The 130567-nt window shown below is 47.2% G+C and overlaps 4 protein-coding genes across 12 annotated transcripts; 2 read left to right on the top strand and 2 right to left on the bottom strand.

Annotated features, from left to right (window-relative positions):
- Window positions 1–9942: 9942 nt before the first annotated feature.
- LOC310692915 (alpha-N-acetylgalactosaminidase-like) lies at window positions 9943–28919 on the bottom strand. Of its 8 annotated transcripts, none has more exons than XM_083474469.1 (8): window positions 28812–28919; window positions 25985–26156; window positions 24777–24951; window positions 23244–23421; window positions 22538–22632; window positions 21172–21333; window positions 17933–18130; window positions 9943–12569 (listed from the first exon to the last, which is right to left on the bottom strand). In XM_083474469.1, exons 2-8 carry the CDS (start codon window positions 26137–26139, stop codon window positions 12309–12311), a joined length of 1224 nt encoding a protein of 407 aa, XP_083330595.1. In that variant the 5' UTR covers window positions 26140–26156; window positions 28812–28919; the 3' UTR covers window positions 9943–12308. The 8 variants fall into 8 exon arrangements, with proteins under 8 accessions (XP_083330595.1, XP_083330597.1, XP_083330594.1 ...); XM_083474471.1 differs by having other exon boundaries at window positions 28797–28914; XM_083474468.1 differs by having other exon boundaries at window positions 28721–28814.
- Window positions 28920–29246: 327 nt separating this feature from the next.
- Window positions 29247–59787, top strand: ZC3H7A (zinc finger CCCH-type containing 7A). 2 transcript variants are annotated; one of them, XM_083474208.1, is made up of 23 exons: window positions 29247–29377; window positions 34506–34609; window positions 36876–36915; window positions 38070–38267; window positions 38989–39147; window positions 39769–39849; window positions 39933–39971; window positions 40286–40319; window positions 41436–41707; window positions 43072–43279; window positions 44974–45038; window positions 45337–45535; window positions 46741–46902; window positions 47990–48186; window positions 49257–49351; window positions 51455–51636; window positions 52452–52528; window positions 53095–53228; window positions 54421–54526; window positions 55231–55339; window positions 57312–57445; window positions 57828–57991; window positions 58854–59787. In XM_083474208.1, the coding sequence occupies exons 2-23, from the start codon at window positions 34542–34544 to the stop codon at window positions 59041–59043; spliced, it is 2913 nt and encodes a 970-aa protein (XP_083330334.1). In that variant the 5' UTR covers window positions 29247–29377; window positions 34506–34541; the 3' UTR covers window positions 59044–59787. The 2 variants fall into 2 exon arrangements, with proteins under 2 accessions (XP_083330334.1, XP_083330335.1); XM_083474209.1 differs by lacking the exon at window positions 39933–39971.
- Window positions 59788–61881: 2094 nt separating this feature from the next.
- TXNDC11 (thioredoxin domain containing 11) lies at window positions 61882–100852 on the top strand. Its single transcript, XM_083474216.1, has 12 exons — window positions 61882–62220; window positions 65994–66210; window positions 67600–67697; window positions 70243–70372; window positions 74640–74733; window positions 82889–83001; window positions 86255–86455; window positions 89840–90599; window positions 92790–92938; window positions 93396–93505; window positions 96854–96934; window positions 99898–100852. The coding sequence occupies exons 1-12, from the start codon at window positions 61994–61996 to the stop codon at window positions 100547–100549; spliced, it is 2832 nt and encodes a 943-aa protein (XP_083330342.1). The 5' UTR covers window positions 61882–61993; the 3' UTR covers window positions 100550–100852.
- SNN (stannin) lies at window positions 100605–117412 on the bottom strand. Its single transcript, XM_083474598.1, has 2 exons — window positions 117275–117412; window positions 100605–107528 (listed from the first exon to the last, which is right to left on the bottom strand). Exon 2 carries the CDS (start codon window positions 107435–107437, stop codon window positions 107174–107176), a length of 264 nt encoding a protein of 87 aa, XP_083330724.1. The 5' UTR covers window positions 107438–107528; window positions 117275–117412; the 3' UTR covers window positions 100605–107173.
- Between the last annotated feature and the right edge of the window lie 13155 nt (window positions 117413–130567).

The following is a 130567-nucleotide window of genomic DNA, read 5'->3' as shown; positions in this document are numbered from 1 at the left end:
CCACTGCCCAATTCTGCATTCTACATCTCCAGATGTTGTCAGACTCCAGGTAAGACTGATGCTTGCAGTCCAGGAACATCTGGAGTGCCACAGAATCCCTCCCTCCAGGTGTAGGACAACTATGCTTCTCCTTCTTATTGTTTATCCCTCATTTACGATGATGTGTAAATGACTTTCAGGTTTGGTGGGTGTGCGTCAGTAAATGAGGGGAATTAAGACTAAGAGAGCTGAGTGGGGGGTGCTCCTGTAATCTCACTGTACAGTGGTACCTCGGGTTAAGTACTTAATTTGTTCCGGAGGTCCGTTCTTAACCTGAAACTGTTCTTAACCTGAAGCACCACTTTAGCTAATGGGGCCTCCTGCTGCTGCTGCGCCGCCGGAGCACGGTTTCTGTTCTCATCCTGAAGCAAAGTTCTTAACCCGAGGTACTATTTCTGGGTTAGCGGAGTCTGTCACCTGAAATGTATGTAACCCGAGGTGCCACTGTATACTAGTTCTACAAAAGGACAATAAAGTATTTCAATTTCAATATTTCAATTTATTCCTCTTCACTTCTCTCTCTCCTCCTTTGTTCCCTTCTCCCCATCCCCACCAAATGCAGGATTCTACCATCATCAATCAGACATGGGGGTGAGGGAGGGAGAGGCAGGTTGGTGAGTTCCGGAACCTCTTTTTCTAGAAAAATTTGCACCGGGTATTGTTCCAGATTCGATCTTCAGCTAGGGCTGGGACAGGCTCCCCGCCTAACAGTAAGGAAGCATAGGCTACAGCTCTGGGGTTTACAGAGTTAGTAATGAAACACACTGGGAGGAAAAGGATGTCTGCTCTATGGTTGCAAAGGGTTCTATGGTCTGAATTAAAACACGAAAAAAAGATGAAGACTAATGTTGAACTGTACTGAATCCAGACTCTCATGTAGACCTTTGGGGTGTGATGCTCCTGAGCTGCTGGGCTAGAGGGACGGCAAAGAAGTACTGGACACTTTTAGGTTATGGGATATTTTTTTTTCAAGAAGGGCAATTTGCCAAGTCTTGGAATCCCCATAGAGATCAGAGGTCTTCCGAAACTTGGAGATTGCAGCTCAGGCTGCTGTCCAGTCACCTGAGGATGACATAATCGGCTTCTGTTTGCATCATTAAATATATGCTGTGGCAGACATGTAAATTAGGAAGATTAAAACCACTTTGTGAAAGCCACTACAGCAGTACCTCGGTTTAAGAACAGCCCTGTTTACGAACGATTCAGTTTATGAACTCCACAAAACTGGAAATAGTGTCCCGGTTTGAGAACTTTGCCTTGGTCTAAGAATGGAATCCGAACGGTGGAAGGGCACCGGCGGCTGGAGGCCTCGTTAGGGAAAGCGTGCCTCAGTTTAAGAACGGTTTCAGTTTAAGAACGGATTAAGTTCGTAAACCGAGGTACCAGTGTACTATGGTAAGGGGGGGGGGGAGAGCTTTGGCTCTCCAGGTGTCGTTGAACTACAACTCCCATCATCCCTGGCCATTGGTCATGCTTGGTGGGTTTCACACCTCCAGTGGGTGGTATCCATGGTGTCGCCTGCAGTACGAACATCTTCAGCAGTGTGCTTTCAGACATACTAGAATAAGAAATGCTTGAGGGAGAAACTTTTGGAATAACACTAGGATATCAGCTCCGTGCAAGGCATGACAGACAGCAGCAACAGCTGGTAAAGATAGACATAATATTTTACAAGGAGAGGAAGAAACAACATGGACAGAATAAATGTCACAGAACAGGCAGAACAAGGATGTACGAGATCTTCACTTGTAGACTAATAAATCATTAAATGTGTCAATATGAATAGAAGTTATAAATGTTGCATCTGTTGTATAAGGGATTGCTATTATGACTGGAATGTAATTGAAATCAAGATGATTTTGGAACGCAGAAATAAAGTAAATCATCAAACCATCAATTCTAGCACCTAAATTATGTGATTTCGTATTTGAATGGTTGATGTTGGGAATTGTATTGTAATTTGGCATTGATATAATGAGGCTATTATTGGATTATTGTAATTGAAAACTAATAAAAATGATTATAGGGAAAACATAATGCTCAAAAATCACCCGCAGGACTACAGGCTTTAAGTAAATGCCTGTGATGCTGTTTGATAAATGGGAGGATGCCTGAAAATCTTGATGCCGATAGAAAAATGTGCAGCTTCTTTATGAGGACCCTGAATCAGGGAAAGCTATCTATGTATCATATTTTTGAAGGATAACGAGAGGAGCGCCTCTCAGGACGTAAACCAGACTTGGAAGGCTGTTCTCTTTAAAAATGTTTATTTCCCCTCACAGACTCACCAGGAGAACGCCCTAGAGAAGTCTCAGAAGAGGGAGGCTCCGAGCCAGGGGAGCAGTGGTGGGACAGGGAAGACAGATCAGAGGACACAGAAGACAGATCAGATTGGTTGGATGCTGAACAAGCAACAGGCTTGAGTGAGAGAGAGGAAGAACAGGCAGAAAGCACTACAGACGTAAGACAGGCAGCTGAGGAGGAGGTGGGGGCTGAGGCTGTAGCAGATTCACAGGAGCCTGCCAGTCCTCCCTTGTCTCCAAGGGCACGGAGGGCTTTGCATGAAGCAGAGCAAAGAGCGCAGAGGGCACAGGGACCCCTTCCCAACCAAGTTTAAGAATGCTGAGAAAACAGCCGGACAGGGAGGAGACTTGGGGGGAAGTGGGAGGCCCAGATCGTCAGTTCTGACAGCTGCTTTACCGGGTCCAGTCTTGCTTTGTTTGTATTCTGTTTCCGTGAATAATCAATCAACTTTACTGCTCGTCTCTGAGTCTCCGTGCTGACCTGTAGCTGAACCAGCCCTGACATCAAGCTTGCCTTCCAAGGTTGTAAAGGCAGGGACAGGGCGGGGAGTTTCTAATCCTATAAAGCATACAGCAATAGCAGCCTGAAGGATTTATTTCCAGTTAAGGCCAGTGTCCTTCACTCAACAACCCGCAGTCGTAGAGGAGACAGGGTGTGTGCCTAATACTCCCATCAAGGGGCAGAGGGGATAAGTTTGGAGTCTTGATCCCCCTCCTGTGCAACAGGGGTAGCAAACTGCTGGTCCTCTGAATGTTGCTGGACTACAAATCCCATCATCCTTGACTGTGGCTGGAGCTGATGGGAACTGGAGTCTGGCAACTTTTGGAGAGTTGCAGATTCTCCACCTTACCCCGCTTCACTGCAGAGCATTGCCAAAACACCCGTGAGAGTCTATTGCCACTCCCATTTCACAGATGAGGAAATGGAGCACCAAAAAGAGCGGAAAACCTGTGGATGAGCGGGGAATTTGAACCCAGGCCCAGTGCTCCGCCCACTGGGCTATATAAGCAGCAGCAGAGACACCGAAACTTTCTCCAGGTTTTCACCACGTAGGTATTTATCCAGAGTTTCCACAGGCGGTAGCCTGAGCAGCCACGTAATTACAGCTTTGGGCAAACAGAACTTGTACCTTGCTTTGTAAAGATACCGGACTCTGCATCCCTTGCATAAGAGGGATGCTAATGGGCACTCTAATGTATACGTAAAGAGAGTTCTGGCCATCAGCTGGTTCAAAGCATTTATACCTGTATCCTCATTCCCGGGTCCCACTGCTGCTATTTCCTCCCCACCCTTAACATTTATTAATATTTATTCAGATCTAGAGTAGAGTAGGTTGATTATTTTCATTTCCAGGTGACCTATTTGTCGAGCATTCACAGGAACACAGGAAGTTGCTGTACTTTAGGCCATTGTGCATCCAGCTCAGTGTTGTTGTTGTCGTCATCATACCACCCTTCATCCAAAGATCTCAGGGCGGTTCACAACATAAAAATACAATATAAAACCACAACATGCATGATAAAACAAGAACAACAAACCAACAAACACCTCCCTCCTCCCACAATCACTGTTAAAAGAGGTACAGTGGTACCTCGGGTTAAGAACTTAATTAGTTCCAGAGGTCCGTTCTTAACCTGAAACTGTTCTTAACCTGAAGCATCACTTTAGCTAATCATGCCACAGCATGATTTCTGTTCTCATCCTGAAGCAAAGTTCTTAACCCAAGGTACTATTTCTGGGTTAGCGGAGTCTGTAACCTGAAGCGTATGTAACCAGAGGTACCACTGTATAAGATGTTAATGGCCAAAGGCCTGAGGAACCCTACACTGAAGGCTCCACAGGGCTGAATAGCACACCCCAAGCATCACCCTCTGGAAATGTCCATCCAAGTACAACTGGAACCACTGCAAAGAAGTGCCACCCGCCACCCCTAACTCAAGATAGCCACTAGTGACTGACAGCCCATCTCCAGCATTTCTGACAAGTGTATCTTCCAGCCCCATCCGGAAACAGCAGGGGTCAAACCTGGGACATTCTGCGGGCAAAGCAGGTGCTTTGCTCCTGAGCTACAGCGCCTCCAAATCTGTTCTGCACAAAGTTTCGAGGAAGGTTATACAACCGAGCATTCATTCTGCCTTGTTTGCGGGGAGGTTATGCAAGGTCGCACCCAGGACTATTCCACACTTTTCAGTACATTTTGTTCTGGGAGGCGGCTTTTGCGCAAGATGGCTACATTCACGTTAATTGTGCAAGCAGAATTCGATGATACACGTGCCTGAATCCCACCCCTAAAATAGGCAATGTCCTAAGGTAAGGTTACCAGATGTCCCCGTTTCCCCGGATTTAAAATTCAGTCCCCATACAAAATCCATTGAAGTTGAAAAGTGTCCCCGGATTCATTGAAAAAAATCTGGTAACCTTACCCTAAGGGATCATGGGCACTGTGGCAAATCTCCAGGACAGGGGAGACCAGCCACTCACACAAGGCCTGCCACATTCTCAATATTGCATTGAGCACATTCTGACGGCTGTGGTTGAGACGTCACACGAAAGCATCAGCCATGGCCGCCGTGCGCTGGGTGCTGCCCTCTCTCCTTCCTGTAGGGACACAGCATGATGCAAGGTCCTCTGTGTGCGCTTAGGCAGAGGCCCCGAGGGACTTGGCTGCCAGCCAGAGCAATCGTCAGCTGGAACCTGAGGTTGTTTTGCTAACGCTTCTTTCTTGCTCGGGTGTCCTGGTTAGGAATGTGGTGCCCGGTTGCCAAAATCTGGGGCATAAACGCAATGTGGAGAGGTCATGCAAGTGCCAGCGTAGACATGCACCTTGCACCGGAATGCTGCCAAAGCTGATGTGGGAGGAACCCTGAGTTGCGATGCGCAGACGCGGTTTCCGATTGTTTGGGGAAAACCCTGGAAAGATGGGGACTTAGGCATCTGTGGGGAGGCAGGGACCTTCTCTCTCTGCAAGTGCTCCAAGACTGAATGGGGCAAGACTGAACAGGGATCAGCTGCTGTGTTCATTAGGCCTGACACTCCATGTTTTTGTTAATAAAGAGTTAACTTCAACTTGCGCAGTGTGATTACTGCAGGCTCACCTCTGGTACACATAAAGATCTCTCAATTCTTCACCAAGGCTAGCAAGAGTCATGGTCCCATTTCGAGGGAGGACACATCCCAAAGCACCCAAGAGGAGTGTAGAGGGAGGCTGCTGAAGAAGCAGCCCCAGAAGAAGTGGTGTGGCCTAGAAGAAGCATAGCCAAATTTAAGGCTTGGGTTTGAGCCCTGGAATTGCAATTCCCTATCTCTGATCTAACCCTCCCTTCTGCTGACACAATTCCCTAGTTTGATGCCGCAATCCTGCACTCCCTAAACAGACAGCGGGCACTACTGAAATCAGCGGGACACAATGGAGAGTAAACACAGTGAGGAATCTGCGTCATTAAAACTTTATCTTGAAAATCTGTAAGAAGGTGTTAATGGGGGCTGAAACTCATTTGAATTAATTTCGAGTAGAAAGACAGGGCAGTTAAAAGATCTGGCGCACCATTTCTGAGCTGTCATGCTATTCTTCTTAGCCAAACCACAGGAGTTTTATGAACAGACACAAACTTGTGGATACATACATAAATGTTCATATGGCTAGAACTATTGTTTTGAAAATGGAACATCCAGCTTTCCCTGGTTTAAATAGGGCATGTAAACATCACAGCAGGCACTGTCTTAGAAGCAGTGTTCCCTTCCTAAGTGTAATAAAATGGAGGCTTATTGATTTACTTATGCTGAGAGACAGTCTTTCTTCCATCGTGGAACCCAAGGAAGCACATATGCCATTCCCTGATGGTCAGCCATCCAGGCACTGACCAAACTCACACCTGCTTAGCTTCAGCATCATAGTGGATTCATATAATTCTCAACCATATGCTACAGTGCCTCTTAGGGGTTTTTTTGTTTGTAATCATAAGTACTTTAAAAAAACCTGCAGAGGGCAAGCACCCTCTTGGTTACATAAAAAAATTGATTACCCAGGAAACTGGTGATGCCTCTTCACTTGATTGGAAAGGCTTTTAATCAATTAACCTAAATGATTTAATCAATTGAAGGGTTGCAGCCTTACACCTTACACTTCAGAACATTACAAGCAATAGGAGAAGTGAGTCATAGCTCAGTTGGTTGAAGTGTGGTGCTAATAACACCAAGGTTGCAGGTTTGATCCCCATAAGGGGCAGCTGCATATTGCATATTGCAGGGGTTTGGGCTAGATGATATTCAGGGTACCTTCCAAGCCTATGATTCTACAGTGCAACCCTGTGCAAGTCAATGGAGAAGTACTGGTAACTCCCAGCTAAAGTGTGCCTCGGACTACAGCCTTAAAAGGTTTTAGTTCAGGAGTATCTAATCTGGCCACATGACCCAGAAGCTGTATGCGGACAAACGCCGGCTCCCTCAGCCAGTAAAGTGAGATGAGTGCCGCAATCCCAGAGTCGTCCGTGACTGGACTTAACGGTCAGGGGTCCCTTTACCTAATCTGTAACGTTCCAGATGTGAGACTCTTGACTCTCACCAGTCCCAGCCAGCACAGTCAATAGGCTCTGTACACACCATACATTTAAATCACACCCTGCCACACATACAAAATATTCTGGGAACTGTAGCTCACCCACCACAGAGCTACAACTCCCAGCACCCTTCCTTATTTAGGCACTTTCATAACAACACAGCAAGGCATTGTACGTCATACAAAATTACAGTAAGAGGAAGAAGAACTACTAAATACTAGTTGGTTAAAAACAAACAAAACCACATCGCCAAAGCCTGTCAGAATAGGACTGTTTTTAGGAGGCGTCTAAAAGAAGGCAAGGATGATTCCTACTGAACCTCAACTGGCAGGGAGTTCCACAGGGCAGGGCCTACCGAACCACAGGCTCCTTCTCCAATAAAGGCTGACCAGACCTTGGGGTTGTGGAGAACCACCAGAAGTGCCCCATCAGCATAGCTGTTAATGTTTCCCTTTTTTAAAGGGAAATTCCCTTATTCCGAATAGGATTCCTCGCAAGAAAAGGGAAAAGTTGACAGCTATGCCCATCAGAGGATCTCAAGGATTGAGGTAAAGCATAAGGGATCAGAGGCTCCTTAAGGTACCCTAAACAAACTACAGTTCCCAGGATTCTTTTGGGGGGCAGGAGGGGTTCAAATGCTTTAAATGTATCATGTGTGCAGAGCCACAGTCAAGGCTGATGAGCTTTGTGGTTTTGCAAAATCAGGAGGAAGATGACAGGTGTGTTTCTTGCCCCCCCCCCCGCCTGTGCTCTAGATGGCCTTTTGTTTATATTTACATTCATGTATGTCGCATGTATGAGGGACATGGGTGGCGCTGTGGGTTAAACCACAGAGCCTAGGACTTGCCAATCAGAAGGTCGGCGGTTTGAATCCCCGTGACGGGGTGAGCTCCCATTGCTCGGTCCCAGCTCCTGCCAACCTAGCAGTTCGAAAGCACGTCAAAGTGCAAGTAGATAAATAGGTACCGCTCTGGCGGGAAGGTAAATGGCGTTTCCGTGCGCTGCACTGGTTCACCAGAAGCAGCTTAGTCCTGCTGGCCACATGACCCGGAAGCTGTATGCTGGCTCCCTTGGCCAATAAAGTGAGATGAGCGCCGCAACCCCAGAGTCGGCCATGACTGGACCTAACGGTCAGGGGTCCATGTCGAATGTATAAGTTCAGGAGACTTGCTACTTCTTGCAATTCTCTCCTTTCAAAATATAGCTAATCTCATTATCATAGCCACATACCTGTCCTTGGTTAATAATGCACTCCGAGCCGCTAAGGTATTCCCCTTGGTGTTTTTGCAATTACATCTATCTGGATATTATCAAAGATATGTGTCATCATTTCTGACTATACGTAACTTCTCGCTCTGAGCATAATTGCTGAATGAATATCTGTCTGGATTGGCTGAGTGGGGACAAACCTATAATTTGGCATAGTCTTAAGCCTTTCACAATTAACCAGAAGATCTCAATAAGGAAGACAGCCTCGTTGCTGAATTCGCCCATTCCTACTTCACTGCAAGCTTTCTGACATGCGGGAGATTCTCTTTGAAGCAGGGGTTTCCACACTGACACTGTTCACCGGCTGCAGAATCCTCTGGGCATCTCCCATGGAATCCTTGTGTGCTGCAAAGGATTCTGGGACATGCTCGGTCTGAACGAAGCACTGGTCAGACCTGCTTTGCATCATGTGACTGTTTGCCCTGGAACACACTCAGTGCTCCTCCACAATGTTGAAAACTGCAGCCAACCTTTGCCATGGTGAATTATTTGACTCTCATCAGCTCCAGTCAACATAATCAATAGGCTGCTCCATACATTTAAAGCACTCCCCACCTGCCAAAAACAGAATCCTGGGGTCTGTACTTTAACTGCTCCCCACCACTTCCTAGCCCTGACCTGGTAGCAGATACAGAGAGAATGAACCAGACACACAATCTGTTGCGTGTTGACACACCTGCTGAAAAATGCTGGGCAATGTCAGAGGAGTGGGAGTCAGCCCCCCCAAATATTTATGCTAAAAGTTCTGGACTGTAAAAAGAAAACATATTATGCAATCCCTGAGATCCCAGGAGCTGGGGTGTGGCTTAGGCGGCCAGAGGATATAGGATCTCTCTCCTCAGCCTTCCGCTTGCCAGAAACAAAACAAGATGTTTAGGGAAGTTTTTAATATTTAATGCTGTATTGTTTTTAAGTCTCGATTGGGAGCCGCCCAGAGTGGCTAGGGAAACTCAGCCAGATGGGCAGGGTATAAATAATAAATTATTATTATTATTATTATTATTATTATTATTATTATTATTATTATTATTATTATTATTATTATTATTATTATTATTTCTTTCCTGATTTTCACCCCCCTCTCCTCCTTTCTGTGTTTTATCTTGCATAACTTGAACTTGGGTTTGTTTGGACTGAGTTGCACCTGCAACCTTGCCCTTGTTTGTGACTGTTTTGCTAAGATGCGCTGTTTTGCTAAGGGCACCCACAGGACACTTTCAGAGAAGCTGGTCTGCCACTACTGGTCTTCACACTGATAAGCCCTTGATAAGCTTCTCAGTCTCTTTCCTTTATTTGTGCTTCCTGCAGCAAGCAAGGAAGGAGCCATGCAACTATGGCTCCCAACTTCAAGAAAAGCCAAGAGATTTGAATCTCTCCAAAATGGAGATTCTAAAGCCTACATCTTTGCTAACCCAAAGATTGCATGATAGCTTTGTAAGGAAACCAAATTTTTCTTTTTTAAAAGTTGCTTGGAACCCTTTTCATCTTTGCTTTACTGTCAGCAGATGGAGACTCTGTGAGTAAAATATTCACCTATGATTTATTCTAGCCTAAATATTTTCATGGGAACATTTGTTTAAAGGTGGATGAGGGCAGGTGTAAATCGAACCGAGTTTTGATGTGCTTGGAGCCATCACCACTGTGCTAACTCTGCTATGAGAGAGTAAAAAATCTCTCTTCCAAACATCTCTCTCCAACACTTAACCACTATCAGGTGACACATTTACACCATGAAGTAGACACTTATCCAGTAAAATGGCAGCACATGTGAAACTTGGGACTGGGAGATCTTACAAGTTTATTTGTGGGGGTTTTTTAAATGTCTATGCTGTCGTTTCTCTCACTAGGGAATCAAAAGCAGCAAACACCACTGAAATAAAAAACTATCAAAAGAATATCAAAATGCAACACTGAAATAAGGCAATCAGCAGGAACAAAAAAGGCAAAAAAAGAAGAAGAAGTCCTTGCTTCAGCTTCCCCCAAAGGACACTTAAAGAGCAAAGTATTCCACCAGGAGCCAGAAGGCATACAGGGCTCCAAACAGTGCAAATTCCAGTTGATACCGCAACCAAAAAGTCCCTGCTCCACCTAGTCAAACCTCAGTGGGTTGGGAAACCCAGGGAAGCCTCAGACACTGGTGCGTACAACAGGTCACACCTGGGAGAAGGTGGCCCATAGAGGTTAGAATTGATATCAACAACTATTAAAAAGTGGTATATTATCTGTGTAGTCCTGCTTAAGTTTCAGGGAGTACGGTATGTTGAAGTCAAGCACTCTGTGAAGAAGCAGCGGTACTTCCTGGCAATGTTAATTGCTCCTGTGCAACTATTATAAACCTATGTTTTACTGCAGGTTAATTGCTGCGGCTTTAGGGACAGCCATAAAGCATACAGGAAGGAATGCAACGGACAGGCGAGTCTGCCTCACTTGAACTAGACCCTAGGGGTTCATTATCTGTTATATCCACAGCAGCCGAATCAGCTGCCTCTTTCCAGCTGCCTCAACACAGGGTCACAGCTCCCTGTGAAGTTCTCCCACAAGCCCCAATGAAAGAACTGGGAGTGTGCCCCCAGAGAGGTCAGGTCTGTCTGTCTCAAGCCCTTCAGGGCACCCAAAATGTGGGCTGTGTCTGATGATCACACGCAGCCCTGCGGCCACATTTGTTTAGATGTGAACCTGCATTCTGCACAACTCCTGCTACTTCCTCTGGGACTCATGAAGGAAAAGACTGCATTGCAGATCCAGCTCCCACACTCTTAGGTTTTCGCCCGCTCCATACATTTCAATGCAGAATAACATGCTCCACTTAAATAAAATAAAAAATGCTATGTTGGTTGCAGTTCTTAAATGGGCAACTGTTTGCTTCTGAAATTATAAAGGCACAAACCTCTGTCACTGAAGAACACTCTCTTTTTTCGGTTCTATGGATCGCGTAAATTAATTCCCCTACTACCGACTGCCTGAAGTTAGGTGGAAAGATAGTTAAAACTGACTGAAGGGGCTTTTCGGTGATGCGACGTTGCTGTGAAAGAGGCTCTTCTTCCAGATTAAGGCTACAAATGCACAATACATTCAAAGCACACAGCTTTCCCCAAAGAATCCTGAGGGAACTGTCATTTGTTAAGGGTACTGGGAACTGCAGCTCTGCAGGGGATAAACTACAGTTCCCAGGATTCTGTTTGTGGAGGGGGAGGAGAATATGTTTTAAATATATGGTGCATATGCAGACCATATCAAACCAGCAGATACCAGAAAGCATTCATTTACTTAACTAGGAAAGCTACTTTCAAGTGCCAAGATGTAGTTAAGAAACCCCTTTTCCCCTGCACAGAGAAGAGCAGACATGTTTAGCTGCAGAATTCCATGCACAGTATGGTGTGGGTTTGGGCTGTCTTGCAGTAAGGGAGACAAAGAGGGTTTGTAAGAAAGAGAAGCTGTGCTCCTGTGGCCCAGGAGACGGGGGAACCCCTTCTCTCTGAACGGAAAGAAATGGAAAGAGAGCCAGACCATCAGAGGACACAACCATACCATTAAAACCAGTACGACTTCATTGATTTGGGAGAGGGACTGGAGATCTGAGCGACAAAGGACAGGGCACTTCCATGATTTCCCAGGTAATACTAATGAGGATGTGGGGAGGATATGCGCTTAGCTTCCAAACTGCCCCGGTTCCTGCTACATTCAAGGGCTGCGCCACACACAACACTTTTGCAGCAGTTGTTTTCCTGCATGGCTGAAGGTGCCAATGGACGGACAAGGGCCATTCTGCACTATGCGCATAAGCTTTGGTGGAAATTCTCTGCGCAGCAGTGGGAATTGCACCCTCCCTCTTGTGCACTTTTGTGAGGTTAATCCAGAAAAGGTAGTTTCCGTGGAGGCAGCTCCTTTGGGGTCCTGCAACTCTCTTCCACACAGGGAGGTACATACTCCTCAGGAGAGTTTTCTAAATATCCCCAAAACACCCAGAGAAATTGGGCGGAGGGTCTAGCTTTTCCATGGCTCTGTTTATCCCCTGTGCTCGTTGCCAAAGCCCTTCACAAGGAGGAAGAAGCAGCTTTCGTGCCTTGGCTGCTGATTTCCTTAGCTGCCGGCTTCCCTTGTGACATCTGAAGCACGCTGAGTCCTTGCTGAAAGGGAAGATCAGCACAAAGGCCTGAGGAAGAACAGGACCACGCCGGTCGGAGGGACCTTGGTGCGAATGGGGTCGTTGAGCTTGTAGGTCCCCATGAACAACTTTTCCAGCACTTCATAGACCTTGTAGCCTGCCTTGCAGTCCAAGATGCCCAGAAGTCCCAGAGTCGTTACAATTGGCTTTGGTGCCCCATCAGTGCCGTTGTTCATCACTGCTACCGCGAACTGGCCATTGACGAGGGGCCTCTTCCATACTTCCAAGTGTTGGCTCTGTCAGGCAGAGATGGGGAGAGGCTTGGTTACTGACGTTTAGCTTTATGCTGGGAAACTACTGGGTAACTCACTTAAAGATCTAAAAGAACGCCTCACCCGTTACAAACGCAATCAAAGACCTCCTGCAGGCACCACCTTATCAGAAGGTCAAATGTGTCTGTCATGGACTGGCCGACTGGATACAGAGGAATGGTGGGAGACACAGGCTGGGAAACCCCCAGGGGAAGAAGGCTCAGAGTCCGGGGATTGGTGGTGGGATGACGATGAGCGGTCAGAGAGAGAAAAGAGAGCAGACTGGGAGAAACAGGTGTCGGAAGCAGAAGAGGCAACAGGGCTTAGTGAGAAGGGAGAGTCTGTGCCAGAGAGCAGTCCAGAGGCAAAAGCAGAAGTGTGTGTGTATGTGTGTGAAGAGGCAGAGTTGAGACAGGCTGCTGAAGAAGCCAGGGAGTCTCCCCCTCCTGCTGCCACCAGCTCCCCTCCCTCCTGGTCTCCTAGAACACGCAGAGAAAGGAAAAGAGCAGAGATGGGTTGTGCATAGACACAGTTGCAACTGCTTTGGAAAGACCCCTGAAGAGGAGAAGCCTTAGAGAGTGGAGGCAAGGCGGGGACCTTCAGTCCTCACAACTGCCTCATCGAGGGCACGACCTACTGGGAAGAGTTGCTGTGATCACTAGGCCTGCACTGTTTTGGTTTCTTTGAATAAAGAGCTAACTGCGCTGACAGTGTAACTTTTTGTTGACCTACGCTCGACTCCGGGTCCTGAGACGTATGATATAGGAATCCAGCCTACTCTTTTGAATTCCCTCCCTTTACACCAGATGTGAGGGAGCTTTGGCCCTCCAGGTGTTGATGAACAACAACTCCCACCGTCCCTGGTCACTGACTATGTTTGTTGGGGCTGATGGGAGTTGATGTTCGGCAACATCTGGCGGGCCAAAGGTTCCCCACTTCGTTGCATACTAGTCAGGCGCCATCTTTGTCATCTTTTTGGCACCTGCTGAATACTTTTCTCTTTCAACAAACCTTTCAAGTGGAGATTTTTCTGCCACTCAGCATCTAAGCTGTTTTTGAACAAGGAATTGTTTTTAAATGTTTGCATTGTGTTTGTTTATGTAACTGGTTTTAGACATGTTTACATATGGTTGCAGCTCACAATCTGCATTACAATTGACTTTTGTACAGCGCCCAGTCATTTGGACATTGGATAAATATTTATCACTGGGCATTGCCATCGCCACAATTACCATTCATTCATAAGCTGCTGCCTTGACACTGTGTACAGGAAATGGCAGCGATTCCACCCAAGCCATCTGGCACCGGACTGCTTTCTCAAAGGGTCTGGCGACGTACAATGCACACAATCTCTGTGCTGTGCCTACGAACAAAATCCGTAGTTGCCTTACACTGGGTCAGACTCACTGACTGGCAAAGGCTCTTCAGGGTTTCAGGCAAGAAGTCTACCTGGAGATGGCGGGAATGGAACCTGAGACTATTTGCATGTGAGGCAGAGCTATGCAGACTTCCGCTGCTTCTTGAGGTCACTGTCCATGCAACTCTGCAGGGATGGGACATGTACAGAAGTAGAGGAGTTTGGGGGAGGCAGTGATGGTGTTACTCCTGATGGTCAGCATTTGCTGACTTGCCTCCGATAGGAAAATGACTGTGGCCAGCGCTGTAGCATAGGAAGCGACAATAAACTCTTTATTAGCAAAACAGCATCTGCACAGGAGTGTCAGGCCTAATGAGCAACTCAGGTCTTGCCCCCATGAAGCAGTTGCACAGACTAAAGATCCCTGCCTCCCCATAGCCATCTAAGTCCCCCTCCTCTCCAGGGATTTCCCCCTAAGCAACTGTGCCTGCAGGCCTGTCTTTTATGCCTCTCCTGCTTCTGGGGGACAAGTGGGGAGTGGAGCTCGTCACAGCAGGCGGGGAAGACACTCATGACTCTTCATCTCTGCTTCTTGGCCTCCCTCCTCTCCTGCTTCAGCTTCTGCCTCTGATTCTGGACTTCTCTCTGCTACAGACTCTCCCCGCTCACTAAGCCCTGTTATCCCTTCAGCTTCTGACACCTCCTCTTCCCAGTCTTCTCCCTCTGACCCCTCATCAACATCCCACCACCACTGTCCAGGCTCTGTGTCTTCTTCCCAGCTGGTTCCTCCGACCATTCCTCTGCACCCAGCCAATGCTTGTCAGCACAGGACTGCAGTGAATGGTTACAACATGGGCTTCTTTCAAGTTGGGGACAGGAAACCTGTAGCTCTCCAGAAGCTGCTGGACTACAACTCCCATCATCCCTGAACACTGCTCCCGCTGGCTGGGGCTGATGGGTGCTGGGAGTCTGACAACATCTGGAGGCCCGGAGGCAACCCAAACCTGCTCAAGGTGGCTGGCAGAGTTCTGGCTATGGCCACCAAATCCCCAGTATTGGCACAACCTAATCCGGGGTGTGGCAAAGAGAGTGCACAGAGCTATTATTGGGTTCGATACTCTGCTTAATTATTACCCTGCTGTGCCTATCAATCCTAGGAATTGGTGATGTGTGTGGGGGAAACCTGCAGGCCGCGACTATCAGCAGGTATCACACTCACAGCTGGAGCCTCATTACGAAATGAGGTGTGGCTCCCATTGATTTGGGATCAGGTGGAAGGCCCGTGTGTGGGAGGGACAGATATCCGGGGGAGGAGGGTGTCGCCGGAGTAATATTAATGACCAAGAAGGTAAGAAAACAAATCGCCTGCTGGTTGCAGGAAGGAGCGGGATGGCAAAGCGCTAAGTCCCGATGCTGATCGAGTTGACATGCCACAAGGGATGAGTGCGTGCGAGGACAATTACGGAAAGAAGGAGCCGGGAGCCTGATGCTGGCCAAGGTGGCCCCAGGAGACTCAAAAGCCCAAGCTGGATCCTGCCACAAAGCCAGCTGCTGCTGTGTCATCCAGTGCTTCAGTGGCTATGTAGGAACCGCTCCTAACTGATCCTGCTCATTTGTGGTTCTTTCTTCCCCTCTGTTTACCTTGAATAGAAAAATGGTTACGCAGGACATCCCGTTTCTGGTTTCCTGGTTTCTGAGCTTCTGCCCAACTTGGAAAATGCCACATGTTGTTTTTCTTACAAACTGGCATTGCTGAACCTCTCCAGCCCCTCCCATGTCCCTCAGCTGTTTATGGCGATGTCCAGCATTCAGGGAAGAGCTGTGCCTCAGCGGTAGAACATTTGCTTTGCCAAGAGAAGGCCTAAGGTTTGAGGAACAACCCCTGCCTGAAACCCCTACCAGTCTTGAGCTGCCAGTAAGGGCAGACAATACTGGCTTAGATGCACATTGGCACAAAGCTGCTTTCTATGGATTACTGTATTTTTCGCTCTATAAGACGCACCAGACCACAAGACGCACCTAGTTTTTGGAGGAGGAAAACAAGAAAAAAAATATTCTGAATCTCAGAAGCCAGAACAGCAAGAGGGATCGCTGCGCAGCGGAAGCAGCAATCCCTCTTGCTGTTCTGGCTTCTGGGATAGCTGCGCAGCCTGCATTCGCTCCATAAGACGCACAAACATTTCCCCTTACTTTTTAGGAGGGAAAAAGTGAGTCTTATAGAGCAAAAAATACGGTACTCCACATCGGTGAAGTACAGTGTTCGACATGAGAGAGAAGGCTAAGAGGTGATCTGTGTAGGCAAGCAAAGAAACATCAACAAAGGTTTCATTGTATTATTATATTAATCACCTTCTAAACCTCTGTCTCAGGGCCACTTACACATAAAACAGAAAAAAATATTCCTGGGACTCTAGGAATCCTGCTGCAACCCTATCTTAGCGCCAAAGCACCTGCTTTGCAGGCAGGCCCCAGGTTTTATCCCTGCCACCTCCAGTTAAAGCAAGGGTGGGGGACCTAAAGCCCAGGGACCAAATGAGTCCCTCCAGGCCACTCTAGCTGGTGCTCAAGTCTCTCCCCAGGACACACCCGGGAGGGCTGCCTGGTTGGCGCTGACCCGTGACACAGCCTTTTCAGTGGTAGTTCCCCAGTTGTGGAATGCCCTCCCTAGTGAGGCTGCCTCGCTACATGATTGCTAACTTTCAGAAGGGAATGGAAAACATTCCTGCTTTTGCTGGCTGAAGAATACTGTTCCTGGCAACCCTGAGATCAGTGGATGAAAGTACCGTATTGGTCCGAACATAAGCCGCACATTTGAAATTGGAGGGGGGGGGGAAGAAAAAAAGAAAAAATACCTGAATATAAGCCACTCCATTCCTCGCTACTCCTGGCTGCATATTGGATATGGGGGGGGGGGGAGCTGCGCTGCGTTGCTGTTGGCCTTTCCCCTTCCTCACCCTCTCTCCCTTCCTGGCCTTGGGGGAGAGGATGGGGGACCACGCGCAGGATGGGCACTGCTTTGCTACTTTCCTGGTCGCCTACTGTAAGGTTGAGAATATAAGCCGCACTTTAACTTTTCACGGTTGGAATTTGGGGGGGGAGGAGGAAGTGAGACTTATATTCAGGCCAATACGGTATGTTTTTTTATTATGGTTGGCGTTTAGAATGTTTTAATCTGTTTTGGAATGCTTTTGCTTTGATTTTTAATTGTATATCTTTTTGCAGCCCTGGGGTGCATGGGAAGAAGCCAGGGATACAATTTTAATTAAATGATGAGACTAATAATAATACTCCCTTCCATCTCCCCTCAAGTGATTCTGCCTAGTTGGAATGCCTAGTTGGAATGCCTTTCTGAACTAGGAGAACGCCTCATGCTTGCCTGGCTGGAGAGGTGTGTGTACAGTAACCTCGGACTCCTACACAGCTGACTTTCGTCAAATAACTTGCTTCACTCACTTCCCCCTGGCTCCACCCACTGTCCCATTGGCCACACCCATTTTGCCTTTGGCCCCCACCCACCACAGGCACACAGCTTCCAGACTGCAAAGAGCTTCCCTGCACAGAATTTTGCTTAATGGTTGCCATTAATTTGATTTTAATTAATTTTTATAATGAAAGGTTTTTAGAATGTTGGATTATTTTGATTGTTGTTAGCCGCCCTGAGCCCAGCTTCGGCTGGGGAGGGCGGGGTATAAATAAAATTTATTATTATTATTATTATTATTATTATTATTCCCTGGACCTGAGTTGAAGGATCTTGGGGGACAGGGAATTTATGAACAGGGGGACTTAAGACCTTGGAGAGCTGCTGCCAATCAGAATAGGGGATGCTGAGGTAGATGGACTAAATCTGGCGCTGGCACAAGGTGGCCTTGTACGTCCATATGCAACTTAGCTGCATGGACAACCCATTCCATGGATGACATGTTTTCGGGCTCTTGCAACCACCCAGAGGATAAAGAGAGTTACTGTTCAGGTCACTCAGTAACCATACCTTTGCAATTCGCTTCCCTTGAATCCCCAGATTGTCTTGGTTGATGTAGATGAGCAGTGGGTTCTGCAAGATGTTCTTGGCCTCGGTCGAGATAGTCCGTAAGTTACAGGACATGAAGAAAGGGGCTGCCAGCACTGCCCACAGGGCCACCTGCACTTTCGACTGCTCGTAGCTCAGGCCAAAGTTACCAATGATCAGCTGGGGGGGGGGGGAACACAACACAAGAGAAAGAACATTTTATTCAGCAGAGTGTCATCTTCTAGAGGAAGAGCAACACAAAAGGAAAGGAAAAAATGATTTACAGCTTCGAAACCGGATCCTGAATGTAAAGACAAATTGGAATGAGTTTATCCCTGATTAGGTTTGCCATGGCCTGATGGTTATTACCTTGTGGTAACACAGAGGCAGGTTTTGGTGCCAGTGTTGTGGAATGCCCTCTCTGCTGAAACATCACAGCCCTCCATATATGCTGGCATTCCTCCAGCCCTTGAAGACACACCTGTTTAGGTAAGTGTTCCCCTGAATGGAACATGCAGTTTTATTGCTTTAACTGTTCAATGGTATTAATTATCACACTTTTTAATGGTTGGTTGTATGTTTTAATGCCTTCATGGATTTGTTAATTGTGTATTTTAATTATGTACTAATTTTAATCGTCGTTGGATGAGGGGCACTTGGAAGCCATTTGGCAAAAAAGCGGTATATAAATCAATAATAACCACAACATCTTATTTTAAATATTCATAGGGCACCTTTCCAAGCGAGTTATTACAACTACTAGCTGCCAAGGACTTGCAGAATGAGGTATTCTTATTTTGGCATTTGTAATAATAATAATAATTAGAAGACTGCCATTTTATACAATAAATTACTGGCTTGCAAAGCCCTTTGTTTATACACATGCCAGTAAACCATGCAGTAACCTTCAAGGTGGGCCACTATCCCTGGGGACTGCTGAGCACGGGCACCGCTAAAAGTGGAGGGCAGCCCTGACTCATGGGGGGCACAATTCATGGGGGAGTTCTGCTGAATAAGCTGATCAGCTCCCATCATCCCTGACTGCTGGCTTGGGAGCCCTGCCACAATTGCAGAGGCACGCATTGCCCATCCCTGCTTAAGACAGCATCTTCCAGCAATGCAGAGCACTTTCTTAGGTTCTGTGTCAATGTCCCCTTTGGATAGGTAGATTCTTATCAAATTCATGTTGATTCTTTCTATACAACTTAGAAGTTTTTCTTGCAATCAAGAAGTATATAAAAATAGTGTCAAATAAATCAATAAATTTCCACCTGTGGGCAGAAAAACCTGAAAGGCAGTACAGACATACCTTGGTTTTTGAACAGCTTAGTTCTCAAATGTTTTGGCTTCCGAACGCCGCAAACCCAGAAATGAGTGTTCCGGTTTGCGAAATATTTTTGGAAGCCGAACGTCCGATGGGGCTTCTGTGGCTTCCGCAGAAAGCTGGCTGCAGCCAATCAGAAGTTGCGCTTTGGTTTTCAAACATTTGGAAAAATAAAAAAATTCCTTCCAGTAGCACCTTAAAGACCAACTAAGTTAGTTCTTGGTATGAGCTTTCGTGTGCATGCACACTTCTTCATCTGAACTAACTTAGTTGGTCTTTAAGGTGCTGCTGGAAGGAATTTTTTTATTTTGACTATGGCAGACCAACACGGCTACCTATCTGTAACTGAAACATTTGGAAGTTGAACAGACTTCCAGAACGGATTCCGTTCAACTTCCAAGGCACGACTGTATAGGAATTAAAAGCGCTGGAAATTAAAAGGAAGCTCTGCAGAACAGAGGAAGGAAAACACCCTCTAGTGGTTACTTGGAGTGTGCAGGTTGTCAGGCTTGGTTTAGGGATTTCCCTGCCTCTCTTATCATTTGCAGTCCAAATGTCCTCCTAAATCAGACCTACAGTCTTCTTTTCTCAGATTGCCTTGGAGCTATTATAAGAAGTGCAGTTTCTGGATCAGACTGAAGCCCTTCTCACCGACCATCCTGTCTCCAGAGCAACCACTCAAGATATCTCTGGGAAATTTGTGACTGCAGCACGCAAGGTGACAGCCATTCCTTGGGGTTTGTTCCCAACAGCCAGAATTCAGAAGCGTCCTGTTTCTGTGCATGAAGGTTCCGCAGGGCAACATTCTGTCCTAGATGTTATTTAGCATCTAAAGGAAGCCACTGGGAGCAGACTTTAGGAGCATGGTGCCATCAGCATGCTGATGACATGCAGCTCTAGTTCTCTGAGTAGGAGACGTCATGCAAGACCTGGACTGGTGCCTTCATGCTGTGGGCACCTGTGGACTGGATGAGGGGCAGTAAAGTGAGTTTGGATCATGGCAAGGCAGATGCTCTGTGGGTAAATGGTGCTCAAATTCGAGTTGCCTGTTCTGGACAGGGCCGTGCTCCCTCTAAAGGTGCATAGCTTCCCCATCCTCAAAGGACAAAGGACATGGACTCCAAGGCTATCTTTGCTTGGGAGGAGATCCTTTGCAAGTCCCAGCACCAGAGGAGTCCACAATGACAGCACCTCTCTAGCGTTGCCTTCCAAAGACACCAGTTTGGAGGAGCTAGTAGAAACTTGGCCTTCCTACACCACTGGCTGCTGAAACTATCAGGGACCCTTTAAGAGTAGAGGCTCCACTTACTATGGGAAGGGAAAGCTGCTCAAAGGAGACTGCAGGCTGATTTAAGGCTCAGTCTGGGTTTGAAGGATGTTGGAGCAACATTCAGGCCTTCCTTATCAGACTGGCAGACGATGGGAGCTATCCAGGGTGCTACCTGGCTTGCCTTCTGACCTCTGCTTTTGACTGACCTTATTTACCTAGACTTGCCCCCTGCCTTGTCTGGCCTGGCCTTGCTGGGGGCCTGATCCTGGTTTGACCTGACTTTCTGGAAGTGGTCTGGCTATCTGTAACTTGGCTATCCCTGGCCTCTGTGCCTGGAAAATGCCCCCCACTGGGGTTAGAACCCTGCCCCCACACCTCCCAGTAAGTCCAAACAGAAAAAATATCTTCCCATGTCTAATATTTTCTGCCCCGGGACAGAAATTTTTCCAGAGCACCTTTGGATGTCTGCCTTCTGCAGTCTCTTCTGTGCATCGATGCTGCTATCGTGTTTCTGTCTTCTCCCTAAAAGCAACGGTCTACAATCCTAGTACTGCCCTTAGTGTTTCTCTTAGAGCCTACAAGAATTCTAAGAAGAAGGGACGGCAGTATGGGAAGAGTTTGCTTTACCGTATCGGGATCATTCCACCTTCCGGGTCCTGCAACAGGCTGAATTATGTCCTGATGATTTCCGTACCACTCAATGATGTGGAAGAGGCTGTCCCAAGAGTCTTCGATATCACCAAAATTTCTCCACAGGTTGCATATTTTGCCAAGTAAAGTATAATTCACCTGGATAAAAACAACAGGGACACAAAGGCACAGACGCTGCTAGGAATCTGGTGCTGCCCGTGCGCTTGCTGCTGCACTCAAGCAGTACAAGCTCACAGGCTAAGCAAATGAACAGATACAAATCTTATAACAGCTGTTGGGTCAAGTACAGCCCCTTGTCCCAACCACACCTGGAACAATGAGGACAAGCGACTGGTGAAGCACATACAGGTGATAACACTCCTCGCTAACTAGCTGTCTAGGCAAACTATGACTGCAGACCTGTGCTCTGTCTCAGATGCTTGGAGCAACAGTGTAATCTACCCCATCCCTTCTTAACACCCCCCCCCCGGCTGATGCAGTCCGATTGCCTTAAGCCAAGGGTAGGCAAACTAAGGCCCAGGGGCTGGATCAAGCCCAATCACCTTCTAAATCCAGCCCGCGGACAGTCCGGGAATCAGCGTGTTTTTACATGAGTAGAATGTGTCCTTTTATTTAAAATGTATCTCTGGGTTATTTGTGGGACATAGGAATTCATTCATTCCCCCCCCCCCAAAAAAAATAGTCTGGCCCCCTACAAGGTCTGAGGGACAGTAGACCGCCCCGCTGCTGAAAAAGTTTGCTGACACCTGCCTTAAGCCTTTCCTTGAATGAGGAAACAGAAGAAGAGGGAATGCCCAGGCGTTTTCCAAAGACACGACCTGCTCTGGGAGCTCTCCATGCCCGCTTGCAGCTCTTCTCTTGACTCCTGCTCTTTTCCCCCTTGCTCTGACTGCCTGGTCTCCTGCTCCTGACTCCTCCTCTACCAGCAGCCACTTCACGGGTGGCACAGAACCACACAGACCAGCAGCCCCTTTCCCTGGATCTTCCTCCTCCCATACTGTCTCCTTTGTCAACACATTCCCCCACACCTCAGGCTCCTGCCTGTCCCTGACACCCCTTGAAGGTGGTCATCCATCTCCATGCACAGCCTGAAGGCGAAGAGAGGAAAATGCCAGGCTGGTTGGTGGGCAGCGATGGAGTGGTGTTTGCCATCACTCCGTACCCCTTTCCCCAGACTGGCAAAAGCACTTGCTGACCAGGGTTCTATCCAGACACAGAAAGCCCATTTATGAAACATGTCTTGTCTCCCATCTCTACCCGTGGAATAAATGGTCCCATGGTCTTGAGAATGTTGCCTGTCCCAAGGCAAAGGCAGAGACACAGAAACAGGTGCAGAAATTACCTTCGGCGGAAGGCCCCCCTCATAGGCAGGCCAGCTGCAAGAAAAGGCAATGGGTCGTCCTGTTTTGTTCAATGCCGCACTCATCTTTGGGTAGCCTGGGCAATAAAGAAAGACAGGGCTGGCAGTGGGCTGTTTTTAATAATGACAAAAGCAGTGGCAGCTGGTTTGTTGGAACCGGTGGGGTGGAAAGCAGGGAGGCCAACCGAAGGTGGCACCAGAGCAAATGGTATCCTTCTCATCCTCTTCCCTGCTAAGTTAAACGAACTCAACAGGGAGCCTAAGGCGGGAGGGAGGGAGGGAGGTGGAGGCTGGCTGAGGTCAGACAGAGCTTGATGGGCCCGGGCCCCATTTGCCCAAATGAACCAGCCTCCACTGTTACAATGGCACAATGTCTATGCAGGCATGCTAAAGCCCACTGATTTCCACAGACATCGGTACATCTAACTCAACACTAGCATCTAACTCTATTTTTGTAAACCGCTTTGAGTTTCGTTTCATTTTTGAATCAGGTGGTGCATAAATCTTATGCAATGAACAACTAAACAGGACTGCTAGTGCTAAAAAGGACTACAAAGCAAAACCATTTAATGCATCCACTGCCTTTGTGGATTACTCCATTTTAAAAAAGGACAATCTGGGATTTGCCGGCTTCAACTGAAAATCCCCTCCTTCCTGCGACCCTCCCTGTTTATTGACAGGCACGAACCTGCTGCCTTGATGGAAGAATTGGAGAAGCAGCCATCCAGCTTCAGCATGTCAACCCCCCACTCAGCAAAGGTCTTCGCATCTGTCTCAATAGTATCCAGGGTTGTCCCAGGGTAGCCTGAGCAGGTCTTGCTGCCCAGGTCACTGTAGATGCCAAACTTCAGGCCTTTGGAGTGAACCTGGGTGAGAAGAGGCAAGAGGGAGAGCCATGACCCCAGAGTCCAGTGGGGACCATGACACAGAGTCAGAGGTTACAGTGATACCAGCTCAAGAAAGGGGCCATGTTCCCGACTCTGAGCATGATGCTGGGGATCCTGAGGCTGGCAGGCTCAGCAATCTCCTACAGTTAATGAGCCTTTTTCAGCCTGAGGTCCACATTTTCTTCTGGGCAGACTTCCAAAGGCCGTGTGCCACTGGTTGGTGGAGCCAGAGGCAAAACTGGGTGGAGCAAAGAATACAAATTTTAACTTTTTTGTCAACTCTTTTATTTGCTTTTGTCGTATCAGCTTATTGAATAAGCACAACAGACTACAACAAAACAAAAAAGAAGCGCAAATTTCCCCGAGAGCAAACACTACTGTTAAGGCTTCATTGCATTTCAAATAATGCAAAGGAGACAGAATCATTTAGTTTGCTAAATATGCTGCGTCTGAATTAAGGGTCGTCTTGCAAAAGTCTGTTTTGAGGAGAATTCAGTTATGACCTTTATAGAGTTTCTATACATATTCACACACTCCTCTCTATCCTCCATCCAGATAAGTAAGAGGTGTTCCAGTGCACCCGCTGGAGCACACTGCTCTCTCAGAGTTCTTGGTGCTGAGACAACTAACTTGCCTCATTGTGCCTTGTGGGCTCCTCCTCAAGGGCAGAAAAAGACTTATAGGAGGGTCCAAAGTTCAATATGTGGCGTGTATGCTTTCCATTTGGCTCTGGTTAAAATGTTTTGGCTTAAATCAAGTGAAAAGTGTGTTTCTTTATGGCCCAATTTGCACAGCACAGAAAGTTGTGGAATCCCAGAGTCAGTAGGCTTCTGGTGCCTGTTGAAGAATATTACTCTAGCAGGCATTGTAACTGAATACAGTACTGATTTTATCATTTTAACTCATTTTCATTGTATTGACTTTCTTGTACACTGCAATTAAGCGGCGTATATACTGTTGAAATAAATAAAAACCAATACACAAGAGGGCTCTTTCATGCCTTCTTGTTTGTGCCAAAAGGAAACAAATCATGATCCTGGCTTGCTGTGTCTGAATTAGGCATTGTGGCTTGTGCTCCATTAAAGCATAACTAGCAAGCCAAGAAGAAACCATGACTACATTAATACTATTAATTAAATTGGTTAACCAATTGTCACACAAAAATAGCATATGTAGAAGCACTTTTACACAAAACACATACAAAGTCCGTAAGAAATACACAAAGCTACATCCTCTGTAAACTATAGCAGAAGCTTAATCTTAAGTAGCTTTTTTCTTGCAGCTTTTAAATAAATCTGAAAGCTTTCAGAACAAATGCATTTTATTGAACTTACGTAATCGGCAAGGGCTTTAATGCCACTGGGGAACCTTTCAGGGTTTGGCTGCAACCTGCCTTGCGCGTCTCTTTTATTTGCTGCCCAGCAATCATCCAGGTTGACATACTTGTAGCCGAGCCGCAACCATCCGTCGCCAGCCAGCCTGTCTGCCATAGCCTTGATCAAGTGTTCACTGTTAATGAACAAGTTAGAAAGCTAGTGTGAACAGGGCCTGCTATGTTAGATGGCCGGTTTGAAAAGCCACCCTTTATCAACTCTTTCTGGAGCTGCTCTGCCTAATGTGATTGAACTTGACAAACATCAGCCTAGACTAATACATAACATGTTGAAAACAAAAACGAAAAAACCCAAGATTTCCAGAGGTGATCTATATGATGCTGGAGCTTAGCTGCATAGAGAGGAACAGAGAATTGTCATGCAAACTATTTAAAAGAGGGCTGGTTATAAAAAGCCTTTTGATAAAATGGAGACATTATTAACATTGGGGCAACCAAGGCACTGATTAAACAGGCTGCAAACTGCAACAGTACACTTGAAGCCTAGGTTTGTTTAGGTATGACAATGGAAGAGTCTCACAATCTCTGTTTAAAAGAGTGGAAACAACTTGTTTAAAGTTAGCTTCAGCAAAGCAATGCTCACCATCTGAAAAATGTTTTGTTGCCTCATTGTGGGATGAGACATGGCCAGTCCAATACTTTACTTTTCCTGTCTTTGTGGCTACACTGATGTGATCTAAGAGGTGTGGTATGGGACTTCCCTGAAGCATCACTGAAGGTATGGGGGGGGACCTCTTAGGCAGGGGAAAAGAGAAGACGGTGCCAGATCTCATTGCTGTGATCTTGGTTTCAAAGGGATATAAGTGTGGGGAACTGAAATAAGCCTGCAGGTGCATCTGTTCAAGTAAGCTAAAATTTCCTTATGATACTGGTGCAGTTTTCCTCATTAGAATGATAGGTTCCAAAAAACTTAAGGTTCAAGCCACAAACAGTAGCATGTGTGATTCATGCACCTTTTAGTTGATGCAGACTTCAGGTAAAAACCGCAGGCAGACAACCCCTACCATTGCATTAATGGTTCGCTAGGATGTAAAGAACAAACCAAACCAGTGGAATTCCTCACTTTATGACCATTCCCCCCTCCCCGCAATCACCCCCCCAAAACTATTGTTCTAATAACAGCATCCAAGTGCAGCACATTTCCCCCACCTGATGCAGTTGTCAGGATCATTTTTGCAGTCTGTGTTACATCTAAAACGTTCCCAAGGCACCCAGCCCATTGGCGGAGTCTTCAGCAGTCCGTTATCCAGGGAAGCACAGCAGGCTGCAAGGCCCAGCAATATCCCCAGGGAAAAGTGCAACATGATTCAGACACCACCCCCTGTAAAAATCAGAAGAGGGCACATCTGATCATGGGAGGTGGAGCAAGGTTGTTTTCTTCTGCTCTGGAGGGTAGAACCTGAACCAATGGCTTCAAGTTAGATTCAAGAAGATTCTGACAAAACACCAGGAAGAACGTTCTGATAGCAAGAGCTGTTTGATGGTGGAACAGACTCCCTCGGAAGATGGAACCTTCACTGGAGGCTTTTAAGCAGAGATTGGATGGTCATCTTGTAGCCTGTCATGGATGCTTTATATGAGATTATTGCATTGTAGGGAGTTGGAATAGATGACGCTTGGAGTTCTTCCAACTGTACAATTCTATGATTCTATAATAATCCAACATATTACTTCATTTCAGTGGTTTCAAATAATTTCTGATGTTTGAGGCACCTTATATGTATCTTTGGTCACCACAGGAAAGACAATAAGCAAATGGGAAGCAAAAGAAGAGGTACCATGTTGCCTTTTCTAATTCCAGGCTGTTTTACTAAGCAATAAGCACCTCTAGTACAACATTTATTTATTATTCCATTTATGACACACTTCCCAGGAGGCATCATGGAGCAATTAACAGTAGAATAAAAATACATGTCAAGCAATTGCATGCATAAAAACCAATTAAAATAGTTTCTTATATACATACATACATATACTGTACATACAAACACATATCCATATACACATGAAAGCACATATAAAATAAATTCAAATTCAGAACACATACCTACTGAGATAATTACAATTGTTAGTATTATTACCCACCCTTCACCAGCAGGTCCCAGGGCAGGTTACAATGATTTAAAATTAGAATTAGAAACAGCTAAAACAGATTACATTCACAAGAGATGAATACAGGTATATATATGAACACTATATATTGAAGATGCCACACCCACCTCTGCAAGGAGGGATTTCTGCAATGTAGGGGCAACCACAGAGAATGCCCTCTCTTGGGCCACCCCCACCCTTCCAAGGTTGGTGGAACAATCAAGATGGCTCCCTCTGTTTATCTTAACACCCAAGAAGGAAGGAAGTGGTCTCTCGGATCCTTGAGGCCTAAGTCATTTAGTGCTTTAAACACAAGGGTGAGAACCTTGAATTGGGACTGGCAAGCAATGAAGCTGTTTTAGAACAGGAGTTACCATACGGGTTCTAATTGGAACTCCAATTAGTAATCTGGCCACTGCATTTTGGACCAGTTGAAGTTTCTAAGTTGTTTTCAATGACAGCTCCGGGTACAGTGTATCACAATAATCCACTCTGGAAGGGTCTGTAGCTGGTGAATCAGGTATAGCAGGACACAGGCAATCTTAACCACTGAGGCCATCAGGGCCTCAAGTAACAATGTTGGTTGGACCCAGAAGGACCCCCAAGCTATGAACCAACTCCTTGCAGGGAAGTGCTACTCTGTCTAGAACCCTGTCTTACTATTTTTTGGACTCAGTGAATAACACTACTGTCTCTTGGAGAGTCAGATCTCCATTTAGGAGAGACTTTTAGAACATATTCAATAGGCACCAAAATAACAGAAGGCACCTGTCTGATATAAAACGAGTGAGAGTTAAGGACACAAGAACCTGCTGGATCTGGTCAACAGCCCATTTAGTACAGCAATCCTGTTCTCATGGTGGGCACCCAGATGGCGTTGGAAAACCCAAATATTTCCAAATACCACGTGTCACCACACTAAAAGTGTGATTCCAACATTGCGCTGAATGGACCCCCTGATAGGATGGTTATCTGCTGAATGCCTTCCACACAGAACACAATGATGGGGTTGGGAACATAAATGATGAGACAATCTCATCCCCTGTATATCCCCCCAAAAAACTTCTGCTGATCACTCCTTTATGCTTGTGGCATGAATTACTGCTTAAATCCCTGCTGAATTAAGTTTTCTGCAGGAATTCCTCCACCTCCCTACCATCAGGTTAGGCAATCCTAGTCACCATTCACACGCTTGTGGGATCTCATAAGCCTGCCACAAAAACCAGTATGCAACAAAACACCATTTTCAGCTGATGGCACTGCACACTGGGAAGTCTCTCAGTGATGGCTCCCCTGCTGCTGTGCCCTTGTCTGGATAAGGCCACCCACTACATTTGGCTGCAAAAGTGAGCAAGTCTGAAGACTAAAACAGGTTTCAAAGGTGCCAGAATTTTTAAGGAGTTTTTGAATTTCCGTATTGTGTTTTTTTATTATTATTAATGGGTAGGGAGTCATTTTACCCCTTCTCTGTGCGATTCCCCCTCACTGCATTTAGGGTTTTGAATGGCCTTTTCGAGCGTCATCAGAGTGACGTCACAAGGGCTGACTGTGACGTCAGCCGGAGAAAGAAAACGCCTCCACTTATAATCGAGGGCCCTTTAAAACACGCCCCCTTGGGAAAGCTCCTCCCATGTTCCAGGAGGGCCATGCGCAGGCGCACTGTCCCTGGTGGTTTGAAAGCGAGAGGGTACGCGAGGCCACCACAGCCCGCATGCGCAGTACAGCCGGCTCGCTTTTCTTCTCAGCCTGACAGCCTGTCACGTTCCCTTCCAGAGACAAACGCCGGTGACTAACCCTTCGGGTAAAAAAGGATGGCAGGCAACGCCCGCATCCTATCTACCAGCGGCGCCCCCTGGAAAGCCTCCCGCACCTTCGCCTCACTTACCCGCCTTTCCTCACGAACACAGAACAACTCTAATTCCCGGTCAGGGAAAGGGCGGGACTCGCAGAGATCGGCGGTTGGCCGGGCGCAAGCGCCCTATCAGCGGTGCCGACGCATAGCACGGCAGCCAACGGCGGGAGGGCTCCTGGTCGGTTCGACCAATGAGAAGGCGGCGAACGAGACAGCGGAGGCGTGCCCTGGGAATCAAACGACAGCCAATGGGAAGCTGCGGCATCTCTGTGAGGGGAAAGCGAGAGCGGCGTCCGAGGCCCCGCCTCCCATAGAGGCGCACGTCGCTCCCCGCCTCGTCCAATCAGCCAAAGCCGCGCTTGGAGGAGGCTCCCTCATTGTGGCGCCGCCAGGCGGCCTCCGAGCGGTAGAGGGCGCTGCGGGCGAGAGGAGCCGGGGGCCTTAGGCCGGAAAGGCACGCCAAGAGGAAGGAAGCGCGGAGAGGGAGAGAGAGAGAGACGGAGAGGCAGAGAAAGGGGCCTGGCTCGTCGTGCCTCCGCCGCGCTGTCTTCGCCTCCTCAGCAGCAGCAGCTACACGGCCTCCTGGCCTGAGGGAGCAGGTGAGGCCCGCGCCGCGAGGCAAGGGGAGGCCTTCACCGCCCGGCAAGGCCTGCGAGAGAGCGGGATGGTGGCGCGGCTCCGCCTCCCGCCTCAGGCCGGGGCTGGGGGCGGGGAGGTGGACGAGGCTCATGAGGAGCCCCCTTGTTGCTCTTTGGGAAGGGAAAGGGGTGTCTGTGGCCTCAGGGAAAGGGGGGGGCGGAGGAGACAGGCCTTAAATAATGTCCAGATTTAGGGGGGGGTCACACACGCTAAGGGCGGTTTAGAAATATAATTAATAATAATATAGCGGCACAAGCCTTCCTGAGCCTGGATCTTGCCCTTCCGGAGGCGCGCGCGACGTGGTGCTCCTTGGTTTGACGGGTCACGAAGAGGCTACGTCGCGGGAGGTGGTTTGGGGCAGGGAGCCGGGATGGTGCTCGGCATTCCCGCGCGGAAGCTCAAATGCGGGCGAGGCCGAAGAACCTCCCCGAAGTCCCGTTGGCACCTTGGAGGCGAGGGCAGATTGGTTTCCCGGGCGCGCGCCCTTAGTAGGTGTAGCGGGAGCTGTGGTTGCCGCCGATCCTCCTCTCCGCCTGCCTTGAAGGTGCCAGGAGGGCGTCTGGTTGAATGAGATGGATGCACGCGCCTTGTCCTCAAAGTTCTTCTGGTGGCTGGCGATGCCGAAAGGAAATGTATTAAAAGGGATGTACACGCGTGTGGAAGAACACTAGTGGGAGTTTGCACGGCTGTTTGGCAGAAAGAGAAATGCTAGCCTACAGGCGCTTGTATGTTACTACTCCCATATGGAAGTGGTGTGAATAACAGCCCATGAGGCTCTGGATCTTCAAGGAGGATGAACTTTTAGGTTGCCGAACCTTCTACCTAAGCGACTGGCATCAAAGAGAGCAACGTAATAGTATTTGGTTGAATGCTTGAGTTTTCATCAGTAGCTCAAAACTGTTAGATTTAATAACAGGCACAGAGACTTTTGAAGTTTCTGTATGGCTGCTCTCTCCTGTTGTGGCTTCCATCCCACCCCTCTGTTTCTCCCACCAGTTCAGTTTTCATGATCTCATGGCCTAGAAAGATAGCTGTGGCTTACGTTGTGGGCAGATCTGAGATGTCTTGAGTCCCTTCTGTGGCATGGCCATATCTGCATTCCCCATTAGAAAGAAAGGTGTTAGCTGATGGCCCAATTCTTCTCATTTGTACTGTGCCTTTACTACTTGCTTGTTATTCTTTTGTCCTTGCTGATCCCATTTTCATTACCTTGTTACTGGAACCAATTCCCTCCTGTAAGATTAAATTGAAGAGAGATCTGTGTTCATGAGGACCCTTTGGGTTGTGGCACCCGAGTTTGAGGGCCATGTCCTGTGAGACGCATCTGCCTCTCCACCCCACATCCATGTGTTGTCATTTTGACAATCAGTTAAAACCCAGCTCCATTGTTTGGAATCATTTAATTCCCTCTTGATTGGTTGGTACTTTGCTGCTGCAGGCTTACTTTTGCTGCCCAGGTTCTGTTTATTTTTAGCATGTATGTAAACTTAAATATCTTGTAATTGTAAATTTTTTATTTGGACACTTCATGTACTGTTTGGCCTTCCTCTAAGTTTGATTAGGTTTCATTGGTGGCCCCACACGTGGACTTCCATCCCCAAGTACTTCATTTTGCTGCCTTTCTCATAGGCTTTAAGCAGACCATAAATACTGTTTTATTCCACCAAGCTTTTTATCTGTTTTATTGCTGGCCTCTTCCATATAATTTTGCCTGACATGTTTCCTTATTCTATTGTTGCATTGCCTTAAATATGAGGTAGAAGTGAAATAAGTGTATTTATACTGCTGTGTGGGCACCTTTTGGCAGCGAGGCAACTTATGAACGCCAGTAAATTAAGTAAAATGAGGCCAGCATACTTATGTGCTCTGGATTGTCCATATGTTGACAACAAAAGCATACTGAATTGTATGGGAGGCAAAACTGAAATAGAAATTGCTTTAGGAATTGCCACACAATAAACTGAAGCTGTAAAAAAAATACTCTGCCAATCTGTCAGGCTTCACTTTTAGCTCATTTTTTGATGCTGCTGTTCTCCATTAAAACTGAATATATGCAGAGGCAGACCTTTCACGGGATTATTAGATTATTTTCCTATCTCAAAATGAGTGCAGTATCTTGAGTCTTCCTACTGTACCCCGAGGCAGGTTTGTTGTCTAGAACTCTCCAGTCAATTTTAAAATAGATACAGTATGTAAGAGAGACTTCTATGTACCTCAAGCAGCTTATTCTGCCCTCGTGGGCTGAACAGTGGTGGTTTCAGCCTTAAACAGTATAAAATAATGTCATATGTCTGAACCACATGATAATACAAAAGCGTTTCGGCACTTTAAAAAAGAACAGTATAAAATAGTGACTCTGAAGAAGTTTGTTGTGCTCTCACATTTTTCTCATAACAGTTTCAGTTTTATGTTGCAGCAATTGGAATTATTATTTGGTTTCTAGCCAAAAAAATCCTAGAGTCTAGTGGCATTTTAGCAACTAACACATTTATTGTAATAATAAGTTTCTGTGGGGCAGAACTCGCTTCCACTGATGCATGAAGTGGTTTGCCTAACTGATTTCAAACACTACAGCAGGGATGAGAAACCTGTTGGACTCCACCTCCCATCAGCCCCAGCCAGCAAAAGACATTGTAGTCCTGTGTTTGGAGGAACACAGGTTTCCTGCCCCATGCACGACCACAGCTACCTTTATCGGGACCTTGGAAACGTGAGAGGTTATTTTAAGATTGCCATGAAGAGTGACATTTTAGAAAGTTGCCTAATTCAGTGTTGACACCAATTTACTGAGAGATAAAACACAAAATTGGTACCTTCTGGTGCACCATTCTAACTTCTTTGCCCCTGCTCCTCTCTTGTGCTAATTTGGTAACAGGTTGCTTGCATCAAAACATTCCCTTTGTCAGGCATAGTTCCTCTCTCTTGATAGTTAACAGGGTTATGCAGGGGCCCCCTTCTAAATTTGTTTTTGCAATAATGGAATAAAAAGTGACTCTTCTCAATGTGCTGGTGCCGCTCTTTGTTGTGATTGCTTGCCTAGGAATGGTCAATGATTTTATAATAGTAAGCACAATAGTTCTGTACAAGGGATTGTAGCAGCCCATCTAGTGGCTGAGAGTCTGGTGTTTACTGTTGCCTGCCTTCTTCCATGAAGCCTCAGCATGAGGAATTCCAGTGCAATTCTAAGAAACAGCTCAGAATTCTTGTGATGTGTGCAGAAGAGCAGGTGTGGGATTTCTGAGTATCTACTAATCATTTCTAATTCAATCAGTTGACAATGATGGCTCCATTTGGTAGAGGCTGCTTTGGAAGTTAATTTGGAACTGAGACTGCTGTCAATTCCTGACAAGTCAGTTCTTACCCTAAGCTTGAAAGTCAGAATTTCTATCCAAACCAGATATGTATAATTGCAGATACCGTATCTTTCGCTCTATAACACGCACCCGACCATAACACACACATAGTTTTTAGAGGAGGAAAATCCGTAGGCATGCCACCCGTAGGCATTCCCTCCATAACACGCACAGACATTTCCCCTTACTTTTTAGGAGGAAAAAAGTGAGTGTTATGGTGCAAAAAATACGGTAATTCTTTCTCTCTAAAATCAGTGTTTCTACCCCTTGCCCCCCTTTAGCTACCATAACCCACCCCCACACACTTTTAAACCTGGCTCACCTTTTTATTTTATTTTATGAAATGGATTTAAATTGTGTGACTTTTATTTTTTTACTTATATTGTACATATTTTTAGAAACACATACACCCTCCTCCCCAAGATCTTCATACACTGCTTTATAATGATTCATTCCGTTATGCTACTACTTATGGCTGCATTTCAGAAATATTTCGTTGGCCCAGTTTTTATGTACACCAAATTTAATGGTTTGTTCTTTCCTTACTAATGGGGAGAGTCTGAGTCTGCTGAGGACAGTTTACTGTTTCTACCTGTAGCTCCTCACGGAGAGGTCTTTTTCCTTTCCCACCCCTCCAGGTACTACTGAAGAGCATGCTTGGGTAGAGGCAGTTGGGGTGCATTCTGATCTGCTTACTAATGTAGTTTGTTTAGAATGAAACAAATCATGATCCCTGGTTTGATATAATGATCAGCCATGGATTGTGGGTTGTTTCTCTTGTGTACTTGTAAGGAGGAACAAAGAAACCAAAGTTGTCATTAACTTGGTTATATTGTGATGTGCAAGGAGACCATACCAATCTCTTGTTGATCATTCTGGAACTGTCTGCTATGTCGTTGCTTTCGTGCATTGGGAAATAAATAATTACATGAGATTTAATTGATTTTTGTCCAATGGACGGTTCTGGAGTTTGGTGTACAGTGGTGCCTCGCAAGACGAAATTAATTCGTTCCGCAAGTTTTCCCCCCGCTTCCCCGCTATCCCCGGAGCTTGCGGGGCAAGCTTCATTTTGCGAAGCAAGCCCATAGGGAAATGCGTCTTGCGAAGTGGCTAAGAAAACGAAAAACTCCTTCGTCTAGCGAGTTTTTCGTCTTCCGAGGCGTTCGTCTTGCGGGGTACCACTGTATCTGTATCTATGTGCTTTTGGGTGGTGTCATGTGATAAGCCGAATTCCTTTTAAAAGTTATCTACTTATATTTTGTGAACACAGGCTGTATTCAGTTGTAAAGGTAAACCATGGTTTAGTGTCACAACAAGCCTAGGCTTTCTGCAGGGAGGAGGTTAACTGCGGTTGAACATATCTTCTGACCCCAAACTATGGTTAATGGATTTTATTAACAATGGTTTGAAGTTGCTTTTTTGTTTTTTGTTTAATTGCAGTTAAACTAACCACAGGTCTTCGGAATTTGAGCAACATGGCAAACTGTGGTCACTCAGAAATTGCAGTGAAAGCTTCCACATTCCTTCTTGCAGCCGTGCCTGAAGAGGAAGGGTGGGGGGGGGAGCAGTTGAGCTCAGGAGAGAGGCTAGGCTAATTCCTGTAGCACCAAGCTTTGGTTTAGTGAACTAACCTATAGCCTGTATTTTTCAGAGATTAAAATTGTTCTTCTCGTCCATAAATTACTCCCAACAGCTTGATATACAAGTCAACGACCCGCTGTCATTTCTGTTGCAGAAGCTGCACGCTGAAGAATTGGGTGTTCATGATAACATGTCCAATGTTTCCGTGGATAGAAGCATCAGACTGCAGGAGATTAAGAAAGGGCTGCAGTTTATACAGTAAGACCTTGGTGACTGGAAACCTGTGTGGTGGATGGGTTATGTTTGGTCGGTAGCATTGGTTTAAATTAACATGATGCTTTAGAAAAGGGGGGGGGGTTGTCATATCAAACAATTAGCGAGCTTTGCCCTTTCAGAATAAACACATGAGCAGCGCAATGCTTGAAACTGGCTGTGTCCCATGTGCCTTTGAGAAGAATGCTCCTTAGGTTGCAATCATGTGCTCACTTACTTGGGAATAAACCTGTCAGACCCAGTGCGACTGAACTTCTGAGTAAAGATGCAGACGATTGTGCTGTCTGTCTTGGTTTGTCCAGGCTCAGCAGCATCACTGTAGGCAGTATCATGTTTCCATCTCCTTTCCAATTTTTTTTTGGGGGGGGGAGGAGGGAGAGGGTTTGGGTGTAAATAAATTAAAATTCTCAAGTACAAAGGTAGTTTTCCTCTGCACATGCAGAGGGATGCTGAAAAGCCTTCCCCGCACGGATGAGGCTCAAGGGGGCCCTCCCAGCTTGTATTAAATTGTGGGCCTCCGTCAAAGAGACATGCTCCCCCTTCAGCCAGAGCAATGCCCTGGAGCATGTTACTAAAGAGCATCTCTGCTTCGAGGAAAGCTCCCTTTCAGTCTTTTTCAACGTTATCCCTATGGTCAGGGTTATTGAAGCCATATGCTTTTCTCAAACAGCCACTGAGGTCAGTTCCTGATGCTTCAGTCAATATATGACAGGGATGAAAATCCACAGTTGAGGTCTTGAGATTTGACAACTCGGCCCTCTGAGTCTTCCTGCTTTTGGCCTTCCTTCTCCTTTTTTTCTCTGAAACCCCTCTAAAATAGCTTGATGATCTAACATAGGTATGACCCTTCGGATGTTGCTTAACTACGTTTTCCATCCTCCCTAGGCATTGGCCATGCTTGTGGGTACTGATGAGAGTTGTAGTTCAGCAGTATCTGAACCCACCTGGACCCTGCGATCATCATCTGAGGCCATTCTTCATGTGCCTCCTCCATAAGAGGTCTGGAGGGTGGCAACATGAGAACGGGCCTTTTTTGCAGTGGCTTCCCGCTTGTGGAATGCTCTCCCCAAGGGGACATACCTGACCATTACCGTATTTTTCACTCTATAAGACACACCTAGTTTTTGGAGGAGGAAAACAAGAAAAAAAATATTCTGAATCCCAAAAGCCAGAATAGCACAGCGCTCCCTCTCGCTGTTCTGTCTTCTGGGATAGCTGCGCAGCCTGCATTCGCTCCATAAGACGCACACACATTTCCCCTTACTTTTTAGGAGAGAAAAAGTGAGTCTTATAGAACGAAAAATACGGTACATATCTTTAGGCACCAGGCAAAGACATCCATGTTCTCCCAGGCCTTTGGCTAATTAAACAATCTATGGCCTTTTCAACTGTGTGTGTATATATATATATTGTTTTTGGTTGTTATTGTGGTATGTATTTTTGTGTTTTTACATTGTAACCCACCCTGTGATCTTCAGATGAAGGGCAGTATAGAATTTTACTTAATTATTAATGATATTCTGGAGGGCCACAGGTTCTCCATGTCTGATTTAACATAAAATACTTGTGTGTGCATGTAAATATTTTATTTTCAAGTGTCAAGAACACTTCACGTACATTATCTTAGTAGCCCTTTCCACAATAGTGTCCATAGGCAGGACACTGTTATTGGGTGTACGCCCTCAGGCCAAGAGGATAGTGTTTTGCTTAAGAGTGCATGGCTGAGATGAGATCTGCAACGGGTATTTCCTCACTTGAAGGTCACACTCTTAGCCAGTAGTCTTAACTCTGGGCTCAATGATTTCTACAGCATTTTTGAGCTCTGAAGAGCTTTCCAGACCCTGTCGTCCAAAGCAGATGCTGCACTTAAAGGTACTTTTAAAAAATAGTCCGCTGCTCTTCAGGACCCAGTTTGCCACTGGCAAGAACTTATGTGACTATTGCGGTGGATTCCAGAGTGTATCTGTGATAATTGGTTGCGTTTTAAAAGCTCCACAGTCTTCTGATCCATTAGCCTAACTGATCAATTGAGGGATAAACTCTGGACTCTGCAGATTGCCGAAAACTGAGCCCAGAAGTTGCAGAGACTAGAAAGTCAGTTGATGAGACATACATTACCTTTAAGAATGGAAACATTTATGTATTACCATTCCTATATCTGACTGGCAAGTTTTTTGGATGTGTAAACCTCTCTTTGAACAAGACCTGGGTAAGATCTGACTCTCTGTGTTTTACTCCCCCCCCCCCCCAGGTCTACTTTACCTTACCCAGGGACTCAAGAACAATATGAGGTAATGGTGTTTGTTTATGAACTTCTCTACCAGAGACATAGGGGACTCTGCAGTGGGTGGGAGTCATTACTTTCTTTGAACTTGTAAAAAGTGATTTAAATCCTTCCTTTATTGTTTGGTCATCACTATTCCAGTTTGATGTGAGGCAGCTCACTGAGAGAGATGTAATCCAGAACACGACGGTGAGGATAGCAATATACCTCTTGCTGTGATGTAGAAAATAGGCAACAAATGTCAAAGGTTTGGTGTATTGCTTTACTCACCACTGCAGGGAATTTGGCCTTCTTCTGCAAAAGGTTCCCTTCCTCTAGTGTATTGCCTTTCTTCTGTCCTAGAACCTGAAGTCACTTCTCCTAAACCAGGGGTAGGCAACCTAAGGCCTATGGGCCACAAGCGGCCCGCGGGGGTCGTTTAACCGGCCCACGAGCCTCCCCCGAACTGAGCTGCCTGCTCGACGAGTCCCTGTGCTCTGCATTAAACCGGTGCAGCTCGGTGTGGGGACTCGCTTCCGCGGTGCCGGAAACCGTGTCTGTGCATGCGCAGATGCCAGAAATCACAGACGTGTGTGCTCATGCGCATGCACGATCCGGCCCATGGAGGGATCTCCGCTGGAGTGAACAAGCCCAGGCAAGGTAAACCTTGCCGACCCCTGTCCTAAACCATGGAAGAGGCCCTGAGCCTGAGCCTCTGCTGCTGTTTTTACCTTTTTAATCTCCTGGTTTTTCTGCTCGACTGCTTTGTCAGCAGTTCCTGCTAAGGGACTTCAGCCGTAATTGCATCAGAAGGGGCTGGTCAACAGCTGGTGCTGCTTGCAAAAAAGACAGCTAGTCCCACTTTAGAAGGTGACTATTGCATTTTTGAAGGTATGACTCCCTAGGAGCACGTAACGCAAAATTGTGAAATGTTCTCTTTGCAGAGGCGTGTTTAGCATCTTTATTCTACAGCTTACCCTCACCTTTGATAGTTAAGGTGTTTTGTTTTAGGGGACCAACCTCCCTTGTATAATCGGTATAATTTTGTCTTGTTTTTGTTTGGAGTTGCTTATTTTTTTACAATTGTATTATTGTACTGTTGTAACTTGCCCTTGGGACCTCATAGTGCAGGGCAGGTAAGAAATCTAATAAATTCATTTTCTTTTTTTAAATGTGTTTCAGATATTTATACGAGAGCTTGTTAAAAATCTGTTTAACGAAGGGAACGATGAGTACCGTGAAGGCAAGTGGGAAGGATCGCTGAACCACTACTCAGAAGCCTTAAACATAGCAGATTATGCCAATTCTGAAGGGATTCACATTTCTGACGAAATATTAGAGAAGCTGCATGTTAATCGCATAGCATGTTATTCAAAGAAGGTGAGTGGTGTGTGGACACCAGAAGGGTGGAAAAGATTTTTTTTATTATTAATAAGTGCTGTATTAAGAAACTGGGCAGATGTTGCCAAGCCTGATCAAGAGCTGAATTTCCTTTCTGAAAAGCTATTGAGGGTTGGTTGGTCAGCAGCTTAAGGAACCACTTGTCACAGAGGCTTAAAAATTTTTTTTGCATCTAGTTTAACCTATCGGGAACCACGTGGTACCTCTCAGGGAGCTGGATTTTAATTTATGATCCAGCCCAGGAATAAAGCTTTGATACTGAAAGCTGTCAGATTCTTGCTTCATGCTTAACTGCTAAGTGATGGAGGTGGAAAGCTTAGCTGGGGTTTCACAACATGAAATACCACTTATCTTTTTGTGATCAGAAGAACTCAGAGATCCAGCATTTCTGTGGTTCATTTCCCTCCCTGGTCTTCCACATGTTGCCACCCTATGCACTACCTAAAACAGGTGTGGTGAACCATTAGTCCTCCAGATGTTCTCAAACTACAACTCCCATCACTCTTGGCCATTGGCTGATGGGAGTTGTAGTTCAGCATCACCCAGAGAGCCCAGAGGTTCCCCAGCCCTGGTCTAGAAAATAGTATGTGGTATATTAAGTGTATTTCCCTTCTCCCCCCCGCAACGCTGCCCCAGACGCAATTGCATTCCTTCAGTCCTCAATTCTAGTAGTGAATCTAAGCCTGTTTATTTGTTGCAGGGCTTGCATGATAAAGTTTTGGAAGATTGTGGGATAGTTTTAAAACTGAACGAAAACAATTTCAGAGCTCTCTACCGGAAATCTAAAGCCTTAAAAGAATTGGGAAGGTACAAGGAGGCCTATGATGCAGTTGCTAAGTGCTCTCTCGCAGTGCCGCAAGTAAGCAGATCACGTACTGTGTTGGCAAATGAAATGGCGTTCGGTGGTCATTGCCTGTGTTTGTGGGAACAGTGCGCAGTGGAGTATTTTTCCTGGGTGTTGCCCTACTAGGGAAGCTTGGGAGTTTGATTCCCTCCCCCCCCTTTCTTTCTTTTTTCCTTTCCTTCTCCTCCTGCGATGAGGCTACATTTTAATGTTTTAATGTTTCCATATTTTAATGTTGTATTTTAATTTTGTTTTTAAGTTGTCATCATTCAATTTGTTTTTATTATTGCTTGTAAGCCACTCTGAGCCCGGCCTTGGCTGGGGAGGGCGGGGTATAAATAAAAATTATTATTATTATTGTTATTATTATAGATTTGTAGCATAGCAGTAATCCAGTAAGTACGGCCGGCCATCAAGCTCCTCACACTTAGCCTTTGGCAAGTGTATGATATTGTGTGGCACCTTCCCCCCCCCCACCCCGTAGAGTCCTGAGACAGAGGTTGCAGGCAAAATTTTGATCACGTGCTAGTGAATAAGGGTGTGGGGGTATTTATGGGTTACACTGCTGCTTGAAAAACCTGAGAACCTTTCTATGCAGAAGTTCCTTAGATTGGATTATCTTTTTTCTAAAAACAGGACGAAAGTGTAATAAAATTAACCCAAGAACTTGCTCAGAAACTTGGATTAAAAATAAGAAAAGCCTACGTTAGAGCAAAAGTAAGTAGAAGCATTTTTTACATACTGGTTTTGTAAGCTTTCTCTTCTGTGTTGGTTATTTATGATGGTTTGCTTAATTGCAGCCTCCCCCAAACCCTGTTTCTGGAGAAGTATCAAGTAAGGTAAGGTATTGTGCCTTCCCTGTGTGAAGTGAGTTCTTTTGCTGGAATTCATTTTCCTGTCCGTACATTGAAAATGCGACTCTTAAAAAGAGATATATGATCCCCCTTAATCTTACAAGTATTTGGGTTAGCGCCAACACTGTTGAACAGTGCAAGAATGATTTTGATGTAAGCTTTGATTGGGTGTAAGCATGCGGAGTAAGTGGCCTTGGGGTTCCTAGTAGCCGGTGTGCTTGCGTTTTTAAAAGAAAAATGCCTGCCCGAGGCATTTGCTGTGCAAACATCCTGATGACAGATATTTTGCTTGCTTGCAGAGTTCAAATACTTCTATAGAAGATATTGAATCAGGTGAGGCTTCCTGGATTTAAAGGGGAATGTTATATAAAAGTTCTGCTTTCAACGTGGTCAGATTTCATTTCAGACAGCTCTTGGGAACTGTGTCCTGCCTGCTTTTTCTTCATTTGGGGAATCTCCATGGCAGTTGCCTTGCGTTTTCCATTGTGAGGGAGAAACCCTTGCATTCTCCCAGCTTGGTAGACTGTCTTCCAGATAGGCAAGCAGATTGCTGCCGATCCCCTGATGATTGGCTGAAACATACGAGACGTTATCTGTCTCTGAATGCACCTGCCAAATGCATAGGCTCCCTGTGGATGTGTTCCTTGGGATGTTCCCCCTTGCAGTTCAACATGTGTTGCTCAAATGTCTGCGTTCTCTTAAGCGCTAGCCAAGCTTGCCCTGGGAGCCTGGCCCACCTAAACAATGTGGGCCTTTGCCTCTGTTCTGGGGGAAGACATTCACATGCTGCACTTCTTTCCCATTCATAAAAGGTCACCGTCTTTCCCTCTTTTAGGACCTTGGAAATTACTCCCTAGCTGAGGCAGAGGGGTTCAGAAGAGTTTTGCAATTTAAGCTCTCTGCGTGCTTGATGATTGCCAGTGTTTTCCATGAATGGTTGAAAATTGGCATGACAAGTGGGGTGAGACACTTTGACTGTTGCTGGGGGCAGAGAGAGAAGCAGCCTGGGGTCAGGCTGGCCTTTAGTCTACAGGTCAGGGCCTTGTCATGAGGGTTCAGGAAGGAGGCGGTAGCAATGGTGTCTTGTGCCCATTGGCTATGGCAGAAGGCAGGGAGGAAAACATTAGGTGGAGCCAGAGTTAATGACAGGCAGAGCCAGTTAATTTTAGCTTTGCCCTTCCCCCATAGTACTACCAGGGCAACACTGAGACTAATGAGGAGGAAGCTGAAAGTCAGCACCCCCCATGGATTCTTCATCGAAGGCATACAGGAGAGGGCAGGTTGAGGTTGGTGGGACAATGACCCATTTGCTCTCATGGTCCAGCTTCCATTGGTAGACAGCTTCCAAAGCTTTTTTTTTCTTTCTGTGCCTCCTTTGGGAGGTTTGCCTCCATCCCTGAGAATCCCTGTTCTAAGATGCCTCTCTTCCCCGATCGAAATCTGTTTCAGATTTTTCCAATTGGAAGGAAAAGATTCTTTCTTCCTCCTCCTCCCCTTCCAGTTTTACACCTGAAGTTTCAAGCGATCTGTCTCCATTGCCAATGGCGTCTCTGATCACCCTTCCAGCCGAGAAGAGTTCACTCACTGCCAACTCTCTGGCAAATGGAGGATCTTTCATTGTACCTGAAGTCTGTTTAGACTGCATGGATGGAGATGATATAATTGGAGATGAGCTAGATGAGTTGCTTGATTCTGTTTCTGATTCTGGGGAAAGTGTCATGGTGAGTCGGCTTCCATTTATTCTTATAAAAGCAATGGAAGAAACACGGTGCTATACTCACGTGTTGCTGTTTCCAGGACTGCAGCCTTAAATTGTGATACCTTCAGACTGATGTGCCTCTAAGTGTGTCAGTAGAGCAAGAGATTTGGTATTAAAAATTACTTAAGCTTAAGTACCGTAGATTCCGGCGTATTAGGCAACTGGGCGTATTAGACGACCCCCCAAATTGGCAGCTGCAATTTGGGGGTTTGTCTTATAAGCCCAGTTGCCCAATACGCTGGGCAGCAACAGGGGCGGGTTCAGTTCTGCGTCAGGAGAAAGCCGCCTGGCATGGAGCTGAGCCCGCCGCCCGCTTCTGCTGCTTCGGAGCTGCCGCCACAGTGGGGGGCGGGCTCAGCTCCATGCCGCCCATACCCGGAGTATAAGGCAACCCCCAACTTTGGAGAAGATTTTCCGGGGTTCAAAAGTCGCCTTATACGCCGGAATCTATGGTATTAATCTCGCTGTATTTTGAGGCTGCTTTGTACAAAGATAGTGTTTTACAGCATGTTTTAAAGGAGTGCTGCTGACTCCACCTAGTCCTGTTGCTGCTGTTGCCATTTATTGAAGCATGAATTCATAAATATTTGCAAGTTTAGGACTTTGTGTAGCAATATTAGTCTTGCAAGAGTTCTGGACTTGAATGCCTCCATTGGTCTGTTGGAGCCAGTCTGCATTTCAATTTTGCCACAGGGCACTTCCTCCTTGACATGACCTTAAATGTAATCGTACTGCTGGATGATCTAGCCCAGAATTGTCTACTCTAACTGGCAGCAGCTCTCTGGGGTCACAGATCTTTTATGGAATATGCTATTTGGACTCTTCTAAGCAGATGATTTCAGGGACGGGTCCTTTGTCACTGTGGGGAAGGGAAGAGTTCTACCACCTCCCCTGGAACATGGGTGTAAGAATCTGGTTTATACAGAGTCAGGGCTTTGATGTTTTCAGCCCAAAGCTTTCTGCTGATTGGCAGCCGTTCTCCTAGGCCTCTGGCAGAGGAGGGTCTTCTACAAATCCTGCTACCTGTCTTTTTTCAAATCAGAGTATGCTAGAGATTGAGCCTTGGACTCTCTGCATTCAAAGCAAATGCTCTGCCCAGTGATATCATGAACAGGAACTCAAGTTGCTGCCGCTCCTGTTGTGAACTTCCTCACTCCCAGCCATGGCAGCCAGCAAATGCCAACTCCCACGATGAAAATAATTCCATGTATAGACCAGCTCTAGCACCACTTCAACAGAGAAGGCTTAAAACAAAAACCAGATCACTAAAAGTGAAAGATCGGCTACCTGCATTTAGTAGCAAATAACTTTCTTCTCTCTTCCTAGCCCAGCACGGTTGTCCGAGGAGCCATCCCAACAGCCACCATGGCTCCCAGCATACCTTTCTCTACCCCTTTGCTCGGGACATTGTCAGTCGGGCCTGGATTTGTTCCTGCCGCCTCTTTTTCAGAGATGTATTCCCAGCCTTTGGTTTCTGGCCTGGACAGCTTTTGTTCCTCTTTAACTACTTTCTCAATCAGTGATTCCAAAAGAGGTAAGGCTAGGTTTAATTCACCTAACCCTGTTAGCTGAAGCCTGTATAATCTAAGCAGCCTTTGTCTTACTAAGAAATAGTAGAACATAGTGCCGTGGGGCTCATAGGACCCAGTGTTCATAATTTCTGATATAGCAGAATGCTTTGTAATCTCTACTTCCTAACAGAATTGTGAAGTAGTTCACTGTTGTTGCCATTTTGGCTTGGGAGCAGAGGAATCTGCCTTTTACTGAGTTAGACCATTGGCCCATCTAGCTCTGTATTCTCTACCCTGACTGGCAGCAGCTCAGGTTGAGGTCTCTCCCAGCCCTCCCTGGAGATGCCGGGGATTGAACCCCAGGACCTTCGTCATGCTAGGCAGATGCTTCACCACTGAGTTACATTTTTCCCCATTAAAGAAACTAAAGTTGAAAGATGGTGGCTTCCATGTAAGGGGCCTCATACTTTTGCATGGAGGTAGCTGCTGACTTCAGTGCATCTTAAACTTCTGATAGCCTCTGTGGACTTGGAAGGTAAAGTAGAGTAACTCAGTAACTCACCTCACAGGATACCCTTACATCTCCAAGGAGAAGGAATGCTCGCAGTAATTTCTGTTTTTTGTTTCTCTTCCCACTCTCAATGTTATTGTTGGATTCAACGACAGGGATTCTCTCTCTCTCTCTCTCTCTCTCTCTCTCTCTCACACACACACACCCTACACTTCAGTTTAAATAATAATAATAATAATAATAATAATAATAATAATAATAAAAAATTTTATTTATATCCCGCCCTCCCCAGCCGAAGCCGGGCTCAGGGCGGCTAACAACAATAAAATAGTGCAACATTCTAAAAACATTTCATTATAAAAATTAATTAAAATCAGATTGATGGCAACCATTAAGTTAAAGTTCTGTGAAGATTGCCAAAGGAAGGAGTCAGGCTGCGCCCTGACCAAAGGCCTGGTGGAACAGCTCTGTCCTGCAGGCCCTGCAGAAAGATGTCAAGTCCTGCAGGGCCCTAGTCTCTTGTGACAGAGCGTTCCACCAGATTGGAGCCGCAGCCGAAAAAGCCCTGGCTCTAGTTGAGGCCAGCCTAACCTCTCTACCCTGGGGCCTTCAGGATGTTTTTATTTGAAGACCGTAAGTTCCTCTGTGGGACATACCAGGAGAGGCGGTCCCGTAGGTACGAGGGTCCTAAGCCGTATAGGGCTTTAAAGGTTAAAACCAGCGCCTTGAACCTGATCCTGTACTCCACTGGGAGCCAGTGCAGCTGGTATAGCACCAGAACACTTACCCAGAACAATGAGTGAGCGTCTTAGTTGCAACTGCAGGAGAGCCTAATGAATATCTCTCCCATTGTCCAGCCTTCCTCTGTACCTAATCATGGAGGGGACTGTCGTTCCTGAGCAGTGGCAAGTCTTCCATACTCCTCTCATTCCTATTTGCTGCAGCACAATATACTATCCCTGTATCGGCTGAGAGGTGGGGCTCATCCTCTTTGTAATGGTTTGGAGCAGAGTGGCCTAATTCTCCAAGGCACAGTTCGCCCCCTTGTAGCACACTAATTTGGGGGTCTCCTTGCCAAGACACTTGGTTGAGTTGGCGGGGTTCTGTGCAAGGATGTCTGCTTCGCCTGACCGATTGGCATTGCCCTTTGCACTTCCCCTAGCTGTGAAATGTGTGCCCAAACTGTGACTTTCTTGATCCCAACAGATATACCCAATTCTGTTCCTAGAGATGTCACGTCAGCGCTAAACAGTAATTCTCCGCTTCGACTTGTAAGTACCTTTACAAACTTTCTAAATGCTTTGCAGTTCCAACATTCATCCATTTGCGTCGCTGGTTTGTTCATTCTCCTTTTAGCAAATGAGCTTGAGACCATGGGGACCTGGGTTCAAATTCCCACTTAGACTCAAAACTCACTGGGTGGCCTTGAGCCAACTGCTTTCTCTCTCAGCAAGGAGAGCCATGTACATTGTCCTGAGCTTCTTGGAGGGTGGTTGGGATAAAAATGTAGTGACAATAAGGATGATGGAATGCTTTTTTTAAAAAAACCAGTTTTGTTCCTTCTGGCAGATGAATGGGCCTACAAGCTTGTTTGGGTCCGAGAACTACATTGGGATTTCCAGCCCAGGCCGAAATGACTATTCTAGCGTGTTTGGCAGTGGACCCCCTAGTATACCTGTGTCGACAACGCCCTCCCTAGTTGCAAGAAATCCCCTGGAAAACACACATGAGCTAAGACAGGCCTGCCAGTCATGCTTTATCAAAAAGGGTAAGGAGCAAAAGCAGTTGATGACTTAACTTGGGGGGGCGGGGGGGGGGGAGCTGAAGCAACCATAGCAGGAGTCTGTATCAGTGCTTTTCTGCTTCTCTTGACTAGGATAAGGACTAAAATACTTGATAGATGGACGATGGCTTGCAACTGTTCCCATCACCTTAGCTCACCTTTTTATTGCTTGTTCGGATCCTAAAAACATCCTTAAAGTACCTGCTGTGAACGGGCAATACAATTTAACCACTTCTGTGCACTGGCAACCCTGAAGAGCATCACTTTTTACTTACATAATTTACACCAGCCTTCTCCAACCTGGTGACCCTCAGATGTTGTTGGGATGCAGCTCCCATTACAGTGCTGACTTGAGCCGATGGGAGTTGTAGTCCAACAACATCTGTAGTCCAACAACATCTGCAGGTGAAAGCCAATTTATACTGTGCACCTTTGTCATAAGTTTATGTTCTCAGGGTGACTAACAGTAGCCCCAAACAAAAAAAGTACAAATTTAAAATTTTCTTCAATCAGACTAGGCTACTTTGGTCAGAGTGAATTAAATTCGGTTTATGATACTTGTCCTCCCTATGAATAATAATCATTCTTTGGTTTAAAATAATTTATGTTAATCTTATAACCATTCTGCCAAAAGCTCTAATCTAGACTTTTTCAAGATGCTGACGGTGCCTAAGAACTTTGCCTTCTCCTATGAATCAGTAGTGCAATGTGTCCTTTTTAAAGCTTTTTTTATACCTCAGTCTGATGGATTAGTAGTCAAGATCCTTACGATTTGACACTTTCTCCCCTTGGACACAACAGTTCCTTCCCTCCTGTCCTGGTGTTGGGCAAACACCCAACTGTAGTTTGCTGCCATCAGTCTATGGTTTGAAAGAGGGATTTCTGTGCCAAAGAGGAAAATTTCTGAGCCGAGGAGGATGAGATCCCAAAGCTCTTGACAGCTCATGCATGTTTAATGCTAAACCCTGGCTTGACATGGCGTACGAGCTACCCTTTGTGCTTTGTGGGTTGGGGAGAATCCAAAAACAGGAGCCTTGCAAAAGCGCAGCTATTGATCTAGCTTTCTAGGATGCAAGTTAAAAGCTGAGCTGAGATTGGTCCCCTTCCGGTTTGGCCTCCTTCAGTTCTACAATTAATGGCTGTGAATAACAAGACAAACTTTTTAAGCCCTCCCTGTTGTTTTCTTCTAGGTCCAAAAGTATTGGATTATACTTACCTTCCCAGTCTAGAGCACATGTGTAAGAAGGATATCTTAGTAGGTAGAATAAAGAACTCTGAAGATAAATCATGGAAGAAAATTAGGCCAAGGCCAACAAAAACACAATATGTGGGACCGTATTATATATGTAAAGGTGAGGATTTTCCCTTGTAGGTATATGCATTTTAAGCTCATTCATTTGTAGCCCATTCTTTCCTGAAGACTCGATGTGGGTAGCAGTATTTCCGCCATTATTTCTGTGACAACCCCTGCAAATTGATGTGGTTATTTCCACTTCTCAAAAGCAAAACTGAAGCTAGGAGCTAGCCAGTTGCCTGCATAAGAAAAGCCAGCTGGATCAGGCCAATGGCCCCATCCAGTTCAGCTTCCTGTTCTCCCGGTGGCCACCAGATGTTTATGAGAAATGCACAGGCAGGACTTGCGCATGAGAGCCCTCTCCCCTCCAGCAGCTTCCAGGAACGTATTCAGAAAAATTACTGCCTCCAGGTATGGAGGCAGAGCACAGCCACTCTCATATCCGTTTCTTTGGGTGGCTAAAGAAAAGTTGGCTTATCACTGTCTGGCTGCTTCTGAAATTAGGGGTGTGGTTAGACGTGGGTGAGAATTCAGGTGTGACATCCAGCCATTTCATAAGGAGAACATAACCCTTCTCTGTAATTTTAAAGGTAAAGGTAAAGGACCCCTGACAGTTAAGTCCAGTCGTGAACGACTCTGGGGTTGCGGCGCTCATCTCACTTTACTGGCCGAGGGAGCCGGCATTTGTCCGCAGACAGTTTTTCCTGGTCATGTGGCCAGCATGACTAAGCCACTTCTGGTGAAACCAGAGCAGCGCACGGAAATGCCGTTTAGCTTCCCGCCAGAGCGGTACCTATTTATCTACTTGCACTGGCGTGCTTTCGAGCTGCTAGGTTGGCAGGAGCTGGGACTGAGCAACGGGAGCTCACGCCATCATGGGGATTCGAACCGCTGACCTTCTGATCGGCAAGCCCTAGGCTCTGTGGTTTAGACCACAGCGCCACCTGCGCTGTAACTTTACTCTGGCCAAAACAAAATGTGGGGCTGGGCAGATGCAGGAAATACAGAAAGAAATCCCCCCTCCCTGTTTCCATCCAGTGGTCCAGAATGAAGCAGAGGCTGTACAGCCATGAGTGAGGGTGAAAGGAGGGTCGATGCTGCATAAAGGCTTTCCAAGCTCACTTTAGTGTCCTGTTGTTTTCCAGATGTTGCTGCTGAAGAAGAGTGCAGATATCCTGGCCATTGCACCTTTGCTTACTGCCAAGAAGAAATAGATGTGTGGACTCTGGAACGCAAAGGGGCCTTCAGTCGCGAAGCTCTCTTTGAAGGCAGTGGAGAGATCAGGTTGACTGTGTCCCGACTCCTGCAGGAACATCACGGGCAGTTCATGTTTCTTTGTGAGGTGCGTATCGACAAATGTTAAGCAGAACCAGGCAAAGGAATTTCATGCAGCACAGTTGTGCTGTGTCAGCACTGAGGGGTCTCTCCCCCCCCGGGGCCTAATTAGAATATGCAGGGGTCCTAATTTGGCCTCAGGCCATTCCCCCACCCAACCCATGTCCACCTGCCCCATATCATCTGTGAGACCAGGCATAGTCCAGGTAAAGACGAAGCTGCAAAGGGGCTCTCGTTGTGTGCCTTTTAAACCTGGTGCCTAATTCAATCCCCACTGAGCTTGGCTGCAGGAATCTACCTTTTGCACCTCTGCTTAAACTTGGGCCCAGGCTGCAAAAGAAGAAATTGAAAAATCCAGAGCATGCTTCGAATGTGCCTCCGATTCTTTCTTTTCAAGGTGGGTCACCTAATGTCTTGGCAGCCTCAGGTGATTAAGAGTTAGATTGCCCTACCTGCCTATCAAAATGTCCCCCAGTGGGTCCTCTTCCCCAGCCCTGTGCTAGGTGAACTTCCAGGAATAATTAGGTTTTTGAAGTGGAATGTCCTGACTTACACCTCTAGTCCCCACTTTTAGTAGTTAAGACCACCTTGTTAGGCTTTGTACAAGTTGGAGCTGCAATGCAGTGTAATTTGGGTCTCCTTAGGTGGTTGGGTTTTTAAAAGATGCTTTTTTTTACTTCTGCAAGCTTCCAGGGTTCTCTAGAGCCTGCTCATTCTTCCCTCCAGTTCTTCAATGGCTTCAGTCCCATTGGCACTCACTACCTGAGTTTGCTGAGAGCCACTGTGGTGTAGTGGTTCAGAGCGGTGGACTTGTAATCTGGTGAACTCGGTTCGTGTCTCCACTCTCCACATGCAGCTGCTGGGTGACCTTGGGCTAGTCACACTTCTCTGAAGTCTCTCAGCCCACTCACCTCACAGAGTGTTTGTTGTGGGGGAGGAAGGGAAAGGAAATTGAGACACCTTAGGGTAGTGATAAAGCGGGATATCAAATCCAAAGCCGTCGTCGTCTTCTTCTGATAGCAGGCAGGTGCCTTTCCCCCTCTTCTTGTTATAAAGCACTTTGTTTTTGTTTTTCAGAAATGTTTTGAGCATAAACCAAGAATAATAAGCAAAAACAAGGACAATGCCTCTTACTGCTCTCACCCTGCTAAGCACGAATTTGAAGACAACAAGTAGGTTGATAATCTCTATATCTTGTCTCTCCTGAATTTAAAAATATCTCTCTGTGTGTATTATAGATGCATGTGTGTGTTCTAGTTTCCCTTAACTTAAATAAATTGTGTGGACTGTAGCTCTGCTTTGCATCCAAAAGGTCCTTGTTCAAATCCCCAGTGATATCACTCGCCCGGTTTGGGCTGGGAGAGATCCCTGCCTGAAACCCTGGATAGCTGCTGCCAGTCAGTGTAGACAGTACTGAGCAAGATGGGCCAGTGGTCTGACTATACGGCAGCTTCCTATGCCCCTATCTGGGTCTTCTTCCATGCATAACTAGATTGTTTCAGCCATAGCAACAGCACAACTATGAAAACGTTTCTTTATACATGGCAGTCAGATTGAATTCAGGAGCCATTGTGGGTCTGCTGCATTTCATCACATAAATACAGTGTGCTGTTGAAAAACAACTGCATTTAGGTTCCAAATCCTACTCATTTTTATTTCAAGGCGTGTTTAGTTCCCCCGGTGGTTGGCTCGTGGCCCTCTAACATTTTGTGTTGATTCAAGCTTTCCTTGGATTCCATGGGAACAGGGGTGATTTCTGTCAGCTGTATAGGTGGATCGTAGTGTTACAGACCTGGAACACATGTTAGATGTTTCCCCAATCAGGTGAGCCTGAAGCAGGAGTTACTGTGGCTGTGGCTCAGTGGTAGAGCAGCTGCTCTGCATGCCAGCCTCAATCCTTGGCATCCCCAGCTAAAATAAAGGCTCATGGTAGCTGGTGATGGGGAGGGCCTCTGCTGAGAGAGCTCCTGCCCATCTGGGACTGGGCTTGGTGGACCAAATACTCTGGTCTGCTTCCTAGAATCCTGAATCAAATGATACAACAGGACCAGGAGTAGTATAGTGACTAGGCTACAGATCAGGAAGCCCCCATCTGAAAAGTCTCCTTTGCCATAAATGCACTAGGTGTCCTTAAGGAAGCTGCCCAGGCCCAAGGATCTTGTCTTGCTATGCAAAGCCCTTGAACAATGTGGGTTCAGGGTCCCTTGAGGACTGCCTGAGCCACTGTGTCCCAACTCAGTCACGGAGATCATCTGGAGGGGTGATGTTGGTCGCCCTCAGTGATACAGAGGCCCAGCTGGCCTCGGTCGGGCATCAGTCATTTAGCATAGCCAGTTCCACGCTGTAGAAGACTCTTCCACAAGAGATTTGGCAGAGATATCCTTGCTTTTGACCAGGGGTCAGCAAACTTTTACACTGTCCCTCAGACCTTGTGAGGGGCTGGACTACATTTTTTTGGGGGGGGAATGAATTCCTATGTTTCACAGATAACTCAGAGATGCATTTTAAATAAAAGGACACATTCTACTCACGTAAAAACGTGCTGATTCCCGGACCGTCCGCGGGCTGGATTTAGAAGGTGATTGGGCCAGATCTGTCCCCTGGGCCTTAGTTTGCCTAACCATGCTTTTGACTATCATGTGTCTCCTGGAGATTATTTTTTATGCTGGCAGGCCCGTGCAGTTGTCTCAAATTCTTTTTGAGTGGCTAGTCATTTTAGTGATTGTTTCTTGCTGCCTTAATGCGTTCCCCTCCCCCTGTATTGTGCCCTAATATTTTATGTGTGGGTGGTATATAATTATTCCTATGAATGAGTAAATAAATCACCTTCTCAGTCTCAACACCCCATCTCTGTAATAAACAAATGCTAAGTAGGATTAATTGTTCTAAAGTAGGTGTGGGGAACCTTTAACTCTCCAGGTGTTGCTCTAGCAAGCATGACTGATAGCCAGGGATGATGGGAGCTGTGGCACAGCAACCTCTGGAGGACCAAAGGCTCCCACAACCTGGTGTGTATTATTGGTTAAAGCAAATTTAATCAAGTTCAGCTTGGTTAAGGTGATGGGCTTTGCAGGTTCTGCAACATTGCAAGAGGAAACCATGGTAGACCACAGTGAATGTTGACAGGAGTCTCCTGTTTATTTAAATTGGAGCATATAAACCTCTTTCTGGTTGTTGGTGGCTTAAATATTCATTGCCTAAACCAAAAATCTTTTGAAGCAGCTTTTCCGAAACTTTCTTTTACTGACACTCACCTTTTTTAAAACAACAACTAGGTGCCTTGTCCACATTCTGCAGGAAACGACAGTAAAGTATTCTAAGATACGACCTTTTCACGCTCAGTGTCAGCTAGATTTGTGCCGGCATGAAGTTCGTTATGGCTGTTCACGGGATGACGAGTGTTTCTATGCTCACAGTCTTGTAGAACTCCAAGTGTGGATAATGCAGAGTAAGACAGGTAGGTCTGGTGCAATAATGGGTGCTAAAACATCTTTGTGCATGGCCAGAGTTCATTTTTACAGACTGCTTAACCCCTCTGGAACTTGAGAGAGGTCTTCCCACTCCAACTCCCGGGTGAGGTAAAACACGACACACCTTCCTGACAATGAGAACGGGTGCATTGCAGCTACATCCCTTAAATATGTGTCTGTGAAGTGTAACTGCATTTCAGCAAGAAGTAGGCAAGAGCAAAGTCTTGCTGCGTGTTTTTAGTGGTTTGGTTTTGTGTTTTTAAACTGCAGTCATGTGCACAATTACTTGGGAGTTAGCCCTGCTGAACATAGTGTGGCATATTTCTATTCTGAATACACATGCATAGGCTTGTGTTATTAGTCAGTAAGGTTTTCTGATTAATGAACATTCCAGAGCACATTTCCTTGCTAAGACTCAACTAATGCCAGTGCCTTCTGCAGACATCCTTGCCAGATTTCAGGTGTGCACTGATATCTGTAAACTTTCTCCAAACCGATTGTGCTCAAGCAGAAGAGCTGTCTTAAAATGATTCAGTCTCTTATAAGGTTAATGTCTATTCAAAATCGACTGCTTGTGGAAAGCTATGCTTAACCTGGGAGTAAAACAATGCATGCAGGTTGTTCTGCACATTGGATATGGCAACATCTTTATATTACTGTTTTAAACTTTTTTTAAAAAAAGAAAATGTCAATCGGTAATACTGAAATGTTCATAAAATATCAGCCCTGGAGGTCTCGGTAGTGCTTGTGCAATGGTTAGCAACATCAAAATTGCCTAAAATGCATGTCTCCCTCACCACAGGTATTTCTCATGAGGCTATTGTTCAAGAATCAAAAAAATATTGGCAGGCTATGGAGTCTAATGCACATGGAGCACAGGTATTTTTCTCAGATTGCCCCAAGCAGCACACTGGCTCACGAAAATCAAGGGATTGGAGTTCAGGGATTGGGATGCAAAAGTTTGGGTTCAATTCTTTGCATTGCTAGATGAAAAAGAATCAGATAGCATGAACTGGAGAACTATCCTTCTCTGTCTGAAATCCTGGAAAGTCCATACTGGGATAGATGGACAAATGTCACAAACTTCTTAGGCCAGGCTTCCTCAGCCTTGGCCCTCTAGATGTTTTGAGACTACATTTCCCAGCATCCCTGACCACTGGTCCTGCTAACTAGGTGTCATGGACGTTGTAGGCCAAAAACATCTGGAGGGATGGGGTTGAGGAAGCCTGACTTAGGCAGCTTCCTGGGTACAGAGTTTCCCTCGTCACCCCTTTCCTAATCTTCCCTGGTGCAGAAAAGCCACTCTGAAGTAGATGTTAATTTTCTAGGCAGCGTTGATACAGGAAAAGACAGTCTTACAGTTATCTCATTTCTTCTTGGATGCTTACGGGGTGTTGGATTGTTTTTGCAAACCTAAACGGTCTTGCTTTTCGTTTCGTTTCCAGGTTCTCAGCAGCCAAGTGAAGCACGGATCTCTGAATCTGAAAATGAAGTTTGTGTGCGCACAGTGCTGGAGAAATGGCCAAGTTAGTGAGCCAGACAAAAACAAGAAATACTGTAGTGCAAAGGCAAGGCATCCGTAAGTCACGTTGCTCCCCTCTGCTCCACAAAGTTGCTGGGGTTGGATGCTTGTTGGAATGCCCTTGGGGTGGTTGCTGGCAAGGGAATCACTAGGTTGGGACTTAGGTCTTTTAGGTAGGATTTCAGGATACATTTTGCCTTGTTGCAGAACGTGACAGTGATGCTGTCCTTACCAGATAAAAACTTCCACTCACCAGCTAAGCTGGAGAGTTGCCAGTATTAAAACTGTAACATACAGACCCAGTTCACATGTAACATCAAGCCCAAACAGTGGCTTAGCATGAACATGCAGTTCCTTGAGCCTAGATTATGGCTGTTTTGCGTCTCCTCTGGTGCCTGCTGGTTCAGTGTGTTGTGTGAACCCTGGGCTAATGGTTTGTCTTAGTGCAGATAAAGCATGAGCTAAACCAAGGTATCCTTGTTTTATTTAAAAAAATAAAGCTTTTATGAAGAACAACAGCCTTTTGTTTGAGTTCCTGTTAACCTTGACTGCACCCTAAAAGCAGGCCAGGCATCACAATCTGCTCAAGAGTCTCAAGGTGGAATCTGGGAGAAGACCTTTAAATGAATCTTTGTTAAGTGTAACCTGCATAGAACTCAGCTAGGTCTGTCTCAATCCTTTTGCCCTAAACACAGGTTCTTTGGTTTGTGCCAGTTCCTCTTTGCAGAGGCATGAGCGTAGGAATTTCTTTAGTGGGAGGCTGGGCCTCTGGACACACTTCGTTCACTCACCAAAAGGGAACTTGAAGCTGTTTGATCCTATGACGTTTGCGGCGCTTGATGTAAACCAGGGATGGGAACCTTTGTCCCTGCAGATGTTGTTGGATTACAAATCTCATCATCCCAGACAATTGACTATGCTGTCTGGGGCTGATGGGAATTGAACAATGTCTGGGAACCCAATTCCTCATCCCTTGTGTAAACAAAAGCATGTATTATAGAACTGGTGGGTTGCAGCCTGATCCACGGTGGGTCACGATAGCAGCACCTTGCAAATATACGATAACATATTAGGAAATGGGTCCCCCAAATGAATGTTTGGTTTAAAAGTGGGTCCTGGGTCTGCAAAGGTTGAAGATAGCTGTACTGTAGGAACTGTTTGGGTCTAAAGTCCTGGTGTGAGTTTCCTTCTGCCACAGCCATGCTGTGCAATTTCAGTTCTTGCCCTGATTAGCCTTGTCCTTTTTCAGATGGACCAAAGATCGCCGGGTGATGCTGGTGATGTCGAACGAGCGTAAGAAGTGGAATACGATTCGCCCACTTCCTACAAAGAAGCAAGTGCCTTTGCAGTTTGATGTGAGCATGTCTTTAAAATCTGGGCTTGGCTTTTGTGTGTTCCTCATAGTGCTAGCATTACTCGTTTGGAGACAGAAAATCCAGAGTTGGTTCTTTTACACAATCTGTGGGAAGAGGTTGATCTTGTACTTTTGTGTTAAAATGTTACATGGCTGTAAGCATTAAGAATAAAATAAAATGCTGGACTGCGAAGGTCATGCCAAGAATTTTCATCCTTCCTTTCCTCCAAGAAGCTCAGGGTGATATACAAGGGGGTGAGGTGTGTCCCATTTTATCTTTACAACAACACTGTGAGGTTGGAGTCTGGTGCCAGGTCATTCCAACCAGCTTTATGGCCAAGTGGGCGGTTGAACCCAGGTTTCCCCAAAGCTTTACATTTTTTTAACCCCTTCGCCGCACTTGCTGTCTGCAGAAAGTGAACTGGAAGATTCCAGACATTACTTTATGTTAAGGTTGCTCTGTTGATTTTCTAAAAATCAGTAAAAGGGATGGGCACAATCCACCAAACTCAGGTGTTCCTCCAGTACCAATTTATGCAAATAGGTGTTGCACCTAGTATCATCTTCTGCAAAGTGTAAGTGTGTGTGTGTGTGTGTGTGTGTGTGAGAGAGAGAGAGAGAGAGAGAGAGAGAGAGAGAGACTTCAAATTATTCCTCATGCAGAATGCAGCTTCTCTGAGAGCAGCTTATTTCTTCCTTATCTAGCTGTGCAATCATATTGCATCGGGCAAGAAATGTCAGTATGTCGGAAACTGCTCCTTTGCTCACAGTCATGAAGAGCGAGAAATGTGGACTTATATGAAGGAGAACGGCAGTAAGTAAACGATGCAGGAAAGCACACTCTAAACCTGTTAGCATTTTGATCCCCTTTGCCTGCTCTCAGGTATGGGTTTTCCTTGTTATCTGCCTTGATTTTATTATGTCTGTGTCCAGATCCATAGGATCAGGACAGTCTGCGAGTATGGCTGGATAAGTCCTGTTTCAATGCCACATAAACCCAGTTTCCAAACTCTGCTTTAGGTTATTCACCTTATACACCTTCTGTGCAAGTTAATTGGCATGCTGCATTCATGTTGTTGGTATTTTGACTTTATCAAATCCTAGAATGTTTCAGCAAGCAATGCAAAACTGAGGCATGCAGATTTAGGAGTTGAGGCAAGCTAGTGGAGGAAAAAAATGACAGGGAATAGATGTCATCTGCCATTTTATCTGAGTGGGACTGCATTAGACTTTTAGATAGTAGTGATGCTCTGCAATCTCTGTGTGAACCCTTCCACAAATCTCTTAGATAACCATGCAGACCGTCTCTGGGTATGCCGTTGGGTACACTCAGAACCCATTTTACACCCATGAAAACTAAAATCTTTCATTAAAAAAAAACCAAAGTTGGTGAAAGCTGATTCACAGGAGCGTTGGTTTCAGTTTCTTGCATAACCTCTCGCTTTTTCCGTGTGAAGATAAGTCACATCTTGTGTGCATGTGTTTTAACTATGCAAAGAGCAGAGCATGTCAAACCCTGCACATACGACATTCTTGCTCGGATCCCAGAAGATTGTGTCTTGTAAGACGGTTTCGGAAGGTGGTTTTTCTTTTTTTTTGTTTTGCATTACTTGGAAGTAAAATTAAAACGCCTCTGTATGAATGGGCTCCTCTGTGCCTGCCAGTGTGAGCCATGTTTGGTGGGAGCAAAGTGGGCTGAAAGAGAGACAGTGCAGCTGGAAGTTTCTCAGTTCCTTCCATTCCAAGATGGCCATGCCAGGAATTCCCTGTTTCTTCCTATCTCCTCCAGTAGGTGACCTAGATAACGTCTGAGTCCCTGTGACTTGTTTTCCAAACAAAAGTTTGCCCTTAAGATGAGTCTTGAAACACAGGAAGCTGTCTTGAGTCAGAACATTGGTCCATCTAGCTCTGACTGGCAGCAGCTCTCTGGGATTTCAGGCTGGAGTCCCTCCCAGTCCTATCTGGAGACCCCAGGGATTAGACCTGGGATCTTCTGCCTTCAGGGCAGATGCTGTACCACTGAGCTACGTCTGCTCCCCTGAGAGGTATGCCACCATAATAAAAGATCTGGACTTTGTTCCTTTTCAGTGAGTCCATGACGTATTCATAGTATTGGCCTGTTCAGTTTACTTAGGTAAAGGTAAAGGGACCCCTGACCATTAGGTCCAGTCGTGGCCGACTCTGGGGTTGCGGCACTCATCTCGCTTTATTGGCCGAGGGAGCCGGTGTTCAGCTTCCGGGTCATTCTGGCCAACCAGAGCAGCGCATGAAAACGCCGTTTACCTTCTCGCCAGAGCGGTACCTATTTTCTGTATTTTTTGCTCTATAAGATGCACCAGACCACAAGATGCACCTAGTTTTTGGAGGAGGAAAACGAGAAAAAAAATGTTCTGAATCTCAGAAGCCAGAACGGCAAGAGGAATCGCTGCGCAGTGAAAGCAGCAACCCCTCTTGCTGTTCTGGCTTCTGTGATAGCTGCGCAGCCTGTATTCGCCCCATAAGACGCACACACATTTCCCCTTACTTTTTAGGAGGGAAAAAGTGAGTCTTATAGAGCAAAAAATACGGTATCTACTTGCACTTTGATGTGCTTTCGAACTGCTAGGTTGGCAGGAGCAGGGACCGAGCAACGGGAGCTCACCCCGTTGCGGGGATTCGAACCACCGACCTTCTGATCGGCAAGTCCTAGACTCTGTGGTTTAACCCACAGCGCCACCTGCGTCCATTCAGTTTACTTACTCTTAACTTAATTGCTGCAAACTTATTTTAGCTCTGTTCTCACTTAGTTCAAGACATGGAGCAGTTGTATGAAATGTGGCTGAAGAGCCAAAAGCCGGAAAAAGGGGAGGACCCAGCTGCTCAAGCGAACAAGGAAAATGGGAAGCAAATTCACATGCCAACAGATTATGCTGAAGTTACGGTAAGAGACGAGGAACCTTAGGTGACAGTAGGCCCATCATATATTTAATTTCGGGTTGAGGGAAGTCACACACACATGTCCTCAGGTGTCATCGCAAGCTTAAAGCAGTGGACACCTTTGTTACGTGTGTACTGCTAAGCTTGTTCAGACAGTGTGCTCCATTTCCCCTGTCCCGCCACCAGCCCCACCTTGACTGGAGCTGGCAAAGAACAGGCCTAATGGTCTGTCAGGGGGACAATAATTGTTCCTTTCCTGCTACTATCTCACTTTCAAAGCTCCACAGGTCATGCCCAGAGAAATGGCATCAGTTGTTCAGGTTAACCAGATTTGCATACCGTGCCTTGTCCTCCTGCGGTGGCTCATCCTTGCGTTTTTGAACCAGGTGGACTTCCATTGCTGGATGTGTGGGAAGAACTGTAACAGTGAGAAACAATGGCAAGGCCACATCTCCTCAGAAAAGCATAAAGAGAAAGTATTCCACACAGAAGATGACCAAAACTGCTGGCAGCATCGCTTTCCAACTGGCTATTTCAGCATTTGTGATAGGTAGGTGCATGTTGACTCCTTGGTATTCATCTTGACACAAAGCCAGTTGTTGAGTTGGGGTTCCACCCCATCGTTCAACGGAGGTCCAGCTCCGAGGGCCTTCTGGCAGTTCCCTCCCTGCGAGAAGTGAGGTTACACGGAACCAGGCAGAAGGCCTTCTCGGTAGTGGCGCCCTCCCTGTGGAACGCCCTCCCATCAGATGTCAAGGAAATAAACAACTATCTGACTTTTAGAAGACAGCTGAAGGCAACCCTATTTATCCTCCTTCCTATCCTCCCCCCCCCCTTTAGTTACTGGCAGACACCAAAAAGTACCTGTGGTCACATAGGTTATCTGGATTAGTTTGGAGTGGGGGGGGGGGCTGACACCTGTAGCTAGCACTGGGAGAACAGGGGCTTTATATGCTGTTGGAAGCTGAGATTCTCATAATCCAAGGCCCATTCAGCAGGGATTGGGGAACCCGTGGCTCTGCAGGTAGATATTGGCTGAATTATAGCTTCTGACATCCCTGACATGCTGGCTGGGGCTGGTGGGATCTGGAGTCCCAACATCTTCTGGAAGGCTGCAGGCTCCCCATCACTGCCATCCAGGTCAAGTATGCAACCCCACACAGTCTTTTAAATTGCATGTTTGCACAGGGCTGGCTGTGCCGTGAAGTAGGGTGCTTCACATGACAGGATTTAGGGGGCTGGGTGAAGACAGGAATTGATGGTAACACCAAGACTTCTTGAGGGGTTGGGTCTCGCCTGCTGGTGAGGAGGGACATCCAGTGCTCTGCTTTATGCTGCAAAATGTCTTGAGCCAGCATTGTGGGTGTAGTACGTTTTGCTCATTACCTTTTGCACTTCTTTCTTTTAAACAGGTATATGGCTGGTACTTGTGTGGAGGGAAACAACTGTAAATTTGCACATGGACCTGCTGAGCTCCGTGAATGGGAAGAACGGAGACACGTTCTAAGAATGAAGCTGAGCAAAGCCAGAAAAGATCACTTGATTGCTCCAAATGATAATGACTTTGGAAAATATAGTTTTTTGTTTAAAGATTTAAACTAACACTATAACAATGCATTTGTGTTGCCAGAAGGAAGCATAAAATCAGAATTTGACAATAATCAAAAGCATGTGACAGAAGCTGCAGATTTTTTCTGCTTTTATTGGCCTGTATTGTTCCTCCTGAAGAACAAAATGTAGATGTGTAGGGGGGGAGTCGGCAGGTCTGTCTGTGCTCTCATGAAACAGAATGGTGAAGTTATAATAAAAACACAACCTGAAGTCTTACGTGCTTATTCGCCTTCTGTTGGACAGAAGAAAGTTGGAAAATAACGGGAAGGGTGGTATTGTAATGCCTAGCAAGCCCCTAGTGTTGGTCCTTCAGCTGAAAACTTTTTAAGGTAAGCTTCTAAAAACAGATGTTTTGGGCTCAGAAGAAAATGATGGATAAAATTCTTCAGATGTTTTAACGGAGAGGATTTGTTTAAAACAAGTTTGCTATTTATCTCTATGTAGGTTGCTATAATAAAAGGATTTTCTTATTAAAAGATTTAAAGCAAAATAACCATTTAACTACAATATATGTTGAATGGGGTATTTTTCTCTATTTGTATGTTTCAATATAACTTGCTGAAAAGGATCTTGGAAGAGAGACATGTATTACTTTTTTTTGAAAATCAAGTAGTTAAAAATTCTGTTTCTTGGTCTTTGCTGTTTAAATGATGATTTTGAAAGATTCCACTTGTATGTCAGTATTGTGTATTGTATGGACCAATATTGCCTGTAATAAAGATAACTTTACATAAAGTCTCTTCCTAAACATATCTTCAGACTCCTGAAGGATTGTTAATATTAGCCCTATAGCAAAAGGGGTAAGAGAGGCCATTCTGGACACACAGACAAACTTCCTGGTTTTATGTTAACAGAGTACAATATATGCATATGTGCATTTCTGAGGTAGAGTGCATTTCTGAGGTAGAGTGCAAGCTGCCATCTCCATGCTCTTAATCCCACATGGCTACAGTAAAGCAGGGATGGGGAACCTGTGTTCCTCCCAGATGCTCTCAAGACTCCCCACTCTGACCAGCATGACCAGTGGTCAGAGGGGATGGAAGTTGTAGTGCAACGTATGTAGTGGTGAGAGGTGCAGTACATTCCCTGTTCCTGATCCAAAGCATGTTTGCTAAATGATCTCATTTCTTCCCACAGCAGCAGCATAAATAGAACATTTTCTACTGTGGACTTTCTGCTAAATTCACACCAAAATGTAACATAGCCAAGCTGCGCACTCTTGCAGCAGAGGCCTGGTTATCCTACGATCCCCAATACTGACCCAAAGTCCCCTTGGTGCACAGTGTTTGATTGTTGATGGCATCTCAGGGTTGTCCTGCTCTGCACTTTTTAGGTTTCTTTCCGGGGTGTGTGCGTGCATTCAGAGCGCCCCTACCTGTAAGCACATCTGAGCAGCACTAAGAAAACATTTGGGAAAGTTTTTAATAGGGTGGGTTGTAATCTTTATTACAGCCTGCCTTGAGAGTGCTATAGGATACAAGCCCCCATCAAATAGGCTAGGAAAACCCTTTAGTGCAGTAGCTAGACTGGTGTGGGGGGTCATAGCTTAGTGGTAGAGCATCTACTTGACCTACAGGTTCCAGATTTCACCATGGGAGAAAGCTGCTGCCGGTGTAGACCATACTGAACTAAATGGACCCAACGGTCTGATTTGGTAAAAGGAAAGATAGGTTAGCTCCTTTTGCTGCCATCCTAGAATCTGTACAAAGCACTCTGGATGTGGGGCAGAAAACAGAAGCAGTGAGAATAGCCTTGCAAAATAACAGCTCAATGTGTGTCTGTGCTTAATGTAGCCACTTCCAGATCAAGCGTAGTGAGCAAGAGGGAAAGCTTGGGATTTTTTGGTGTGTGTTGAACCCCCATGTAGGGGAACTTCCAATGCAGATTTGCCAGAGACCATGAACTGACAAAATTCATTCATGGTTAAACCAAGCATAGCCAGCCAGCATAACATACTCTTGCTGTGGGAATAAATGTCTTTCCGGCAGAGCAGAATTAAAACTCGCTCCCCACATGACAGACGGCCACCAACTTGGGATGGCTTTAAAGGAGGATTATGCAGATTCGTGGAGGAGAGGGCTACTAATGGCTACCACTCGCTGTGATGGCTAGCTATGCTGTGCCTTCAACAGCTGGAGGCCATAAATGTTTCCAAAACCACAGGAGAGGGAAGGAGCTCTTGTGCTGGAATCCTGGCTTCCCACAGACATCTTGGTGGGTTGGATGGACCTGATCCAGCAAGGCTGCTCTTACACCCTTAGATACCAGGGTTGGGCGTGCCCAAATGTACCTAGCCTGCGCCCCCTAACATAGCCCGGGGTCAGCACTGAAAGGAGGTTTAAGGGCCAGCCATGTTCGTCTGCCCTCTGCACCGAGCAAGAGCGGCGCCATCTTGTCCCTCCACCCTCAGGCAGCGAGGCCTTTGCGGGCCAGAGCCGGCGTGCCAAAAACGGAACATAACGATCAATATATTTATTTTTATTTGAAGTGGAAGCGAATTCCCACACGGGGGTAGCCCTGCGCCGTGTGAGGGAACAGCCGCCGGCAGTCCTTCCTGGAAGAGCCCGAGGCCTAGGAAAGGAGCCAGGCCTCCTCGCCATGGCCCGCCTCGGGAGACCCCCGCCGCGCCGCCGCCCTCGCTTCGAACCCGGCCGACGGAGCCCGCGCTCTCCCCGCGGCTCATGGCGGGCCTGCGCGAGGAGCTCCGCCGCCTGAGGGGGAGGCCGGAGCGTAGGCCTCGCGCGCCTCCTCCCCGTCCCCACCTCCGCGGCCGGCTGGCTGGTTGGCGGGGCGGGGAGACGTGGCGGCGGCGGAGGCGCCTCTCGCTCCGGCCGCCGAGCGACGTGTGCGAGCGTGAGGGGCTCCGCTGGGCCCCGCCTAGGCCGGGCGGGCGGGCAGGCCAGGCCCCGGCCGGGAGGGACGGCGCGGAAGGGAGGAGGGCATGTCGGCATGCGGAGGACCCGGACCTGACTCCGGCCTTCCCTCAGCGCCTCCCGAGGCTCCGCAACACCAGCAGCAGGAGGAGGAGAAGGAGGAGGAAGAGAAGGAGAAGAAGCCGCAGCCCCCGTGGCTCGGCGCTTCCCGCATGGCCCGGCGGCCCGAGGTCCTGTGCGGCGCCGCGGTGGTGCTGAGCTGCGCTTTCCTGGTCGCCCTCAAAGTCACCTGCAGGTAAGCCAAGGCGCACCTGAGGAGGGGGGGGGCTCAGGTGGGGCCTTTCTTCCCATGCCCAGGTGTGTGGGGGCACCTGGAAACGCGTGGGGGTGCAAAATGCACAGCCTCCCCTTGCACAAAGGAGCCCCATCAACCCGTGCTGGAGTCCAAGCAGGTTTAATCCGAATCACTTGCCCCAGCAAGCTAATGAGGTGTTGGGGTGGAAGGGAGTGGCAGCTTCTCCCGAGTGGCTTCACCTGGGAAAGAGAGGGGTATTATTATTATTATTATTATTATTATTATGCAGTAGGGTCGTGTGGGGAAGAGGAGGAAGGGGCTGTCCGTGGACCTGGTCTCTCTTCTCTCTCCCGCCCATCCAAGCAGCAACTGCCAGAGCATCCCTGGGCATAAGCAGAGCGCTGGGTGTTGGGGCCGTTCAGAGCACCATCCAAGCTGCAGCTTGGTGGGTAGGGCATCTGTTTTGCAGGCAGAATGTCCTGGGTCCTGGCCCAAGCAGGTCAAGGCCCCTTGTCTGAAATGCTGGAGAGCTGCTGCCAGTCCGTGTGGACATTACTGAGCTAGACGGGGCCAATGGTCTGACTCTGTATAAGGCACTTCCTACATAATCTTCTAGGTAGAGCTTAAGGCAATAGCCCTTTCCTGTTGTTTGTCATTGTTGTTGTCGCCCCCCCAAAAAAACCCCTTGAGTTTCCCCCCCAGGATAGATTGCCTCCTTTAGGGATCGTGGTTAACAGCTGCTGATTGACTTGGCTACCAGGATTGTATCTATCCTTTTTTTTTTAAAAAAAAAAGAGCCCTAATGAAATCTGATTGCATCTAATTCAGGACCCCGTTTGCAACAACAAGTCAGTCAGATGCTTTTGGCAGGCCCCTGCCCCCAGAAAGCATGGCAGTAAAGTGATGGTCTTCCCTCACTGATTGGTCCCAGGATCTGACATTGAGAGGTATACTGCCTGAGTACATGGGGGCTCCATTTAGCTGTCATGGCTAGCAGCTGTTGATAGGTTTGTCCTGCATTTGTTTGTCACCTGTTTGGAAAAAAACCGCTGTCCTGTTGGTTCCATCAAGCGAGTTCCTTTGACATGGATGAGCTACCGTGTAATTTGTCTACAAAAAAGGGATGTGGGTGGCATTGTGGGTTAAACCGAAGAGCCTAGGACTTGCTGATCAGAAGGTCGGCGGTTCAAATCTTGGCGACAGGGTGAGCTCCTGTTGCTCGGTCCCAGCTCCTGCCAACCTAGCAGTTCGAAAGCACGTCAAAGTACAAGTAGATAAATAGGTACCGCGCTGGCGGGAAGGTAAACAGCGTTTCCGTCTGCTGCTTTGGTTTGCTAGAAGCGGCTTAGTCATGCTGGCCACATGACCCGGAAGCTGTACTCTGGCTCCCTCAGCCAGTAAAGCGAGATGAGCGCCGCAACCCCAGAGTCGGCCACGACTGGACCTAATGGTCAGGGGTCCCTTTACCTTTAATTTGTCTACAATGAATTAGTTACTACTGCTACCTGCCTTTTTTTACTCTTCGTTGGGTCTTTCCTTCCCTCCTCCAACCATTCTGCGACTCATAGATGCATTTACATTGCACATTGTGCCATCTTTTGACATTCGGCCACATGCTGCATGAAATTTCTCCTATTGCATTTGAAGTGCTATGGAACTTGCAGTTTGTGATCTGTGGTATCTGGTTCACGTATTAAAAGCTATTGCTTGGGGTTTGGAAGTTTGGTAATGTTATTCAAGGCTGTTTCAGTCCTTACGTTTTTAAGATGTGCTTGCAAATTGATCTTCATGTGCATGTAAAAATCCAACATCTGAATGTGGCAAAAGAATGTTTACAAGCAAGTGCGTGGTGCAGAAAGCTTGAACAGGAAGCCACAAGGAGTGTACAAATAAGCGGCAAGTCCGGTTTTGTGTCCACGAAACACTTGACGTGTCCCTAGTTTTGATTTTGACTAGTGTACAAGGCATCAGGCGAGAGGGTTTCAGGTAGCCAGGACTGCACGAAAATGTTGGCAGCTCTTGTTTCAGGCCCTGCATCTTTTTCCGTAATCATCTTTGCAGCCATGAGAACTGTACACATGTACTTTGCGCAGAAAAGGGTTTCAGTAGGATTTAAAAAAACCCACAATGCATTTTGAAAGGTCTTATTTGATGCCAGTGAACATCAAGAAATGGGACTGGATAAAAACGTGATCCATAGAAAAATAATACAGTTCTCTAGAACAGAGGACTTAAAAGAGCGACAACAACAATTAGGTGCTATGATTATGCGTTTCTAATTGTTGTAATGCAGCAGGAGCCTCAGGGTTGAGAAACACAGCTGGACTTTTCTCTTAAAGCTAATGGGAGCTGCTGTGAGGCCATGCTGTGGGGTTGTGTATGCACCTCCCACTCAGCCCTTCACCCTCAGAAGAGCCTGTGAGTAATTTGCAAGGGCAGCCTTTTCCCATCGAACTGCAGTGTGCAGAAGAACTGGAAGGCAACCCTTTTCCCACAGCTTATAACATCAAAACTCATTTAAATTCAAATTCCCACTGAGTAAAGTAGAACTAGGGACGCGGGTGGTGCTGTGGGTTAAACCACAGAGCCTGGGACTTGCCGCTCAGAAGGTCAGCGGTTCGAATCCCCGCGACGGGGTGAGCTCCCATTGCTCGGTCCCTGCTCCTGCCAACCTAGCAGTTCGAAAGCACGTCCAAGTGTAAGTAGATAAATAGGTACCGCTCCGGCGGGAAGGTAAACAGCGTTTCTGTGCGCTGCTCTGGTTCGCCAGAAGCGGCTTAGTCATGCTGGCCACATGACCCGGAAGCTGTACACCGGCTCCCTCGGCCAATAAAGCGAGATGAGCACTGCAACCCCAGAGTTGGTCACGACTGGACCTAATGGTCAGGGGTCCCTTTACCTTTACCTTTTTAAAAGTAGAACTACAGTAAACATAAAGAGAATGCTGCCGAATCAGACCAAAGGCCTATTTGGCCCAGTATCCTGCTTTCCAAAGTGGCCAACTTTATCCTTTTAGGATTCCCATATGCTGGGACTGAGGGCAATCCAGTAAGAAGAAGTACTCATCTTTTTTTGTCTGCCCCTCCTAAGTTTGTTTGCTCACAAACATTTTATGCTACTTAATATAGTAAAAATCTCTATGCAATTTACGTAAAAGCAAAAAAACACCGTATCAGTAACAGTATCCAGTAAGATTTCCTAGAAACAAGATAAAAGCAAAACTCAGCTATATCTCACAAATAAAACTGAGCAGTGTACAAAATGTATAATAATAATTTACAAAGAGTCCAGGATGTAAGTTTTTAAAAGGCATTTAAAGGTCCTTACGGTCTCCATCTCGCGAATCACCTGAGAGAGGGCATTCCAAAGTCTGGGTGCCATCACTGAGAGGCCTGCTTGAATGGGAGGGACAGGGGAAAGAAAGTACTTTTTCATATAGCCCATAATGGAATTCACTGGCACAAGATGAGGTGATGGTGGTTTTAAGAGTGCTGTAAAGTCACAGAGGATAGGGCTACCAATGGCTGCTGTTCACAGAGGCTCTATACTTCCTTCAGAATCAGGTGTCATGGCTCAGAATACTAGTTCTGCTGGGTGCAACAGCAGAAGAAGGCAGTTGCCGGTCCATAGTAACTGGTTTATGCTCTGCAGTTCTGCTTTTTAGCTTTTGCCAACTAACCAAGCGAGAGAATGTGAAGTTCTGTTGATCTTAACATTTGCACGCCCATGATACCTGACATATGCGCATGCATCTCTCTTCCTTTCCCCAATAGCCGCGCAAAAGATGTGACAATGCCAGCAAAGCTTCCAGTCAGCTTCTTCTCTTCAACGTCTCCAGTCTGCGATCTTTTCCTTGGGCAGCTGGATCGTGCAGAGGACATCCGCCAAGATTCTGAAATCACCCTTTTTTTCTTCTACGCTCCGTGGTGTGGGCAGTCTGTTGCAGTGAGAGAAGAGATTGAGAAAGTGGCAAGCAGTTTGGCAGACCAGGTAAGGCGGATTGGGCAGGGAGGGGTGCAGCTGTTGCTTTAAGTTACTTTTCTTGTTCATCAGAGTTGTTTGGAGAGAGGCACCCTGATATCTTGCTAATTTCAAACTGAGCATGCGGTCCTTGTAAACGGCAGGGCTGTGCATGCTAGCAGTGGCTCCTCTGCTCTGCAAAAACCCTGTCAATTTGTTAATTGCCCTCAACAGAAATTTATAGCAAAGTGCTTGGGGGAGAAAAGAGACTGACACTACTAGGGTTCTATTTGTGGTTTCATTTATTAAGAAGGAATGGGCTGAATTCCCATAGACTGTTTGCCAGCATGATTTAGATGTGTTTATTTAATATCATTTATATACTGCTTAATTACTCCATCTCCTAAGTGGTGCACATGGAGCACAATATAACAACAATAAAAAAATCAGTTAAAGCCGTAAAATCAGGATTCAGTTAAAATCTGTTTGGCTAGCAGGTAAAGGAAGAAGATCAGTACATGGATCAGACCAAAGACAGGAGACTGTTGACTTCGTTATAGCACTGAGTTGAATTGTGAACGAGTATGATCCTTTTTTTGTAGTGAATGCCCTAGTTAATAGTGTTACAGTTTTTCATTTTATCATTGTAAAAGACATTAGATACACCAGTGGATTCGATACCACAGCATATTATGCTATCAGTTTCTTTTAATTAAATTTTGAGAGGAGTACCATTTTTATTGTATGATTTGGGGAATGCGCTTGGCTAAGCAATCAATATTTGATTTGACCTACATAATGATCTGCAGGATGTGCATTTTTTGTGCCAAGCACCTGCACTTTCCCCTGTACTAATTTAAGAACCTATGAAGAGCTTTGCTTGATCAGACCAAAATTCATTCTAGTCTAGCATTCTATTCTCACCATGGCCAACTAGATGCCCACAAGCAGAACCTATGTGCAGCAGCACTCTCGTCACTTGTGAGTAACTGGGATTCACAGACAAGTTGCCCCTGACAGGGATTTGGTTGAATATGCTAAAGGGAGTGGAGAGATGACGGTCTCTTTTATGACAATAAAAATGGAAGCAAATATCCCAAATCCATCCTTGGGTAGATTTGGGAATTGTAGTTTGCTTTAAATTCACATGGCTATCTACCCTTAAATCGCGTCTGCAGCTCCCCAGTACAGCTATAAGCCCTCCTAGTTACGGTATAGCCAGCAGCTAGGGAAAAACTTCGGCCACTTGTGATCAGACTGCATCCTCCAGGGTTGCACTTGTCCCCCTTGCAGTGTATCAACCGAGCTTCTGGCCTTGAAGTTTGCTGACTTCTGTGCTTGCCTCAAGAAGTGATTTACGGGTTGTGCCAAACATTTGTATTTACTGTCTCCATCCCCCAACTCTGGCCCTTTTTACAGGTGCTGTTTGTGGCGATCAACTGCTGGTGGAACCAAGGGAAATGCAGGAAACAGAAACATTTCTTTTACTTTCCGGTTATATATTTGTACCATCGGAGGTAAGGCTTTTAAGTGCTCTTTGAGAGTCAGAACTTGTTAACTGTGGCAAGCCTTTATCGCCTGAACAAGGCTATCTACCCACCCAAACAGTGTGCCTTGTCGCTTAAGTTCCTCTGAGAACCAGTTTTCAAACTTACATTGCTCATAGGAATCACTGGGGCCGGGCAGCAGGTTCTGCTCAGAGCAGATGTCTGTCTCCTGCTAAGCGTGGTTAGCACCCCTGACCAAATCCTGTCTGCTCCTTCCTCTTGCCTCATGAAAATCAGCTACTGAGATTCAAGGAGTCTTATTTTGCTTCATGAGTTAAAGGATGTAACCTCCTGCACCTTGGTGTGAATGTTCTTGTTTGTCAGGTTTGCTGGAGGTATGGAACTGGGGTGTGTCATTTTGCCATCAAGTCAGGAAAGTTCCCTTCTGTATATGTGTTCTAAGTTAAGGTTGTACAGTCCTTTCCTTTGGTAATTCAGTTTCTTCCTAAATAGAATGTGATGTTCTGCTGTGAGGCATATAATCAGGCATCCATAGTGATAGAATTGTGGTTTCTAATTCATAATCTGAAGCCTTTCCAATATCTAAGCACAAATTTAAAAAGACAGTGTGCCATTATGCCTTATGAGTACAGTGGGAAACTTGGAAAATGATACGGAGATTGTTTCTGTTGTTCAGAACACAGACTATTGGAAGGGGAGAGCAGCAGGAAATAGGATCTCTGCACAGATCCGAGTTCCTTATCACCATCAGCTCCCTATCCCACTGCTCTTTGGCATTTATTGCCTCCAAGCATCCAGTTTGGTTAGCTAAGCTTAGAGGAGCAGTCAGCTAGAACTGCAGCTGAACGGTTCCGTTTGCAAAATGGAAGCTTTGAGAGGTTATCGAGAGAGCAATTGCATGCTCAGAGATCCACGGTCTTTCAAAACGTTTTGCAATTGCCATTGCCTGCATTGTCATGGAGGCTAAGGCTATCGATGTCTACCAGCCAGAATGGCTGAATTCTACCTCCACGGCTGGAGGGAGACTGCCTCTGAATACCAGTTGCTGTTGAACACATGTGCGGAGTTCCTGCTTTGAGGCTTCCCAAGGGCAACTGGCTGGCCACTGTGAGAACAGGATGTGGGACTAGATGGGCCATTGGCCAGGTTTCCAGACCTGGTGAACTTGCTGCTCAGTGAGGCAGTTTGCATTGCATTTAGGTTCAAATGGTTGCCTGATTAGCTATACAGTGGTAACCCCGCAAGACGAATGCCTCGCAAGACGAATGCCTCACAAGACGAAAGGGTTTTGCGGTTTTTGAGCTGCTTCGCAAGACGAATTTCCCTATGGGCTTGCTTCGCAAGACGAAAACGTCTTGCATTTTTTGCAAGTTTGTTTCCTTTTTCTTAACACCGTTAATACAGTTGCGACTTGACTTTGAGGAGCAACTCATAGAACGCGGTGTGGTAGCCTTTTTTGTGGTTTTTGGCGATTTTTGAAGCTTTTCCAAAACTTTTCCGACACCGTGCTTCGCAAGACGAAAAATTCGCTAGACGAAAAAACCCGCGGAACGAATTAATTTCGCCTTGCGAGGCACCACTGTAGTGGAAGCTGGCACAAGGACAGCGAAGGCTTCTGGATCTGATGAGACAATCAGAAGGCTGGTGACGGCTGTTTTGTCCATGCTGCTTACAATTTGCTGTTTCTCCTTCTCTCTCTCTCTCCAAAGTGCCACAATGCACAGTAGAGCCGGTGGTGCCTCACTATAACTATTTGCTCCATATGCATTGTCAGTCAAAAACTGTAGCAGAATGCCCCAGAGCAGCGGGTTAGAATTCCTTGCATTTATCTTTATGTCTGCATGTGCTGAGTTACTTTGCACAAACGTTGAATAAAACCGCCATTTGAGATTAGGATGACAAAGCCACAGGGTGAGCGGAATGTGTTTTGTTCCAGTTTAAAGAGCCTTTTGAGTTGCCTTATCTGGTTTTGCCCAGCGTGTACATATTCTTGGCTGGTAACGGCCGTCTCCTTTGCCATAATCAAAGACCAAATATGGTACTATTGTGCATTATGGTTCATGTTCAGCTCCTTCCACCTTCCCTCTCCACCTTCTAGAATCAGGGTGTGGGGAGTAGCGGTGCCACTTTTGAGAGGCAGGCAGGAATGTAGGCCTAACTCTGGATTCAGCCAGATCTAGAAGCCCCCGTACTCCTGTTCAGGCAAGGCAGAGAGAACTTCTGTCAATGCCACAGTGTTGACCACCCACATTTCAGGCAGTAATTGCCGCATTTCACATTTATTGTTAAAACTTCTACCTCAGACCTTTCAGCTCTTAAATCGACCTTTGCCAGCCTGGTGCCCTTGGACTACAACTCCCAGCAGCTCCAGCTGTGCTGGCTGGGGCAAACAGTAGGCCAAAACATCTGGAAGGCACCTGGTTGGCAAAGGCTTGTCTTAAATGCTCACTCTTAGCCTTGACCAGCCCTAGGTCTTTCTCTATTAGCTTAGGAATTGCAATTTTAACTTTTCAAACTTTTAACAGTATTTGGTTTCTTTTCTTTTCGATGCCAGCTTTGGTCCCATCGAATACAAAGGCCCGATGAATGCTGTTTACATTGAAAAATTTGTCCGCCGAGTGATGACTCCCCTGCTTTACATCTCATCCCGATCAAAACTTCAGCAGTTTCTCTCCAATTATGAGGTAACTTGCCTCTGCTCTTTGATCTAGCCATTGATGACTCCTGGAAGGTTTGTGTTTCTTTCAAGGATGATCTTGCTTCTGGTTACTTTCTGAGGTTACTGGAAGCCAGTATTCTCTGCCACCGTATTTTTGACGTGCTGGTTCAAGTGCTTCCTGTTTGACTTGATCCCTGGGTAAAATTCTGAAGATGATTGGCAGTGACTGCAGCAGTGTTGAGAAGTCTCATCTGCAGTATGTGTGTGTCTGCGTGTGCTAGCATGTTGTCAGAGAGGACCCATAACTTTAGAACCGTTCATTCCAAAGATATCAAATGAATTTCATCAACTGATTAAATGGGGGGGGGGGAGAACAGTCATTTGGAAGGGGGGGAAGCATTTTTTTCCTTGAAGTTAGGTAGCTACATGTATGCCTGTTTTGCAGCATCTTCCCATCTTAAAATAAGCCTTCCCTTCTCCAAAGTGAGAGCAAAGGGGGAATGGTATGGTGCCTCATACCTTCAGCTTTCATAGACAATTTCAAAATAGGTTTAAAAAAGAGTTACCCAGTTAACCAGGATGCATTTTTGGGGAGGTCAAATCTGCCCTCAAGTCAGTTAATCTAAGCGTAGTGGGGGACCTTTGGTCCTCCAGATGTTGTTGGACTATAGCTGCTGTCATGGCTGACCGGGGCTCTGTTGCAGTTTGACAACACCTGGAAGCCCATGGCCACCCCTGATCTTACTCCCTGGTCAATTCATAGCTACAGCTCTGATGCTGATGCTTCTCCATCTTGTCAGGTATGGGGAGGGGTGTCGAACCTGCAGTGAGTGTGTCAAAAGGTTCAAAGTGTTGGTGCTGACCTTTAAAGCCCTAAGCGGCCTTGGTCCTGTATACCTGAAGGAGCATCTCCACCCCCATCGTTCAGACCGGACACTGAGATCCAGCGCTGAGGGCCTTCTGGAGGTTCCCTCATTGCAAGAAGTGAAGTTACAGGGAACCAGGCAGAGGGCCTTCTCGGTAGCGGCACTTGCCCTGTGGAACACCCTCCCTTCAGATGTGAAGGAAATAAGCAGCCATCTTCTCTTTAAAAGACATCTGAAGGCAGCCCTGTTTAGGGAAGTTTTTAATATTTAATGCTGTATTATTTTTAACACTTGTTTGGAAGCCGCCCAGAGTAGCTGGGGAGGCTCAGCCGGATGGGCGGGGTATAAATAATAAAATTATTATTATTATTATTATTATTATTATTATTATTATTATTATTATTATTCTGCATTCCTTTCTGATAGCCCCAGGTAAGCCTTTCCCTATGGGAGCACAGCCCTGTCTAAAAGCATTTTTGGCCCATTAGAATTGAGGCCTGATGGGTCAGCTCCTTGGCTCTTGGCGTCCTGCACGCTGCCTTTTCAGGGATCAGGGTGTGAACAGCCGTGCAGGCTCAGGCCTTTCTGTAAGCATAGGGAGGGATAGATCCACAGTGTCCCAGAGGACAGAATGGGAAGCAGGACTAGAGATGGGCTGCTGCATCAGAGAGGAAGAGCAGGGAACTACAGGCAGCTCAAGGAGTCCCTTGTTAGAGCAAACCTTTGCTCTGCTTCACAGGGCCTCAGTAGGTGCAGTAGTCTTTACTTATCTCTGTCCCTGTCTGTGATTCCAGCTCTGCCTCTTCCCCCAAAGCCTTTCCAGCGTCTGAAAAGCACAGAACTCTGTGCTGCTTCATTTGGGCATACCAGCTGAAGTTGCACACAAGTTACTAGTCCATAGAACTTTTTTAATGTCAGTTTTCAAAAATGAGCTGATTTAAGATTGATGCACCTACACAGATGGCCCAGGATATCTGCGCAGAGTTCCACGTCACTTTGAAATCCAAGTCACTGTTTTCAAGTTTGCCTGTGATGATGTCGTTGGACATAAAGTTTAGAGCCACAAGGGGGAACCAGCAGGAAATATTTGAAGGCCTCTGTGTTGATCTTGGATCACAGCGAGTATTAAAGCCTATCCCAGCAGCAAATAATTGGGAGCTAGTAAAGCTCATTCCTGTTGTCTTTTCATTCCCATTTTATCCCTCTGATCCTAGTCTCTAACTCGGGTTAAAAATATGTAAACATCTTATACATGTTTAAACAGACAAAACTCTCATGCACAAAATCTGGTGCCACCTTTTTCGAAAGTGGCTTCAGCATGGAATCTCCTGTCGGTTGTGGTTGTGTCACCTGGTGGTTTCTTATCACCCGAGCAGGATTTGTGTTGCTTTGAGTACCTGTACTTTGTCCTGGAGCATGGGATAATAGTATTTGTTTGCCTTTGGAGCAAATTCTTCTCAACACTGTGCATATGCAACCAGCATGGTTGGCTTGCAGTAGGAAGGGAGACTACAGTGGTACCTCGGGTTACAGACACTTCAGGTTACAGACGCTTCAGGTTACAGACTCCGCTAACCCAGAAATAGTACCTCGGGTTAAGAACCTTGCTTCAGGATGAGAACAGAAATCGCGCGGTGGCAGCAGGAGACCCCATTAGCTAAAGTGGTGCTTCAGGTTAAGAACTGTTTCAGGTTAAGAACGGACCTCCAGAGCGAATTAAGTTCTTAACCGGAGGTACCACTGTACAGGCTTTCAGTGCTGAGCGTGTGTTTTCTTGAACTGCAGAAAAGTTTCTTAGAAACTTTTGTGGCTTCACTTTCTGGTTTGAAGTTTCTTTCCTTGCCTGTTCTGAGTGCTTTGAATCTCAACATACATGGTGGCACTGTTCTTTATCCTTTCGCAGATAGAACGTCTCCATTCTTTTTGAAATACTATTCTTAAGCTGCGTTCAAATACAATGCTCAGCCATAAGCCACATGTAGTGAGCAAGTCTGCTTCCAAGCACCTCCTACTTTCCTCCTCCTTTCTTCCAGTAGGGAGTGAAGCCACAGAGTGGCTGGCTGAGCACTGTGTCCAAACCAGTAAACACACCACAGTTGGGAAGCCAAGAAAAAAAACCTTGGCTTCACATTGTGGCTGTCTGGAGAGAAACAGACAGCAAGTGCCAGTTCAGTCACTCTAAGCCAGCTGATCCCTAGTTGTTTCCCTGCTGGAGGAAGAGAGGAACGAAACAGGAGCAGTCAAGTTGTGTGTTGTGGCATGCATCTCACCCACACATTAAACTCTGGTTTAAGGCAGCTGGACACAGCTTCAGTTTGTAAGCCACCCTGCGAAGTGTTTTGCTTGGAAGTTGGACTTACAAATCTATTAAGGAAATGTGATTTATGAACATGGGAAAGTACCATATACCAAGTCACACTACTGATCAATCTAGCTCAGTGTTGTCTACAGTGACTGCCCATCATCTCAGTTAGGTCCATTGACCAGTTCTACCTGGAAATTCCAGGACTTGAAGCTGGGAGCTGTGGTATGCAGTGTTCATGCTTTCCTGCTGACCTATGCCTTTCTCCTTGAAGTGGTGCAATAATAATAATAATAATAATTTATTATTCGTACCCCGCCCATCTGGCTGGGTTTCCCCAGCCACTCTGGGCAGCTCCCAACAGAATATTAAAAACACGATAAAACATCAAACATTAAAAATTTCCTTAAACAGGGCTGCCTTCAGATGTCTTCCAAAAGTCAGCTAGTTGCTTATTTCCTTGACATCTGATGGGAGGGCGTTGCACAGAGCGGGTGCCACTACCAAGAAGGCCCTGTTCCTGGTTCCCTGTAACCTCACTTCTTGCAGTGATTGAATCGCCAGAGGGCCCTCGGAGCTGGACCTCAGTGTCCGGGTTGAACGATGGGGATGGAGAAGCTTCTTCAGGTATACTGGGCCGAGGCCGTTTAGGGCTTTAAAAGTCAGCACCAACACTTTGAATTGTGCTCGGAAACGCCCTGGAAGTCAAACCCAGTGAAGGCTCAAAGGTGTGATACCACTGAGTGAAATCAGGTGGAATTTAGATATTATCTTAGAGGTGGAGGTGGGATCCAGCTGAGATGAAGTTCTGTCTTGTGTGCCATTGTTGGTGTTGGTCAGAAACCAGTCAGGATTTCCCCACCACAACTTTTTGAATGGACATGGAGTTTGCAGCTACTCTGGTGAGAACAACCCTCTGTGTCTCCATCTAGGAATATGTACTCAATGGGAAATACTAACAATCCTTCCAAACTACAGGACTGCATTGACAATGGAGGAGCAAGGCCCAAGGATTAAATATTTACATAAATAAACCAAAGCCCATTGTGTTGTTTTTTCCTGTAATGGTAAAAAAGTGGAGCACCTCTCATGTGTTCTCTTGTGTTTTTGTTTCATTTTTGCAGCCAGGAGTTTTGGGATATTTCGAGTTCAACGCTTCGCCCCAACCACCTGGTTATCTGACATTCTTCACTTCAGCTCTGCATTCATTAAATAAAGGTAAACTCGATTACCTGTATAAACCACTGTTTAATGTTACATTTGATTGAATTTCACCATGCCCAATTTGTGGGTGGGAATGATAGGATGTCGTTGGTTTTCTTTCCATTGTCTGCAGAATGCATTTGACTTTCTATTTAGCACTGTTTTCAAAACAATCACCGTCATCACATTTATTAATCCCATACCAATGTTATCAGGCCGACTTTGACAGGCTGCGCAGGCCTGGCCATGATAAAACTTCCTGAGCAGGAGCATGTTGAAAATATATTTTGGCTTCTTGCACACAATGGACTAAATATATCACAAGACATCTCGGTGGGGGCTCTCAGCCAGAAACGCTGACAAAATTTCCTGTCACATTTTGTTCTCTGTCGAAAGCCAGCAAGCTTCAGTTGCAAAACATGGAAGTTAAAAAGAACGGTTGCCCACGTCATTTAGGCACCTGAGGTGGGAAATCTAAATGGCGCCCCCTCCCGCTAATTAACATGGGGCAGAGTCCCCTGAGGGAAGTTCTCTTGCCAAAGCCCCTTTGAAATGGTGCAGTTGTTGCATGGCTCCTGTTCATTTCAGTCTGGGTAGTGGGGAGGTTTTCGGGTCAGTGGATGCTGCCGCTTGGGTGATGCATGACCTGTAATGATATCAGCAACTTAACTTCATGAAGCTGTAAAAGCAAAACATGGAACTGGAATGAGAGGGAAGATTTGGGCTAGGTTTGTTCATTGTTGTCTGTGCTACATGTTGGATTACTACACTCTCCGTGCGCGTCAGCAGTTTCTCAAAAATGAGCCACGCAACGCACCCTGCTGTGAATATAAGAACATCAGTAGATTCCTGCGGGATCAGATCACGGACTTATCTAGTCAAGCATCCTGTTTCCCACGGTTGTTAACCCGATGCCTCTGGGAAGCCCATAAGCATGGCCTGAGCGCTACAGCCCTCTCCTGCTCTTGATTTATTTATTTTTATTTTATTTATTGAATTTATATACCGCCCTGCATCAAAATATCTCGGGGCGGTTCGCAAGGTAAAAATACAGGATAGAGTGTTTGAGGTTTATAGCACTGGACACACGGACACAAGCTGCAAATCTTCATCTCAAGGCTTCTCTTTCTGCAACGGGGAGAGTTTAGCAACTGATGTGGAGGAGTTGAACTGCTGTTCCAAAGGAGACGTCTTTTTGTTGTTTCCATGACAACAGAAACAGCCACCTTGCATCCTCCTGAGAAGAGGGCAGGACTGCAAAAAAATAATAACAAATCGGCTGGTGGCTTATTTTGGGGGCATAGCGTTCTTTATATACTCCCAATTAGCTCAGTTAGACCTTGGCAGGAATTGTTTGGTGCCGGGTAAAAGTGTACGTTGTGGTGAAACTACAAGGGTGGGGGAGAACTAAAATCGGTATTGACCGTCGTTGGCCAAGCCTTCTGCATTAGATGAAACACTCTAGTAATGGAAGAACTATCTCACTAATAAAGTACGTAATGATCGCGCTGCCTGGAGTAGATTTGCCAGCTGACCATATTACTACTAATTCCACCCAGCTCTTGGCCTTTTATTCTCAACTCTCCACTTACAAACACCGTATTTTTCAGTGTATAAGACAATGTTTTTGCTAAAAAAATTAGGCAAAAAATGGGGGTTCTCTTATACATGGATAGTGAATGCAGAGTGGGGACAGGAGATTGGTGGCAGCAGCGAACAGGAGATTGGCTGCAGCGATTGGGTGGGTGATTGGTGGCTGCGGCAAGGCCTTCTGGTGATTGGCTGTGGCTGCGGCAATTGGGTGGGTGGTTGGCGGCTGTGGCGAGGCATGCGGGCAATCAGCTTTGGTGTGCATGGGTGGGCTGTTGGCAGCGAGTGGGCAGACAATTGGCAACTGCGGCAAGGTGTGTGATCGGCAGTGGGTGCGGCAAGTGATGGGCAGGTGAGCGATTGGCAGTGGTGACCCCCCTCCCCAAGCCAAACAACTGAATTTCCTAATTTTGGGTTAAAAAAATAGGGGGGTGTCTTATACATGGAGGTGTCTTATGCATGGAAAAATACTGTAACTGCCTTATAAGTCAAAGAATTGTGGGGCAGGAAAGTTCCAGAAAACCGTGGGGCCTGGTGGCTTTCGGCTATTTTACTCACGCATGTTACCTGTTTGCTGCTATGTGCATCAAAACGATCGATTGAGGAACTGGGATTGAGCTAAAGTTATCTGCTGAGTTGTGCGTTGTGGAAAACCCAGGTCCACTGCCCTGTAATGTGTGAAATGGCCTTCCAGTTTACACCATTCCTCAAAATTCTCCTTGCAGTCATGTTCTTTTCAGTGGCTTTGAACGATGTAGCTGCAGGATTTCTAAGCATATGTACAGATTTCTAAGCATACGTACAGTGGTACCTCGGGTTCCAGATGCTTCAGGTTCCAGACGCTTCAGGTTCCAGACTCCACTAACCCAGAAATATTACCTCGGGTTAAGAACTTTGCTTCAGGATGAGAACCGAAATTGTGCAGCAGTGGCACAGCGGCAACAGGAGGCCCATTAGCTAAAGTGGTGCTTCAGGTTAAGAACAGTTTCAGGTTAAGAATGGACCTCCGGAACAAATTAAGTTCTTAACCCGAGGTACCACTGTACTAGAAAGCCGGTCCTGTGGAATTCAGTGCTTGCCCAGATGGAGACCCAGCCCGCCCCAGTCTGTACCACTTTGGGGACGTTTTCAGAAGACAGCCACACATCAATATGACTGCATTACTGGTATTCTGGTCCTAAACGCTCTTCACTTGGAAGCAAGCCCTTCTGAATTCAATGCTTGCTCTGTACATTTGCATCGACTGCGAAAGTCCACTCATCTTGCATATGCAAAGAAAGCAGTTTACACGTTGCTCTTATGCCTCGCCCTCTCTCTCGATGAAGACCAGTTGTGGGCAGGGCATGCTCTCCATGTCCAGGCACCACAAAGCATTAAAGATCCCACCATCTTGGTGCTCTTAAAACCTAAAGTTCTGCAGTGATAGTGCAGGAGTCTTACGAAAGGAAGCGCTTTCCCAACCTCATCCAGATTCTGAAAGGGCCACTTGCTTTTTAAATGACAATCTGGGGCATCCAAACCGTTTGTCCTGGCACTCTGCCCTCCTCCTCAGTGCTGAAATGTATGTTCTAAGTGCAGAGCAGAGGTCGCGCTTGCAACATGCCGTTTCCGTCGTTTTGTATCCTGTCAACAAGTTGCTTTATCTGCGTTTGCTGTTTATCTTGGACCAAGTTCGGCTTGGTTTCTTTTGCCATTTCTTTGGCCAACAAACTAAAACCCAATGAACTCCTTTCTGCAGTCTTATTACTCCTATTATTTCTGTCCCAAGGAGGGTGAAATCAGCCTGGATACTATACATTCCCCCCTTCTCCCCTTACGTATTCTCCTTATTTATTTTTGTGGCAAAGAGTTGGGAGAGGAGGGCCCACTCTCTTATGTCAGTGCTGCACAGAGACTATGTGCCAGTTTAAAAAAAATGTACACTTGATTAATTAAACCCTTGATGAAAAGGGAAGAGCTGGCTTCAATGTATTTGAGAGGATGCAAAGGCACTGCCCATCTTGGAGTTTTAAGTGGGGGTCCATCCATATTTTTAAAAAATATTTTATTAAAGTTTTCTTGGTTTACAAAGGTATGCGCAATGTCTCTTTTTTCAAGTTACATTTTCCATGGGTCAGTTTCATTTGTTGAGACATTAGGGTTACATTAGGAAGAAAAATGGGGAGAAGAGGTGCAAGGGGCCATGGTGGCTGGGGGTGGGAGGCAATATTTCTATTTTGCTTAATATATGTGTGGGTTTTTGTGTCAGCGCCGTTTTTGTGCAGGTTCTCTTTGCTATTTGCTTGTGTTCCTTTGGTGGTGAGAGAAATTGTGGTTGGCCTAGGGTGCGGTTGCTTGTTTGTGATTGGCTGTGTTGAACTTTGTTTTCATGTGTGAGTGGGGTGGGTGTTTTTGAATCAGGTTGGGTCTATCCATTTTTACTTTTATCTCCGCAAACACAGGGTCAAGACATTTGCTCTTGAAAAGGAGAGTGTGAAAGAAGGATGCATCAGATACTGTGCCAAAAGCCATGCCCCACCAACTCGTCCCTGGCGGCCGTAGCCTTGGGTTTGACTCCTGCCTTGACCTGTGTGCTAAGAGATGGAACCCATGCCTGCAGCTCTCCAAAGCAGCTGTGCCAAATTGCCTTGAAAGAGAGAAGAGTCATTAATATAGGGTTGCAGTGCACTTAAAATAAACTCTAAATTACATATTTTGGACAAGTGAGGAACTGAATTCCTTTAATCTAAGGAACTGGCCTCGAATAACTCTGCATTTCCTAGGGCTGCATCCTGACTCAACATGCAACAGAGTTAGTGGAACACTTGCTTCCTGGGTAATCAGATTCTCTAGATAATAGCCAGGGTGACTGTGTTCCACTGTCTGAGGCAGTAATGCCTCTGAATATCAGTTGCTGGGAATCACAGGTGGGGAGAGGGCTCCTGTGCCCAGGTCCTGCGTTCAGGCTTACCACAGGCATCCGGTTGACCACTGTAAGAACAGGATGCTAGACTAGATGGACTCTTAGATTCTTACATTGTTTAGGGGGTCTTCAACTCTGCAGGGTTGAGTAGTGAATATTCAGAATCCAGTGAATGGATAACGTTCTCCATGCCTTTCCTTCGGGTGGAAATAGCGCATCTCCAGGGGTGGTAGTGGCTAGTATCTGTAGCATCAAGACGGACCCTTGCTCTGATCCAGCAAGGCTCTTTTGACTTTGAAAGCATCAAAAGGAGCCTTTGCTCAGGCGCAAAGACCCAGGCTGGATTTCGAAACATTTACAGCCAGCCAAGCCAGAGGCAGCCCACAAGACTGCCAGGCTGGCTTGGTGGCAGGCTGGAACCTGGGCAGATAAGACAACCTGTGGGGCCTTCTCTCAGTGGCTGGCCACAAGGGGGAGCAGAATGCCATTTGAGAGACACCTGGTTGCCCTTGAGAGATGGATTGCTGCCTCGCTGCCAATATCCTCTTCTTTGGGGGAAACGTCCCAGGTCAGTTGGCCACGCTTGTTCCTTGGTAGCAGAGCAGATCCATGGGCAGCTGTCTCTGCTCAGATTCCTCAGGTGTAGACTTTCCCCAAAGGGATGTCACTATCACCCTTGAGTGTGTGTGAGATTGTGCATCCTTCCGCACCCCCCCCCCCAGGTAATCTTCTGGAAAGCAAATAACTGCTTCTTCGATTGCTCCTTTGTTGCCAAATCTCTCTCTGATTGCTTCATTAATTATAGAGTCCCACACTGGTTAGGGAGAGTGAAATGTGAGCCTGCCAGCTTTGTAATGTGTGCTTGTAGCAGGTTAAAGCCTCTTGCTCTTGGCAGGTTAAGCAACCGTAAACATATACAGAAGCAGGGCTGGCTGCAGCAGGGCTTCTGAATTTCAAACAAGACAGGATTCCTGGGGGTTTCCCAGTTGTCTGCAGGCACAGTTTAGTTTGCTTCCTATAGTCCTCATCTCACCCTCCCCCCACTGTAGGAATGGTTTTCAAAGGAGAGGAAGGAGGACATGAGACAGTTCCAAACCAGTTCCCATAATTATGATTTCAAAACCACCCTGCTGCTTTCTTTTGTTTTGTTTTTTAAACGCAAGTTGAGATTCTCAGATTGCAGATTCCATGCTGGAAAGTGAGTCTCTCTGTTCGTAGGCTAGTGTGGACCAAATACAGCTCTGATTTTGTTTCCCATACTCTGTGCATTAGTATAGAGACAACTGAAACCACAAGTCATTCCCTCCAGCTGCTTCCTCCTTGTAGTTTCCTGCCCTGTAGCAGGCTTATGGAGCACCACCTCAGTTTCATGTGCATCAGTGAAGCTATTATCCCCAGTACCAGGTGTTCCCCTGTCATCTGTACTATTGTCTCCCCCCCCCCCCCGCCTCAGGATTTAGTTTAAAGCTCTCCTAATCAACTTTGCAGGACTCTTAGCAAATCCATGCTTGCCAACTTCTTATTAAGTGCAACCCATCTCTTGCCAGAAGTCCTTCCTCTAGGAAGTAGAGACCAAGGTTGGTTTTGCCTACTGACCCACCTTGCAGTTTGGGGTTCCTTACTCACCTTAGCCCAGCCCTGACAACCCAACCAAGAGGGAGGATCCATGACACTTGTGGGGCACAGCCCCATTTCTGCTTAAATGTTTGGTTGCAGGCCTATAAAGAATGTGAATGGATAGAGTCTTGCCCTCTCTGGGACTGAGTGCAACAGATAATTAGACACACTTCATGCTGAGTTTGCAGCTCTGTGCATTTTTATGCACGTAGAAAAATCCTCAAGATCACCTGGAGCAGCACTCTTTGAAAGATGCTCACTGGTGGCAGAAAATGTGGTTGTAATGCATGATCTGACTTGTAGCCATTTGGAATTTCTAAAGGCTGCTGGCGTTTTTTGTGTGTGTTTTTTTAAAAGCAGAGATGTATTTGTGCTGTCCTCCGTACCCCGAGCTCTAAAGTGACCTGAATTTTTTTGCATGTTGAGGAATATGATAGGATTTCTTCTGGGGGGTGGATGGGACTGCTTCAAAGGAGAGGCGGTTGCTGTGGGGCAGGCCTCCCATTTATTGTCTGGCTCGATGTGGAATTGCTGTGATGTTTCATCAGCCACATAGTGAAAAACATTAAAAGGCTTGCGTTCCCCCCCCTCCCCTGAGCCAAGACGCATCTAATTGCTTAGAAAGCTTCTATCATTTAAAGTCCAGCAGCCTCCTTTTAAATGGAGCTGCCCACCAAGATTACCCACCAAGAAAACCCTGGAGATTACAGACCAGGGATCCTTTTTCAACCTGGGCAATCTTCCGAGGGCCACATGCCAGGGAAGGTGGGGCCAGAGGCAAAATTGGGTGGAGCAATTGATGTAAATCTTCCCTTTGTACAGCGGGCTTGTTTCTATACACCCTTATCTTCCATTCAGACCAGAAGGGGTTCATGGGAACTTTCCAGGCAGGCAAAGATATTTGGTGAGAGAGGAGAGGAAGAGCATTGAGGAATGAATGTGATGCTATTAAGCAGGGGTCAGCAAACTTTTTCAGCAGGGGGCCGGTCCACTGTCCCTCAGACCTTGTGGGGGGCCGGACTATATTTTGGAGAGAGAAAAAATGAACGCATTCCTATGCCCCACAAATAACCCAGAGATGCATTTTAAATAAAAGGACACATTCTACTCATGTCAAAACACGCTGATTCCCGGACTGTCCATGGGCCAGATTTAGAAGGGGATTGGGCCAGATCCAGCCCCCAGGCCTTAGTTTGCCTACCCATGCTCTTAAGCATCATTTTGTTTGAGGGCAATTGCTCACGCATCAATTTCTAAATGATGGGCCAGGGCAGAGCTGTGGGTGGCAGGGACCAATTTGGTGGCACGTGGAAAGGGACTGTGTTCCGCTTGCTTTTCTTTACTGCCTCTGGAACAGCAGAGCTGGTGGGCTGCTTGCCATATTGGCACCTTTTAATTTCGCCCACAATATTTCCACTCGTTGAAACTCATTGAGCGCATGACTCATTTGAAACAAGATCACCACCACAAAGGACACTGCAGTGCACGTGGCGGAGAGAGCCTTTGTCTTATACCGCCTGCGTCAGTCCCTCCTGTTAACACCTTATTTTTATTAATTCGGAGGAGAGCTTTACTCTTCAGTGTTGTCACAGACCCCTTTCCCCTCCTTCAGGTCCTGGATGTGAAGAACGAAGGAGGAAAACTCCAGCTCTGGGAGGGTTTTTCCCCCCTCCTTAAAGCCTAAAGAATCCGAAAGTGCTGCTCCAACTCCTCACTTGTTTTCTCATATGGAGGATCTTTTATTTCATTATCTGTATTGCAGTGTGTTTTTCAGCCGAAATCCTGTTGTATAATCGCTCTTTTTCTTAAAACGCAAGCTGAGGTAGAATTTTAACCCTGAAGCATTCTGCCCACAGGTGGAAAGTGCGGATTAATAAGAGGATATTGCTTGTATTTCCTGTGTAAAACGCCAGGAAAGCTGAGCTGTGTGTGTGTGTGTGTGTACGCTTGCTTGTTTTTCAGAGTCTTCTCTTCCAGCTGTGGAAGAGAAGGAGGCTGTGTAGCTATGGCGGCTGGGCCTCTTTCCTTTCTTTCCTCAAGGCTTGTAACATGTGCTTTCAGATTACCTTGGAACGATCCACTTCGGAGTGATCACAGACAAGCTGATCGCGAAGGAAGTCCCACTGACCAGCTCAGGCAGCGTCTACTTGCACAGACACGTGAACGCTTCTCTTGTGAGTAGTGCATTTTCACGTTTGCATGCCTGCGTCGCCTGCCCCAGGGCTGGGGAGCCCATTTTGGCCCACGTTTACTAGTGTGCAACCTTCTGGGGGCCACATTCCGATGGTGGGTGGGGCCAGTTGCAAAAGTGGGTGGAGCAGTGGATGTAACGCTTACCTTGGTACACCAGGCTCCATTCCAGCCAAGCAAAAGTTAGAAGAATCTATGTCTAAAATGCAGCAGCTGGATTAGTGGCCGGGGCTCCCTTCAGCTCTCATATAACCCCCATTTTAAAACAGCTGCGTCGGTTGCCAGTTCGTTTCTGGGCCAAATTTAAGGTGCCCACATTAGTGTTTAAAGCCCTAAATAACTCAGCCCCCAAATTCCTGAACGACCGCCTCCCTCCCTGCATATCCTCTCAGGTGCAAAGATGGCAGAGGGGTCCCTCTTGGTTGTTCCACAGCCTTCAGACGCTTGGGGGGTTGGAGGCTTGGGAGAGGGCCTTCTCTGTGTTGGCCCCCAAGTTGTGGAACTCCCTTCCCACAGAGGTGAGCCTGGCTCCTTCCTTTGACAGCTCTTGGCCAACGCTGAGGACCCAGTCCTTGACTCTGGCTTTTGACATCTGAGATGTATATTTTTCAGACCCACCTTATTTCTGTAAAAAAAAATTGTCAAATCTTTTTTTATTGAATTTTACAGTGCAAATTTAAATAAAAACATTAAACATCACAATCATCATTTAGAATTCCCTGAATCCTTTGACTCCCCTCTGCCCTTTCATGGTTACTATTATCAATATTTTTTCAACTGCTTCACTTTTCTCTCTCTATTTTTAATAATAATCCATTTTTACCATAGTTTTTAGTACGTTACAAGCATTATTCAAATTCTGCCAAAGTTTTTAGTTGTTTACAGTGTTCTCTTAAATACATTGTAAATTTCCTCCCCATAACTTCTTAAAGTTCATCTCTTCTTGGTTTCTGATTTTCCCGGTCAATTTTGCCAGGTTTCAGCGTAGTTTGTTTCTGTAATTTTAACATGTTTATTTTACTTGTAACCTGCTTAAGACCTTAGGGTGAAAGGCAGGTTGTTGTTGTTGTTGTTGTTGTTGTTACTGTTAACGATGGTGATGATGCGCATGCACACACATCTCTCCATCCTACATCCAGGCAAGTAAGAGACATTATCACCATTCAGGAATCCATTCCAGCCAAGCCAAGTCACTCAAGGAGGTTGCAGAGCAGGGCCATCTTATAAAGCAGAGGTGCAGCAGTCGGGCACACAGGCAGTTGCATTGGCAGGCAGATGCTCCAGGGCTCAGAACAATGGGTAATCCAAAAACCTAGTGTGTGGAGGGGGAACAGAGGTAGAGTCTAATAAAGGAAATTAGCTTACTTATGTAACAGTGGCCAAGGTCAGCATTTGTTTCGTGTTTGGAGCTACTGAGACAGTTTTCTCCTTTTATGCCAAATAATTTAGTGAACCATCTGGAAGATGGTACAGCACTGTATGTGTGTGTGTAGTTTTCTCCCGCCCCCCTCCCCCCGCCTTTAATTTCAGGTAAGCAAAATCCCATGTTGCTGAAATGTTTATGTGTCATGAACAAACTCCTTGAGTGCATTTTGCTCCCCAGCCTTTTGTCCTCTCTCCTTTATCTCCAGGCTTGCTCAAGCTGGGCTGGGTGGGAAGGAAGATCCACCCTAACATAAACTTTATAAAAAAGAGGGATGCCTGCTGACTCCAAGGATGTGGGCTCTTATATCCAACCTCTCAGAAGGCAGCCCATCCACGTGCATTCAAGGCACCTTTTTTAGTGAAGCAACACTGAAGCATCACGTGCAGTTTTAGGAAACGAAATTTACCGTGTCTCCGGGATCACATTAACAACATGCAGAGACATTTCAGTGCCATGTGAAAATGGTCCCTTCATATAGATATATAGATTCATACACAAACGGCGGAATATCCAAATGCACAGCCCCTGTCATTTCCCCCCCCAAAAAAACATTTCTATACATTTATTAAATCAGTAGAATAAAACACAAGCATGGTAAAAGGAGCAGATAAAAGAATCGTGTAACAGATTGACATTTGCTGAAACTAAAATCTGCTAGAATCCCTGGATGGGTAAACATGTTTTTGCCGAGCAGCTAAAAGATTGCAGTGTTGGCACAAGATTTACCCTCCCTTCCAATCTTAGGGGACATGGGTGGCACTGTGGGTTAAACCACAGAGCCTAGGACTTGCCAATCAGAAGGCTGGCAGTTCGAATCCCCACAATGGGGTGAGCTCCTGTTTCTCAGTCCCTGATCCTGCCAACCTAGCAGTTTGAAAGCACGTCAAAGTGCAAGTAGAGAAATACCTTCTCCGGTGGGAAGGTAAAGGGTGTTTCCATGTGCTGCTCTGGTTCGCCAGAAGCGGCTTAGTCATGCTGGCCACATGACCCGGAATCTGTACGCCGGCTCCCTCGGCCAATAAAGCAAGATGAGCGCCGCAACCCCAGAGTCAGCCACGACTGGACCTAATGGTCAGGGGTCCCTTTACCTTTACCTTATCAATCTTAGGAATGATTTTTTGGTCAGACTTGAGCAAAACCAAAAATGTATCTCTGAGTGGGGGGAACAGTTCTGCCCGCTCTTGCCACTCTGCGGCTGTGCATCAGACATCAGCAGCTTTACTTCAACAGCTTTACTTCCTACCAATTCCTTGAGCTATACGAGGAATGAGGAACCTCAGGCCCAGGGGCTGAATGCAGCCCTCTCTGTACGGCCCTTGGTCACACCTCTTACCGAACCTGCTTTGCACTCTCCCTGAGGATTTCTCCCCAGCTAGAGTGTGCTTTTGAACCCTGATAATGCTCCTTGCTTGCCAAGATAGAGAGCTGTGTGTGAGTGAGCCAATATTTATTGTCCTAACCGCTTTTGCTCCTGGCCCCACACACCACTGACATGTGGCCCTCAGAGGATTGCCTAGCAGGGTGTGGGGCCAGTAGGGGAAGAACTTCCTCCCAAGGGCTGCTTCCTATGTAGTGACTTGGCTGAGCTTGTTCTGCGTCTGTTCTTGGAGTTTTCCCAGTGTCTCTTCAGCCAAAGACCAAACAGTTAAGCAGCAAAGAATGTGGGAACGGGTGCCGTCCATAACTGCCTCGTTTTCCCACCATATTGTGCGATGGGTCCCTGTCATTCTGCCATTCCTTAAGGGATGACCAAGTTTTAACTTGCCCTAATTGATAACAAACGCTGAGAGTGCTCTTCTCCCTCTTTCCAGCTCTATCCACACGAAGCGATGAACTACACAGCGGAAAATGTTTGGAAGTGGGCCCTGGAGAATCGCGAGACCTTCATCCGCTGGCTGAGACCCCATGGGGGGAAAAGTCTTTTGCTGAACAACGAGCTGAAGAAGGGACCGGCACTCTTCCTGTTTCTTCCTTTCGACCCCTTAGCGGAAAGTCATCCCCTTGTAGATGAGGTGAGCGTAAGGAGGACCCTGCTGGATAAGTTTCCAGCCAGATAGCTATGGAAGACTTAAAAACAGGACCTGGGAGCCACAGCACCCAGCATTCGGAGAACGTAGCCATCGTGGCTAGTAGCTATTCGGAGGTTTTTCTGTGAATTTGCTTATTCTCTTTTAAATTGATGACCATCACTACCTCTTGTGGGAGCAAATTCCACAATTTACCGTATTATTCACCCTATAAGACGCACCTAGTTTTTGGAGGAGGAAAACAAGAAAAAAAATATTCTGAATCTCAGAAGCCAGAACAGCAAGAGGGATTGCTGCGCAGTGAAAGCAGCAATCCCTCTTCCTGTTCTGGCTTCTGGGGTAGCTGCGCAGCCTGCATTCGCTCCATAAGACGCACACACATTTCCCCTTACTTTTTAGGAGGGAAAAAGTGAGTCTTATAGAGCAAAAAATACGGCAATTGTGTGAAGCAGTTCTTTGTTTTTTGTCAGTCCACAAAGCTTTGAAGATCTGGTATGCCAGCTTGGAACTCCCCCCCCCCCCATAAACTTATGATAGATAGAATGGAGTGGGGAGGGAGCCTGCATTTAAGATACACCACCTGTTTAAAAGGATCAAGTGATGGGAGTGATGCTTAGCTGTTTATAGTGCCAAGGTGCTCCTGTGCACCAGAAGAGGCAAGACTGGGCTCAAGAGATGCCTCGCCTGACTCCGCACAAGGCAGCTCTGAATGTTCATGTGCAATGAAAGAGCCCCTGGGGTATCGTTTGCTCATATGCAGGCAGGCTTGCTCAGGCAGAAAATGGGACTCTCTACGAGCTTCAGGCCCCTAGTTCTAGGGAGTTCAGATAGTGCCCTGAACCAGTCCTTGCTCTGATAGGTGATCTCTTTTTCTAAATGTAGCTGGAAGAAAAGTGTCTTTCTCAGTGGGGCCAACCTGCAAAAGAAGGCATTGGTGTGTGTTTGCAGGGAGGGTATCCCTATGAAACAGGTGTAGGAGATTCTGGGCAAAGCTTTATCTGGAGGCAAGAGACTGTTCTCATTTAGCAGGAGGAAACCAAAGCAAATACACTTAGGGTATTGGTGAACTTCAACACAGACACAAGTTTTTCTTTGCTTTAATGTGGTCGAAGGTAAGCCACCGTTTATCACCTTCAGAGGAGTCAAGTGATTTTGGCCACGGACATTTACTAACGTTGGCTGACCCCAAAGCAAATTCCTTCGTGTTGCCCTCTTGCAGGGCAAAGGAAGAGCTATAAGCATGTTGTTTTGGGAGGCAGGGATGGAAAGGTTAACGGATTTGCAAAGAACTCACCGCAGGTCAGCCTCAGAATCGGAACAAGGTCTCCTGCGTTCCTTGCTCCCATTTCCACCCTCTGCTCACTCCTGTGCTGCCTTAAGCGTTGCTGACGCTGAAGCTGGTTTAATTGGCTTTCTGAACGAAGGGAGAGGGGAATGAAGCTGTCCGGGCAGGTTAGAGATAACGGCCTGCCTATCTTCTGGAGGTCCTTATGCAGCCTCTGCATAAGCAGGGCAAAGTGAGGGCACTTGTGTGTTCGTCTCTCTGTGTGTGCTTTTTAATTGAGGCACCTTGAGCTCCTTGGAGGAAAGGTGAGGTGTAAGCAGAATAGTTATTAGCCAGCCTGCCCTCAGACACCTCCGCAAATCAATTCTGGCAAATCAACAGCCTGGAACGAGCAAGCAAAGGAACAGACTGCCTTCCTGGGTTGCTTGGAGGCAGACGTAGCTCCCTCCAGGTGAGAAGCTACTGACAAGCCAAGCAGAAAAAGTGCATCTTTGCCTGTCTGCGTCAGATGCACAGCAAGCTTACATAATTTCACAGGATGTTTCGCCCTCTTTCCCCAGGATGGTGACCCTCCAGACAGTTGTTGGCCTACATTTCCCATCATCCCTCAGCTTGGGCCAGGCTGACTGATGGGAGCAGGAGTCCCTCAGCTTCTGGAGGGCCACAAGTTACCCTTCCCTGCCACGTGCAAATGTGGGGAGTAACGTATGCATCTGCAAACTAAAAAAAACCACTTTAAAAAACAAAACCTGTCCCAGCCTCATCCTGTTCTTGAAAATCCCAAGTGCTTCTCCTGGCCAGAGATGACTCCAGCTGCCTTGCACGGCTTCCTTTCGCTTTCAGGGGGCCTCTTATGTAATTTGTTTACAGTAAGGGTTGCTTTGTGATTTTCCTTCCCGCTTGGGGAGAGCTTTGCTTCCCGGGCGGCCGCATGGCAAGAAACTCTCCGTTCCAGCATCTCTGCCAGCGCAGCTCAGAAAGTCCTGCACAGGCCGTCTTGGAATTGCTGCTGTGCCATCCCTCCTTGTTTCACAGCACCGGCTTCACCTGGGCCAAACTAAATGCTGTAAGAGACGCCACCCAATATCTTCCTTTTCTTTCTCGTTCTCAAACCGAGCAGCATGTGGCAACTTGCTGCTTGCACATCACCCAGCCCTTGCCTCGTGGCACAGCGGCAGCACCTCTTGCGTGGGATTGAGAGTGAGCAAAGAGACGGGCATCACATCGTCATTCGTTGGGGCTTGCATTTTGCCAACAGCCCTCCTCCCAGGTAGCACCCGCTCAGAATGGAAAGGGTGGCCTAAAGGAGCTCTTTGGGTCTCTGCCTGTATTTTTTTCATTTTTAACAACAAACCTTTAAAAACCAGCAGGTTCGAACAGCTTTGGAACTGACAAGCTCAGAGAAGTAGACAGAAATCACTATGCATTGTAACCTAAAGGGTAGAGAGATTTTTGTGGCCTCTGTGTGACCGTTCTTCAGCTCAGCCCTGGAATTCAATATTCCCTTCTTTCTTTAAAAAAACCCCACACAAACACTTAAATGGGGCAGGTGGCTAATTATTTAAGTAGCCCTAAAACTACTTTTGGTGCAGGCAAGACTGGAGCTTTGCCTGTAATATACACATTAGCTCACTTGCCTGGGTCAGCTGATGCTATTTACTCTTCCCAAAGTGTGTCCTGGCTTCTGCTTCTGGGCTGAGGTGTTGCTTGAAAATTGAAGCAGAGCAGCCTTTGAGCGAATAACGTGCATTGTTGCAGAGATTGCTCAAAGTCAGTGGTTTTCAAATACTGAGATTCCTTGGAAGCTTCCCAAGGATCTGTAAATATTGATATTGAAGGCATAGCCATGGGGAGAATAGTGGGGTGTTTTCTAGGTTGTGATGCTTGTAGCATAGAACCGTGGGGAAGTTTGAGTGTATTCTAGAATATGGCAACACACAGGTTTTTTTTCCCCCAGGGACAAACAGAGGGAAAGGGTGATAACTTTGCCAATTGTCTTTGGTTTCCTCCCTCCTCCTGATATTATAACGGTGGCCTGGTAAGACGAGGAGAAATGTCCATACGGCTTTCTTTTCTCCTCCTAGATCTCGGAATTGGCTTTGGAATACAAGCGCTGCAACAGAAGCCAGGCAGGGGAAGCGGGTGCCGGGCATTTGCAAGGAGGAGCATCCTCAGAGTCTGGCATCCGCCTCCCTCTGGCCGAAGCCATCTCCATCGCCAAGTCCCCTTGCTGCAACACAGTGGTGCTGCCTCCCCAGTGGCACTCGATCACCCGGGCCCACAACGTCTGCGAGCTGTGCATCAACCAGACCGTCGGGGTCAGGCCCAGCCGCCTGGGAGGCCTGCACTGCAACTTCTTGGAGATAGAAGCAGCCTTGGACTCGTTCTACCTCAAGGAGAGGACCTTTTTCCAAGTGATGTCCAAGACGGATTCCTTGTGCAGCAACTTCCTCAGCTTTTACAGCCCTTTCAGCTACTACACCGCGTGCTGCAGGACAGTGAGCGGGACCCCGCTGGGCTTCTCCGGCTCCGAGGAATTGGCTCTTGCTTCCCATGGGAAGAGATGGAAAGACGATCCCCAAAGCTCTATTCCTCACATTGAGGACAGGAGTGGTCTTATCCCGGAAAATGCCCTCTGCGACACTTACGTGACCGGCCTGAGTTGCAGGACTAACAAGACCTTGAACCTATACCTGCTGGATTCAAATCTCTTCTGGTTGTACGCCGAGAGGCTGGGAGCATCAAGGTCTGCTCCGGTGAAGGAGTTTGCTGCCATTGTGGACCTCAAGGAAGAGACACACTATATCCTGGATCAGGACCAGGCCTTGCTGAAATCTAACCTAGGTATAGTACGACCGCCTCATTAGTTCCAAAGTTTGGGTGCAGATGTCACTGTTACTAAAAGCACGACCCAAGTTTGCAGGGAAATTAGACTACTGATTTAAAATGGTTTCTGTTTGGCCTCTCCTACTTCGTTTTTAACACCACTGCTCATCAAGATTTGATTCCAGGACGCTTTTAACGGTTTTTAAAAGGCATCAGATATATAAAACCACGAGTAAAAGATGAAATCAGTGATTCTTAGAAGTATGTTAAAAGTGCTATAAAAGACCTCTTTTTTGGGGGGGGGGTTAACACAGAATAGCAAGTATTGTATATTTCTGTATAAGTCAAGGCTTTTTTCTTTAAAAATTATGTTAAAAATGGGGGTCGTCTTATACATGGATAGTGTAGAGGGTGGACGGGCGATTGGTTGCAGCTGCAAGCAAAAGATTGTCAGCAGCTCTTGGGTGTTTGATTGGCAATGGCGGTTGTTGATTGGCTGTTGTTGATTGGCTGCCCTTGTGGCGATTGGGTGGGCGGTTGGAGGCTTTCCCCCCAACTGGCGGCACCCCCCCCCCCAAAAAAAAAAAGCTCAACAAGTCTGGGCAATCCTCCCCAAAAAATCTTAACCACTATACAACTCTTGAATATCTCCCCCCATTTTCTTAATCTGGAGTCCCCCAAAACAGGGGGTGTCTTATACACGGAAAAATACGGTAATATTGGCACCTGACATCTGGTCCAATCCCCTGCAATGCAGGAATCTCGACACGCGGAGGTCCTCCCTTCCTGCTGGAGGATATTCTTTTTTGCTGGAGGATATTCTTTTCTTGCTCTTCAAACTTTTATTTGGCTAACATCACTGCCGAGGCTGTTCTGATTTCTCAGAACAGCCAGGCATGTGAAGCAGACCCTGTGAAGGCTGCCTTAATAGCCAAAGAGGCATACAGCCTGCTAAACCCAGGCTGGAAAGGGCAGGAGCAGGGATGGGAAACCTGTCCGTCGCCCCCCCCCCCTCCTGGTGTTATAGAATCATAGAGTTGAAAGGGATCCAGCAACATCTGGAGGCCAACAGGTTGTCCACCCTACTCTGACTCTCACTTCCTGATGGGTGGACATACAAGGAAGGGCCTTCCTGGTGGTGGTGCCGAGGCTCTGGAATTCATTCCTTCAGGAGGGTCCACTTAGTTCTTTCCTCATTGGTGCAATGCACAGCAGTTACTGTCCATCTCTCTTGTGCTTTTATCTTGGCTCAGTGATGGCCGAACTTGGCCCTCCAGCTGTTTTGGGACTACAGTTCCCCTCATCCCTGACCACTGGTCCTGTTAGTTAGGGATGATGGGAGTTGTAGTCCCAAAACAGCTGGAGGGTCAAATTTGGCCATCACTGTTTTGGCTGCTCTTAACATTACATGAAATGTTGCCTTTCAGAAAATCTGTTTCGTTGCACCATTTCCTTTTATTGTACTAGATGTCTCGTTGGGGTGGGGTGTGGGGTTCCCAACCCTGGACAGGAAGGGTTCCTAAATTACAGCTTACATTGCCAACAGTATGCTTGATTTTTAGGAGCCCCTGCTGTTAGTGTGCCGTGCAATACATGCGTGTGCATGCTCTGACATGACAAGAGATTTCCCTATCAAATGCAGTTCTCCGCTCACCTTAGAGACTCGCACACACTTAACGCTCCCACCCCCTTGAAACTGCTTGATAATAGTAGAAGACACGCTATTGGGGTTTTTTTTTTGAGGCAGCAGCGAAATTTTGACAAAAATAAGCCGAACCCTGCTAGTTGAGTAAGATAGTTCAGCAGAATTCTAGCTTGATTTGAACAATCCATGCAAATGGATTCAGGGAGGTGCTGTGCAGCGCTCAGTACCTTTCTGACCTCTTTAGATTTTTCTATGCGTTGGACATGTTTTGCTCGACAACCTAAGGACTAGATACTTAGGTTTGTTGTTGTTGTTAAACTGAGATTCTGAGGGTACTCACCCTAATGCCACATTCCATGCATGTGGAAACCCAAAATATAACACCACCCTAACAACAGTTGAGGGGGATATTTCTGTTTTTTGCTGCAACCTCCTGAAACAGCCCACAGACATAATCCTGCCAAGATGCTTCTCAGACCTAAAACTTGCTTCCATGTTACGTTGTCAAGCCTAGAAGCTCAAAATAATCTCCTTAACGTAGACACTTTTATTTTATTTTTTAGAAATCTTCATTCAAAACTACAGCGTTTTGTACAGTCCTTTAAAAAGGCACCTTGTTGGCGACAGGAGGCCCAGACGCATTCGATCTCAACATGTCATTAGAGAAATTTTCACTGATACTTTCCATGAGGTCACGTTGAGGAGCGAAAAGGTAAGGCTCTCTAGGCTCCAGCGGTCGGTTGCCTCTGCCTGCCTCCGTAGCTGATTCTTTGTTTTACATCTGAATGGCATAGCCACGTCCTGTGGAATAACAGCCACACCTTGACGATGTCCTAAAATGCAATTGGAAAACGATTCCCATCTCATCTGACCTGGCATGGTGAAAAGAAAGGCTTACTTAGCACAGCTTAGCTGCCCCAGAACCCCGCTCTAGGTCCACAACAGAGGTAGCCCTAAAAGGTTAATTTTGAATTTCCCCTCTATCCAACTTAACAACTTTTGTTGTGAGTTGGAGTGGGGAGTTCCCTTCTGCGTTTGTGTCCGCAAGTGGAAAACCAGAAAGGGGGCCCTTGTAAACATAGCTCAATGGCGTTAACAAAAATGTGGGGAGGTGGGGTGCCACGGTGAAAGAAAACGACAACATCTAATCTTCCCTTCATCAAACTCAGGACATTTTGCTGGTCTACTATGCTCCTTGGTGTGGCTTCTGCATGTCTCTCAATCACATCTTCATCCAGCTCGCCCGGATCCTGCCTGCTGATAACTTCCTTGTGGCAAGGTGAGTTTTTCTCCCTTCTTTCCATGACATTAAGATATTCTTGGGACCGTGTATGCCAGCCTTCCTCAACCGGGTGCCCTCCAGATGTTTAAGGCTGCAATTCCCATCCGCTCCAGCCTGGGGACGATGGGAGCTTTAGTCCAAAACATCTGGAGGGCACCAGCTTGGGAAAGGCTGGTGTGTGCTCTTAATCAAAGTGTAAGCCACACTTTCCATGCCTTGATCAGCTGCCCAAGTTAGGGGATTGTGTTTTATTCTGTGAGTCTTTAGTGGGTATGTGGAGCCAGGCAGTGCCACAAAGCCCCATTTCCAGGTTTGGGGAAGTCCTCCATCAGCCCCATCTGCTTTTGGGGGTTTACCAAGCCACTGCTTGTACAAAAAAGTGAAACTGCAGAATGAAACACATCCATGAGAAGAGAATTCTACAGCTGTCCTCTAGCTTTTTATCTGGAAGCCAAACATAACACACAAGACCCCAGTTAAGCTGAGTAACATCCCTAGTTTTTGATAAAGGGAAGAACTGAACAATTTTTACCGGGCACACTCAAGTGGGGACAAGAGGCTTAAGCTCAAATGCTGATGCTGAACTAGAGGAAACTGCCCCACAAATAACAATAGTTTAATGAGAAAAGCTGGTGCTTGGATTGATTCACACATAATACTAAGTCATGATGTGCTTAGACAGATGTGGTCTGTTTGAACATGCAAATGCAGCCCACCAGACTTACCATGGCTGGCTTGTTTTTTGTCAGCAAACCTCAATTCATTGGCTTAAAAACCACAGTTTGTTGTAACTACGGATTGGCATTATGCCTGAACCCAGCAGCCTTGCTTAGCCTGGTTTCTTTGGTCACCCTGACCCAGATGCTTCCTAAGTTACAGAGCCAAGAGCAGTGGAAAACAAACTTTGGAGAAATGTGCCCAAGGCCTTGAACAAATCACTAAGTGAGGGTTGGAAGAAGAGTAGCTTCTGGTGCAAAAAGTCCAGACTGCCTGGGTACCTTGAACTGTGTTTGGTCAGTTTCCGTCAGCTATTGTGAAGCTTGGCCTATTCCATGTGCAGCCTGCACACATTTCCTTCCCTTCTATACATCCTGCCCTATGAAATCACTCTGATATTTAAAAGGTTATTGGTAATTCACTCTTAGTTGGTTCAATTTTCTCCATGTACGAGAACGAGAGCTTGCATTTAGGATGGCCCTGGGATGGCTCAGGGCTTGACACTCTCTTCAGTGTGGTGTAGTGGTTCAGAGCGGTGGACTCGTAATCTGGTGAACCGGGTTCGCTTCCCCGCTCCTCCACATGCAGCTGCTGGGTGACCTTGGGCTAGTCACACTTCTCTGAAGTCTCTCAGCCCCACTCACCTCACAGAGTGTTTGTTGTGGGGGAGGAAGGGAAAGGAGATTGTGAGCCGCTTTGAGACTCCCTAGGGTAGTGATAAAGCGGGATATCAAATCCAAACTCCTCCTCCTCCTCCTCTCTCTCTCTCATCAGCATGACTCAAGGACAATTGCTGGGCAGATTATACAGATGTATATTTTAAGCTCTGCCCTTTGAAGAAACTGCTCAACAGTTAATTAAATGCATGATCTGCAAACCCCCCGCCCCACCCGGCAAGTTTTGCTTGTTCACCCACCTTATTTCCAAGATAAATAACAAGGCCATCTCTCTCTTCTCTTATTTTATTTATTTATTTCTGCTTTCTCAAACTTTCCATCTGCGTCCAGGCCTCCTCTTTTGCTTGCCCTTGAAGGAAGCATATTCCATCTTTTCGTAGCTTGAAGTTTAATCTCTTCCCGTAGTTTCCACAGTATCTTTAAGAATATCTTTCTGACTCTGCTGGTGATGATTGTTGGCCGTGTGTACCATATTCGTTATTTTAGACTAGTAATGTGTGTCAGGAGAACTGAATCCATATTTGTTTGTTGATTTATTAACTGCCTATAGAAAACCCATAATTAAACAAGAAAAGAAACAACAAAAAAGAGAAACTTCAATGTCACCATAGTGCAGTGTAGTATTACGCCCTATTCTGGCAATGAAGTTGCAGGAATGCCCCTCCAGAAAGTTGTGTCCGGGGTGGGGATGGGGTGTTCCCCACCCCTTGAGTTGTGTAACAGATGAGCAGGTACCAAGTTTGAACAAAAATATCCATCAGAGCCACTCCCCTGGCTTCCCTGCATTCTTGAGTAAGCTTATCATCAAGTGCTAATTGCCAGACTGTCTCATACCAAGTTTTAAGAGAAAGATTGCCCACTTCCTTCCAATTTCCAGTCTGACCACTGCTAAGCATATCATTACTAATGGTTTGCAGTATCTGGGGAATAATGTCTCCTGAGAAAAGATGGAGAGGAACATCAGGCAGAATCGTTTGTCTAATTAGCCAAGTATAGAAAAAAATGTGGAGCCAAATGTGGAGTTCCAAACACACCCACCATTGAGAAAACCCATGTGTTTCATATACCCTCCAGTGAAGTGGGGACTTAGAGTTAATGTAAATGAGCTTGCCTGGGGTCCAATGCCAGGGGTGGCTCAGTTTGAGCATAGCCCCTTTATTGAGTGCTGAGGTAGCTGACAGAGAAACCACATGCCAGACTATTGAGTTTCTGAAACTGGGCGGCCAGGAACGGATTCCCATGCCAGTAGCCATCCCCATACTTAATATTCAGCAAAAGTGTATACACCTTAGAGACCATCGCCTTAAGGCATTTAGCAGCAGGCCTAAGATCTTCAAAGGCTTCTCAGGGTGCATGGAGCACCGTTTATCCTTAATAACCAGTTGGCAAGGGAGGAAATTTGGAACCAATTAACACAGAGATGCCTTAGGGCAGGCACCCCCAAACTTCAGCCCTCCAGATGTTTTGAGACTACAATTCCCATCATCCCTGACCACTGGTCCTGTTAGCTAGGGATCATGGGAGTTGTAGGCCAAAACATCTGGAGGGCCGCAGGTTGGGGGTGCCTGCCTTAGGGCATCTTGACGTTTTCCAATAGAGAGGGGCTTCCCGTCAAAACAAAGGTCACGTACCACGGTTGACTTCTCTGTTTCCAAGAGTAGAATCAATGACAAGAGGTTCCGGTGAGCCCCGAAGCCCCCACTCATAGGGGGCAACACCTGCTGCATCTCTGTACGAGTCACTGCTCTGAGAGCACCTCCTTCCAGCCTTCCCCTTCTCTTCACAGCAGAAATACTTGCAATTGGATGGCCTTGCAGGAGCAGAACGTTAAAATGGTAATGCAGGAAGTCAGTGTGATAAACATGATACTCATGCTTAAGTATGTGCTCGGCCACTGAGTTTATGGTCCTCTATAATCAGTGTGTTTGTATTTGTTTTGCTCTCATAACAGGATTGATGTTTCTCAGAACGACCTTCCCTGGGAATTCATGACCGACCGCCTACCCAGCATTCTATTTTTCCCTCATGATCGGTAAATTTCCCCTTTTCTGGTTCTTTCTTCTGTGTTTTGAGGTTAAAATGGATCATCTATACAGGGTACCTTGGGTTACAGACGCTTCAGGTTACAGACTCCGCTAACCCAGAAATAGTACCTCGGGTTAAGAACTTTGCTTCAGGATAAGAACAGAAATCGCATGGCGGCAGCGGGAGGCCCCATTAGCTAAAGTGGTGCTTCAGGCTAAGAACAGTTTCAGGTTAAGAATGGATCTCCAGAACAAATTAAGTTCTTAACCGAAGGTACCACTGTATTGACAGTTGCCTTAAAGCAGGGACACAATCCACTCTCCTCCTCCTCTCTCCACCCTGACCAGTGGCTTGCCAGTGGAGGCTGCCTAGGGGCTTCCATTGCCTGCCAGCTTCCTCTTCCTCTTTTGAGTTCCCTTTGTAGAACTCAGCAGGAGGTAGCTGAGCGGACAACAAGAATTAGTTGACTCTGCCTTTCATTGGCTCCACCTCTTGTCAATCTCTCTGCCTTCTGCCCAGCGGGCACCAGCCACCACTGGTCTGAACCAATCACTTGCAAAGGGCTTTCAAAAATTAGGCCTGCATGCAGCCCATGGGGCACAGATTGCATCCCCCGCCCCAAACCACCCCGGCTGTAAAAAGAATAGAGCGGTCAAGGCTTCTCTTGGCTTTCCACAGGCACGCTGTGTTAGCTTTCCATTCAGGGAGGCGGGCCTCATGCCAGTTCTCAGCAGATCCTGCTTAGAAGTCCTTGCTGAATGGAAAAACAAAGCACCGAGCTCAGTCCATGTAGGCCTCTACCAGAAAGCAATCATTTGCGAAGCCTGGGTTTAAATTCCTGCAATACATAACCTGAAACGGGCAACAAACCAGTCTAATCGAGGTGGCTCCATTTCCATTATCACTGCCGCTTTCCTCCTGGCGCTCAGCCACGAAGATTTCAGAAAGCTCTGTTGACCTTATTCCAGACAGCCTTATCACCACCACCACCCTTGCAAAGTAGGTCAGTATTATCTTCTTGTCGCTCTGCCCAGGAGGTGGAGCCGAGTTAAGAGACTCAGCAGCTGCCTGAGGGTACCTTGTCATAGCAGAGGGAAGGTCTGAAGCAGGGACTTTTTAGCCGCTATTTTTATTTCCCCCGGAGGAATTCTGAGCAAAGGCTGCAGAGTTTCAGCGGCAGGATCAAAACCCCGCTGCTATCCCCTTGTTCCGCGTGCAGAAATAGACAAGCTGCTCATGTGCCCTTCCTTGCTCTGTAATCTGGAGTGCTCGAGGGGGGCTGGGAATGCTGGCTCTAGTTCAGTGACAAGTTAATTAATCTAATTCTTTTGCTTTTATTGCCTTGGAAGAGAAAGAATGCAGTTAGCCACAGGTCCCCTTGCCTGTGCCTGCAGTTGTTTTGGATTCCCCCACCTCCAGCTTCTTAGTGGTAGTTCGTGTCTTGCATCTAAGATGCAGCTGACATTGCTCATCTACAGCCCCAGAGGTCCGTTCTGTGTTGTCTGTAGTAATGGAGTCAGTGTGCGCTTCTGCAAACCTAGCATTGTGCCAATTAGGAACATTTCGTTTCATTTCATTTGCACGGGGAAGTCTGATGTTGCCAGAGGGATATATAATGTATATGTGGGATTCAACAGATGTGCAGCTTGGACCGTGCTTGTCCAAAGTTCACGCAGCTGCTTTCGTGAACGTGTTTTATGTTCTTGCCCCTGCTTTGTTTTCCTCTCTCTTCCCACTCTGGTTGCAGAGTCAGGGGAAGTTCAATTCTGTAGGAAAAACAAAGCTCACAGTAGGTGACCCATAAAGTTGCAACTGGGACGTCTTCAAGCAAGGGCAAAAGCCGCTGGCTGGGCTTGTCAGGGCCAAGATCCTCAGCTTGCCAGCCTCTCACTCCATGGGAGCAGAGCAGGGCAAGGCAAGAGGGGAGCAGCAGCTTTTTCGCAAGCAAGATTTCGCAAGCCAGCCTGCTGCCGAGCACAGCCAGTATTTCTTGCCCTTCTTGCTTCTGGGATGGAAACTGCCTGGGCAGATGCTGCAGGCAATTTGATTAAGCTGTCCTAAGTTTAGTATCTATCACAGAGTTCTAAAGGAAATACTGTACCAGTTTATTGCACTGCCAAGCTGATTCCCCTTTGGACTACAGTTCCCCCCCCCCCAGCACAGATGATGGGAACTGTAGTCCAGAACACCCAGAGGAACCAGCTTGGCGTGATTGCACAAGAGACGGTGCGCCAGGTTGCCTGCCATGTGAAACACCACGAAGCAAGCAAGCAGGGGCTTCTCAGCACATCTGAAACAGGCGTCTGTGGATAAGTGAGCCATCTAGAAAAATGGTTTTGTGTATGTGGACTTCTTAGTAAGGCAATTCCAGCTCTATTTTCCTGAGGCTCCAGTTGTGGCATGTTTGAGCCACACAACTTTTATCTCCCTCCTGGATCCCAGTGCTTAGAAGCATGCACAAGACTGCGCTAGGAACACCTCTTCCAAAATCGCATCCTAGGATGCGGCTTCCGTAGCAGGGCAGGCAGTTTCCGTCCAACACATTCCTGCCCGACTGGAAGCACTGAGAGCTTCTTATGTATTTTATCTGGTTGCAGTCCCTCCAGCAACTCTGCTGTTAGTGTTATACCCTCCTCCCCGGTATGTGGATATCTCAGAGACTTGTAACTCACTGTTACATCTGAACTAAAATGGCCCTTCCACACTGGAAGAACCATTTTGAGGGCAAAGGGGAGGATGAGCTTGTGGTTGTTTTTTCAAAGCAACCCTTGTTTTGCAACCTCTCCCTTTGGGAGGTGGACTGTTGCCATCAACAATTCCACCACCCCAAAGCCAACCACAGCAGCACACGAGTTCCCAGAGCCTAATTTTTAAACTGGAAGTGCCACAGATGGAACCTGGTGTTCAAACCACGTGTGCCCCTTTCCTCGTAGCAGATCTCACCCATTTCTCTTTATCAACTTTTCCCAGGAAGGAGCAAAGTGTGAAGTTCCCTGCGGAATTCCCGGTCACCCTTCCCAACCTCCTCAAATTCATCCTCTGCCACTCCAGCCAGCCTTCCCCTGCGTCCGGTCCGGAGCCCTGCCACAAAGGTTGCCTTCGGCGGGAGGCGATGCTCCAGCAAGGCCACATCTCCCACTTGCAGAGGGAGGTGGAGAAGCTGAGAGCAGAGATCCAGGCCCTCCACCAGGCGCAGGCTCAGCTCCAGGGCCAGCTCTCCGAAGCCAGGAGGGAGGGGCAGAGGCTCCAGCAGGAGACGCGCTTCCTGAGGAAGCAGCACGGGGCCCTGCAGAGCCAGCGCGAACATTTGCAGGGGCTGTACGAGCAGAAGACCCGGGAGCTGGAAGACATGGCGGAGAAGCTGCAAGAGCTGGCTGACGCTTCTGAAAACCTCCTCACCGAGAACACGCTACTCAAAGTGCTGGTGGCTTCGGTGGAGAGAGAACTGGGGACCAAAACCGAGCCGGAGTTCAGCCTTCCCAAGGAGGAGGAGGAGGAGGTGGAAGAAGCTGGCTTGGCTGCTGAACCAGCTCCAGACACTTTCCACAAAGCAGAGCAGAACGCCAACACGATCGAGGGCAGAATAGCTCCTGAGCACAGCAAAGAAAACTGGACAGAATAGCTTTTGTAAAGCAAGAGACACACACACACACAGAGGGAACCCCACGCAAATCAAGTTTAGTCTCAGCTGAGAACATCTTTATGGAAACTTTATTGAAATTTCATTGTAAAGACTTTTGTGGGGGGTGGGGGGCTGGACTAAATAAAAATCAAAGGATATTTTTATAATGAGTCACTGAACCAGATAGACGAAGCCTGCGATGTTGACAACAGTCTGGGGACTGACTCTTTGCACTTTACAATTGCACTAATTTGATAGCTTTTGTATCAATTTAACCTAAATTAAAACGATTTGGTTGGAGGATGGCAGTGTAAAAGCTCCTCTTCTTCTCCCTGCTGTTCTTGGTTACAAGCCAGAGCCCCTTTTGGCTGCCTCAGGTTTAAAATTAATTTTGATTTATGCTTCCTGGGTAATTTCCAAATTGGTCGCCTTCGCTACTTTTGTTTGTAGAATCGACTGGATTGAAAAAGTGCATGCAATTCCCCCATTCACTGCAAATTCAACTTTACAAAAAAAAGGGGGGGAGGCATCCCACAGTCCCTTTTATGAGCTTTTGGATTTGATAATTTTACTGACGTTTAAAACAAAAACACAATTGCCCTTAATACACAGTCCACTGAGATCTTGAAAAATAAAAGGTAGAAAAGAAAACTAGCTTAACCTCCTCCTCAAAACTTGTTTTCTGGTTTGGAGATGTTAGCAACTTCCAGATCATTTGGGGAGGAGGGTTCTTACAACTTGTGCTGCTCTAAATTTCTTGTTGCTTGACTCACAGACCCGGTATAAAAGCAGTGGTTTTCTGGGCAACCCTGGGTTTTGGGAACTGAGCTGCAAAGCTCCAAGCATAAATACGATCCCAAAGTTGATGGAGCCTTCTTTCTCCCTGCTTACCAGGACCTGTGCATATATGTTAATGCTCCCTTGCAGAAGACCCTAAGTCACATTTGCAGCCTGAAGGAGTGGCGATGGCCACAGCCTTATACAGTCGTACCCTAGAAGTCGAACAGAATCCGTTCCGGAAGTCCATTCAACTTAGAAAACATTTGAAAACCAAAGCGCGGCTTCTGATTGGCTGCAGGAAGCTCCTGCAGCCAATCGGAAGCCCCGTCGGATGTTTGGCTTCCAAAAATAGTTCACAAACCAGAAGTGTCACTTCCGGGTTTGCAACATTTGGGAGGCAAAGTGTTCGGGAACTAACCTGTTTGACTTCCAAGGTATGACTGTGGCTTTAAAGGGGGGGACAAGACAAGTGCATGGAGAGAAGGCAGTGGCTATTGGTCATGGCTGCTAAATGGCACCAGCAGAGACCAGTTGTTGGGGGGCAACGAGGGGAAAGGGGTGTCTGCGCTCTGCTTGTGAGATTTCTTGTGGACACCCGATGGGGCCATTCTTGGGGACAGGAATCTGGATTAAATGGACCTTTAGCGTCTTGAAGCAGGGCTGCCTTTGCACTTTCTTTGGCATTTTTCTATATTGGGGGGTATTAGCTTCCTCCAGCTGTTCACAAAAATGTCAAAGTACAAATTAAAAGAGGCAACAAAGCAGATGGGATGCCAGCAGCAGGGACCAAAAGTCAGCTCCAGGACAAACACATACCTAAAACATCTGGGCAAGTAATTCTGAGAAGTTCTCAGGTACAGGACTGAAGAGGGTGCAAGCCAGTGGTGGTACAGTGGTTAGAGTGTTGGACTGTGACCTGGGAGACCAGGGTTTGAATCCCCACTCGGCCAGGAAGCTCGCTGGGCGAAACCTTGGACCACCCCCTCTCAGCCTGACCTGCCTCACAGGGTTGTTGTGGGGAATTAAGTGAGGAGCAGAAGAGCTATGGAGGACCACCCCGAGCTCCGTGGAGAAAAAGGGATATAAATGCAACAAATAAGAACTAAAACAAATGTCCAGCCATGCCCCCGGTCGACAGAGGGGCCTGCATTTTAGGGCCTCTGCTGCCAATCTCAATGGGCGTGACTGCCCCATGGCTCCAAGATGACTTGGGAAAAAGAGACACAGTCAAAAGCATCTTCCAGCAGCCCTTCCCATGTTCTACTGGTCTGTCTAGCTTGACTTCCCAAGGCTTCGGGTACAGAAAGTCCCAATTCCCTTACGCAAGGTCCTCCTTCATTAAAAGCAGGGGTGTGTGAATCAGGAACTCTCTCTGCAAGGCTTCCCACAGACCCACCAGGTCTGCATTAAACAGTCAAAACTGAATTTCTGTTGCATTTTTTTATATATATTTCTTGCATTGTATTGCACCACGGTTTAAATTCAATGGAACGTCAGCTGTAATGCAATAAAATACGGTGCAAGAAATAAAAGGACTAATACAATTAGGAAAACATCTAGTGCAGCGCACTGCAATTGCTGCAACAGGCAAGAAAATCATTAAGCGGTCCACCAAAACCAGCAGTTTTCAAGTGGTTCTGGGGGGGGGGTGGAGTTTTGGAAACCCTGTACTAGTGAGCACAAAATGTCACCAGAGCTGGGTCCTGCCTTGTTACTCTTCTACATAGAATTGTGGCATTTGAAGGGACCCCAAGGGTCATCCAGTCCAACCCCTCTGCAATGCAGGAATCTTTTGCCCAATGTGGGGCTCGAACCCACAACCCAGATATTAAGAGTCTCATGCTCTACCACCTTTGCAGTGTCAGCTGAGCAGCGCTCGCTTCCACTAATCCTACAGTGTGGCATCAGCTGTGCATTGGACTCGCAGAATACACACCTGTTGAGCAATGATTGATCTGGGCAGGGAGGACAAAGGAGAGCCGCGTTCAAGAACAGCGCCCAGATTCTACACATTTGCTCAAATGTTCAGAAGGGCAGCTGGCACACTTAGCAGAAACTGGGAGGGGATCTGGCAATGGAAGCACTCGAGAGGTTAGGAAGAGGAGGAGTTTGGATTTGATATCCCGCTTTATCACTACCCAGAGGAGTCTCAAAGTGGCTAACATTCTCCTTTCCCTTCCTCCCCCACAACACACACTCTGTGAGGTGAGTGGGGCTGAGAAACTTCAGAGAAGTGTGACTGGCCCAAGGTCACCCAGCAGCTGCATGTGGAGGAGCGGGGAAGCGAACCCGGTTCACCAGATTACGAGTCCACCGCTCTGAACCACTACACCACACTGGCTCAAGAACACAAGAGCCTGCTGGATCAGGCCAATGGCCCAAATAAGCCCAGCATCCTGTTGTCACAGTGGCCAAGCAGATGCCTGCAAGGAGGACCCAAGCGCAAGAGCACTCTTCTGTGGTTCCCCAGCAGCTGGCATTCAGAAGCATTACAGTCATACCTCAGGTTACAGACGCTTCAGGTTGCTTTTTTTTCGGGTTACGGACCCGCCAGAACCCGGAAGTACCGGAATGGGTTACTTCCGGGTTTCGGCTGTCGCGCATGCGCAGAAGAGCTAAATCAAGCTTTGCGCGTGTGCAGAAGTGCCGAATCACAACGTGCGCGTGCACAGACGTGCCGCTGCGGGTTGCAAACGTGCATCCCGCACGGATCACGTTCACAACCCGAGCATCCACTATACTACTCTCGGTTAGCTTGACCCAGGCGAGAAGCAGCTAAGAGAGTCCTATGAATGAGGGAATAGTGCAGGCCTGCTGAAAATGAGGCTGTTGGCCTCTGCTTGAGCCACTTTGGATCACACCCTGGGTTGCCCAAGCACCTGTTGCCTAAAATCAGAGGAGCTGGTCCAGGAAGGGCCGTCCCCCACCCTTGCTTGCCTATTCTCCTTCTCCACGACATGCCTTTCCTACTGCTAAGCAACACAGCTGGCAACAAATTCTAGAAGGGGAACAAAAGCAGGTGGAGTCAACTGGACCAAAAGGATAGAGGACTACATAACTCAAGATGGCAGCCTGGGAGCTCCAGGAAGGGCTGATAAGAGTGGAGAGCTGTTGCCAGTCTCTCTGCAGACCAGAGACCAGAAACCAGGAGCCCCATGGGGAAAAGGGTGGCACTTGGCTAGAAGCTGATAGCACGATTATTTGGGTGCAGCAGTAGCCAAAAGACTCTGTAGTGAGCACCGCAACAGGCCTTTGCAGCTGGCTCCCCTACTGCAGCCTGCTCCAGCCTTGCGTTTTCCTCCCTGGTGAGCGAAAAGTCACCTTCGTTTCCAAGGAAGTTTAAGCGGGGAGGTTAACAAGAGGCCTGCAAATCTCCCTCTGCTATCAAGTGTGGGGTGCCAGCTGCCACTCCCCTCTAGGACCTGCCTTCTGCTGTCTACAACACACAAGTTTCCCAGCAAGTAAACAGAGCTGCAAATCTGTCCGGGGTGTATAGGACGGTGGGGAAGAGCTCTGTGCTGGGTTCTCAGAAATGGCTCCTCCTAACCCCATGGGCCAGTAGCCTTTGTCTGCCACCTTGGGCACTGTGCAATACTGCTGGCCCTCCTCAGCTTCCAAGAGAACTACAGGCAGGGGAACAGCAGGGCCCTGGCAGGTGCGAGGTTAATGGGCCATGCCCCTCTCTGTTCCTCTTTCGGCCTGGCCTGGCGATTCGAGTTACAGCAAAAGGGCTTGAGAGGGGAAGTTTACGAAAAGTAGGGGGGTGAGCTGATTTTGCAGAGCCTCACTGATGATGAGGGGGCTTTCCCAGAAAAATAAATCAGTTAAATTTTTCGGTGCAAATTAGTCTAAATTTACACACACAGTCATTTGCATTTTGAGAATTCAGAGAAGTTTCTGGTGCCCTCGAACAACGGTAGCTAACATGGTGCCCTTAATATGTTGCTAGACTCCAGCTCCCTTCGTCTCAGCCAACCGACAATGGGGGCTGCAGATGGTTGGAGCCAAGGTCCAAAACCCGAGGGAACCACTTTGTCCATCTCTGCCTTTTAATTGCTTAATGAGCTTTTGAAGAAAAATACCGGATGGTTTACAGGGAAATGTTCTGCCCCACTCCAGTCTTGCTTGAAAAAATAAAATAAGGGAGGGGGAGAAAGAGACTGTCTTCTACCACGAAACCTTACCAAAGAAACACAACTGGGGTCTTATGGAAACCGGCAAAGATGAAAGAAACATAAACGAAGGATGGGACGTCTGCTCTGTCAAGTTATTTACAGGAGCCCTGTCATTTTAAGAAAGCAAACAGCATTTTTATTTACAAAATACACAGATCCCGAGCTCTATACAGCTGAGCGAAAAGTCATGTGGATCTTGATAAAACAAGAGGTTGTCTACAAGTGTCCTGGCAGCCAGGAGTGCATGTAAACCATCAGTGCACCAGGAGATAAATTAGGGACTAGTTACATGAGAACAGCTTTTAAAAGTGGGAGCCTCAGCAAGGGGCGAGGAAGCATTTCTTCACTCACATGCTTACTACCAAAGCAGGCCTGCTCAGCCACCAACCACCAAGTCCACCAGCAGCCTTCCGACTATGTACCCATACTTTTTTTGGGGGGTGGGGAGGAGAAAACACAGCTGTCATTAGCTGCTTGCTTCGGACTTGGTTAGACGTGGCAGCTTCCTCACAGCCACTACGCTTGCAGAGCACTCGACATCACTACGATCGCTCACAGCGTCACCAAAAAGCACATTTCTTTCCTTGCACCTTTTTGCTTTGGCTCCCTACTTAAAAACACATTTTTTTAAAAAAATCAACCTGCATTCCAGGAGTTTTTGAGCAGCCCCCAACTCCAGAGAAAATCCGCTCCCTGCTTCAACAACAGCTGCAACAAGCTACTATGACTCGGAAGGATTGCTCGCCAACGGACAAGCGGGCGATTCAGAGGACAGCCTCTTCGACCCTCAAGGTCCCATTCTAGTAACTAAAGGAGACACCTTTTTCCTATCCCACCTACCCGAAAAGGCCTTGAAGGAAATAACTGAGCAAGAGATCCTGCCTGCCATGGAGAACAACACTTCCTTATTTGCACTGGGGAAAAACATGGCATCTAGCAAGATCCCACCAGGAGCCAGGAAGGAGGCGATGAAGCAGCCTTGCATCACCAAAAGCAGCTTCCGATCAAGGAAGACTGTTGAGAGTGGAAGGTGGGGTGGGCTGGGGGGAGGGAAGCAGGCTTGGAAAAGAAAAATTGGGCCTTAATGGATTGTTGATGTTCTAGCATATAGATTTTTTTTGAAGGAAATTGAAGCATTAAAAAAAAAACTAAAAACACAGCTGCAACAGCCCCCTCCCCAAAAAACGAAGCAAGTGTAAAAGAACCCCCCCCCCGCTCCCCCCCCCCAGTTTGGCTTTGGAGAAATCCCATCGGTGGCCATGCGTCTTCCCAAAATCCAGGAATGCTGCTCTTCTGTGCCCCCACCCCGGCAAAAGCGCATCCGTCCCGCGTGGAGGCTGCTTATGTACACGGCCAGTTCACAGTTGAAGTTCACATTATGTCAGTAGCTCCGTTCTGAAGAGGCTCAGTGGAATAATTCAAGTAACAGGCCGAGTGTTGCCATTCTCCTTTCCCGACGCCGCACCCCCCCGTGTCCCCCAACTGTCCATTGCCGGCAATGGACCTTGTGCCAAAAAAGGAGGCGATGCTCAAGGGCCGGAAGGGAAATCGTCCTCAGTGCATACATAGCCACAGGACAAACCTCTCGTTCCGGGAGGGCGAGGTTTGCTTCACAGTACCGGTTCTCCAAACCCGGCCACGCGGACCCCCCCTTTCCCCAGACAGCCAGTTAGCTGTGAGCCTCGGTGCCGTTGGGGGTCAGCTTGGTTTTCCTCTCCATGCCCGGCCCGCGGGCAGAATACTGCACCAGGAGGAAGGGCTCTTTGGTCTCTCCCTCGCCCACGATGCTCTCCTCGTCCTCCGACTGGCTGATTCTCTGCAGGCGCAGGTAACACCAGCAGCCCAGAATCAGGGCGCCCAGAGCAGCAATAGCGATCAGGATGACGATGACCGTCACCACCCCGGTGGTCGGGCTGTGGTCCATGATCGACATGGCTGCCTCCTGACGACGACTGGCCACAGGCTGCCGGTTTATCCGTTTGGAGCCGGTCAGTCGGAAGAGGCGTTCAGCTGCTCCTTAGCTCCTGGAATAGAAGGAGAACAGATTTCAAGTCTTGTTTTCCGATTGATTAATTCCTTACTTGCTACACACAAAGAGGGTCCCAAGCAGTGCTAGAAACTCAAGATATATAAGCAAGGCGCTAATTAAGTTGGAGGTGTTAAAACACACTATAATCGGGGTCTTGGCCCCGGAGGCCTTGGGCTACGGGCTGCAGCTTGGTGATAAGCGCTGCTGCTTTTGTGGCAGAAGGTGACAGCTGTAATTCCCGATATCTCCTGGCAGGGCTGCGAAGGAGCTATTTGGAGCCTAACATTTGGAGGAATAGTTTCTGCCACTGCATCCAACCCCCAGAAACGCAGGACTCTTTCACCCAATGTGAGGCTTGAACCCACGACCCTAAGAGTCTCATGCTTTATCGGCTGACGTTTTGGAATCCAACCCCCATCAGCCCCCAACAGAACAGCCTATCATGAGGGATGATGGGAGCTGTCGTCCAACCTAAGAGGTAAAAGACCCCTGGACAGTTAAGTCTAGTCAAAGGCAACTGTGGGGTTGCGGCGCTCATCTCGCTTTCAGGCAAGGGAACCGGCGTTTGTCCACAGACAGCTTTCTGGGTCATGTGGCCAGCATGGCTAAACCACTACTGGTGCACAGTGACAAGTACCAGAGTGCACAGAAACACCGTTTACCTTCCCGCCGGAGCGGTACCTATTTATCTACTTGCACTTTGATGTGCTTTTGAATTGCTAGGTTGGCAGGAGCAGGGACCAAGCAACGGGAGCTCACCCTGTCAGCGGATTCGAACCACCGACCTTCTGATCGGCAAACCCTAGGCTCTGTGGTTTAGACCACAACGCCACCCATGTCCCTGCTGTCCAACGTACTCTCTGTCCAGGCAAGCTGGAGGCATCATCACAGCTGAAGGACAAATTCCATTCAGGCAGAAACTCTCAAGGATGCAAGGCTGAGAGGACAAGGGGGTGTGGCCTGGAGAAAGGGATGTGGCCTGGGAAGAGTGCTGTCAGCTCGGCAGAGGGCCTTGGGGCAGGACCTGAATTTCGTCCACCATTGCCCTACTGGGGGGGGGGGGGGAGAGGGAACCATCCAACCCAGACCAATGTGCTTTATACCTAAAAGTCTCTACAAGGAGATGTAGACCTTAGCGGAGCTAAGATGCTGCCCATTCATTTGCTAAGGCGCAGGTGGGTCCCAAGGGGCTTATCCTGACTCAACCGCAGTATCGCTGTCAGCTCACCACCCAGCCCTGTTCCTGCTGGTCTTTTGTCAGTCGTTCCAAGATCTCAGGTTTGCTTTTTATAGCTATTCCAAGCAATTACCAGAGGATGCTTGAAACCTTGCCAGCATCCTCCACGCTCTCTGAGCATCGGGTGTCAAAACTGTGGAGTTCAGATGCTCAAGGCGGTCCTACGGAGACCCACAAGTTTCCGGAGGCATAAACCAAACTCCATCCATGCACTTGCCTGTGTCTGAAGTGCCCTGCCTCTCTTACACCCTTTTCAACCCGAGGGCCACATCCCATCCGGGCAGCCTCCCGAGGGCCACATACCAAGTTCTTATGAAAATTCACCAGAGTTTTGAGTGTGAATTTCTTACGCATTCACACCTGCATTTTATTTTCACTACCACATACATTTTTTTTTAGCAACATGTTACTGCGGTATACGCACTTTGCACGTTACTTGGCTAGAGAACGGCATTGCAAAACTCTTGAGAAGCGCAAATCTGGAAGGGCAGCGGGTGTTTTGGCTCCCGTACCATTTCAGAAAATTCAAGTTATAAAATTAAACATGAAATTGAGAAAACGAGTAAGAGGAAACTGGATGGATTCAGGACAGATAAGTATGTCGTTCTTCGCACAGCACATAGTTAAACTATGCAATTCACTCCCTTGGGGAAGGCCACCCACTTAAAATCATAGAATTATAGTGCTGGAAGGGACCACAAGGGTCATCTAGTCCAACCCCCTGCAATACTTTAAAATGACTTTAAAAGAGGATGGGAGAAAGTCATGGAGAGAAGGCTGGAATCCTTCTTGGCTTTGCTCCACAGGCAGCAAAGCAATTGAGTATCAGCTGGTCTCCCCACAGGCAGCTGGGTGGCCACTGTGAGAATACTGGACAGGATGTGGGTCACTGATCCAGCAAGTCTGTGACCTCATGAATTAGGGAGAAGCACATTAAATGCAAACCAAGCCCAATTCCTCCCTCGCCCTGACTCACAGGACTCTCAAGGTTCTCTTCCTTACACCACAGCCAGGGAGAAAGAGGGTAGTAGTTATCCTCTGCTTCAAAGAACACAAAACCCTCAAAGCTGGCGCAACGGGTTTGGCGTCTCCACAAGCGCACGGCGCTGAGAAGGCGCCACCGGTTGGCAGCATCCATGCCAACAAAGGGAATGCCTCACCTGCTCTTGCCACACGAGGGGAGATGGTACCAGTCTGGCCTGCGGGGTGCAACCGCCTGAGGGTGCAGAGGCTTCTGGATGAGGCCCAAAGCGCCCAACTCCATCACCGGCTTCTCACAGCAGCCAGCCAGATGCCCACAGGCAGCCAGAAATCAGGACCGGCGGGCAACGGCGCTCTCCCCATTTGCAATTCCCAGCCACTGCTGTGCAGACACAAAACCTTTAAAATGTGCTTCCAGTGTTTGCAAGCTGTAATTCTGCCCTAAAAAGTATTTTAAGCCACCGACATCTTAGCTTTGCTTGAAGGAGCTTCTTATTTCAGACTTTGTCAACCTGGTGCCCCTTAGGACGGGGGAGGGGGGAAGGGGCTGTAGGTCCCCTTTGGCCAGTGATCAAAATTAGCCAGGCACATTTTGCACCAAAATGGCCACTTGCGACCAAGTCTATTGCCAATTGACCAATAGTCTACTGTGACTATTGGCCATTTGCAACCAAGCAAAGATGCCTGGGTGCTAGGATGGTGCCCCAAATCTCCACCAACCGGGGATCATTTGATCTGGACTGTTTTCATGCACTAATCCCCCAACCAGTAGAATTCTGTCAGCTGTATTTTATCTGGGCAATCAGAATGAATTTCAGGAACCAAAAATGCTTTTTTCTGTGCAGCCCAAGCAGGAGCAGTGAACAATATTAAGTTCATTGCCATCACTTGTCTTCACTTACCTGCCCTGCTCACAGTTGTGAAGAATACTCTTATGTCATGAATGGTCCTTGTCACCATTAAGAAAAAGAGGAATAGGCCAATATATATACAGTGGTACCTTGGTTTACGAACTTAATCCGTTCCAGATGTCCGTTCTTAAACCAAGGTGTGCTTTCCCATAGCAGCGGGGGACTCAATTTACAAATGGAACACACTCAACAGGAAGCGAAACATGTTCTTATTCCAAGGCAATGTTCACAAACCAAAACACTTACTTCCAGGGTTGCAGCGTTCTTAATCCAAGTTGTTCATAAACTAAGCTGTTCTTAAACCAAGGTACCACTGTACGTGGATGAGTGACTTTTCTTCTTTTAAGTTCTCAACGCTCTTAATCTAGCTCAAGTCTGTCCTCTTGAACAAGCTAGATATTTAACTGAGAATCAATCAGTCAGTCCATCATTTGAAAAATAAGACTTTAGAGCCGTCCTGCACCCAAATGGCAACTGGATGACGGAAACCTTGGTTTAAGGAGCCGTTTGGCTTCTAACACTGCCTTTGGCCTGAGTTAGTTGGGCGCTTATTGTGTCCTTACTAGCTAAATAAGGTTGTTTAGATGGGAGTTTTCAGCTGCTTAGATGGAATAACAGATGGGATCTGGGGTGGGGTGGGGTGGGGTGGGGTGCGGGGCTTGGAACGAGATCCCAACAAGTGCTGGAGGCAGGGCTGTGGTAGATAACAGGTGGTAGAGAAAGGATAGCAAACATTCTGGATTAACCATTCCGGGGTTCATTCCACAGCAGTGAGACACAAGTTAGGAGAAATCTATGGCATGGCCACACTGAAGATGGCATTAATAGTAGCCTTATCTAAAAAAAAAGGGGGGGGATCTGGCAAGTCCCCTATGAGACTTACATCATTTGGGCTTTTTGATCTAGAAAAAAATGTGACTAAAATTATGGAAATGCCAGAGGTTTATACATTTTTTAAGACCATTGTGGTTTTGACAGGCTTTTAATGTGGGATCCCTTAATCAGATCTGTCATTATCGACGCTAGCTGCTTGCCAGCTCGATTTTCCGGTGCTCCGTTTTAACGTTTCCAGAATGGCTGTTGCGCTTCACAGCCGCTGGGTGCCAGCCATTGGGGGGGGGCCTCTCTGACCCAAACTGCAGTTTCTGAACTTGAATGTGAGCATGGTTAAAAGGTGACGTCGTCGCCCTGTACAGGACTAGAACTCAGAGCCATCTGGTAGCCGAGTCAGAACAGAGAAAAGAGCTCTTTACACAGCAGTATAAGAAACTCAAGATGTATAAGCTAGGTGCCAAATGACACCTTATATCTAGGCTATGGGCACCATAATGGAATGTTTGTTCGCCGGGGGTTGGACTACACTCTACAGTTCTATGATCTCAATAGGGATGCAGGTGGTGCTGTGGTCTAAACCACTGAGCCTAGGGCTTGCCGATCAGAAGGTCGGCGGTTCGAATCCCCGCGATGGGGTGAGCTCCCGTTGCTCGGTCCCTGCTCCTGCTAACCTAGCAGTTTGAAAGTACGCCAGTGCAAGTAGATAAACAGGTACCGCTCCGGCGGGAAGGTAAATGGCGTTTCTGTGCGCTGCTCTGGTTTCGGTGTTCCGTTGTGCCAGAAGCGGCTTAGTCATGCTGGCCACATGACCCGGAAAAACTGTCTGTGGACAAACGTCGGCTCCATCAGCCAGTAAAGCAAGATGAGCGCAGCAAACCCAGAGCCATTCGTGACTGGACTTAACTGTCAGGGGTCCTTTACCTTTATGATCTCAACTACACTGCTTGACTGTAGATTGCTCTTAAAACAATTCACTTGCCTCAGTTTTAAGGAGGAGAAACACACACCGTGGAAAAGGTATTAACCATGGGCTAAGGCAGAGTTTTTTAAACTGTGGCTGTCAACCTGGTGCCCAGAAATCTCCATGTAGTTGCAATGGGAACCACGGCAGTAGCAAAAAGGCACGTGGTGAAATTCAAACAGTGTGCAGCACGTAATTGGTGGGGTCCAACAACAGAAGATGGCGGCCTATCAACAGCCCTACAACAGCCCTGTGAGGGAGGTTAAGAGGCTGTGACTGGCTCACAGTCACCCAGTGAACTTCATGCCCGAGTGGGGACTTGAACCCTGATCTCCCAGGTCCTGGTCCAACACTCTAACCACTGTACCACACTGGCTCCCTAGAGACCTTCTGCTATGGGGCAGCTCTATAAATTAAGTAGGTCAATAAATATGGGGGAAACAAAATGTCACTTAGAGAAGGATCTGAAGTATTTTCCTGGAAGCTTGAATTTGTTTTACTCCAGATCGGTTCCTTTGATGTTTTAACGTGTTGTAAACCTCTTTGGGATTTTTTTCTTTGAAATATAAAGTGGTATAGAAATGAAATTACAGTGGTGTCCCGCAAGACGAATGCCTTGCAAGACGGAAAACTTGCTAGACAAAAGAGTTTCCCGTTTTGGAGGTGCTTCACAAAACGAATCTCCTATGGGCTTGCTTCGCAAGACAATGTCTTGCAAGTTCCTGCGGGTTTTCCCCCCTCCCCCCCTTTTTCTAAGCCGCTAAACTGCTTATCAGCTGATCCGATAAGCCACTAAAAGCCGCTAATAGCGCTAATCAGCTAATCCGTCAATGGGCTTGCTTCGCAAGATGAAAAAACCGCTAGACCAGGGGTCTGCAACCCGCGGCTCCGGAGCCACATGTGGCTCTTTTACACCTTTGCCGCGGCTCTGGGGTGGATACTAGCGAGGGGAGGAGGTGCATTGTGCGCCCCAACACTCCCCACTGTGGCGGGCGCTGTACTGGCTGTGACGTCGCATGGGGGCGGTGCGTGCGTTACGATCCTGTATATATAGCATTAAGGTAAGAAACAATAAATGCAGTGTTATATTTGTTTTAAATGTTGCAATGGTTTTGCGGCTCCCAGGTTTTTTTTCTTCGGAAACGGGTCCAAGTGGCTCTTTTTGTCTTAAAGGTTGCAGACCCCTGCGCTTAGACGAAGAGAATCACAGAACGGATTCTTTTCGTCTTGCGAGGCACCACTGTAATAGCAGCAGCAATAAAGTTCGTAAAGGTGCCTAGGCATTCTGTTGTGGTGACCGTAACCTAGGTTTATGGTGCCATTTGGCGATTAGCTTAAAAATCTGAGTTTCTAACACTGCAGCCAGGTGGTTCCAGAAGCTCACTAGCTGGGCTTGAGTACAAGAGCATCTCTCCTCCTGTTGTTCCCAAGAGACTAAGAACCACGACACAACGGTGGCTGGACTCACACAACCATTAACTCTATTTTCCTGATGTTTCCCTACCTGCTAATTGCGGCATTATATCTGAGCTTGAGCAACACAGACAAAAAACCCCCAAACACTTCCAGATATACAGTGAAATATAGCACAAGTGCAGAGCTCATTTCGGTGTTAGTTGCTTCCAGGAAAAAAAAAAATAAGCAAACGACACAGAAATGAGTGCCGTATTCCACTATATTTCCAAAGCCGTGTGAAGGAAACTCGGATATAATGAGGAAATTAACAGTTGGGGAAACGAAACGGCATGTGAATGCAGCTAGTGTCAAAGTCATCTCTCTGCAATGTCGAAGTAGATTTTGCCGTCCTCTGAAGAAATCACTGCAAAAAAGAGGGAAAGAACCCTGTATCGGGTCTAGACGAAGTGCTTTTTATCCTGAGCATGTTTTGAACACCAGACTCTCCCAGGGGAAAAGCGGTTTCCCCCCATAAAAGCCAGGTAGCTGGATCTGCTCAGTCTCTCCTGGCACGGACCATAAACCTCTCCGAACCTCACCAAGTCAGGGCAGGAGAACGACTCACACAAATCACAGCGCTAGTCATCAACCCAGACAGCGGTGACACAAAGTCACAAGGCTTCTGCAAGCATGTTTTTTTGAAAAAGAGATGGAAAAGATAAGAGGCTGCAGGCCGCTCTTACTCCCAGTCGGAGGCCAGTTCATTAGGTCCACAGTGAGAGGGGTGGAAGTGGGGGTTATCCCAACAAAGCCTTCTATCAGGTGGAGGGACAACCACAGTTTAAGTCACTGCGCAACCTTTCCTCTAGATTAAGAACACAGGGATGCTGCAACTCTGCCCCAGACAACTGGTATGTGGAGGCGCACTGTCCCTAAACAATCGTAGTAAAAAAAGCCACCAATAGGAGATTGGGGACTTGGCATCTGGAAGAATTGTAGAGTTAGAAGGGACCCCTGAGGTTCATCTAGTCCAGCCCAGGAGCTGCTCGAGAGCAGAACAGGCCGTCTCAGAAACTGGCAGTCTCTTGTTCATCGAGACAATTATGCAGCGGCGCTGGATGCCAACCCATCAGGGATGCTGTAGCAGTGGGAATCCTCAGCATCTCAAAAGGGTTGGACTACAGGACCTTTGAGGTTGCTTTAATCACTTATGAGCATGGATCTAGTCCCATGCTAATTCCCTGGCTCGGAAGAGAGGGGTGGGCCGCTATTACGGGCAGAAAAAAACCACACTCACTTAAAAAGGCCCATTTTTACATCACAGCACTTCACCTCCAAGGCAGCAGAAGCTCAAGGGACTGCTCTAGAAGTCTCCTGGTCTACAGCTCAGCTCTGCTTGGCAGTCACCATGTGCGCAGAAAGCTGCTCTATGCATTGGACCGCACTGCCAATATTCAGTGCCCAGGATTCTCAGGCAGGGACTCTTCCCCAGCTGTGCCTGGAGACGCCTGAGACTCAAGGTGGGACCTTCTACATGCAGAAGAGTTGCCACCACTCAGCCACAACTCCTCCCTGAAGGGTCCTAGCTGTGTTTACAATCCAGTGTCCATTCCAGTCTGCGGGCAAAGAGGATTGCATAATCCCATTTGTGCCAAAAGCCCTTGATGGTGGAGGAGAAACCTGGCTATCTTGAGCCACACGGCAGCTCTGCGGCAAAGCAGTCCCCGGGGTCCGAAAAGCCGCCACCATAAACGATTCACGCAAACCCCATTGGCCAGAACGGAATCAAGAGGGCAGGTCATTTATCTACGCCAAGGGGAGCGTCCGGCACACCAACAGCGACGGGTAGCACCAAGCAACACACAGACCGCCCCTGCTGCCAGGGCAAGCGCTCAATGGCTCATTATGCTCGCCAACCGACAGTTAACCCAGGCTGCCAAAATTGAGCATCTCTCCCCAGCCAATGATGTTCCGCTGGCTGGAGGCATCAAAAGCTCTCTCCCCTCCCCCTGGGAAGCCCCTTTCCCCTCGCAAGCAAACCCTGGGGTATTCAGTTCAGTTTCCCCACTGCCTCCTTCAGATTCTGCAAATTCTCCAGATCCCCGGGGAAATGCAACGCACAGCCCCCTTGGCCAGAAATAAACACAGCCGGCTGCCCCCAACTCCCTATGTCTGCAGTTGTCTGCTGAAGGCATCCTGCCACCCGCTTCCTGTCCACTCCACCCCCTGCACAAATGCAACCACAGCTGTGGGGCAATGCGAACCTTTGGTGCGTGACATTTGGGGGGGCAAAACGTGCACAGACAGAGCAGGCTGTCCTTTGACAGGTTCCTCATCTCTGTCCAAACAGAGGGTCTGTTTGGTTTGGGGCGAGGGGAGCAGGGCTGTTAGAGGAGGAGGAAAAAGAAATATTCTGAGCGCAGTTGTATATTTTTCCCGGGGGAGCTGGACGCGACTGAGTAAGAGACGCGAGGAGAGTGCGCTGGCCTGGCCCCGCATGTCTTTGCATGCGCTGGGATGGCGACGTGAGCAGGGGGTGGGCTCTGCGCTCGGAGGCACATGGCGCAGAATGTGGTGGGGTGTGTGTGCGTGCATGCATGCACAGCCATGGGCAGGGCCCCCCCCCCCAAATCTTCGCCTAAAAGACCGATTTTACGAGGAGGGAGAAGAGAGGATGCCTGAAACACGCAAGTCTGGAGGGGGCTGGGATCGGGGTGGGAGTGGGGGTTGCAATTCAACCTCAGCCAACTATACCAGGCCTCTCAATTGGGTGGGTGGGGGATACAGAAGACGAGGACCCTTCCCCCTCCACACCAGGCTGCCCGAACCGCGCCCCATGCACTGGGGCTTTGCGTGCATTTTTTTTGGGGGGGGGGGTCGGCTTTGCTACGCATGCATGCAACGCAGGCGCGGCTTTTGCAACCTCAGCAGCCACCCCTCCAGCCCCTCTTTCCTTCCCCCCACCAACCAGGCTGCAGCCGCAGCAGCTCGGCTGTGCGCAGAGCCGGCCTCTTCCTTTGTTCGCGGTGGCGGAGGAGGGGCGCGGGTGGGGGAAGGGGAAAGAGGGGGGGGAAACGGGCAACCGCCCCCGCCGGATCGAGGGGTCTTGGCGCCGCACTTTCCTCCTCTGCACCCTCCGCAACTTTTCTGCAACCGCCAAGGCTCGTCTAGAGAGAGGTGGCGGCTGGTGGCGAGGGCGCTTCCCACGCCCCCTCCCCTTTAAACTGCGCCTCTCATTTTATTTTTGCAAAAGGATCTGGGGTGCGGGCCTAGCTCCCCGCCGAGGCCCCTATCCCCCACCCGCCGTATGCAAACATGCACGCACCCACCCACACATGCAAAGCAAGCACCCACACATTGCCTTCCTCCCCCCTCCCCCCGATTCCTTGCAAGCGCCCGCCTCCCCCCGCGGGGAAGCTCACCGGGAAGGCGCCCCGCGACGCCCGCCTGGCGCTGCTGCCCCTCGCTCGCTGGCGCTGTTGTTGCTGCTGCAGCCCCCCCGCCGGTGCAGCCACCATCCCGGAGCCGCCGTCGAGCGCCCCGAACTGCTGCCACCCGCGCCGGCGCCCGCTTTATATACCGCGGCGCAGCGGCCAATCGGCGGGCAGAGCTCCTGCCCGCTTAGCAACAGCTGACGGCCGAGGGGCGGGGGCGGAGCAAGCCACGCCCACTTACAGCCCCCACCTGCCTGCCTGCCCCGCCCCCAACGGCTCCCCAGCCAGGAGGGGCTCGGAGGTCTTTGGCGTTAAGGATGCAGTAATATACTCTTTGGGTTCCTCCAGTTCTCCACATTTCCAAATCGGTTTGGCGGATAACACTCTTTTTAAAGTCCCCAGGAAAAATAAATAAATCAGCTTTTCAGTGGGAATTTCACTTAATACAACGCGTTTTGTTTCTATTCTTTTGGCAGGCAGTATTGCTAGCCACGTAAAGCGATTTCCCCTGGTATTATTAATTGTCATTATTTATATCATGGCTTTTCTCACGCAAATTGAAGCAACCGAGACACAGGAAGCTAAATAAAACATATAAGCGATAATAGTTAAAAAGCAATTAAGCCTTAATAATATTAAAACAATATACAGTGGCATCTTGGTTCTCAAACTTAATCCGTTCCGGAAGTCCGTTCCAAAACCAAAGCGTTCCAAAACCAAGGCGTGCTTTCCCATAGAAAGTAATGCAAAACGGATCAATCTGTTCCAGACTTTTAAAAACAACCCCTAAAATGGCAATTTAACTCTAACGAGACCATTGATCCATAAAATGAAAGCAATAATCAATGTACTGTACTATAAAATAAATACGATAGCATTGTAGATGATAAAAATGAAAAAGAAAATCTTACCTAAACTGATGATAGTCGTTGTTCGGATGGGGGGCTTTTATCCATTTCCGCAGTCACACAATCAGTCAGAAGCAGAACTGGGTTCCACAGAGTCACAAAAACAAATTAACCGAAAAAGCCTCAAAAACAAAAATGCAAAATAAATAGCAAAAACAAAAGCGACACACTTAATCCATTCCGGAAGTTCTTTTTACTTCCGAAATGTTCAAAAACCAAGGTGCAGCTTCTGATTGGTGCAGGTGCCCCAGAAACAATAGCCGACAGCCGCATTGGATGTTCAGCTTCCGAAAAACATTTGAAAACCAAAACACTTACTTCCGGGTTTTCGGTGTTTGAGAACCAAGATGTTTGAGAACCAAGGTTCCTCTGTATTTTGCTAAGGATGCTGACCTCACAGAGCCACAGTTCCTGGCACGCTTAACAAACCAAAGTTCCCAGGATTCTCCAGGATTGTTGTTATTGTTGTTGTTTAGTAGTTTAGTCATGTCCGACTCTTCGTGACCCCCTGGACCAGAGCACGCCAGGCACTCCTGTCTTCCACTGCCTCCCACAGTTTGGTCAAACTCATGTTCGTAGCTTCGAGAACACTGTCCAACCATCTCGTCCTCTGTCCTCCCTTCTCCTTGTGCCCTCCATCTTTCCCAACACCAGGGTTTTTTCCAGGGAGTCTTCTCTTCTCATGAGGTGGCCAACGTATTGGAGCCTCAGCTTCAGGATCTGTCCTTCCAGTGAGCACTCAGGGCTAATTTCCTTCAGAATGGATAGGTTTGATCTTCTTGCAGTCCATGGGACTCTCAAGAGTCTCCTCCAGCACCATAGGGCACCAAGACTATTAAAATTGTATAATTGTGTGTTGTGTTTGTGATCTGCCACCAGGTACCTGAGGGTGTTGCTCAAACCCTATCCTGACCAGAACCTCCAAATGGATTGATGCGAACTAGTGGAATAACCATCCCAGCTCACAGTTTAAAAGGGCATTCAAATTCTGTCCTCTTTTGCAGATCTGCCACACTATTATGGGATGTCCGGCACTCTGGCAGGGCCGTATCCTGGATCTTAGGCAGCCGGTGGGTGTCCTCACTCTGCTATAAGGCTTTGAGACGTGTGCTTTGATTAAAGCAGCTCACCTGACAAATTGCTGCAGATGAATGAGATTTTGTAGCTTTTGATTCCCCATTTTAGCGGGCTTTGTTGCTGTGCAGCAACGCAGCTCGCTCTTTCAATTAAGTGATAATTTGGTAAGCGCTCTTCTTTCGGATTTCCAGGCTTTTTAACCTTCACTGCAACAGAAGAGAGAGTTGTTGGGTTACGTTTTTTAAGGGAAAACTCAGAACCAAGCTGAGCACACCTCCTTTGGGTCAGCCAGCAAGTCCTCTCCCTTTCCCAGCGGCTGAACAAGTTTAACATCACCGCCGTTGTCACACTGCCAGCCTCCATTTAGCCTTCTCCGAACAGGCTCTGCTGACTAAGTCGATCAACATGGTTCACTGCCCAAGGAGCCAGAGTCGCATCGGCCTTGAACGAGCTTCGGGCAAACTGTGCATAGGACGTGTGTCATTATTGCTCAGCCATCTTCTGTGTTGCAGACCACCCTCCTCCATATCTCTGTTGTAGCTCCAATGAAAGCAGAGAGAATGAGGCACCATAGAATTTTAGAACTATAGAGCTGGGTCCCAAGGGTCATCTAGTCCAACCCCCCGGCAATGCTAGAATCTCAGCTAAAGCATCGATGACAGATGGCTAACCTCTGCTTAAAAACCTCCGAGGAAGGAGAGCCTTCCAGGGGAGGCCATTCCCCTTTCCAACAGCTCTTACTGCCTGAAAGTTCTTCCTCTTGTTTAGTTGGAATCTTCTTTCTTGTAACTTGAAGTCATGGGTTCGAGTCCTACCCTCCAGGGCAGGAGGAAACAAGCTTGCTCCATCTTCCATGTGACAGCCCTTTCAGATATCTGACTATGTCTCTCATATCTCCTGCTTTCCAAGCCAAACTTACCCAGCTCCTTCAACCTTTCCTAATAAGGCTTGGTTTCCAGATCAAGGAGAGCAAAGGACATGCCTCAGTCCACGTCACATCATCCTTGAGATGTTTCTCCAGCAACTGGTTATGCCCTCTGCCTTGTTTTTTTTATTTTATTTATTTATGGAATTTATGTTCAAATATTTTTTAATAGAATTTTATTCACAGAATAAAATCAGAATATAAACCTGTAACTTCACTTCTCACAGTGAGGGAACTGCCAGAAGGCCCTTGGAGCTGGACCTCAGTGTCTGGGCTGAACGATGGGGGTGGAGACGCTCCTTCAGGTATACAGGACAGAGGCCATTTAGGACTTTATATATTATGTACAAATAAATACCGATAAGGAATGTTAATTTTGCACCTTTAACAAACTACAGTTCCCAGGATTCTTTGGGGAAAGCCATGGCTGTCATATATAATATAATATAATATAATATAATATAATATAATATAATATAATATAATATAATATAATAGCTTGTAATGATAACATAACAACATAACAACATAACATAAAATAGCATAACATCTGTCTAAATACAGCTTTAAATATAAAGTGCCTTAAAGAGAGGGAAATAAATAGCCCCCCCCCCTTCTCCTTTCACATCAAAAGGCAACAAGTTAATATATTTTCAGGAAACCAATTATGGGAGACATAGCTCCAAAGATGATCATCACACAGATCCTTGATTGCTTCTGCATAAAGGAGAGGCCAGCACAATAACAAATCAGGGACAAAATTGTGCTTAACAAGGGTAATTAGCAGGCTGGTGCTTGCATTCCCCTCAGGAACAGATGCCGGAGGGAAATAGAAAGGAGTCCGTGCCCACAATCCATAAGCAAAGGCAGATTTATTCGCTCTCCCCCAAAACAGCCCATGACCAATAACCACACAGCTGAACGTTTAAGGAGGGTTTGTTTGTTTCTATGCAAATTTGCATTTGCATTTTTAAAAAACAACAACCTACTCCCATTGCTCGGTCCCTGCTCCTGCCAACCTAGCAGTTCAAATGCACATCAAAGTGCAAGTAGATAAATAGGTACCACTCCGGTGGGAAGGTAAACAGCATTTCTGTGCGATGCTCTGGTTTCGGTGTTCCGTTGCGCCAGAAGCGGCTTAGTCATGCTGGCCACGTGACCCGGAAAAACTGTCTGCGGACAAACGCCGGCTCCCTTGGCCTGTAAAGCGAGATGAGCGCCGTAACCCCAGAGTCGTTCACGACTGGATTTAACTGCCAGGGGTCCTTTACCTTACTCAGGTGGTTAACAATAGACCCAGATGCAACAGGCAATGCAAAAAGATCTAAATCGCAACAGATGTTGACAACCCCCTTCCAACTGGCCTCCTTTTAAGGTACGAAAACCAGGTCCAAATTAAAAAGGGTTCCAATGCATTTTGAAAGAGTAAGGCTGGATTTGAAAGGTGGTGAACAGGAGAAGGGCAGGGGTGGCTGGTCCCGGTAGGGCAGAAGCCAGGGAACCTGACAGTAGGTGGCGCCAGAGCCCACAGCAGGCAGAATGAACTCATTCTGGCTTTGTCTCCCTGCTGTGTTCTACAAGGGCAACACTGAGATTGAGGAGGAAGCTGGCAGGCATGTTAAGTATGATTGTTTAATTCACACTGAAATGGAGAATGCCTGTGTGTATTGCTGAAAGGGTTTAATGGGAGGATTCCACTGCAGCTAAAGAGAAACAAGAAGAGCTCTCTGAGCTCCTTGAGGAGTAGAACCATCAATAATTAGCTGTTATGGTTGTCTGGCAGCTCTGATGTGGTGCTTTAACCTTAGATCACATGAAAGGTATTGGATTGCAAATGCGCCATCTTGGAAGGGTGGTGGCTGCAGTCTTTGTTCCCGGGCACTGTAGAAGTACGGATGTGTAAATGAGTCTCCTGAAGAGAGAGAGAACAGTTTCAGGGAAGAAAAAGGATGCTATAAGGAGAGGGGCCTTTGCTTATAGGTCTGTTTGGAATTATCTTTTATTTCGAAGAAGATGAACCTGTGCTGGACTTGCACGAGATATTCTATGGAATGTATTTTTTATGTTTTTCTTCTGTGTTGAGGAAAGCTCTGCATGTAAAGTTTTGAATGATATCCAGTGGGTCTGGACAATGTTTCACTCCAAAATGAATCAGTTTTTCAGCATCCAATCGCTTCAAGCTGTGCAATATTAATATATTCAATAAGGCATGGCAACCCTCTCAACTGGTTGGAAGTAAGGCTGCAGGAAGGTGGGGGCTGACCGAGTTTGGTGGGGCAGGACCTCATTTGGCCTAATTGACCAGCCTCCACTGGGGAGGGACCCCTTTATTACAGCTAATGGGGAGAGGGAGGAAGCACAACAGGTGCAGACATGCCAGGAAAGCCCAAAGACAGTGGTACTATTACTTCCTTTGATCTGGATACTGGTGGGATCTAGACACATATTAAAAAAACATTGTGAAAATGCTTTTTTTGGGGGGGGGGGAACTTTTTGAAAAATATATATTGAATTTGCCATAGCTCACTATCGCCATCTAGTGTCACATTTGTATAATGCACTTTACAGCGCACTTAAAATGTTTTATTTGCAGCTGAGTCCTAAATTTCTGTTGATGCAACCTAGTGTAGCATTCTTTTGTTGCCGCTGTGTCACATTGTTGACTCGTTTTAAGCTTTTGGTCCGCTAAGAACCCCTAGATCTTGCTGAGACCCTTAGAGTCTCCTGTTCAGATTGTGTAGGAGAAAATTCAAGGCAGAGGCCGCTGCAAAATTTGTCCAGGTTTTTATTTATTTTATGTTGTTGAGGGCGATTCCGAGATTCAAAGCAGCCCCCCACCCCCGGCAATAAGGCAAGTGCTCTCCCCCATCACTCTAGAGCAGTGTTTCCCAACCGGTGTTCCGCGGCACACGAGTGTGCCGTGAGACATCGGCTGGTGTGCCGCGAGATGCCTGGAGGGAGGCGGGCAAGTCGGGCGGCGAGAGGCGGGGCGGCGGCGGCGAGGAGAGGCCGTGCCTCCTGCTGCTGCCTGGCGCTCCTCCTCGCAGCCGGCAGCGCTGCCTGGGCGCCTCCGCGCGACTCTGCCTCGCTGGGTTTGGTCTCCCAGCAGAGACGGGTCACACGCGCCCCTCCCTCCCTCCCTCAGCCTGCGCGGAGGGAGAGCCAGAGAGAGGCATCGCTCCTGCGCTCCGAGGCGGATTGAGCGCAGCTGAGAGGAGCTGCCGAGGGAAAAAACTTTCACTTTTGTGCGTCCCTCCCGGCGTGACGCTGCGCGCTGACGTCACGGGGCGGGGCTTTAATGGTGGTGTGCCGCGAGATTTTTCTTCAGTAAACAGGTGTGCCGTTGCCCAAAAACGTTTGGGAAACACTGCTCTAGAGAGCTGTGAAGTAGCGAGAGATTTTCTCCCCTTGAGCCTCCGGGCGATAATCAGGCAAGGGAACTTTGTGTCACAAAGCAGCATCTCCCCGGTAACAAACTGTGGCAGGTTCATAAAGACCTTTTAATATCTCCGGCTTGGTGGGAGAAGTGCGCTTGCTCTTCCTGCAATGACAGCGGGGAAGGAAAATAAGCCTCTTTCCACTGCTGACAGAGGCTCCGTCTCTGAAAATCCAGATTTTGCTACGTCTCATCATCTCCTCTGTGCTTGAAAAAGCGATGTCACCCACAGGGTTTTCAAATTGCCAAGTCTCTCAGGTTTCCCCTGCTCCTGTGACACACCTGAACCTTGTGAGGTAACCTAGGCAAAGAGAGAGGGATTGGCTGAGAATGAGGCGGCTGAACAACTACAACTCCTATCATCACCCCTAGCCATCGGTCACGCTGGCTGGGACAGACGAGAGTCGGAGCCAATCGGCAATCTCCGTATACCCACCACATCCCTCCCTCCCATAGGAGCCAACTCCTAGGGACGATGGGGTGCTTCGACCCCCACAACAACATATTTGAGGGGGCCGGGCTCCCACAAAGTTGATGGGCATTGCCATTCAAATGGTGTGCGTTCACTGCATCATGTGGTCAGTTATGTGGGGCAGGGCTTACACGGGCTCCCACAATACCGTATTTTTCCATCTATAAGATGCCCCCATGTATAAGACCCCCCTATTTTGTATAGTGTAGTTAAGAATGGTGGACTTGTAATCCAGTGAACCAGGTTCGCTTCCCCGCTCCTCCACATGCAGCTGCTGGGTGACCTTGGGCTAGTAACACTTCTCTGAAGTCTCTCAGCCTCACTCACCTCACAGAGTGTTTGTTGCGGGGGAAGAAGGGAAAGGAGAATGCTAGCCACTTTGAGGCTCCTTAGGCTAGTGATAAAGTGGGATATCAAATCCAAACTCTTCTTCTTCTTCTTGGTGATCCCAGTTTTTTGACATGATTTTTGAGTCAAAAAACCTCGTCTGATACACAGAAGAATAAGGTGTTTTATTCAAGTTGGGACCCCTGCTTCCTCCGCTCAATTCTCATCAAAAGACCTCAGTGTTGAGAGTTACCCCCAGTTAGGTTGGTTTCTGTATGTAGAATGGGGAAGCGGGTGGGCGCCATTTTGTTCTTTGCCTTGGGCAGCAACGTGTCATTGGAGCAGCCTTCCATCCATCCCTCAACCTGATGCCTTCTCAATGGGATTGTATTCCCATCATCTCTGACCTTTGACCGTGCTGGCTGGGGCTCAAGGGAGTTGGGGTCCAACACCAGGAGCGGATCAGGGGATCTAGTCTGGCCTCCTATCACAGCATGGCCTGTCAGATGCCTCCAGGAAGACCACAGGCAGAGTCCAAAGAAAACAGGCCTCCCTTCCTCTTAGTCCCTTAGCAACATGTATTTGAAGAGAGGCTGCCTTTGAACCTGGAGTTTGACGTCTGTTGCTCATCCATGGAGTTTTCTAATAATTTTCCTCCCTTCTGAATTGCCATGAGTCATCCTGGGGATTAGTTAACTGAACAGTTGCATATACACAAATAATTTTCTTTTAAAAAGGCAGCCTCCAGGCACCTCCAGCCTGTCGGCATTTTGCAGACGGTTTCAAGCCCATCCTTGGAAATTTAGGTTTCTGCAATTAGAGTGGATTGAATGTTACACCGGTGCAACGAATTCACTTCAAACCAAATCTTTCTTGTTATGGTCCACGATACAATAGGAAGCTCATAAAACACATTACAATAAGGAAAAGAGAATCAAGTAAGTTAGAGACAATGCAGCGTGGAGTAAAATAAGGCAGACAACAGCAAGTCAAAGGATGCAATCCTGCCACTAACTCTGAAGAGGAAAACAGGACCGAGTGTCTAGGATCAGGGCCTGGTGGGTTTTGCTCGCTGCAGGACAGCATTTGACCACATTGAGCAGACATTTTGCAATTAGGAATGTGATAGAAAAACGCACTGCGGTTTGAAATTCACAAACAATTAACAAGAAGATATGTATTCGCCCTGCAAGCGAGTCAGGATTATTGCTCCTTGTCATAGAACCACCCTGCTAACAAATCAGAATAAATGTCAGTTGTATATGTTGACATTCGTCTGTCTCGGGAGACAATGGAGGAGTGAGCCTTTGTGGGTGAAGTCGAATCGTTGGAGAGTTGAAGCACCTGCTGTGGCTGTAGAGACCGATACGGGAGAGACATGTTTTGTTGCAGCTGGGGCAGATGAAGGCGTCCAGTTTCACTGTTACAGATGCACCATGACATTTCTTCCCTCTGCTCTCTGCCACCAGATCCTGTTTGATAACATTGTATTTTGCAGCATATTGTATAACCTCTTTTTTTTGAAAATTAATAAAAACTATTTTTTTAAAAAAATGAAAACAACAACAACCGGACAAATGCTTCAAAAAGGCAGGACACCGTTTAACCGTTCTAGTTCAGCAACATCTAGAGGGTCAAAGGTTCTGCACTCCTGCCCTAGGGCAACAAATCCACTTTAAAAATTAAAGAAATGACTTATTGCAGTTTGGAAAGTGATGGGGAAATTCCTAGAAAAGCACAGGACCAACAAATGACTCCTGGGAAGATGTGGAAACACCCACAAGCCAATCGGGATGAGTGCTCATTGTCACAAAACTGTCCCACTCACAAATCAGAACAAATGCTCAGGAAAATCTGGTTATAGTGTCATCCCTATACTGTGTAAGTTTTTTTGTGAGCAAACGGGTAGGAATGTTTTCTACACAGGTCATCTGGAGAGGCCCTGCCTTAGTATTATGAGACAGCTTCCTGTGTTCTCAGGACACTGTAAATTCTCTGCCACCTGGAATCCTTTGAAATGGAAACCTTTTTAAAAAGAGAATTATGCTTCCACCGCAAGTTGCTGAGTATCTGCTTACAGAGTAGAGATGAGTAATTTAACCCAGAGCCAGAAACAGTGGTGTTAAGTGAGAAGCAGAGGAGGCCCGGCTGAATTTCAACAGCTCGCTCCTGAGTCTATGCAAGGAGTACAATTCTTATTAGTCTCCATTCTGTATGGATACTTCAGTCTCTGGTTTTGGAGAAGCCCTCCAGCCCAAAGCTACAGGCAAGCTCAGAAACCCAGGCATGCAACTGTAGGCATGCTTCAAAACCTGTCTGTGCTGGATCCAGATTTAAGTTAAAATTGCACCGTGATCTCACTGAAATCGATGGCACTGAAGCCATTGGTTTAAAACCACTACCATGGTCAATTCTGTGTACAGGGCAGCTGTCTACCAGCTCCATTTGGTTCGCAGGCTGAGTCCCTACCTGCTCGCAGACCGTCTTGCCAGAGTGGGGCATGCTCTAGTTATCTCCCACTTGGACTATTGCAATGCGCTCTACGTGGGGCTACCTTTGAAGGTGACCTGGAATCTACTACTAATCCAGAATGTGGCAGCTAGACAGGTGACTGGGAGTGGCCACTGAGATCATATAACACCGGTCTTGAAAGACCTACACTGGCTTCCAGTACGTTTCTGAGCACAATTCAAAGTGTTGGTGCTGACCTTTAAAGCCCTAAATGGCCTTGGCCCAGTATACCTGAAGGAGCGTCTCCACTCCCATCATTCTGCCCGGACACTGAGGTCCAGCACCAAGGGCCTTCTGGCGGTTCCCTCGCTGCGAGAAGCCAAGTTACAGGGAACCAGGCAGAGGGCCTTCTCGGTAGTGGCACCCGCCCTGTGGAACACCCTCCCACCAGATGTCAAAGAGAAAAACAACTACCAGACTTTTAGAAGACATCTGAAGGCAGCCCTGTTTAGGGAAGCTTTTAATGTTTAATAGGTTATTGTATTTTAATATTCTGTTGGAAGTTGCCCAGAGTGGCTGGGGAAACCCAGCCAGATGGGCGGGGTATAAATAATAAATTATTATTATTATTATTATTATATTATGGGGATCGAACCTGCAACCGTGGCATTATCAGCACAAGGCTCCAACCAACTGAGCTATCCAGCTGGTCCTCACTTGCAAGCAGCTGACGTTAATTTAAAGCTCACCCACGCCACACCTGAAACCCCATGTTCTCTGTTTTCCATTTGTCCTCAGCCGACCTCCGCAGGTACAAACCTGACTGCTTTGTACATGAATTGCAAAATATTCGAAACCTGGAGTTAGGGCTTCAAGCGCCACAGGTGTTGTTCTCTTCACTCACTTTCCCCCTTCCCTCCAACCCTCCATCTGCCCTTGGACCCCTGCTTCTTTCTTCAGCAGTACATACGCCCTGAAGTGGGTTGTTCTTCCCCGCCAGATGTTGCACAAAATGGAAATAAAGAAGATTTCCACCTGGATATAAAAAGACTGGTTTCAGGCAGTGGCTTCCCAAACTCCCACTTCTGCTGTAGGGAAAGTGATAAAGAATTTATTTCTGGTGCTTTGCACAGTGAAAGTAGACGCTTGGGAATCTGGCTAGCTTCCTTTTCTGCCTCCCACAGGTGTGTATATGATGCTTTCTCTCTCTCTTCTTCATCCCTAATGAAGAATCTACTCCTGAGTTTTCTTCCTTTCTCCTGTCCTCACCCCTAGCAATCTTTGAGGAAGATCAGGTTTGTAACTGTGTAGAACCCAAGTACTCCCGGGAGAACATTTTCGTACAGTTTTCATCCCGCTGCCAGTGTTGTTGTTGTTGTTGTTTAGTAGTTTAGTCATGTCCGACTCTTCATGACCCCATGGACCAGAGCACGCCAGGCACTCCTGTCTTCCACTGCCTCCTGCAGTTTGGTCAAACTCATGCTGGTAGCTTCAAGAACACTGTCCAGCCATCTCGTCCTCTGTCCTCCCCTTCTCCTTGTGCCCTCCATCTTTCCCAGCATCAGGGTCTTTTCCAGGGAGCCTTCTCTTCTCATGAGGTGGCCAAAGTATTGGAGCCTCAGCTTCAGGATCTGTCCTTCCAGGGAGCACCCAGGGCTGATTTCCTTCAGAATGGGTAGGTTTGATCTTCTTGCAGTCCATGGGATTCTCAAGAGTCTCCTCCAGCACCATAATTCAAATGCATCAATTCGGCGATCAGCCTTCTTTATGGTCCAGCTCTCACTTCCATATATCACTACTGGGAAAACCATAGCTTTAACTATACGGACCTTTGTTCTAGAGCTGTATAAAACTGCCTCTTGAATAGATTTTGCATATGGCAAAATTCCTGTTTACCTTACCAGACAATGCTTTCAAAGATGCAAACGATTTCTCTCTTTGCATGTTCCCAGTAAGTGGGCTGCTCCCCCTTTCCCTGCACAACCGCAGAATGGAAGGAGGGCAAAATAAAGAAAAGTCTGGGATAGAGATGGAAATTGCAAAGACTCGCATTTCTCACCAGGTGCAGGCTACTTACGTTTCAAAAACAAATCTTTTTGCTTTGTGTGCTGAGATGGCACTTTCCTTCGGGGTGGGGGGAATTAATTGGTTACAGAAATGCAAAGATGTGGCCCGAGAAAGTTAGTATTGCGTGCCTTGCAAGCTGGGATGATGTATGACAGGGGTCAGCAAACTTTTTCAGCAGGGGGCCGGTCCACTGTCCCTCAGACCTTGTGGAGGGCCGGACTATATTTTGAGGGGGGGAAATGAATGAATTCCTATGCCCCACAAATAACCCAGAAATGCATTTTAAATAAAAGGACACATTCTACTCATGTAAAAACATGCTGATTCCCAGACCATCCACGGGCCGGACTTAGAAGGTGATTGGGCTGGATCTGGCCCCGGGTCTTAGTTTGCCTACCCATGACGTTGTTGCTGTTTAGTCGTTTAGTCGTGTCCAACTCTTCGTGACCCCATGGACCAGAGCACGCCAGGCACTCCTGTCTTCCACTGCCTCCCCCTGTTTGGTCAGACTCCTGTTTGTAGCTTCGAGAACACTGTCCAACCATCTCGTCCTCTGTCGTCCCCTTCTCCTTGTGCCCTCAGTCTTTCCCAACATCAGGGTCTTTTCCAGGGAGTCTTCTCTTCTCATGAGGTGGCCAAAGTATTGGAGCCTCAGCTTCAGGGTCTGTCCTTCCAGTGAGCACTCGGGGCTGATTTCCTTCAGAATGGATAGGTTGGATCTTCTTGCAGTCCATGGGACTCTCAAGAGTCTCCTCCAGCACCATAATTCAAAAGCATCAATTCTTTGGCGATCAGCCTTCTTTATAGTCTAGCTTTCACTTCCATACAACACTACTGGGAAAACCATAGCTTTGACTATACGGATGATGTCCCAAACATGCCTCTTCGCAAGCTGATGCCCTCCATATGCTGGAATTGGAATCCAACAACATCTGGAGAGAACCAAGCTGCAAAAGGCAGCCGGAAGCTGAAATTGTCTTGAGCCCAGCATCTTAGGGATCTGACATTAGTTTTTTCAAAGAGATCAGATCCTATAAAAGGACAGCGGAAGCACCCTACTCCTTGCAGGGCGCTGGGGAAAGGCGTATTTCATATGATTATCAGCAGTCAAATTCAAAGGAAAATTGAAATTTGCCAACAGCATCAGGGGTGGTAAATGTGTGGCCCAGAAAACAACTGGTCCAAGTTCACCCAGGGACTTTCATCACTGAGCAGAGATTTCATACGTTTATTCATTTAACATCGGCAAAAGAAATACATCACAAACTCTGCATTTGAAACCATACCAAAACACGACTACTTCTACTGCTACTAATCCCACATTTTGGGTAATTGAATAAATCTCTCTAAGCCATGCGTAGGCAAACTAAGGCCCGGGGGCCGGATCCAGCCTTCTAAATCCGGCCCACAGATGGTCCGGGAATCAGCATGTTTTGACATGAGTAGAATGTATCCTTTTATTTAAAATGCATCTCTGGGTTATTTGTGGGGCATAGGAATTCGTTCATTTTTTTCCTCTTCAAAATATAGTCCGGCCCCCTACAAGGTCTGAGGGACAGTGGACTGGCCCCCTGCTGAAAAAGTTTGCTGACTCCTGCTCTAAGCAGTTTATGTTGGC

This window comes from Podarcis liolepis (assembly GCF_965112155.1).
Source record: "Podarcis liolepis genome assembly, chromosome: 14".
Classification (NCBI taxonomy): domain Eukaryota; kingdom Metazoa; phylum Chordata; class Lepidosauria; order Squamata; family Lacertidae; genus Podarcis; species Podarcis liolepis.
Note: the sequence above shows the minus strand (reverse complement) of the source record. Positions and strands in the feature narration are given on the sequence as shown.

What these genes read in the sequence shown, in the direction of transcription:
- LOC310692915 (XM_083474469.1), bottom strand. Translation starts at nt 26,139, where the DNA reads ATGTTGCACTTTTCCCTGGGGATATTGCTGGGCCTTGCAGCCTGCTGT. An exon ending in TTAAAGCCCTTGCCGATTAC is followed by an intron (nt 23,422 to 24,776) that starts GTAAGTTCAATA and finishes CTTCTCACCCAG; the next exon opens with GTTCACTCCAAAGGCCTGAA. An exon ending in TTCTTCCATCAAGGCAGCAG is followed by an intron (nt 22,633 to 23,243) that starts GTTCGTGCCTGT and finishes TTTATTGCCCAG; the next exon opens with GCTACCCAAAGATGAGTGCG.
- ZC3H7A (XM_083474208.1), top strand. Translation starts at nt 34,542, where the DNA reads ATGTCCAATGTTTCCGTGGATAGAAGCATCAGACTGCAGGAGATTAAG. An exon ending in AGTGCAAAGGCAAGGCATCC is followed by an intron (nt 53,229 to 54,420) that starts GTAAGTCACGTT and finishes GTCCTTTTTCAG; the next exon opens with ATGGACCAAAGATCGCCGGG. An exon ending in CAGATTATGCTGAAGTTACG is followed by an intron (nt 57,446 to 57,827) that starts GTAAGAGACGAG and finishes TTTTTGAACCAG; the next exon opens with GTGGACTTCCATTGCTGGAT.
- TXNDC11 (XM_083474216.1), top strand. Translation starts at nt 61,994, where the DNA reads ATGTCGGCATGCGGAGGACCCGGACCTGACTCCGGCCTTCCCTCAGCG. An exon ending in ATATATTTGTACCATCGGAG is followed by an intron (nt 67,698 to 70,242) that starts GTAAGGCTTTTA and finishes TTTCGATGCCAG; the next exon opens with CTTTGGTCCCATCGAATACA. An exon ending in CTTGCTGAAATCTAACCTAG is followed by an intron (nt 90,600 to 92,789) that starts GTATAGTACGAC and finishes TTTATTTTTTAG; the next exon opens with AAATCTTCATTCAAAACTAC.
- SNN (XM_083474598.1), bottom strand. Translation starts at nt 107,437, where the DNA reads ATGTCGATCATGGACCACAGCCCGACCACCGGGGTGGTGACGGTCATC.